Source organism: Elephas maximus, chromosome 2, assembly GCF_024166365.1.
Source record: "Elephas maximus indicus isolate mEleMax1 chromosome 2, mEleMax1 primary haplotype, whole genome shotgun sequence".
In the NCBI taxonomy this organism is placed as follows: domain Eukaryota; kingdom Metazoa; phylum Chordata; class Mammalia; order Proboscidea; family Elephantidae; genus Elephas; species Elephas maximus.
Genome location: NC_064820.1, coordinates 195,729,928 through 195,873,745, shown reverse-complemented (window position 1 = coordinate 195,873,745; position 143,818 = coordinate 195,729,928). Strand labels below are relative to the sequence as shown.

The following is a 143,818-nucleotide window of genomic DNA, read 5'->3' as shown; positions in this document are numbered from 1 at the left end:
CATATGCAGCCTCAGTGGCTACTTTTTTCTTTTGGTTGTTGTTATAAATGTACCTATCAGACAACTTTTGCCAGTTCAACTTTTTACAGGTGTACAACTTATTGACAGCAATTACAATAAGTGGCTGTATAACTCTACCCTTAGTCAATGCAATTTTCCTGCATTTTTATTTGCTAAATCTGGCAATTCTACTTGTGGGACAAGACATTGGCTTTATTCTGATATTCTCAACTGGAAATCATTGGAGGTTTTTTTTTTTTGGTAAAAATATTTATATGTCACAATGGCAAATGTTTTGTTTTATATACAATAAAACAAAACATTTGCCATTTTGATGTTTTTACATGTACAATTCAGTGACATTAATCATGTTCATCATGTTGTGCAACCATCACTACTATGCATTTCCAAAATTTTCTGTCACCATTAACAGAAGCTCAGTGCCCCCTAAGCAGTAACTCTCTCTTCCGCCTTTCCTCCAGACCCTGGTAACCACTAATAAACTTTGGTCTTTATGAATTTGCCTATCATAGATATTTCATATGAGTGGGATCACAGTATTTGTCCCCTTGTGACTGACTTATTTCACTGTTTTCAAGGTTTATTCATGTTGTAGCACGGATCAAGACTTCATTTCTCTTTGTAGCTAAAAAATATTCCATTGTTTGTATGTAGCACATTTTGTTTATCCATTCATCTTTTGATAGACATTTGGGTTGTCTCCACCTTTGCTTATTGTGAATAATGCTGCAGTGAACATTGGTGTACAAGTATCTGTTTATGTTCTTGCTTTCAATTTCAAGTGTTTAGGGTATTACCTAGGAGTGGAATTGCTGGGTGATATAGTAATGCTATGTTCAGTTTTCTGAGGAATTTCCAAATTGTTTTCCACAGCACCTGTGACATTTTACAAAGCCACCAGCAATGGAGGTTTTGAGCAGAGGAAGGACAGGATCTGATGACCTTTAAAGGGACTCTCTGGCTGATAAGTTATGAACAGAGTGTAGTAGGCAAGGGCAGCAGCTGGCTACCATTTGAAAGCTACTGCAGTAGTGGAGGTAAGAGACGGTAGTGAGGAAGGAAGTGCTGAGGAGGATTCTGGATGTATTTTGAAGATATAGCTGACATCATTTTCTAATGGTTTGGAAGTGGGTGTGAGAGAAAGAGAGGAGCCAAGGAGAACTCCAGGCTTTCGGCCTGAGCAACTGGAACACTGAGGAGATAGCACAGGAGTCTGTGTGTATGTGTGTGTGATTTTGGACATATTGTTAAGAAATGTGAATTAGGCCAGGAGGAGACATGGAGCAGCCAACTGAAGACATGGGCTGGAATTTAGGAAGAAGGCTAGAGTGGAATCTATTTGAAAGCCAGCAGCAGAGATGCATGTAAAGCCACAAACCTGGCCGAGAGCACCCAGCAGGTGTGTAGATGGAGTCACCATTCTGCTCCAAGCATCTGCAAAGGCCTGGTGTGCTCAGGATGCAGTGAGGCCTTCAGCGCTTACAGTGTGGCAAACCAAAGATCAAACCTTTTGTTGTTGAGTTGATTCTGACTCATGGTGACCCCATGTGTTACAGAGTAGAACTGCTCTGTAGAGCTTTCTTGGCTGTAATCTTTATGGAAGCAGATTGCCAGGCCTTTCTTCCACAGTACAACTGAATTGGTTCAAACCACCAACCTTTAAGTTAGTAGTCAAGCACAAACTGTTTGTGCCAGGTGAGGGCAAGGCAGTGTGGAAAATGAGATTGGCATGGCCTTGATGAGAGAGCCTGCATGGATTTGTGTCACCGGGAAGCCGTGGAGGATTTGAAGCAGGGGAGTGACAGATCTGTGTGTTGGAAGTTCCCTCTGGGGCAGGGTGAAGGAGGAGGGAGGGGCTGGGAGAGCTGTGAGGGACTGTAGCACAGGTAGGGAATGGGGACAGGGAGACAGAAGGGAGGGAGAGGGCCTGTGGGCACTCATGGGGCCAGCAGCAGGAAGGCAGTGGGGAAGAGTATCCAGAGCTTTTGGGTGCCTCTCACAGGCTGGGCTGCAGGGAGACGGGCCACTGTGTTTGTCTCAGAGGAACATAGAACTGCCCACTTCCCCCCCACCCCCAGCAACCCACAGCCACTGTGCTTGTTAGCAAGGAACACTCCTCAGAGGGAACATATGTGGTGTTATTTTTAGGTGATTAGCCGCACGTTCTGGAGCATTTGTTTGCCAGTCGTTGGTAAACAAAAGGCATTTGTCAAAATGAGATGTTCCAGCCTCATCTTCCCCTTGCAGGCCACTTGCCATGCTGTGAGTTCCTGTTGCATCAGCAGCGAGGCTAATTAGAGCCCTGGCTCCTGCATCATAATGGCTGCCTTTAGGAGCAGCGTCTGCAGCGTCTGCCTGCCAGGGGTGATACAAATGTGATCTCCTTGAAGAGCTCAGGAGTCACAGGTACATCTCACTGCTCCCATTTGGAGTTGGAGAAGCTGGGGCTCAGGGATGGGGGTGACTTGCTCAAGGCCCTACAGCTAGGAGGCTGAGGCCCTGGGATCCTCCATCTGAATCTCCCTGAGATGGGTCTGCAGGGTGCTCTGTTCTTGCCCAACACCTCCCCCACCAGTCTAATGAGTGCCAGGGAGGAACTCAGTAATGTCACCATTGGGCAGCTTAGGCAATGGGACTGTCATTCCTTATATTGAGCCCAAATGAGGCTGCTGTGGATTCCATCCAAAGCATCGGTTATGCTTCTTCTGTTCCAAGTCCTACACATGTTGACCTGTCGGGTCCCCAGAAATTGAGCACCATGCTATAGAGGAAGGAACATGGACTTTGGACCCAGACCGCAGCAAGGCTGAGGCTTGTTTCTGCCACTCATTTTGTCTCTGCCACTCTATCACTCAAGATCAGTGTATGAACCAGGGCAGGTCTCTGAGTGGAAGTGTGTATTGAGATCAATACCTTTGAGGGAAGGGGACAGAGGCAGGATTGGGCAAGGGGAGGAGCCAACCTATGACACAGTCTCAATGGAAGCCCCAAAGGCCCTGCAGGGATTTCTGAGGACGTGGGGAACCCTTCAGAGGGGGGAGAGGGGAGAGGACTGGGGCTTCCTGCAGTGTTGGATGTAGGGTGCCTTGGGAACAGAGTGTGAGGGGCTGACAACTGTCTGCTGGTGATAATAATTCCTTTACTCATGAAGGGTATCTGGGTGGCACATCACAGTCTCCACCAGAGCCCACCCCTTGTGCCATCTCACCAAACCACTGAATTCCTAACAAATTTAATGATGTAGTGGGCTCGTGGCTCTTTATAAGTTTTATCTCTCACCCCCTGGAGTACATGAGCCTCTCACCGAGGCCTCTGGAGTGCTAGGTACCCCTTGTTCATCTGCCTGATGAGCATGATATTGTCAATGTCATGGAGCAGTGTGATGTTCTGCAGAATGTCTGGATAGTCCAGATCTCTTTGGACTATTATGACAGATGGCAGGAGAGTTAACAGAGCCCTGGTCAAAAAGGTAAATGGATATTGTCATCTGTTCCATATAAATGTGTACTGTTTCTGATCCTTTTTCTTAATTGGGGTAGAAAAGAATGCATTCATCAAATAATGGCCTTATAACATGTACCTAAGTTCATATTAATCTGCTCTAACAACAGTAATACCACATCTGACAACAGAGCTGCTAGTGGGGCTGCTACTTGTTGAGCTTATAGTAGTCTACAGTCATTCTTTACAATCTTATGGGGGCCAAACTGGTGAATTAAATGGAGATACGATAGGAATTGCAGCTCTGCTGGCAGAGTGGTTGAGAGCTATGGCTGCTAACCAAACCCATTGCCATGGATTTCCAAGACTGAAAATCATTTCAGAATCAGACTGCCGCATCTCCCTCCCATAGAGCAAGTGGTAGGTTCGAACTGCCACAGAGAGCTTTAACCACTTCACCACCAGGGCTCCTTAATTCCTATCATAACCAAAATTCCTATGATAAACCAAACCCATTGCCAGTGAGTTGATTCCGACTCATAGTGACCCTATAGGACAGAGTAGAATTGCCCCCTAGAGTTTCCAAGGATGGGCTGGTGGATTCGAACTGGCAACCTTTTGGTTAGCAGCCTGAGCTCTTAACCACTATACCACCAGGGCTCCAGCCAAAATGTTGGCAGTTCAAATCCACCAGCTGCTCCTTAAAACTCTATGGGGCATTTCTACTCTGTCCTATAGGGCCACTATGAGTTGGAATTGACTCATTGGCAATGGGTTTGGTTTATGATAGGAATTAAGGAGCCATGGTGGTGGAGTGGTTAAAGTGCTCAGCTGCTAACCAAAAGGTCAGTGGTTCAAACCTACCAGCTGCTGTATGGGAGAAAGTCTGCTTCTGAAAAGATTTCATTCTTGGAAATCCTGTGGGGCAGTTCTACTTCGTCCCATAGGGTCACTCTGAGTTGGAATCAACTCGATGGCAACAGATTTGTTTTTTGTTTTTTTTTTTATAGGCATTACCATCTCTGCATCCTTCAGATCTGTGGAAATGGCACTATTCTTTGCCATCCTTCTAGAATGTAAAACTGTTTTTGATTTACTGTCTTAGCCAGAAGGGACAGTTTCAGAGACTTGGTCTTCCCCACTATGTTAGCTCTTACCTCACAGGATGAGGTGGTTGTGTGAATTACTGAGCATATTTTCTCCAGTTGTACATTTGGAGACCATTGGTGGGACCACTGACCCAGTGAACCCACTGTGAGCTAGGCCAGAACTATTTATCACTGGGCCCCCTTAACAGGGGCCATGATGGTGTTCTGAGTTCCAGATATTAATTTGAACTCCAGTTATGTATTTAAGAGTCTTATACATGATTGGATTTTTCCATGAATACGGGGGAAGGAAGGGAGGGGGAATCACTACTGTGTGTACTTGTCATAATATTGTAGGTCTTTCTTCCTGGACACTCGACCTCTTCTTCAACCAAAAGGTTCCAAGTCCAGAAACTGGCTCAGGTATGGAAACCAGGTAAGGGATTGCTACTTTTATTGGGGTGACTACTTTCAGCCTCTGATCATCCATCCTTAAATTTTTTTTGATTGTGCAGATTGAGTAGTTTCCTGGTTGGCTGCCCATCTTTTTTCATAACTTAATAACTTCCCTGGCTGCCCCTCCACCCTACCACTCATCACGGTTGCATCTTCGTATTATGGGTCAGAATTCCCTTGATGGCAATGGGTTTATTTTTTGTTTTTATCTTCTGGCCAGATTCTATTTTTTTAGAGCCCCATCATCCCCAGTGCTTGGAATGAGCCTAGTTCTGTAATGACATCTCCTGTCAGCAACAGCCTACAGAGAAGAGCCATCCCTAAGCTTCTAAGTGATGTTGAGACCCCCTCGTCAGTGCATTCTGGACAGTCTTGGTTAATGGTGTGTCCTCTGGGCCCTCCCATGCAATACTGTAGTCCTGTGATGGGTTTCGGTCTTACATAGTACCTGGAGCCTAACTATGGAAATGAGTCTAGGGTCGTTAGTGTTAAATTGCTGAATGATCTCTCACAGCTGGTGATGGAAACTGTGATGGCGAATAGAAAATGCTAATTGGCGACCTGCCTGAAGTGTGGCCCAGGGACAGTGCCCTACCTGCTCCCCTCTCCCCCCCAGTTAGGCCTCTGCATAGCAAATCTATTCTAGCACTCCCACTTCTCAGAGCCAATTAATCCCTTCTATCACCATCTGCCATGGCAGTTCTCACTTTGCGTGGTCCATCGCTTCTTTCATGTTCTAGGAGCCATTTCAGTAATGACGCTGCACCATCTTGTGGGGTACTTGCTAGTGCATTAAATCCTATATACTGGGAGAGTGTTCCCCAATTGATAAATACTCCATTATCCAACCTTATGTTCTGGCCCTCTTGATCAAACACCCTCAGAATCCAGTCCCATGTTCCTGCTAGTACATGTTAACTATGTCCTGCAGCTCCTTTGGGGTATAGCCCCTATCCTTCCTTATCAATTCCAACATTACCCCCAGCCAGTTTATGTTGTGACTTAACCCTACTTAAGGAGCCCTGGTGGTGCAGTGGTTAAAGCGCTTGGCTGCTAACCAAAAGGTCCGTGGTTCAAACCCACCAGCTGCTCCAAGGGAGGAAGATATGGAGGTCTGCATCTGTAAAGATTATGACCTTGGAAACCCTGTGGGGCAGTTCTGTTCTGTCCTATAGGGTCACTATGAGTCAAAATTGACTTGATGGCAACGGGTTTGGTTTTTGGTTTAACCCTACTTATTAGCCTAATGTCCAGGAAGAGAAATGGGGGCGGATCCTGAGGCAGAGTGGGATACACTATCTTACAGGGAAGAGGCCTCTACATAGTCTTCAAGCAAGGAGGGAGTACTAGTCCTCGGGAGGGAGGAGTGGGACATTTCTGCAGGCTCAGAGAGTTCAGGGGAATCTGGGCGTTCAATATCTGGGAAGGGGGCTTCAACGTAGAGATTCCCATTCCATGTGTCAGCGTTGCATTCTTTCCTCAACAGAGCCTTGACCTTGGCATAGCAAACCTGCCTTTGTTGGCAGTTTAACCTTCTTGGAGCCTGGACCTAGTTCTCAGCTTTCTCTGCACCTCCACTGCAGGAGATAAGAGTCTCTTTATGAGTCAACAGCAAGGCCCTCTGGCCTTCACATTTAGCTTTTAATAGCTGATTAATCATGCTCAGCTTTATGTTATCTTTTTTCCAGATCAACTGGGTTCAACAATAGCCACCTGATTCAATTGTCCTTATGGTTATTCTTTCTCCCATATTTATCAAATGCCTCATACATCATGCCAGTTAACAAATCCTTTTTTACTTGTCTACCATCCTAGCTCATCGCCCATGCCAGGGGCTATCTGTGATGGGGCCCTTGGTGCTGGGCAACAGGCCATCCAGTTCCAAACTCTCACCTCACTTATGGTACCAACTATAACAGTTTGGGTTTCTGGGAAGCAGACTCTGAGACATACTTCAACATGCAGGATATTTATTAGGAATTACTTTTAGGGTCAACACCTGCAAAAGGGAAGGGATGGAAGCAGGACTGTGCAGAGGGAGAAGTTAAGTTGCAATACACTGTCAATAGAAGTCTCAGCCAATCACATGGGGAGTTCTAAAGGTGGCATGCCCCTTTAGAGCTGTCCTGAGTTGAGACAAAAGGGACTGGTCTTTGTACCTCTGTGCTGACCCATCGTTGGATGTAGGGAGCCCAGGAATAGGGTGTGACCTTGGGTGAGGTGACTGTCTTCTGCTGAGGCAGTCCCTGAAGGTGCTGACAGCTGAGGGCTGTCTGATGGCACTTCCTACAGCTGGGGTAATAGGTCCTTTATTCCTGGGTGGCGTATCAGAGTATCCACCACGTATCTGTAAAATAAAAAACCCACTGCCTAGGGGTAATTAAAGCCCTCAGAAGGAGTCCTGATGGCACAGTGGTTAAGCGCTCAGCTGCTAACCATGAGATTGGCAGTTGGAACCCACTAGAAGCTCTGTGGGAGAAAGATGTGACAGTCTGTTTCTGTAAAGATTATAACCTTGGAAACCTTATCGGACAGTTCTACTGTCCTATAAGGTCACTTTAGGTCAGAATCGATTTGATGGCAGCAGGACATGTCCTTAGCTAGTACATGGCTGATGATAAAACCAAAATCAAGCCAGTTATCATTGAGTTGATTCCAACTCATGACAGCTCCATGTATGTCAGAGTAGAATAGTACTCCATAGGGTTTTCAAGGCTGTGATCTTTCAGAAGTAGATTGCCAGGCCTTTCCTATGAGGCACCTTTGCATGGATTTGAACTACCAAACTTTCAGTTAGTAGCTGAGTGCTTAATCATTTGCACCACCCAGGGACTACGGCTAATGATAAGGACTGTGTAGATGGTAGCTATTACATACTTTATAGGTGATTACTTGAGGACATTTAAAAATCACAAAAATTTAACTCAAAAATAACTTAATGAAAGCAACTGTTCACATAATTAGGAATCTAGCTTCAGGAATGGATAGACTCAAAGAATATCAACAGGATACGTCTCAGTCCCCCCTCCCCAGTCTCTCCATCTCTTAGTTCTGATTTCCTCTGGCTTCATTCTCAGGCAGAGTGTCCCATTGTGGGAGTAAAGATACCCCAACAGCTCCAGGCCCACATCTTGCCAGTTTAGTAATGTTGGCAGAAAGAGTGGGTCAAAAAACGGTGATTAACCATTCTAAATACCAGGGGCTGAATGCTCAGGGATTGCCCAGGCCTAGGTCATGTGCCAATCTCTAGAGCTGGGGGCGGGGGGGGGGAAGCAGGGAGGGAGGGAAAGGGAGTCAGCCCCTGTGGACCAGATATTGGGAAGAAGTTTCCCAAAGGAAAAGTGAGAGGCTGTGAACAAAGTAAGGGAGAATAGATGCTGATACAAAACCAAGCTCCACTTCCTCTCCTCCGTGAACGACCTCTTCCATTCCATCCCCAGAACGAAAGGGCATCGGATTAGTCTTGCCAAAGCGGGGCATGTGCTGGACTCAAGGGTGTGTCTCATGCCTACACGTGTCTCCATGGCCGCCTTGCCACATTCTGGGGTGTACTGGCTATAAATGGGTCCAGGATCAGTGGGGTTCAGTTTCTTTTTTGTCAGGGGGTGGGGGAAGAAATAGGATTCACACAGACTTATATGAAATTTTGTGTGGCCTTCAGTCTCAGTAGCCCATCGGCATCCTCATCTGAAGAGGGGACAGGATTTTTCCTGTGAGAATTGAGTGGGAAGATGTGTACAAAGTACCTGGCACAAAGCCTGGTGCACTGCACATTCCCAGTCTATTAGATACAAGAATAGTTTAAGTTACATTCCCCTGCAGGTGAGATGGGCCACTTGGGAGGTGGTGGTTGCCCTAGAAACATGAGTTTCTCTGCACAAAGGGTGAGGGACACTGTGAGGACTGGGTTTGCTTCTCTGACTTTCCCTGGAGCAGGCACACTTTGTGCTAAAACCCTTTTCCTCGTTTAACTAAAGCTGTTGTTCTCTTGAGGGGCTCCTCAGACAGAGGCACTGTCTTTTGACCCAAGCATTATGAAAACTCGGTTTCTGTAATGACTTCTTGGCAGTGGAACCCTTCGCTAAGTCAGCTGAGTCAGCTCTGGGGAGTGGATCCATGTCCCTGGCTTTGAGGCAGCATCCAGGTGGGTTGGAAGGCCACCTCTGACTCCAATTTGTCTCCAAATCATTCCCTCTGCCAGGTCTGCATCAGAAGTCCCCGGGTGGTACAAAAAGTTAACGTGCTTGCTGCTAACCGAAAGGTTAAAGGTTCAAGTCCACCAAGAGGTGCCTTGGAAGAAAGGCCTGGTGATCTACTTCTGAAAAGTCAGTCATTGAAAACCCTCTGGAGGACAGTTCTACTCTGACACACGTGGGGTCGCCATGAGTAGGAACTGACTCCACAGGAACTGGTGGTGGTGGATTATTTCATCAAACCCACTATGCCACCAACCGTAAGATGTGCCCCTGTTCTATGTGCCACTAAACAAAAGAGCTTACAAACTCTGGCCAATCCATGTAAAATGTACCCCAACTTTAGCGACATTAATATGTGCAACTATGTGCTTCTTAGTATTGATGAAATCCAATAATTACTAACATTTAAAAACGGGGCTGTTTTACATTAAACTCCAGTGTTCTGGTTTCTTTGAATCATGGCAAAATCTAGCTACATAGGGCCCCCATCTTTGCATGGCAACAATCAGCTGGAGGTGAACGTGGGTTCCCTCTTTTGTTATTTGTAAATGTTTATTTGTCGATTTTAAATAGATAACACACTCGTAGGGTTCAAAAATCAAACAATATAGAATGAGAAGTCAACTCCCACATCTGCTGTCATCCACTCTGATCGAAACTCCCCACCACAAATAAACCCTCTGATTCCTTTCTTGTGTCTCCTTCCAGCTTTTTTATTCAAGTGCAAACAAATATGAATAGGTATTCCTTCAACCATCTTTCATTTTTAATAGGTTCTGTCTTTGCTTTGATCCGTTAGTGATGTGTCTAACAGATGTTTCCAAATTTGAAGAGAGAAGCTGTCCCCTCAGGGGGTAGGGTTCTCTATTAACTGGACCTCCCAGCTTTCTCCCTTGCATTCCCAGTGGGTTCCTAGGGGCATTAGAGCTCAGCTTCCCTGGTATATCCTGATTGGCATGGCCCAGGGTGGGGAAGTATGATAAAGAGGAGGAGGTATGTGCGGGTTTCTCTTGGGGGTCAGCACACCAGTCTGGTGTAAATGATCTCAGGGGAGTGGACAGGGATGCAGAGATGAGCATGGTCCAGCCCCTACATCAAGCGAGTTCATAGTCTTATGGGAGAGAGAACAAAATGAAGCAAAATGGACAGTTATAAGACCAGAGTGGAGGGTATGATCTTGGGTAAGTTGAACTCTTTGAGTTTTTGATCTCATATTTAAAAAATAGGGATATTTTTGTCCCTACCTTTTAGGGTTTTTGTGCAGATTAAATGAAATAGCACAATGCATGGCATATAGAAATGCTCAATATGTATTATCTCTGTGGGGACACAGTGGAGAGAATAAGACTACTTGGAGTTGACACTGAGCTGGGTTTTGAAGGCTAAGTTTACAAGATAGAGAAGCGGGCAGACCTACCTCTGATATTAACCCCATTTCAATGAGGATGATACTGAATCTCAGAAACTGTGGCCAGCCCAAGGTCAAGGATGCAGGAATGCAGAGTCATGACCCACGCCCAGTTCTGTCTGACTCCAAGCCCATAGATTCTCATCTTAAAATGTGAGCACTACTGCTTCTAAGCCTTATTCATGTTGCAACTCAGCGTTTATCCTGAGTTGTCCTCTCAACAGGGGAGAAGACTCCTTGGTACTTAAGGGCTCAAACAGGTGTCTTTCACCATCGCCCAGCTCTGCTTTCTCCTGTGTGATCTTCCTTCCCAGGTGGGTTGTCCCCACAAGGTGGAAAGATGGCTGCTGGCAGCTCTAGGTCCTCATTCATTTGGCTCAGTCACTAAAGTCCTGGGTAGGGCATTTATTGGTCAGACCTGGGTCACATGACCACTCGATCTAATCACATGATCATTGCTGAGCCAATCACTGTGGCTAGGGGAATGATGTCCTCTCACTGGTCAGACCTGGGTCATGTGACCATCCCTGAACTAATAATTGTGGCTAGGGGAATGTGATCTTCTCATTGGTCAGTCCTGTGTCACACGGCCATCTCTGGAGCTAGGGTAGCTAGAACTCCTGCTGTGAGTGGACGGTGGGGTGGTCCCCCAAGGTAATATCAGGGTCCTGCTCCCAGAAGAAGGGGAGATGGTTGACTGGCAAACTCAGCAGGTATTCCTCACAAAACCCCAGAGGAACCCATTGCCTGGTCTGTGGAAGACTGAGACCTGTCAAATGGACTCTATGACCCTGGACTGAGGGAAGCACAGGGCAGTAAGGCTGGGGGTGGTCAGGAAAACCTTTAAAGAGGAGGTAGGAAAGGGCATTTCAGCAGAGGAAACAGCAGTGCAAGAGTGCGGTGGCCCCATAGCCCTCGAGAGTGGAAGGGCTGTGCAGCAAATGAACATGGGTGGTCATGATCAGCTCCTTGGTGGGTGGGGCAGCATTCCTACCTCCACCCCACCCCTCTGAAGGGGTCTGATAGTAATCTGGGATAAAGGAGGTGTGATGAAAGGATCCGAGCTTCCATACCTCATGGGCCAAAACCCGTGGACCCTGTGTTTGACGAGGCCTTCCAGGGATTGGTAGCCTAAGCAAAAAGAGGGAGAGGGTTTTATGAAAAGGGACAAAACCAGCCCTACGGGAAGCCAGAGAGGTGAGTTCAGTCCCCATGGCATTTACTGACCCTTTGTACAGTGAAACCTGTGTTTCCAGGGCAACCACCGCTTCCTGACTGGATCACCTCTCCTTGCCAAGGAAAGCAATTTGCAACATTCTGGCATGTCATTTATTACAAACATTCTGTGCACCAGGCACTGTGACAAGTGCTTTACATACATGATCTCCTCTCATCCTCCCTGCCTGAGGGGGTATCATTGTCTCTATTTTACAGATGAGGGAACCAAAGTGCCAGGAAGTTAGGAAACTTCTCCCAAGGTCACATGACTGGGAGGTTGTGAGGCCAAGATTCCCCTAAGTCCATTTCAATTCCAAGTCTTGATTCTTTCCATTTCTTCTGTGTACCTTAAAAACAAACCAATAAAAGCCTGTTACCATCAAGTCAATTCCAATTTATAGTGACCCTATAGGATAAAGTAGAACTGCCTCATAAGGTTTCTAAGGAGCAGTTGGTGGGTTCGAACTGCCCACCTTTTGGTTGGCAGCCAAGCTCTTAACCACTGCACCATCAGGACTCCTGGGGTCCCTTTAATACTGGGGGTCAGAGACCCAGTTGCAGCCAGATACACCACAGAAACGTGGTAGAAGGGCTGTCCTGCCCGCCTCTGGCAGCCCCCCACCTCCAGCAGCTACCCACAGATATCCTGAGGACACTCAAAAATCTGAGGCTCAGGCAGGGACTTCCCTACCTGGCCCCAGAGTCTCCTGCCCCAGACTGTCCCCTCATCTTGCATCCTCTCCCAGAGTCTGGTGCTCCCTTTCTGATCGAATTTGGGGGCGAGATGCAGGCACCTAGGCCTGATTGCTTTAGTGAGGAGGAAGGAGGTTGAGGAGAGGGACAGGAAGGGTGAGAGTAGGCAGGGAGGGGCAGGGCGCAGAGCTTGAGGCCCCAGCGGAGGCAGGAGGCAGGGTGGCATCTTCATTAGGCTGTCCTCAGGGGACTTGGCAGCCAGTTATTAAATGCACCCTAAGGATGGGAAGCTTGTTGGCCAGGTGAGGGAAGAAAACAACTGGTGGGAGTCATGGGGGCTGGGGTTGGCTTTGCCTGGACCAGGAAACCCCTTGATCTCACTCATGGGGGAGGGCTGAGATTGGGGACTATCACTGTGATGTGAACTAACCCATGGCAGCAGGGATGATGCCCTGGGCACCCTTGGATCCAGGCAGGGAGCTGGGTTAACCTCAGAGCTGGTGCTGAGGGCCCCTTCGTGGTACACCCCCACCATGGGGGCTTCTTGACTACCATGATGGCTGGGCTGGGGGTTGTGATATCTACTGGACCCTCACCATTGTTCTTTTCGTCACCAAGAATCCTGCCACTTCTATTTCTGGTCTTGGGCAACTTCCTGCTCAGAGCTGACATTGTAGACTGTACTGTGTTCCGTTTTCACCTGTAGAAAACAATCTGTTAAGTGGCCAAGTTCCCCAGGCCTCTGTCCTGGGCTCTCTTCTCTCCTCCCTCACCACCCACCCTTTGGGCCATCGGCTTGTATGGCCTTGAAGCTCATCAGTGATGACTGAAATCGCTACCTCCAGCTCACACTTCTGAGCAGTTGTCTCTCCATCCAGCTGCTTCCTGGATGGCTCCCTGGGGTGCTTCCGGGCACTACAGGCTCAACCTGTTCCCTCATGAATTTCTCATCTTTTCTTCATACCTGCTCCACCTCCATGGTGCCCCATCTCACAGAAGGCCCCACTGCCTGCCCACGAGCCCAAGCCAGAAAGCTGGAGCCATCCCCAACTCCACCCTTTCCCTGACTCACCATGAGAAGCCACCGTTCAGTCTGCTCTACCTCTTCATTAGTCCTTGCACATCCCTTCCACTCCCTTCCCCATTGCTGCTGCTTTTGTCCTTCTTTTCTTTCTTGGACCATTTCATAGTCTTCACATTGGTCTCTGAGCTGTTAATTGACCCTCCACACTTCCTGTCCATATTTCTCTCCTGCTTAAAATTCTCAGCATCACTGATGATGAAGGGTAAGGATACTCCTTATACTGGAATTCAAGGCCCCTCACGGTCCGGCCCCCATGCCAGCCTGCTCCTGCATCACCCTCCAGCCCTCTTCATGCTCCATGTTCCAGTTCCCACGATGCACCACACTTCTGCACACCTCTGAGCCTTTGCTCATGCTGTCCCCTCTGCCTGCATGCCTTTACTCTGCTTTTGCCTTTAAGTCTCAGCTAACTCAAGAGTAACCTCAGCTTTGTACTCCACTGGGACATGCTCCCTGAATGTCTTCCTCTCTACCCTGACACTGACTCCTTGTATCATCCTGCAGACTTCTGTGTCATGGCCCTTATTACACTATATCGGAGTTGACTACAGATCTGTCCCCTATGCCTAGATGACTGTGAGAGCCCTGAGGGCTGGGATTCGGTGTTTTGTTTATCTTTCTGTTCCTGGTACCCAACTCTGAGTGTGACATATAGTAGATGCTTAACCAGGGCTGCAGGAATCTGTGAAATGTTCACCAATCTCAGAAATGCCAATATCAGGATCTTTCGATGTGTGTATTAATTTTCAATGGCTACTGTAACAAATTATCACAAACTTAATGGCTTAACACAAATTTATTATCTTGCAGTTCTGGAGGTTAGAAGTCCAAAACAGGTCTCGGTGGACTAAAATTAATATGTGGGCAACACCGTGTTCCTTCTGGAGGTTCCATTTCCCTCCTTTTTCCAGTTTCTAGAAGCTGCCCACTTTCCTTGGCTTGTGGCTGCCTTCCTCCACCTTCAAAGTCAGCAACGTTAGGATGAGTCATTCTCACACTGTTCTCCCTCTGGTTCTTCCTCTTCCACTTTTAAGGACCCTGGTGATGGCATTGGGTTCACCCAGATAATCCACGATGTTGTTGTTGTTAGATGCCATGGAGTTAGTTCCAGCTCATAGCGACCCTGTGTGCCACAGAATGAACACTGCCCAGTCTTTCATCATCCTCACAATCGTTATGCTTGAGTCCATTGTTGTAGCCACTGTGTCAATCTGACCTGTTTGAGGGTCTTCCTCTTTTTCATTGACCCTCTACTTTACCAAGCATGTCCTTCTCCAGGGACTGGTCCCTCCTTATAACATGTCCAAAGTACATGAGATGAAGTCTTGCCATCCTCGCTTCTAAGGAGCATTCTGGCTGTACTTCTTCCAGAACAGATTTGTTCGTTCTTCTGGTGGTCCATGGTGTATTCAATATTCTTTGTCAACATCGTAATTGAAAGGCTTCAATTCTTTTTCAGTCTTCCTTATTCATTGTCTGGCTTTCCCATGTGTGTGAGGTGATTGAAAACATCATGGCTTGGGTTAGGTGCACCTTAGTCTTCAAAGTGACATCTTTGCTTTTTAACACTTTAAAGAGGTCTTTTGCAGCAGATTTGCCCAATGCAATGTGTTGTTTGATTTTTTTTTCTAATTTATTTTGTTGTTGTTGAGAATATATACAACAAAACATACACCAAGCTAACCATTTCTACATGTACAATTTAGTGACATTGATTACATTTCTTTGAGTTGTACAACCATTCTCACCCTCCTTTTCTGCGTTGCTCCTCCTCCACTAACATAAACTCACTGCCCCCTAAAGTTCCTATCTAATCTTTTGAGTTGCTGTTGTCAATTTGATCCCGTATAAATAGTTCTTAAAAGAGCATAATGCTCAAGGCAGACATTTTTTACTAGTTAAGAGAAACTATTGTTTGGTTTTAAGAAGACTTCAGGGGATATTTCTGGTTCGTTTGATTTCTTGACTGCTGCTCCCATGGGCATTGATTGTGGATCCAAGTAAAATGAAATCCTTGACAACATCATTATTGTCTCTGTTTTTCATGATGTTGCTTATTGGTCCGGTTGTGAGGGTTTTTGTTTTCTTTATGTTAAGATGTAACCCATACTGAAGGCTGTAGTCTTTGATCGTCATCAGTCAGTACGTACTTCAAGTCCTCTTCGCTTTCAGCAAGCCAGGTTGTGTCATCTTCATATCGCAGGTCTTATGAGTCTTCCACCAATCCTGATTCCTCATTCTTGTTCATATACTCCAGCTTCTAGGATTATTTGCTCAGCATACAGATTGAATAAGTATGGTGTCATGGACTGAATTGTGTCCTCCAGAAATATGTGTCAACTTGGTTAGGCCATGGTTCCCAGTATTGTGTGGTCATCCTCCATTTTGTGATTTTCCTATATGTTATAAACCATAATCTCTGCCTGTGGTTAAAAAGGATTAGAATGGGATGTAATACCCTTGCTGAGGTCACAACCCTGATCCAATGTAAAGGGAGTTTCCCGGAGATGTGGCTGGCACCACCTTTTATCTTACACGAGATAAAAGGAAAGGGAAGCATGCAGACAGTGGAAGACCTCATACCACCAAGAAAGCAGTGTGGTGATCAGAGCACGTCCTTTGGACCTGGGGTTCCTGTATGGAGAAGCTCCTAGTCCAGGGTAAAATTGATGGCAAGAACCTTCCTCCAGAGCCAACAGAGAAGGACTTCCCATGGAGATGATGCCCTGAATTTGAATTTCTAGCTACTAGAGTGCGAGAAAATAAATTTCTCTTTGTTAAAGCCATCCACTTGTGATATTCCTGTTATGGCAGCACTAGATAACTAAGACATATGGCGAAAGGATATAATCCTGATACACCTTTTCTGATTTTAAACCACTCGGTATCCTCTTGTTCTGTTCGAATGGCTGCCTCTTGGTCTATGTACAGGTTCCCCATGAGCACAATCAAGTGTTCTGGAATTCCTGTTCTTCTCAATGTTATCCATAATTTGTTATGATCCACACAGTTGAATTCCTTTGCATAGTCAATAAAACACGGAAAAACACCTTTCTGGTATTCTCTGCTTTCAGCCAGCATCCATCTGACATCAGCAGTGATATCCCTCGTTCCAAGGCCTCTTCTGAATCATGCTTGAATTTTGACACTTCCTTTCAATGTACTGCTGCAATTATTTCTGAATTATCTTCAGCAAAATTTTACTTGCATGTGGTATTAATGATATTGTTCAATAATTTCCACATTCTTATTATATATGTTGGATAACCTTTCTTTGGAATGGGCAAAAATATGGATCTCTTCCAGTGGATTGGCCAGGTAGCTGTCTTCCTAATTTCTTGACATAGATGACTGAGCGCTTCCAGTCTTGCATCTGTTTGTTGAAATATCTCAGTTGGTATTCTGTCAATTCCTGTAGCCATGCCTTCAGTGTAGCTTGGACTTTCTCCTTCAGTACCATGGGTTCTTGATCATATGCTACCTCCTGAAATGGCTGAATGCTGACCAGTTTTTTTGGGTACAGTGATTCTGTGTATTCCTTCTATCTGCTTTTGATGCTTCCTGCATCGTTCAGTATTTTGCCCATAGAATTCTTCAGTATTGCAACTCAAGGCTTGAATTTTTTCTTCAGTTCTTTCAGCTTGAGAAATGCATAGCGTGTTCTTTTCTTTTGGTTTTCTAACTCCAAGTCTTTGCACATTTCATTATAATACTTTACTTTGCCTTCTTGAGCTGCTCTTTGAAATCTTCTGTTCAGCTCTTTTAGATGATCATTTCTTCCGTTAACTTTAGCTACTCTATGTTCAAGAGCAAGTTTCAGAGTCTCTTCTGACATCCATTTTGGTCTTTTCTTTCCTGCCTTTTTAATGACCTTTTGCCTTCTTTTTATATGATGTCCTTGATGTCTTCCCACAACTCATCTTGTCTTTGGTCATTAGTGTGCATGTATCAAATCTATTCTTGAGATGGTCTCTAAAGTCAGATGGGATATACACAAGGTCGTATTTTGACTCTCATGGATTTGTTTTAATTTTCTTCAGCTTCAACTTGAACTTGCATATGAGCAATTGATGGCCTGTTCTGCAGTCAGCCCCTGGCTTTGCTCTGACAGATGATATTGAGCTTCTCCATCATCTCTTTCCACAGATGTAGTTGATTTAATTCCTGTATATTCCATCACACGAGGTCCACGTGTGTAGTCACTGTTTATGTTGTTGAAAAAAGGTACTTGTAATGAATAAGTCATTGGTCTTGTGAAATTCTATCATGCAATCTCTAGCATCGTTTTTATCACCAAAGCTGTGTTTTCCAACTATCTATCCTTCTTTCCTTCTTTGTGTCCAACTTTTGCATTCCAATCACCAGTAATTATCAATGCATCTTGATTGCATGTGTGATCAATTTCAGACTGCAGAAGTTGGTAAACATTTTCAACTTCTACATCTTTGGCATTAGTGGTTGGTGTGTAATCCTGGATAATAATCCTGGGTAGTCTCGCTTCTAACCTGCTGGCTCCCACTGCTCCCTTGTGTGCAATAATTTGCTAAAATGATTCATAGACCTCAGGAAGTAGCTATACTTATGATTATAGTTTTACTACAGTGAAAAGACACAAATGAAGAGATACGTAGGGCAAGATCTGAGAGGTTCCAACATGAAGATTCCGTGTTCCAAAAAGGGATGAACTAACCTCCCACGTATATCAATGTCTTTCACCAACCAGGAAGCCCATGGAAATTCAGTGTTCAGAGCTTTTATTGTCCTTATTTTAAGGACAGCTGCTTAACAATCTTAATTTCATCTGTGACCTTAATTCCCCCTTCCCTTATAGCCTAACATATTCACAGGTTCTAGGAATGGAGGTGTGGATATCTTTGAGGGGGCCTTATTCTGCCCACCATGATGTGGAAGAAGCTAAAGAGGCCAGTGCCATGTGGGGAGAGGGACCATGCTCTATAAACTCTAAGAGTGAGGGAGAGACTCAGGGCCAAAGAACAGCAAGATCAGAGAACACAATGATTAGATGCTTGTGAGAGAGTTCCTGTGCAAGCCATAAAGAGCTTCCCCATCTATGTTGGTCAGGCCTGCAAGTGCCAGAAACCCAGCCCACCCTGGCTTTAAGCACAAGGGGACTTTCCTGACTCATGTAACTAAAGAAGCCACAGGTAGGAATCCCTCCAAGTGTGGCTGGTTGAGGTTCAGATGATGTCCCCATAACTCCATTTCTTTCCATTTCTCAAATTTCTGTTCCATCTTGGGTGTGAATGTCATCCTCAGCCCACAGGAGACAGCAGCAACTCATGCCTCACACAGCCCAGGGGTAAGGGCAGCTGCTGAGTGGGTGTGGGGCACTCAGCAAGTCTCACTGCTCTGCCTTGCCTCGAGGGGGTTGTGAATCTTGCCCCCAACCAAGCCCAGGGCCAGAGCAATACTTTGTGCTGATTGGGTTGGATTTCACCCAAATCATGGGTAGAGAATAGGGGATTGATGGGTTCCCAGATGGGTGACTGGTGAATATAGCAAATCCCCACTTTTCACTTCTCTGCCAGGTCTGTTCTCACACCAGGTGCACATGTGGCACTTTTTCCTGTGACCCTAACCACCTGGAGCTAGGGCAGACCTCCCAAATTAAAGGGCACAGTCCTCCAGGCTGCCAAGTCTGCCCAAGACCTCAGATGCCAGCAACAAGCTTGGGAGTCACCACAACACTCTCACTTCTGATCTGTGGCTATAAATTTTCACTACCCGTTCTGGATGCCAGCCATAAGCTTGAGGGTTCTCAGCCTCCCTCACTTCTGACCTGCTGGCTCCCACTATTCTCTAGAGTTTGATAATTTCCTAGAATGGCTACTCACAGGCTTCAGGAAACAGCTATACTTATGATTATTGTTTTATTACAGCAAAAGGATACAAATGAAGTGACACGTAGGGCCAGGTCTGGGAGGGTTTCCAATGTAAAGCTTCCATGTCCAAAAAAGGGACAGGACGCATGACCCTCCCACATGTAACAATGTCTTTCACCAGTCAGGAAGCACATGGAAACTCAGTGTCCAGAGCTTTTATTGAAGATTTTTGCCATGTCATCATAAGGTGATCATTATGAGGTGTTATCAGGAGGTGGGTCTGTCCAGTCTGGCCAGCTCTCACCCAACAGTCATCTCACTGGCATAACCTGTTAGTTAGGTGTGGTATGGAGTCCTGATCAAAGACACTTAAACCATTAGGAACATTCCAAGGGAACTGAGGACAAAGATAAATTCTTTGGGTAAAGTTAATGTTTAAACCTCACAGTGGTGCCCCCTACTTTATTGTAGGGAGGCAGGACCGGGTGGTTGAAAGAGCCCTCAACTGAGAGGAGTCTTGGGTTTCAATTCTGGTTCTGCAGCTGACTTGTCGTGTGACAGTGAACAAGTTACTTCTTAGCTTCTCTGGGCCTCGCTGTAAAATGAGGAGGTGAGGTTGGATGCTCTCTAAGGGACCTCAGGCTTCAACATCCTTACCAAGTGGAGGCTTTTCCCATCTGTTTAGCCCATCTGTTTTCTTGTGCTTCTAGATACTAGTAGTAAAAATCCTTAGAAAACCCAGTGGGTTTCTGTAGGGAAGGTTGCGGAGAATAGAGTTAAGTCTAAGACCTGCAGAGAGCCTTAATTTTCTACATGAAATGCTGAGGGGAAAGAAGAGCCTTAGAAATCCCTGGGTTCATGGGAAAATTTGGGATCTGAGCCAATGGCCAGGTACTAGCAAGACTTCGGGCTGCATCTGGCATCCAGGATAAGGTTCGATCTGTGGTTGGTGTTGGGGCCTAATGTGTGGTCAGTGTTGGGGGTTATTGTATGACCAGAGGTGGGGTCACTAATGACTGAGAAGACACAGTCTGTGTCTTGTGCAGGGGTCAGAGGCTGGTCAGCAATAGATGGGGCAGATTCTATAATTGTTGTATGGGTGATCCAGGTGGTATACAAAAGGGACTTCAGCCACATGTGACTTCTAAAGCATTTATTGTCATCTAACATATTATATACACTCATATATACTTATATATGTATACATGAGTCAGAATCGACTCGACGGCAATGGGTTTTGTTTTGTTTTTTGGTTAACATATTATATATTTTACGTATTTGGTTTCTTGTTGGCTTTCTTTGAGTAGAATGTCAACTCCATGAAGGCAATGACTTTGTTCTCTGCGGCAGCTCTGGGTCCTAGCACATGTGTCTTAGGCTGGGTTCTCTAGGGAAGCAAAACCAGTGAAATATATATATATATATCTATATATATATATATCTCAAGGAAATGGCTCACACGGTTGTAGAGGCTGTCAAGTCCCAAGCCCTTGTGTTAGGCTTCAGGCTGGAGGCTTCTCCTGATTTCTTCTGACTCATAGCTGCAGGGGTTGACGAGCCCAAGATCAGCAGGTCAGATGGCAGGCTGCTGGTTCAAGGCTGTAAAAGCTGATGAATCCCAAGTTTGACAGGGAATATGGTAGGCCACTGGCTCAAGTTCCAGGAACCAGAGCCAGATGACGATGAGCCAGATGCAGGATCCAGAGTGAGCAAAAGTCAACAAGCTTTGCCAGAACATCCATACGTATATACATATATATTGGGTGCAGGCCACGCCCCTGAGGAAACTCCCTTTACAACTGATTGGCTGATCATATAGAATCACATCATCGAGGATGGCTACATCATTACATAATTGCTAAATTACATCATTACATAACTGCCAAACCACTGAGAAACACGGCCCAGCTAAGTTGACACACAACCTTAACCATCACAAAATGGTAAAAAAAAAAACAAAAAAAACCAGTCGCGGCTAAGTTGATTCTGACTCATGGTGACTCCACGTGTGTCAGAGCCCAACTATGCTCCTTGGGGTTTTTAATGGCTGAATTTTAGCAGTAGATTGCCAGGACTTTCTTTTGAGGTGCCTCTGGTTGAACTTGAACCTCCAGCATTTCAGTTAGCAGCTGAGTCATTAACTGTTTATACCACCCAGGCACATGATAGGTGCTCAAAAAAATAACTGTCAGGTGACTAAATGCATGATGCTGGGGTATTACATCTGGGTGTAGTGATGTCGTGTGTAACTTTGCTGCACCTTAGAACCATCCATAGAGTTTTAAAAATCCCAGTGCCAGTACCAATGGATCAGAACATACTGGGGTGGGATCCAGGCATCCATAGATTTTAAAGATCACCAGGTGATTCCAATGTGCTGCAAAGTTTGGGACCCACTGCCTTAGACCCCGTAAAGTGCAGGGGGGACATACGCCGACAGGCAGGGACTCACGCAGCATCTGCGCACGTGCAGGAGGAAGGCTTGGGTGGCGGCAAGTCTCGGGTTCCGGGTGGTAGGATGGAGACTTTTTGTCCTAGATCTCTATCACGTTCTCCGGACACCCGCCACGGAGGTGATTACTTTGCTATCACAAAATGGATTTTGGCTGCAAGTCAAGAAGAGCTCTCGCTTCCCAGCTAAACGATGGCAAATCAATTTGAGGTCTCTGCTGGAGCTGCTGATTAGGGCTGGCAGCCAGGGAGCCTCTGGCTGTCAGAGCCAAAAAAGGGCTAGGGAAGGCCTTTGGGATGACAAGCAAGCAAAGCAGGAACTGGAGGCCAGCTGGGGGTCCCAGAGCTCAGCCTTCTCCTGGAGTGCAGTAGTAGCCTAGGTGGGTTGCTGCCTAGGTTTGGGTGTGCAAACTCCGCGTATTTAGTGTAGTAATACTAATGGTAGGAGTCGTCACCTATTGAACACTTGGTATGTGCTGGGCATTTTAATACATTTGTTGCAATAACTGGGCAGTGTAGGTATTATTATCTCTTTTTACTGAGGCCCAGAGGGGTGAAATAATGTTCTCAAGTCCAAACAGCTTCAAAGTTCCAGAGCCAGATTTGGAACAAGTCTGCCTGGGAAAAATCCAGACCTTTCTTCAGGATGCTCTGCTGTGTGTTGGTTTGCATGTCCAAATTATGAGCTTCTGTGACCATGTCAGACTCAGGTCTGAAAGGCAGTGTCTAGGCCAGTGATTGGTCATGAAGAGGCCCCCTGGAGAGTATTTGCTGGAGGGAGAAAGGAATGAAAACATGTTTGCTGAATGCATGGATGAATGAAGGGGTGTTTGCTGAGTAGGGACTGAAGGAAGGGCTGTAGGTGAGCTGCGGTATGCATTGTATGGTAGATGGCCCCAGTGATCTTCCTTCCTGGTCTTCATGCCCTATGTAGTCTCCTCCCACACTGAATCAGCGCTGGTCTGTGTGGCCAACAGAAATGTGCGGAAGCTGGGGTGTGTGACTTCCTAAGCTAAGTCATAAAGGACATTGCATTTTCCATCTTACTGTGTTGGATCACTCACCCTGGAGGAAGCTAGCTGCCATAATGCAAGGCCACTCAAACAGTATTGAGAAGCGGTCTTCCTATAAAGGAACTGAAGCCTCCTGCCAACAGCCAGTACCAACTTGCCAGGAATGTGGCTGAGCCACCTTGGAGTTGAATCCTCCAGCCCCAGTCAAGCCTTCAGATGACTGCAGCCCAGAACTACCCAGTCAAGTCACCTCAGAATTCCTGACCCACGGAAGTTGTGAGAGGAAAAAAAGTTTATTGTTTTAAGCCACTCAATTTTGGGGTGATTTGTTATGCAATGACAGATAACTCATACATATTGCTAAGTCTCTTTTGAGCTGAAGATTTAGTGAGCTTCCTGGAGGAGATAATTACACCCTTCTGTACCCCTACTCACTTGTGGCTTTTGCCTCTCAGCTTGTCTTGCATTACGGAAGAAAGACGTGACACAGATTTGGTTTTAAGTCCAGTCTTCTCAATTCACTATTGGGATTTTTATTATAATTATATATTACAATTATTATTAATTCTTCTCCTTATCTTTTTTCATTTCTTCTTTGTCCTTCTTTCTTCTCTTCCTACCCTTATTTTTGTTCATCAGTTTTGTCATAGTAGTAGTAGCATTTAGTAGTAATGGCTGTCATTTTTAAAGTACCTACTCTATGCCAAGCATAAGGTTGCTATGAGTCAGAATTGTCTTGACAACAACTGTTTTTTCATTATTGTTTATTAATGTGTCAAGCACTGTGCTATGTTCTCTACTGACATTATTTTAACTAATTCCCTCAAAAATCCTGGTTGTCGATTCTGACTCATAGCAACCCTATAGGGCAGAGTAGAACTTCTCCACAGGGTTTCCGAGGCTGTAAATCTTTATGGAAGCAGACTGCCACATCTTTCTCCAGCAGAGTGGCTGGTGGTTTTGCATCGTTGACCTTTTCATTAGCAGCTGAATGCTTAACCACTGCACCACCAGAGTTTCTTGTGTGTATGTGGGGGAGGGGATAATTAGGCATTATTATACCCATTTTTTAAAATAGATAAGGAAACCAAAACAGAACAGTTGAGTCATCTGCCCAAGGCCAGAGAGACAGAATCAGGATTCAAAGCCAGGTTTGTCTGAGTCCGAAGTGCTCATTCCCATTCTGTCTCCTTATTGCTGAGCCTCAGCTTTCTCCTGCGTAAAATGGGGCCAATACTGACTTCATAGATTCCTGTCAGGATGAAAAGAGGTGCTACCTTTAAAGCAGCTAGCTCTTGGGTATGGCATACTGCTGTGCTTAGTAAGTAAGGGCTCCCGGACCCACTGTTTCTCTCCCCTTTCCACCCCATGTACCTTAACATGGGCTGTCTTGACCCCTGTATAGACAGGGTCATGCCAAGTGCCTCTCACAACGAGAGCAGCAGGGAGTTGATGTGGCCAAGAGCTGGAGACCGCAGGGCCTGCCCAGGATAGGGTGGGTGCCCTGGGTCTGGAGTCCCGAGGAGATGCTCCCACGACCTCTGGCCCTAGGCACTGAGCCCGTTCCATGTGCCAGCTCAGTGCTTGGAGAGGGAAGTGGCCTGCCTGAGTTCACACAGAGAGGAGGGCACAGCATCTGCATTCCTATGCAGGTCAGCGCCTGTGGAGAAGCTGGGTGTTTAGAGCCTTCTCCAGCCGGAGAGTCCCAGCTGAGAAAACATTGTCCTCAGGGGGTATCGAATCGTCTCTCAGATCAGGCAAGAAGCCCCAATTAATTACAAGTGCTAAGTGAGTGGCCTGGAAGCAGGGTGTTCGCAGTCAATTAAAGAGGTGCTGGAGGAGACTTCATTAACCTCCTGCCTCCTGGCAGCTTTGAGGTTAGGAGAAAGAAGGAACTTGTCCAGCTATAATGAACCTCCCGACACTGTGGGAGATCAAGCGGAGGAGAGGGCCCCACCAAAGATGTCGCAGAGGGATGGCTCTGTTGAGTTGGAGGATGGATTGAGCTTTAAATCCCCTTTCCACTCCAGGTTTCTTGATTTCCTGGGCCTTGCCCTCCGTTGTGAAGTAAATGGTCAAAATGGATCTCCATTTTGGGGCTGCGTGCAAAGTGTCGTTTGTGCTGCTCCTTGTGAGCCAACGTGGAGAGCAGCCTGCCCACTGGGCTCTTTCCTCAGGCACCTCAAACCCAGCAGCCTAAACCAAACTCATATCCTCAAACCAGTCTCCCACCAGACTTCCAGGTCTTGGAGAACGTACCACCCAAGATGGAGACAGAGGCATGTGTCCCTCCTCCATGCCCCCTACACCCAATCCTCAAGTCCTCCTTTACATCCCTTCACTCTCCTTACTTCTCTCTGCCCCTTTGCCACTGCCTGAGGTTAGGCCTCACCATCTCTGACCTTGACATCATACCAGCTGCTCCCTGGGTTCCCAGCTTCAAGTTTCTAACTCCCCAGAGCATCCTCCACACAGTCCTACCTGGCCTTCCTCAACAGGTACATCTGATTGTGTCATGCCCCTGCTCAGTGTCCTTCGATGGCTCCCCATTGCCTCTGGGTAGAGCCCAGGCTGCAGGCAGAACGCCTGGGGAGTCTGCACCCTTTTTAATGTCCCCAGCCTCTCAGCCTTTCACTGAGCCCTCAATAAGTACCTGCAGATGTCCCCTGCCTCCCCTTCTCACTCCCTCCAGATGGGGGATTTCTTTTCCCTCTTCTGGGTCTTTGCTCACGCTACCTCCTCTGCCTGGAATGCCCTCCTCCCCCACCAGATGGACTCCTCTATTTCCCTTAAGACACATCAGATGTCACCTCCTCCAGGGAGCCTTCCCTAAGCTCCCTGAGTTTACCCATATCACTGTACATGTTATGGTGGGCAGCCGGTCTGCTGGCCTGTCTCCTCCATTAGCAGGTAAATGCTGGGATGGAAGGGACTGAGTGATTTGTATTCTCGGTACTAAGCACAGAAGAGGCGCAATTTATTTACTTATTCAGCCTCTTAGGAGAAGACCTTCAGGACTAAAAGTGAGAGGATGCTGATATTTACTGATCGGCTACAGGGCACATTGGGAATAGGCTGATATTTGTGGATGCCGCTGAGTGGAAAGGAGAGCAGAGGAGAAGCATCTGAGTGTCTGGGTTGGGTTGATTACTGAGGAGGGACTTGGGTCTTGGGAGGACAGTGCCTGGGTGCTGGAAGGAGAACTGAAGTCCTCGTGTTCTGTCTCCAATCTCCGCCCTTGGAAAAGAATGACCTTAGATTTGCAGAATCCCTGGGAAGTCTGCCACTGGCCACTGGCCCAGCTCTGGGACCCTTCTCCCACCACCTGGGACCCTGTGGCTGAAGAGGTTTGGGGCTCTGGCTCCTCTGAGGCTCTGCTCAATCCCAGTTGCTATGTAGGGATGGGGGAGTTTTGCCTTTCAGCCTTTGTGGTGGGCAGGCTTTAAGATGATCCTGATGACCCGCCCCCCCCATCCCAGAATTCACACCTTTCTGTAATCCTCTTCCTGTAAGTGTGGGCAGGACCTGTGACTTCTTCTAACCAATAGAAGATGGCAAAGGTGATGTGATGTCACTTTCATGATTAGGCAACATAAGATTGTGGCTTCCATCTTGCTTTTTCCTTTATTGACTCTCTTTGTTGCCTTCTTGGCTTGCTCACTCTGAAGCCAGCTGGCATGTTGTGAGCTGCCCTTTGGAGAGGCCCATGTGGCAAGGAACTGAGGGCAGCCTCCAGTCAACAGCTAGCAAATAACTGAGGCTCTTAGTCCAACAGGAGCCGAATCTGGCCAACTACCACAGAGCTTGGAAGCAGATCTTCCTCAGTTGAGCCTTCAGATGAGACCCCAGTCCTGGCCTGAACCTTAATTGCAGCCTCGTGAGAGGCCCTGTAGCAGAGGACCCAGCAAAACCATGGGTGGGCTCCTGGCCCACAGAAACTATGAGATAATAAATGTGCATTATTTTAAGCAGCTAAGTTTGTGGCAATTTGTTATGTAGCAATAGATAACTGATTAGTCTCCTGCTGCATGCAAACTTCCTCTGATCAGAGAGTCCAGGGGCTCTGCTACTCACAGTGCCCAAGCCCAGGATCATAGGCAGATCTGGGAGAACAGGCACGAGGGGTGTCAGGGCATAGAAAAGGGAGAGATCAGATTCTGCACCCTTTGCCTGTTATCCAGTAAGTGCAGGGAGCTAAAGGGAAAATGACTGTAATCACCACATAGATGGGACAGAGATTGATTGCCTGGGCCCTGAGTCAGTACTGGGGTTCCTGAGCATCCACAGTGGACCTGGCGGTGGGCTGAGTTTCAGGGAGGCCACAGGGCACAGCCAGCCCTATCCTTACAGTTCCCAGGCTCAAGAGGGAGACAGGCAGTATGGCATAAATTACAATAGAATTTGCAAAGTGCCATCCACTGACTGCTCAGCACGCAGTGCTAACAGTGTGTGCGCAGGAGCCCATTTAGCCCTCCCGCATCTGCGGAGGTCAGAGCAATGATTATGATCCCATTCTGCTTGCTAGGGGAATGCTCCGAGGGGCTAAGTAGCTTGCTCAGGGTTACTCTGCTGGGCAGCAGAGCCTATCTGAGCACTCAGACATGGGCATCATGTATCAGGGTGGTTGTCTCAGAGGAGGTGACACTGGAGCTGGGTCTTGAGATGTTAGAGGTGTCAGAGTGCACCAGGGAGGGGAAGGGTACCGTGCATTCCAGGCAGAGGGGACTGAGTATGCAAACACGAATCAGCATGTTTGGGCAATGGGGGGGGGGCAGGGGGTGTTGCTTGGTGTGCTGGCAGCACAGAACTGGGTGAGGATCTGACCTAGCTAGCAGGTTGGGGTCATATCACGCAGGACTTTTCTGACCATTTTGACGTTATCCTATGGGAAGCCATTGAACAGTGTTGGGTGGGGGAGTGGCTTGGTTCTGTTTGCGTTTTAGATAAGTCTTCTGGGTGAGGGTAGGGGTGTTGGGGAGAGGATGGGGGAAGGGAAGACATAGAGGCTGGGAGACAGTGTGTGGGGTGCCCAGCCAAGCAAAAAGAAGGGGAGGAGAGAAGGGGAGGCCTAACTTAAGGCAAGGAAAGGCAATGGGGGAAGCGGGCTGGAGGAGGGTTCTGGCCTGGCCCTGACTCATCATCAGAGCCAGGGAAGTGTCTGGGTTCCTAGGCCCTGCACCAGCCTGGCCCAGAGTTGGTGCCCCACCAATGTCTGTGGAATGAACGCCTGACATACCTCTGCCCCCCATGTGACTCGGCCTTATCTCAGAGTGCCATACCCCAAGGAGCTGGGGTGGGTAGTCAGAGATGTGGTCTGGAGGGCAGGAGGATGGAGTACCCTGGACTCTGGCCTTGGTTGATCTCTGGGGTAGTTTCCACAGTGTTGGGGCCAGAAAAGAGGGTAAAACTGAAGATTTTCTGGGGCCTCTTGAGCTCTGTGTGCTGCCCCTCCCTTGGTGAGTGGGTGTCTCCCACCCCCACTGGTGAGTGGGTGCCTCCCATCTAGCTCTTGTTGTGTAGAAGGACAGAAGAGGACAGACAGACCGAAGAGCTGCTGTACAAGGTTTTTTCTTTGTCATGGTTGGTTTTGTACACCTGTACTTAGCATTTGCGTCATACAAAGGGGGGAGCAACAGCCATGGCTTTTGGTCAGGTTCAGGGGGGCATGAAGGGTGCCCCTCCCCTCCCCCCAGGCACTGACACATTTAAAGGAAGCAGAGCAACAAGTACACAGCAAATGTGGGGAAGGGAGTCCCCTGAGAGTAGGATGATCGTCCTCACAGCATCTCACTGGTACACCCACCAGGGCCAGCACGAGATTTCCCATTCTCTCCCCAGGGAAGAGGGTGGACTCTTCCCAAGTGGGGACATTCGGTGGGAAGCATGTCCTCAGGCCTGGGAAACGTTCCCTTCTCTGAGCTAGTGTGGTCCCCAGCCTCCCTGTGCAGCCAGGTCCTGTGGGATCCTAGAAAGATTGCCAGGTGGGCAACCCTGACAGGTGGGTGCCGGGACTCTTGGGGCTGGGAAGTCCAACCCACCCTACTCTAGCCACAAGCCTTGGGGGAAGCTGCTTTGTCCATCAGCTGCCCTGCCTGGGAGAGTCCTGGGTAGAAACACTTCTGTTCTCTGTCTCTCCATCTCTGTCACTTTCTCTGTCTCTCTCTCCCTTCACCTGACTCTCTCACACACACATCTGGAAGAGTGTCTCATTCCCTGCTTCCTTTGGAGGTGCACCCCAAACAGTTTTGCAGTTAAGGACACCTTCCAGGAGCTTCTGGACCTGGGGAGGAGGGACACCCACTCTTGGAAACCCTGGCCCATCGCCAGCACCCAGCACGGGCAGATCCAGAGGGATTTCTGCAGCTCTTTTCCTCCTTTCTGGGGGTGAGTTCTGAGACACACAGCATGGTGGGGTCTTCTTCCCCCCACCTCCACACCTGCACACTAAAGGAGGGGACACATTCCCTCCCTTGCAGCTCATTCTGTTTCCACCCACGTGCAAAGGATTGATCCTTCTATCCCCCTATCTGGGCCACAAGTCAGCTTCTCTCCACAGTCAGGCCTGTGTTCAGAATGACAGTCATCTTGTCTCCCCAGACTTGAGGGTCATCACCTAGCAGGGGTTGGAGCCAGGTATGCCCCAGCAGACACTCCCCTCTCAAGGAAGACCTCAAGGCCTGCTGCTCAGGAGCAGATGGTGGGTATCTGGAGGAGTCCGGGACGTGCTCCTAGACTAAGCCAGCCAGCCCGGAGGGCACAGGGCAGGGGGAGGGGGTTTGAGAAGCTCTGAGCCCACTCGGGGCTGGCGGGGCTGTAGAGACCACCAGGGATGCCCTCTGAGGGTCTGGGGTGCCTCGGGTCCACTTCAGATACCTTGCGTGGCTAGGCTTCTTGTGATGTGGAACTCCCAGGTCCTCCATCTTCACTGCCCATCTGCACTCTGTGCCCTGGAGTCACCTGAGAGGTGTGCAAGCCTCTCTGAACACTTGGGATCCTCTCCAGTTTTCAGGCAGGGCTCATGCACAGAGTGTGGGGAGGCCTGGGGCCTGCTGCACTGGCCCCTGCCTGTCTCTGCCCTGGGACCCCAGGGCTTTCAAGAATGACCATCCTGCCCAGGATAGCAGACACAAACAGACAAGCAAACAAGAGGGGTCGAGGTGGCTCCCCCATCACAGACACAGGCACAGACACAGGCCCCTTAGGGGGCCAGACACAGGGCACAAGGGGAGGGGGCAGAGGAGGCGGGCAAGTCCAGGGAGCCAGAGCCACCAAGGCCCTGCTCCCCAGAGAAGGGACGGACCAGGGGACTTTTCTGGTTCCCTAAACATATGGATTGTTTTGTCTCGTCTTTAAAGTATTGCAATCTAACTGATATGGCTTTAACTATTGGAAACGGACAGAGAAGACACACGTCTCTCTGAAATAAAAGCATAAATCCACTAAAATGGAAAACCTGCAGGATGCAAACTGGGGCCAATAGGGCAGGGGCTCAGGGGGCAGGCAAGTCACCCCCTCCCTGGCCCCTGCTATTGGAATAGGCCCTGTTGGGGCCCAGCATGGCTTCCTGGGGCACTGCCTGGGCCCGTCCCAGTGGACTTCTGAGGACCTCAGGCAGGAACCCCCAAGGGAGGGACAACTCTAGGCCAATGACAAAGTCTCCTCTTAGATATGGCCATCTGAGAGCGATGGTCTTGGGGCTGGGAGAGGGCTCTCATGTTCCTGCTCCCCAACACATGTCCCTGCACACAGCTGCCTTTTCAGACCCACACCCGTGCATGCAACAGCCTGAACACATCTGACAACTCCCTCCAACACACACACCCATTACTCCTGACACACACATATACAAGCTAACACAGGCAATCTCTGACACACATGAGATGGCTAATATACACAGAACACACTTTCAACTCATGTGCACACCACCTCCAAGCTGCACACACACACAATCTCCAACACACGGATATGATCACTGACACACACAACCTTAATACACACGCACTCTAACATACACACGTACACACGATCTTTGGCTACACATAATCGCTGATGCAGTCTCAGGCAAGTAAGGGCACACACTCTCCCGGCACGTTTGATCCATGCCCCCCAGTTCTCACACAACTGACTGAGCAGGAGCCTTGACAATTTTGGGGTGGGGGAATGTCAGCTAGATCCCAGACATCCCAGAGGAGAGTTTGTTCTTGGCAATGACATGGATGGACAGATGCCTTCTGCCAGTAGGAACTGGCTTCTCCCCAAGGGTTTGGGGCTTTGGCCGAGAAGGTCCTCCGGGGGCCCATAGGCCTGAAAGCACATGGATGGGACAGGGTGGGGGAGGGGGTGGATAGGAATGGGGGCAGCCTGGCCGCACCAATGGGGGGTCCCCATGGCATAGGCCATTGCTGCCCGATGGCTCCAAGTGTTTTCTGGGGGTCCTGGGCAGCCCCTTGGCTGGGCAAGCTGGGCCCAGACTGGCAGTGGGTCCCAGGACCTACGTGGGGTTGGAGGGAACAAGAGGATGCTCTAGTCTGGGGCCCCCTCCACAGATAAGCTAAAGTCCAAAGAGGATCCATTGGAGGGACTGGCTTGGCCAGGGCTATGGCTCTCTGGGAGAGCCTGGGAGGGTGCTCCTAGGCTGGGTGCCACCAGGGGGAGGGAAGGAGAGTCCCAGCCTCCTGCCCAGACCCCAGCCTGGTCGGAAGTCAGCGGGGCCTCCCAGGCTGTGCCCTTATGGAGCAGGCTTACCCCAACTCCCTTCTTCAGGGCCAGGCCACTCAGCACCCCTGCCCTGACCTCGAGGCCCCCTGGGGGTCAGAGGCCAAAGGTCAGCATGCTGGGCAGGGCTGGAATGTGTCATTACTTTGGCTGGCTGGGGACAATGGTCCTCCTGGCAGTGGGGAGCATGAAGGAATTTATGGGGAGGGGTTACCACACCAGGATAGACCCTGGGCCTCCTGAAGGGGCCTCCAGTGTCTTCAGGCCTGGGTTCAGTACCCCTTGCTGGGGAAAAAGCTGTCTTCCCTTTCTCAAGCTACTTGGGAGTTGGATGAGGCCGGATATACTAGGATGAAGAGAGTTGGAGGAAGTGCTGAGGGGGAGGAGCCCCTGGCCAGGGAAGGGGGGCAGAGGCCAACTGAGGTTTTCCCCTTCAGAACTGAGACTGAACTGAATAAAAAAGAAAAGAAAGAACAACAAAAAAAGGAACAAGTGGGGTGGGGATGGGACAGGAGGCCGGTTACTTCTTGAACATGTCCTGCAGTGGTCCGGGCAGGTATTTGAGCACCGTGTCCAGGATGCTCTCCTCCTCCTCCTCCTCTTCGTCTCCACAGCCCGCTGGGATGGCTTTCTTGGGCCGGGTCAGGCTCCCCTCGCATGGCTGCTCCAGGGCCGCCTTCTCCTCAGCCTCTTTCTCCTCCTTTTTCTTCAGCCCATACTGGGGAGGGAGAGGGGAGAGGCCCAGTATGAACAGGGCCATGCAAACTCATTGAAAAAAAAAAACCTGAGCCTCAGTTTCCTCATCTATAAAATGGGGACAAGGATGCCTTCCTTTTGGAATTGTGCCTCATCTTCCGTTCCTGCTCAGTAAGTGAAACACTGTGCCCATGACAACTTATCTGCTATTTTAAAATCCCCAAAGATCTGAACACTGAAAGTTTTCTCACATGTTTGGAGGCAAATTGTAGTGGGGAAACCTGCCCTGAACTGGTGGGAGATCATGTTACTGCTGCGATGTGACCAGACACACATGGAACTGTTTGGCCATAGCGTGCAGCCCTACTGGGAGTGATATATAACAGTAACAGGTGTTCAGAGCACTCTGGTATTTGCCTGAAATTCCTATATTCTGAATTCCAAACCTACTGGGCCCCAAGGGTTTCGGGTAGGAGCCTGTGGACCCATGGCAGCAAACATTATCGGGCATTTACTAGTGTTTTCTCTTGGTTTAATCTCTATAATGATCCTTTGGTTTGTGCTTGACTGCTAACCTAAAGGCTGGTGGTTCGAACTCGGCCAGTGGTACCGCAAAAGAAAAGGCCTGTGATCAGTTTCCATTAAGATTACAGCCAAGAAAACCCTATGGTGCCCTTCTACTCTGTAACACATGTGGTCGCCATGAGTCCGAAATGACTGGACGGCAACTAACAACAGCAACAATCCTCTGAGGGAGGTGTTCTGTCATACCCACTTTTCTGATGGGAAGAGTGAGCCTCAGAGGGAGCTAGATTTCAGGTGAGAGCTGGGATTCAGAGGAGCCTGGGCTGGGGTTTTGGGACCGTATGCATTTGACCCCTCACACCGACGCTCTGGCCTTGCTGACCTTGTCTCGGATCTGCTGCCGGACCTTCTCACGCTCTGCCTCCATGCGCGCATGCTTGGCCTTACGCTCCTCCTCCTGCTGTCGAAGTGCCTCCTGCCGTTCCTCTTCTTTCTTCTGCGCATCCGGGTCCTTCTCCTCCTCACCTCCCAGCATTTTCCCCATGTCTTTGGTGGCCCCTACAGAGGTGAGGTAGAAGCGGAGAGGGCAGGGTCAGCCCGGTAGCAGGGGCCTGGGAAGGGGTAGAGGGCCCCGGAGCCCTGAGATCCCCTCCCTCTTGAGTGGGGACCACCCTCTGGTGCGGGCTTCACCTCCGAGGGCCTGTTTCATGACGAAGTCCATGCTGTTGGTTCCACTTAGTGTGCGCTAGCCCACGGTTGAATTCGCATGCAGCACTTTCGGCAGGCCTGGCTCTGGGAGATATGCCAACCTGCAAAAGAGGAGTTGGGGGTCAGATGGCATAGGCCTCTGGGCAGGCAGGGCTGTGGAATTAGGCAGACAATGACCTAACCCTGGTTCAGAACGAGGAGACCATCAGTCTGAGGCTCCCTGGTACCCAGGTGAAAGGAAAAGGGCTATTTTCTGAGCAGTTGTTATGTGCCATGGGTCCCTGGGTGGTGCAAAGGGTTTGTGCTCAACTACTAACTGAAAGATTGGCAGTTGGAACTCACAGCGGCACCACAGAAGAAAGGCCTGGCAATTTGCTTCCATAAAGATTACAACCAAGAAAACCTGATGGAGCAGCTCTGTTCTCACACATGGGGCCACCATGAGTCAGAATCAACTCAACTGGTGATGAGTTTGTTTTGCTTTATTTTTTGTTGTGCCACACACCTATGTGTTGCCAAAAGAGCTCCTAATACCTAGTTTACAATCTTCATCTTAACCATATTGTTCTAATTTGAAGCCAGGAATATTGGAAAGAGCCTGGAATCTGGAACCAGACAGAGCTGGGTTCTAATACCACCCTCGGTCCTTATTTGCAATGTGACCTTCAGCAAGTTCCTTCACTTCCCTGAGCCCCAGTTTCTTCCTCTATAAAACAGAAATAGCAGTGTCTCTATTCCCAGGGCTACTGCAAAGATGGGAGAGAATTCCAGCTTGGGCCTGTGATGGCCGCTGGATCCATCCAAAGACCATGTGCTTAGGGCCCCAGCAAGTCAGAGGCAGGTGAAAAAAATAACAATTCAGTTTCAGTGAACATATCCAGACTTTTGAAATTAGACCAATGGAGACATAAGTTACTTTTATTGCAGCATACATGAAAGTTCTGTGTTTTATGTCTTAATATTGATTTTTATTTTGAATTACACATGGCGGGGGTGTTAGAGGCATTCAAATCTTTTGGAGGCTTAGGGCTTTGAAAGTACCTAGCACAGGGCCTTAGAGATGCTCAGCTAATGTTAGTCCTCCTTTCCCTCTCCTTAAATCACCGACTTTTTATTATAGTTTTTATTGTTATTTTCTTGCCTTAGAAGAATTTCTCCAAATAAAATCTTAACAGGAAATTAATATGCAAAAGGGGAACTATTGCAGTGGTTACAGTAGCGGGGAGGGGTGGAGAGTCTGGAACCTCTATCCTTGGCCTTCTTCCCATGTTCCCCTCACACCCCAGAGAATTTGAACCCTGGTGCTCTAACTCCTATAGGCCTTTATATTTTAACCATACGGTTTCAGTATTTCTTTAACGGGCAACCAAAAAACCAAACTAAACCCACTTCCCTGGAGTCAACTCTGACTCATAGTGACCCTACAGGACAGAACAGAATTGCCCTATAGGGTTTCCAAGACTGTAAATCTTTAGGGAAGCAGACTGCCACATTTTTTCCCCCCGAGAAGGAGCTGGTGGGTTTGAACTTCTGACCTTTAGGTTAGCAGCTGAGTGCTTTAACCACTGTGCCACCAAACCTGTTGCTTTTGAGTGGATTCCAACTCATGGCAACCCTATAGGACAGAGTAGAACTGTCCCATAGGGTTTCCAAGAAGCAGCTGGTGGATTTGAACAGCTGACCTTTTGGTTAGCAGCCAAGCTGTTAACTGCTGCACCACCAGGGCTCCGTTAATGGGCAGAGCCACCACAGATACCTTTTTGGGTGTGAATAGGAACATCCATGAGCTATCCAAAGAGTGCCATAAGTTGATGGTCAGCTGAGGCCAGGCATACTCCCCAAGGCCTTGCATCCTAGAGAGCCTTGAGGTCTTTATGACTTGCTAGGAAGAACAAAAAATCCATGGGTGTATGCTTGGCTACTACCCTAAAAGTTGGTGATTCAAACTCACCCAGCAGTGCCATGGAAGAAAGGCCTGGCAACATGCTTCTGTAAAGATTACAGCCAAGAAGACCTTACAGAGCAGTTCTAGTCTGTAACACATGGAATCGTTATGAGCCAGAATCAACTTGATGGTTTTTGGTTTTAGGAAAAACAAGGGATCTTGGGAAATGGCAGAGAAGCCAGGCCGGATACTACAACCAGGTTGAGTTCAAGGTTGCTGGCTGTTCATTGATGATTAATTTTCTTCATTTCTTTCAAAATGAGAAAACATATCGGCAGACTGAGATTTTTCTTTAATATGGTGCCCAAGAGCTTGTTTGAGGACTTCTTTATGATCAGACCACCTGATAGCTTGTGGGAAGAAAAAAAAATCCTTGAAGACTTTGGCATCAGACACACGTGGTTTGAAACCCTGGTGTCAGTGCTTACTGGCTGTGCGTACCTGTGTGTTCCTTGCAAAATGGAGGAGTGTTAAGGCTACCCGTGTGTCCTCGTGAAGAAGAGAAGATATTGATCAAATGCCTGGTGTGTAGGAGGCACTCATAAAATATTAGCCATCGCTCAATACATATTTATGGGGACAGACCAAAAAGGAACAAGGCTTTCCAGGAAATGTAAGAGAACCCAATATGACCCAGAATTCCGAGCTTGAAGGTTGCTCAGCTCCACCAATCAGGTGTTTTCATTTGATTGAAGATATTGTGAAAAGACGGCATTTTTAAGAACAGGAAAGGAACAATTTAGTAATCAAATGATTTCAGGAGCCCACTGGATTCCTACTCTGTTTACATGGAGCTCAAGGAATTCCAGGTGGTGGTGGAGGACGTAGGACTCTAATTTGAGATGCTTCAAATTGGTTGAAAGAACACCTGGGCTTTCATTCCAGTCCTACCCTTAACCTCCTAAGTGACTCTGGCAGGTCTCTTGCCTGGGTGGCATGATCTTTTAGACCCTTTCCAGTGCTTCTGCTTGAGGAGTCCTGCAGCAGTGGAACTGCTGACCGCCCCCCCTCCACTCTGTCCTGAAGTCCCCCTCCTCCCTGGGTTCTGTGACTCAGTTCTTTCCTCTCCCCCCATCGTCAGCTGCTGTCTTTTCTCTTTCTCTCTGTTTCCTTTACTGGCTCCTCTTTTCTTCCTCTTTCTTAAATAGGCTTGTTCCCCAAGGCCTCTGACCTCAGCCCCTGCCCCAGCCCTTTTTCCTCTCCAACTGTTTCCTGGGGAAGCTCATCCATCCTGAGGGCTTTACTAACCACATTCACAGATGACACCCAGACCTCTCTTCTGGGCTCCAGAGCCCTATATTCATTCACCAGGTAGTAGCTGAGCACCCACTACATGGCCAGACAATGTGTTAGGCACTTGGGATATAACAGTGAACAATACAAAATCTTGCCTTCATGCAGATTACATTCTGGTGTGTGTGTGTGTGTGTGTGTGTGTGTAGGGAAATAGGCAATAAATAAGTTAATAAATACATTATAGGAGCCCTGGTGGTGCAGTGGTTAAAGCAATCGACTGCTAACCAAAAGGTCGGTGGTTTGAAACCAGCAGTGGCTCCATGGGAGAAAGATGTGGCAGTCTGCTTCTGTAGAGATTACAGCTTTGGAGACCCTATGGCGTTGCTGTCAGTTGGAATCTACTTGACAGCAGTGGGTAGTAAATGCAGTCACCTTCCTCCAGGACACCTGCCCCTGCATATCCCACGGGTGCCTCTCAAACTCAACGTGCCATCTATCACCAAACCATCTCCTTCTCCAGACTCCTCTGCTTTCATGCATTCATTCAGCAGGTTCTCACTTCACCCTCCTCCCCCCTAGTATCCAAGGGCTGAGTCTTCTTCATGCTCAAATTCTTCTCATTCTAGGTGGCTTATACTCTTAACCTGCTGGGATTTTTTAGCTCAGCTTCTTGGGTCCACCCTAAAGTCCTGCTGTGCAATTGCCCTCTCAGCTGCTAAGCAATCTCCCATCTGCCTGTCCAGACTCTCCGTCTCCAAACCAATCGCCGGTTTCTCAAGGCCCAACCTCCTCCAACCTATCACTCTCAGCAGGTGACTTCCCTCCCAGTCCAGGTGGTGCAGTGGAAGGGGTATGGGGCCAGGGGTCAGGCACACCTGACTTGGGTCCCAAATCTGCCACTTTTTTTGTTGTGTGATAGTAAGTAATTGACTTAACCTTTCTGGATCTCCAGTTACTTTATAAAGTGAGGATTATAACACTATTTTGAAAGATTAGAAATAATCTATGGAATATGTTGGGTACATGATGGGCTCAGTAAAGGGTGGCTGTTATCATTATCAAAATGATGAATGCAAGCTAATGTGAGTTCTTGCTACCAGCTCTCCTCCTAGTTCCCAAGGAAGAGGGTTCCCTTTTTCCAGCCAGAGCCAGTCTATCTGCCATCTCTCCTTAGACCTCCTTCTTGATCCATTCATCACTCCATCTTCCACACATCTTCAGTCTCTTCTCCACAGGTCCATTTTAGCCTCCCCCTTCTCCACATCCTCCCCTGGGCCCTGCCTTTCTCTTAATCTCTGCCCTCTAAGGTCGTGATGGAGGAGTCTCCACTTCTCCACTCTCAGCCAAGCCCTACCACTCTGGAATCTGCCCGCTGCCCCTGCCTGGCCACTGAGACTGCCCTAGCAGAACCGCCGGAGGTCACCTAACGCCAGAGCCTGCGGTGTGCACAGCCTTCCTCCTCCTCCATCTCTTGGCAACATTAGATGCTGCCGATGACACCTCCACTTTTTTTCCTGCACCTCCTCTTGAATTCCACGACACAGCACTCTTATGGTCTTCATTCTGCTTCTCAGACAGGTTTACTCTATCCCCATTTGCTGACTCCATTCCTTCCCCTTGAAATGTACGTGTTCCCCAACCAGTCTCTCCCCTGCTCCCCCTCCCACTCCTCTCCCTCCTCCCCCTCCCACTCCTCTCCCTCCTCCGCTGCCTTCCTTGGGAATCTCATCTACCCCTATTGGTCTGGTGCCCTGCTTTAGCCACAGATCTCTCTCTCTCCCCAAACCTGCACATTAAAAAATTTTTCATTAGTTTTATTTTGATCTTTTTCTAATCTTCCCCATCATATTTGACACGTTTCATTCCTTATTCATTTTTTCAATAACATGTATCTCTTTATCAATTTTACCTACTCGTATTATACATCTGGCAATTCTAATATCTGGAATTCCAGGGGAGGTGATCTAAATCTGCAAGACCACAATTCAAACTCGCTGCTGGGTGTTGTCACACGGATCTTCTCAAATCCAGTCTGTCCAAAGAGCAGTCTCATCCTTGCCTCCCACACAAGCATCTTTTCCTCCGTCCTGCCTCGAAGGCCAATTGTCTCAAGTCAGAACTCCAGAGCCAGTGAATTCTTCATTCATTCATTCACTCACTCTGCAAATACATTCTGAACACCTACTCTGTGCCAGGGTGCTGGGTCTGTGACTAGGAACAAGGGAGTTCCAGCCCTTGTTCTCACAACATTCAGTCCACTGGGGAGCCAGACACTGGACACAAGGGATTGGTGAGTTACAACTGAGGGGGCTTAGTGGGGGAGAAGCCTGGAGATGGTAGCTTAACAATACTTCCTGCATCCACACCTTCCTCTCCCATTGCTGCTAATGCCTTGGTCAGGGCCTCAAGGCTCTGGATTTGTGTATAACCTCTGTGTCCCTTCCCCAGCTCTCATCCATCCTCTACATGGCCGTCCGATTAATCTTCGTAAAGGGCAGATCTGCTCATGCAAACACACCCTGCATGGCTCCCCATGGCCTTATTAAACGACCAGAGTCCTTGCCCTGACCTTCAGTCCTGCACAGTCTAGCACTCACCTGCCTTGCCACTCGTCCCTCAGCCCTTACATGTGGCTCTGCTTCAGCTAAACACCACCACACATTCTTGCCAAACACCCCTAGGCATCTGTTCATGCTATTCTCACAGCCTTAGAACCCTTTAACCCCAACTCTAAGTTCAAATCCTGGCTCTACCACTTACTAAGTGATCTTGAGAAAGTGACTTTAATCTTTTCTCCTCTGTAAAATGGAAACAATAACACCTATGTCCAAGGCTTTTTGTGAGAACTGAATAAGGTAATGCAAATAAAGTGCTCAGCCTAGCATTTGGCACATAGTAGGTACTTAATGTTGTTGTTTGCCATTGAGTGGATTCCGACTCATAGCAACCCCATGTGACAGAGTAGAACCACCTCATAGGGTTTTCTAAGCTGTTATTTTTATGGGAGCAGATAGACAGGTCTTTGTCCCAGAAAGCAGTTGGGTGGATTTAAACAGCCAGCCCTTTGGTTAGCAGTCGAGTACTTAACTGTTGTGCCACCAGGGCTCCTTAGGTGCTTGACACACGTTACCTATCATCATCATCATCATCAGTGGCAGCATTAATTTTCTAAGATCCCTCTTAAACATCACTCCTTCTCTGAAATTTTCACCATCTCCTTGCTAGGTGTGATGATGTCTTCCTCCTCTGAGACCCCCGGGGCACTTTCTATGGCAGCCTTGCCTGCCTCCAGCTTGTACACTATCGGTGGAGCTAAGTGCTTTCTCTTCCACCTCTGAGCTCCTCTGAGGGCAGGGCCTGTGTCTTGCTCATTTCTCCTGTCCCCAAGTCCACTACCTCTCCCGGTACATGGTAGATTCTCAGACCATATTTGCCAGATTAAATTTAAGTGTTGTGCACCAGTGAGTATGTGAGAGTGTGCATGTTCAAAATACTATGCAGCACGTCTAACTCTGAACTCCGACATCGTGTGAGTCTGTGTGAGCTGTGTGCAGGCTAGGCTGTGTGTAGGTATTTTGCCATATGCCTGTAGGAGTGCTGAGGTCCCTCAGGTTGTGTGCGGTTGAGGATTTTGGCCAGGCCGCCAGGAGGAGCTCCTCAGCAGTTCTGCAGGAAGCCTTGGTCCATCCCTGCGCGGGCAGGGTGGTGATGGTGGGGGGCGGGGGGAGGTATGCTGGACTGGGGGAGGGGAGACACGAGTTGGGGGGGGGGCGATAGTGCTGCAGCACCGGGTTTCCGCGCCACCGGCACGCCCGGGATTCAGGGCGCATCTTCAGCTTCTCCTCCCCGACTCCCTCCCAGGCCGTCCCATTAAGAAGGCAGCGGAGACACCTGCACCGGCTTGGCAGCCTGAGCCCCAGGCGGCCTTGGGGACTGGGCCCCGCCATCTGACCAGCAGACTCAGGCACCTGCAGTGTTTGCCCTTGTGGTTGTTTTTCTGTTTTTGTGGCTCAAGTTCGGGCTCTATTCACCGCAATTCAATTACACACAGATTTGCTTTTTGCAGGGAACCCCACCCGGATAGCGGCGGCGGAGGCAGGACATGTTCCTCTACCCCCTTCCAACAGCCCCCTACCCCCACCCCAGGAAGGGCGAAACACTGGGGGAGGGGAAGGGGTTAGGAGTGGGTGAGTGGGAGGACGTGGGGAACGGGCTTCGGCTGTAAAAGCGGAAGTGGGGGGGCTTCTCGTGCCACAGTCAGAAGAGTGGACAGGGAACCGGCGCCCCTCTCCCAGTCCCCCGCGGAGTCCGATACACCCAGCAGCTCTGCCCTGCAGCTCCCGACTAGCCACTGAGAGCTCCCCTTGCCCCGACACACACAGTTCCAATCCCAAGAACCGACCTGGTCTAAAACTTTACTGGGGAAGTGGGCAGAGAGCGGCTGGTGGCGGGGAACAGTGTGGAGACTTGGACGTTCTTTCTGACCCCAGGCAGCGAACTTGTGTTGCCAAACCTTGGGTTCTCCGGGAAGGAGGACAAATAGTCTCCTTGGCCCCCACCCCAGCGACGCTAAGGTTTAGGTTCTCCTCCCCTCCACCTTCGGTCTGTCCGCCTTCCTGCCACCGCCCTCTGACTCACTCCCAGAGCCCGAACTGCACCTCTCGCGGGCGGCTCCCTGCTCTGGGTGAAGAGGTCCCTTGCGGGTTCTGGGCTAGCAATGGCCCGAAGTAAATCGACGTTCCCCCACCCAGACCCGCGAGCTGGAAGTTGTTCTCTAGGTTCATACTTGAGACTCCCGCCGCTGCTCCGGGCTTCTGCCCCAGGCTCTTTGGCTCCGGGGCCCTCGCCTCCTTCCCAGTTTCCCTTTTTTCACTCCCTTCCCTCCGCTTGCTCGGTTCCCCCTCGTGGGAGCTGTCCTTTCAGCACCACGAAAGAGCGTCCGGGAGGCCCCCCGCCGCTACCGCGCAGCCCCTCTTTCGCGCGCCCGAGCAGTCCCGGGAAGCAGTCCCCAAGAAAGCCGGACACCCCAGCTCCCGGGCTGCCCTGCGGCCTCGAGGCGAGAGCCGGGACCCTGTTGCCCACAGCCCGGCTCCGCCCTCCCGGCCCTCGGCCAGCACCGACCTGGCGGTCCCCGCAACCGTCTGGTCTGAGCTACTGCAGGACTCCGGCCCGACCCAGCGAGGCCGTTCCTTCTGCTATTCCAGCTCCTGCCGCCGCCTCGTGTAACTCCGCCAGGCGAGCTGGGGCCCCGGCTACTGCCGCGGGCGGCTGCTGAAGGCGCCCTCCAATCACGCCCCTCAGCCGGGCCCTGACGTGCTACTGCTCCCCTTCCAGAAGGGAAATTCAAATCTCTCTCTCTCTCTGTTTCCCTCCCTCCCCCTCCCTCTCCGTTTCCCCCTCTCCCTTTCCTACCCTCCCTCCCTCCCTCCCTTTTCTCTTTCCACTCCCTTCCTCCTCCTTTGCTATAGCCCTCCCCATCCCCCTCTCAGATATGGCCTCGTAATTCCCCTGCAGCCACGTCTTCCTGGCCGCAATTCCCAGGGCCAGAAGCTTGTTACTTCAAATTGCTAAGGGGTAGTGGGGAGCAGGGGATGGAAGAAAGGTTCTTTAAAGCAGTACTCAAAGGTCGCCTCCTCAGAAAAGCCCATCTTGATTACTCCAGGCAGAGTTGGTCACACACTCTGTGGGGGTCCCACCTCCCCTAAACACACTCCTGTTCCATCTGTTTGCTTGTCTCTTGCCAGTGAGTCCCTCCAGGATGGGACCGTAGGCAGATCGTCTTTGCATCCCCTCAGCGTGGTGCCTGGTCATATGGGCACTCAGGAAGCTTTGATGATCACTGCAGATACAGCCCCCATAAGGGGTCAGGCACCCCACCCCCCCCCCCCCCCAGGGAGAAATCTGCTGCCAATTGCAGTGGAAAGAGAGGCGAGTCGCTCACCAGTCCCTCTAGATTTGATGTCCTATGAAGAATAAAGAATCCCTTTGGCGAAGTTTATTCTAAAAGGTCATTTCTTTTCCTCCTATGTCCAGAGAATAAAAGGGACTTCCAAGAGGTAGGGCAACACCTTCCTCCAACCCCGGTTTTTCCTCATACTCCTCGTTTTTTTTTTTTTTTTTGCTCCCTCTTAATGAGCCTCTCCATCCTGCCGGCCATCTTTTGGCTTTAAAATGCTTCCTTTAATCCAGCCTGATGTGTAGGAAAATGGCTTCAGAGGGGAGGGGCCTTGCACCAGGTCTTTGAAAGATTTGCAGGAGTTTATGCATCAATCAAGGTTATGTCAGAGTGGAGATGACTTCTGCTTTGTAAGGGGATGGCTTCCTTCCAAGGAAGGAACAGCAAGAGCTGCAGGAGGGCAGGACCTGGGAGAGGAAGGGGGTGGTTTTTCTTCTAATAAAGGGGACTGTTCCTTTACACATAGTCACAGCAGAGAGTCTCAAAGTGGGGGCCTCCCAAAAGTCAGAGGCCACTGGGGGTCTTCCCCTTCTCACCTGGTGAACACACCTTCGTTATCTTCTGAAGTTTGTCTCTCTTCTCTCTGTACAGGCTATGGGGCTATATACAGGGAAGACCCCTCTTTTATGACTGGGGTCTTTGTTTAGTACTGTGTTGGACCATCAACAGGCTTATTTTTTATTTTTCTACCCTTTCCTTAGGCAGACACTACAGGGAGGGGGTAAGGGGAGGTTGTTTGAGTCTAGTGACTTAGACTTGTCACTAATGCCTGAGGGTAGCTCTGGGCAGGGAGATCTGACATTTTGTCATTTCAAGAACCACAGTCCTCCTCTCTCCCTCCTCTCTCCTTGTTCTCTGAGAACAGAGGCTCAGTGAACGGGACCTGGCTGGCAGCACTCTAGTTATGATTGGGGTTTTTCCACAACTGGCATTGTTTTGGACGTGCATGTTGATCAAGCTGGGCTAAAATTCCAACTTTGCCTTGAGGAAAATACTGGGCTCAGTTCTGCGCACCAGACTTTAAGATTGTCTTTGACATGCACCCGTATGTTTAGAAGAGAGAAGAGTGGTTTGGTGGGTGGGGGTGGGGGACATATGGAAATCAGGTCAAATGAGGGAAGGTCGAAGGATTTGGGGAATGTTAACCTGAAGGAGAGGACAGGAGGAGACATTAGCCCTTGAAGGGCTGGTAAATCTTGCTTGATTTGTAATTCCAGCACTTAGCATGGCGCCTGGCAAAGTAAGTGCCGAGGGAGTGCTTGTTGAATGAATATGATCATCTCACGGAAAGAGGAGTACAGTTCTTTTTACCATTGCTGGAAGCAGTTAGGGCAATGAGGGAAAAGTAAAGGGAGGCAGACATAAGCTCTATGAAGAAAGAACCTTCTATTAATTGGAGCTGTCCAGCCATACCATGAACTGCTTCACTTGAGGCTGTGAGTTTTCCTCCTGGAAGGTTGGCTAGGAGAATGACCAGGTGACACCTAAAACCCCTTTTGAACCTGTGCTTCTATGAGACTATAAAAAATTGTGTGGGCTGACATGAATCATGTCTAGCTACAGAAAATCTTATTGGTGAGTAGAAGGAGGACAGACAGCTCAGATCAAATTTTGGTGACTTTGTCCTATTGGACGATGAAGGGTAAATCATGAGACTTTACCCATTGATTCCCCCTATAGAAGAAAGTTAGTGGAGAGATGAGTATTTGCTCCCTCTTCAGTATTACTAGCCTAGACATTGCTCCCAAATACTCCATTATTACTTAGTACTGCAGAAAAGTTGTTAAATACTCTAAGTATTTCCTAATGAACAGAATACTACAAATCCTAGCAAACAGCCAAGCTTCTATTATGTCTAGTATGCTAATGTGGATGATTTATAGAAAACACATTTTCTCACTTAGTTCACATGAGGCCCTATTTCAAAGATGGGCAAGCTGAGGACCAGAAAAAGAAAGCAAGCCTTAGGCAGGACCCAGGACCCAGCTCAGGACTACCCAACACTGTGCTCCGTGGTCCTTCCACCACACTGGGCAGCTTCTCTTCTGACACATCCTACAGCCTATGGAAATGTGACTTTTGCTCTGCAGATATTTTTTTACATTGACATTTATAGTCTTCCCTGTTCTCTAGTTTGTCACTAAAAAGGAAAAAAAAAAAAACCCTGCCATGAATTCACACCCAGATCGGGGTCCTCATGTCATGTAGGCTGTCAGCATTTTCTTCATCTTCTGCATTCTTAGTCAAGCCCACTGCAAGTGAGCGTGAGCGAGTGTGAGCGCAGACAGGCCCAGCCTCAGGTCCTCGCTGAGCCTGCTCTGTAGACAGCTTCTAAGAGTCATCTGGTAAAATCTGGATGTGGTTCTGCTTAAAGGGTCTTCCCGGCTGCTGCCAAGTCTCCACTTTTATTTATGAGCCCTGTGGGCTGGGGGAGGGGGCTGGATTTGAACAGGTTTTTAAAATGATACATGCCGTGAATGTTCACTGGGAAGCCAATCAACAGAGCTAATGACAGTCCTTTGTGTGAGGCTCAAGGAACAATGTGTGAGGAATGACAACTGTCACAGACCATAAATGCAGTGATCAGTGGGAATGGCTCACATAGGGTGCTTGTCCAAGGACCAGCCTGTTTCTTCCCTGCAATGGCCTTATTCCAAAGGGCACTCTGGGTGCCAGGTGGGAGAGGAGGGAGGCATCTAGCAGGGGCCAGGCACCACCCCTGATTTTGGGCATGCTGGCTGGGCCTCACCTCAGCTAGGTGTTAGGCTGGTGGGCACAGGGAGACAGCTGGTTCCACATCCTGCCATTCTAGCTTGAGCCTGCAGGGGCAGAGTTGGTCTTGGTTTAAGCTGGTGGCCAAGTGCCAGAGGCAGAAACAGAACTGTGGGGGTGGTGCTTGGGGAAGGGCTCTGGGCCACCTTGCTCATCTGATGAGTGCCTTCACCCTTGTCACGGACAATGGCCAGGGTGTCCACATCTGTGCATCACTGTCAGGGTGTGATGTGGGGGGTCTCAGTGTGTCACCTTCAACATGGAATAATATGGTGGGAAGGCAAACCCATCAGTGTGCAGTGGTGCACTTGTGTGCGTGTCCACCAGTGTGTGACAGCATTTGTGTGGAGGACACCCCTGCTTATGTGTCATTGTCCCTGTGCAGTAGGACAGGTGTGGAGCTGTCACCATGTGACTGCCTGTGTGTAGTGGCATAGCACTCCCCATGTGAACTGGTTCTGGTGTGAGTTTATCATGAGTGTGTAATGGTGTGGAGCTAGGTAAGAGTGGACTATGTCAACGGCATTGTGTGATGGTTTGGGTATAAGGCAAGGGCACCACATATACAGCTGTGCAGGCTGTACATTGTACAGCCCCTGCCCCCCCCCCACCAAAAATCTGTTGCCATCGAGTTGATTCTAACTCATGGTGACTCTATGTGTTATAGAATAGAACTGCTTCATAGGGTTTTCTGTAATCTTCATGGAAGCAGATTGCCAGGCCTTTCTTCCACTGTGTTGCTGGGTGGGCTTGAACCTTTAGGTTAGTAGTAGAGTGCAAACCATTCATGCCACCCAGGGACATTTTTGCAGCCCCAGAGGATGCCATTTACATAGGCCACGCCAGACTCAAAGGCTCTGGGGACATGTCACCATGTGTATGTCATGGTGTCTGTCTAAGTGTTGCTGTCAATGAGGGGTGACACAGGGGTAGGGGGTTACCTTCAGTATGAAATGGTGCAGCAATGTGTTTCCATCAGTGGTGAGGGTGCAAAAGTAAGCGTGTCACAATGGACTGGCACACATGTCACGGTCATTGTGTGGTGAGCAGCCAGGAGTGTGTCAGCAGGCATACAGACATATTGTGTCACTGACAGTGACTGACTGCACCTTTTCCATTCTTTCTCCACCAGCAAGGCCCTTAGCAACTCAATCTCTGGCCCTTACCCCAACTGGGAAGCTGCAGAAACTCCAGGGCCCTTCACTCTCCACTTTCGTTTCTCAGAAGGTGGGTCACAGGTTCAGTATCTGAACCCTGACTCATTAGAGGTGCATAGATCTGTGTGGAAATTCCCAGAGAGCCTCCCTCTCCTCCAAAGCCCTGATTCCGATCCCCTCCCCAGCCCAGCATTCACCCACCAGCTTTTTCAGAAGTCCTCTGCCGCCCTTCATCCCATTCCTACCCTCCCAGATCCAGGCATTCATTAGCACGTCAAAGCAGTCCTCTTGCAGCCCACAGTTTGTACCCTGGGATATCCCCACACAGTCAGCACCCTTTCATCTAGAGCTTTCCTGAAACCTCACATTTTCATGTCTGCCACACCAGTCTGCAGTCCCCCACCATCCGTCGCAGGCTTTGTGGTGATACAGCTTGCCTCTCTTGCCTATGGTTCTTTTTTAAGTTCTCCCCCATGACTGCTACCTCCCCTCCTCCAACCTCAGTCCTTCCAACTCTTGGGGATATATCCACCAGGAAATCTTTGCTGGTCAACCCAGATGGGCATGTCACCCTAGATCCAGCCAATACACCCAGCCCAGCCCCCTCATTTCTGAGTCCTAGCTCTGGACTTGCTCAGGCTCAATTGGTGCAGATCAAAGTTTGTTTTTTGTGCCCTTAAGAGGCTCCCCTTCCTTGGCACCCCTCTACCCTGTGACACTTGGTCCCTTTTCTCCTCCCCCTACCTGTGAAACCCATGCTCAGTAAGATAGTCTTTGCATTTCAGAATCCTCTCCTATGCACATTGAAACAGAATAATAGAGTTTCAGAATCCTAGAATCATAAGCAAAAGGCCATTTTAGAACCACAGAATCTAGAATTACAGGCTATCTACGACACTATGTGGTCCACTCCTACTCAGAACCACTGGGCTGGGGGACTTGTTAAAATGCAGATTTTAGGGCCTCATCCCACATGAATGGAATCAATTTGTCTGAGATTGGAGCCCAGGAATCTGTGTCTTTCACCAAGCTCCCCAGATGATTCAGACATACCCACTAGTTGGAAAACTCTTGCCTTGGGTCAATAAAATCTGAGAATCATGTAATTCTAGGCCCTAGGCTTATAGAAGGTGTCCCTGGACGGTGCATATGGCTACCACACTCAGCTGCTAACCTAAAGGTTGGAGCTTCAAGTCCACCTAGAGATACCTCAGAAGAAAGGCCTGGTGATCTACTTCCGGGAAATCAGCCATTGAAAACCCGATGGAGCACAGCTTTACTCTGACACACAGGAGGCCACTACGAGTCAGAACTGACTCCACGGCGACTGGTTTGGTTTTGTTTTTGAGTCTTGCAGAAAAACTGAACCACAGAATCATGGAATATTTTAGTGTCAATAGAAGCTTAGAATCCATTAGTTACACACATTTGCTCACAATGTCAGAATCTTAAATTCTCTGACTCTTAATGTCTAGAACTGTGGAGTTGGGGGTGACCCTGGAGTATGACTTTTTGTTTCTCAGCCTTGCTGCTGAGAATGTGGAATGGTGGGCTTTTCCTCCCTGTCCCTGGAAGGGCTGCCTCCCCGGTGTCACCTACATTCTCGGAGATGGATGCCTTTCCATATTGGTGAGAAGGCAGCCGGCAGAACCCGGAGCTTATATGAGTTTTATGTGAGTGAGCTGGAAATGACTTCTCTTTTCCATATGAGATCAGCACACTCTGGCCCACGAAGCAGATCTTGCTCTTTGATAAAATGAATGCGAGGGGACGTTATTGCTGCTTTAGTAAAGCAGGGATATCTGAGGAACATGGACAACAGAGGTTAATAAGCACATAGGGCCTCTGGTCAAGGAAATGAAAGAGAGAGAGCAGCTGGGGGCAGTGAATGCTATTTTGGAGATGGGAGATTCATGGTGTGTGTGTGTGTGTGTGTGTGTGTGTGTGTGTTTGGCGGAGGGGTGGAGTGAAGGGAGGAGATGCCACATGCATTAAAAAGTCAGCAATGGAAAGATACCTTTCTGGCTATCTAACCCAGTGGCCTCAATTTACAGATGGGGAAACAGAGCTCAGAAAGGGAAAGGGACTTTCTCAAGGTCACACAGCAAGTTAATGAATCTCCTTACTCCTGAGTAAGCATCCTTTCCCAGTTATAGCTCAGCATACAGCTGTACATTTTTAAATATCTCCATCATGCCAAACATTGTTCCAGGGATGCTACAGATGTCAGCCCCTCTGGTTGCACAGCAACCCTACGTGGTAGATGTTTTTCATTTATTTATTCATTTGTCACACACGTATCGGGAGCCTACGACCTACCAGATACTCTCCTAGGCAGACAAAGGTGTCTAAGAAGTTTCTGAGTTTCTCTTCCCCCTCTTATTCCACAACCAGAGATGCAAATACTCCACTGGGAGAAAGAACACATGGGCCGATTCACACTCTCAAGATCCTTTCCTCTCTGAGACTCTGTGACTGGAAGCATTCAGATGCAAGTGAGCGGGGGAGAGATGCCTGCAAACAGCCGATGATAATACAACACGCTAAGTCCTGTCTTAGTGAAGAGGGAGCTCTGAGGAGGAGGAACACATACACACAGCTTGCCAGCCAGATGGGATTAGAAGCCCAAGGCAGGGATGGGGCAGGGGTGGCCACATGAGGGTTCTGGGGCCTCCTGAATCATCTCAGAGGTGCCATGGAGGAGAAGAGAGCTTGGGCTGTATCGGCCATGTAGGCTAGTTGGTCACAGAGTCGACCCCCAACTCATGATGCTCCCATGTGTGTCAGAATAAAGTCCTGACATAAGGTTCTCAATGGCTGATTTGTCAGAAGTAGGCTGCTGGGACTTTCTTTGGAGGTGCCTCTGGGTGGATTAGAACCTTCAACCTTTTGGTTAGCAGCCAAGCACTTTAACTGTTTGCACAACCCAGGGACTCTGTCCATGTAGATACATGGGTTTAAGTCTCAGCTATCTGCCCCTTCCTGACTATGTGACCTGGGTGAGTAACTTTTCTCTGAGACTCAGTTTTCTCCTCAGTGAAATGGGGGCATGATTCCTACCTCCTGGGGTGGTTGTGAGGCTCAGATAAAACCATGCTTAGGAAACGGGGGCCCAGCCTCAGCAAGCATTAATTCCTGCTCTCTCTCTAACATCTGAGCAAGGCAGGCTATTCTCTTCTGGAGTTTGGGGGAGTGTTAACATCAGACCAAGCCTCCTTTTACAACTTTCTTGGTCAAAGAGTTCTGCCTTATGATTTCCCTGAGCTTGTTTAAGTTGGAATGAGAGCGAAAAGAACATAAGCTTAGAGGAAAATGCGGGAGATATTTCTTTTACTTCTTCACCTTTTTCCGCTTCCTCTCTTCCTCCCCAGCACACAAAGGGCTGGAATGTCATGTCCTCAAGTGGGAACCACCTGAGGGGTGTCCAGAGGGGGCTTAGATTCCAGGCCCAAGAACAGGAGGAATTTTCCACCCACAAATCTAAAAAGGACTGCTCTGTGCTACTCAACCTCCAGTTGTTTCTCTCAGGCAAAAAAAAACTCCCTTTTTATTTGGCAAACAAACAAGGGGTTGAAGAGGTCTTGGGAAGATGAAGTCAGGGAAAAGCTAAAAGGGCTAAAGAGGAAGGAGTTTTCATTTACTGAACCTCTCACTGCCGTAAGTGATTCATAATCTTTATCTGATTCCGTTCCCACAGCAGCGCCTCCATGACCTTACATGTCATTACCTCTACCTTCTAGACAGGGATATTCAGACTCAGAGAGGTGAAGAGCCTTGCTCAGGGTAACACAGCCGAGAAGCAGTGGGATCAGCATTTGAACCCAGCTTGGTGTCTCTGAAGGTGGCTAAATCCCCAGAGGGGCATTGGGTGGACTTCTAGAAGCTGCTCCTGAATCTGCAGCTTCAAGGTAACTGGCCCAGAGTTTGAGTGACCTTTCTAGGGCACTGCTGTGTACTGAATTGTGTCCCTCAAAATATATGTTAGAATCCTAACCCCTATACCTATGGAAATAACATTTTCTTTGTTATGTTAATGAGGCCATGTCAGTGTAGGGTGCATCCTAAACCTAAACACTTTTGAGTTATAAAGAGTGGCTTAGACACAGAGGCACGCAGATATAGGGACACTATCTGACCATGATGGAGGCAGATGAATCTACAAGCCCAGGAATGCCAAGGATTGCTGGCTACTAGAAGCTGAAATGGAGCCCTGGTGGTGCAGTGGTTATAAGCTTGGCTGCTAACCAGAAGGTTGGCAGTTTGAATCCATCAGGTGCTCCTTGGAAACTCTATGGGGCAGTTGTACTCAGTCCTATAGGGTCGCTATGAGTCGGAATCAACTTGATGACGACAGGTTTGTTTTTGGGGTTATAGGGTCATTATGAGTCGGAGCTGGCTCAACGGCAACGGGTTTTCTTTCCTTTTTTGGGGCGGGGTAGAAGCTGAAATAGACAAAGAAGGACCTCCCTCTGGATCCACACACTGAATTTGGACTTTAATCTGAACCATGAGAAAATACATTTGTGTTCTTGAAAGCAGCGCTAGGAAACTAAAACAGACACCCTGTGAGGGAACTTTGTCACAGGCAGGACTGGGTGTTCCAGGCCTGAAGGTGATCAGCAGTGAAAGGGGCTGTAGGTCAGGGCCGGGAGGCTATGTCCTAAGAACTTCAACAAGAAATTCCCCTCTGGGGTGGTCCTTTGTCATTTTGTTGTTTGGCTCAGCCTGGTTAGCTAGTCTCCATTCTTACCTTCTAATTTACTTACTAAAACACAGGTCTGATTGCATCATGCATTTATTTTGCCACCTAGCTCCTCTCCTCCCTCGGGCAGCAGCAGCTTTGGGCGAGCCAACCTGAGTGTTTCACCTGGACCTGTGGGTGTATCATGTGATCTGCCAGCACAGTCCACATCCTTGGCCCCAGCGATTGGTTTAGAGATAGGCACATGACCAAAATCAGATCAGTCAGGAGCAGAGAGACTGTTCTGGGACTTCTGCTTGAGCTAAGGAAAAGGGACTCTCACTTTGGCTCCACTGTGATGTGAGTTAGGGTTCCCAGTAGCCACCACTGGAAGAATGGGGACCAGCTTAGAGGAAGCAGAGCCTAGAAAAGGGAGATATAACCCCTAACCTGGTGGTGTTGTTTAAGTCCTGGATCTAGCTGTGCCTGAAGCTTTCCCAGGACTTGTCATTTTTATGATCTAATAACTCCCCATCCCCTTTTTGTTCTTGTTAAAGTCACTTAAAGTTTTTTCTTTTACTTGCAACCAAAAGAATTCCAATGGACACAAAGTCCTTTAATGCCTTCCCATTGCCTTCAGAATAAAGTTCAAACCCTATAAATGACCTTCAAGGTCCTTCATGATCAGATCCTGATCCGTCTCTCCAGTCTCACCTATAGCCACCTGTGCTCCATCAACACCAAATGACCTGTAGTTACTGGACACGCCATGACCTCTCATTTCTGAGCTTTTGCCCCTTTTGTTTGCTCCCAGTGGCATTCCTTCTCTGCTCTGTTCACTTGGCAAACTTTTACTTTGGCCACCATGGCTCAGTGAAAGCATAAAAAAATCTCTTCTGGGAAACAAGGCTGAATCAGGGGTCTCCTCTACGCTCCCACTGCCTCCTGTGTGGACCTTTTCATCACAGCAGCAGCTCAGCTTTATACTTGATGTAGGTTGTCTTCTCTGACTTTCCCCCTAGATCATGAGCTGTTTGAGGATGAGGGACCTTCATTCATTCACTCAACAAATATGTACTGAACATCTAGTACATGCCAGGGACTCATCTGGGTGCTAGGAATACAATGGTGAAAAAGATACCCAAGTTCCCGTCTTGTCTAGTAGGGGAAGCAGACCCTGCCTGAGTAAACCCTCACCGGGGCAGGGACAATTCAGCAGGTGTCAGGGCTATGACATTATAAGACAAGGGAATGCCTGCTCGTGGCTCTGGGCTCAGAGCCTACTGTAGCACCAGGCCCAAAGCAGGCCCTCAGGAAGTGAATGACTAAGGGACACCCCAGACACTGTGGTGCCCCTCAGCCTTCTGGTATGACAGTCACTCAGGCCTCTACCAGAGCCTCTTTGATAGTGATCTACTCCCCATTTCCAGCCTCTGGGTGGTCAGAAGTAATATAAATGAGTTTATTTGTGTGTGTGTGCCCACGCGGAACACTCACTCACCTTTCCTGATGGGCACTGAACAAAGAAACACCCTCTTTGATTTGACGGACCAGCCCTGTCCCTGGCCCCCTCAAACCAGTGGCAGAAAGTGGTGAATAGTCCGCATGCCCCTCCCAGGCTTTGATCATCTCCCCAGGCCGAAGAGTCCCCACTCTCCCCTCTCCCTCCACAGGCCCTTTGATCTTCTCTGTGACTCTCCACTGGGCCAGAGCTAGCTCCGTTAAGGCAAGATACTTTGTCCTGCTGATGTCACTCCCATGCTCAAAAGCCTGATGACTCACATTGCCTACAGCACCAGTCCAAACTGACCAGGGCCTCCTGTGAGCTGCCATCTGCCTCCTTTGCCAGCAGAGTGTTTGCCATGACTCTGCTCCTACGTTGCACCCCCTGCTGCAGAACATCCACACCACTACTATTCCTTTGCTCCTTTATTAATTCACACTTCATGGCTTGTCTCCTCCCTGTGGATTGCAGCTGCTTGAAGCCAAGGGCCATGTCTTGTTCATCACCAAATCTTCAACATCAAACCCAACGACTTCCCCATTGAGAGTTCTCAACAAATACCTCCAGAGGTGAGATACGTGCATGGCATTGTCCCATCTACTTGGGGTTGCAATTGCTTGTCCTGGCCCATGGGCCTTGAAGTCCCCACGGTGGGGGGGGACTTGCAGACCTAGGTTCCTTGTTGGCCACAAAACACAGCAATTGCTGTGGCATCCCTGTTTAAATCTTGCACTTTCCCCTTCAGAAGCTGTTTTGCATTTCTTGGCCCACACACATAACTCCATAGTTTGGCTCCATCACTGTGGCATTTTGTCACCTGGACCTTTTTGGTGTAATTTGCTGTGGTGATATACATTTTTTGCCTGCCCAGTATCTCTTTGGAATTTCTCTCTTCCCCCACTCTCAGTCCCTGTGGTCTGGGCAGGGCTGATTCCACACCCCACTTCCATGGGTGGGCTTTATATCTACAGCCAGCTAATCAGAACACCTGGCATCTGCCTGGCCACAGAGATTGGCTCAGGGATGGCAAGTGACACAAGCTAAGACAAGGAGAGTCAGCCCTGGGATTTTATCTGGAACCAATGGGAAAGCAGTGATGTCTTTCCATGGGATCTGCAGAATGTGGGTCTGAGTAGCTGGAAACATTTTGCCAACGTCTGGGGAGAGCCTGCCCAAAGGTGATGCCAACACAGAAGATCAGAGCCAGGGGAAGGGTGGGAGACCAATTCCTGATGATGGTGTTTGAGCGCCCAGATCCTGATAGGTTTTGAGCCTCATCTGCTCATGTCCTTTTCAGTCATGTGAGCCAGTAAATGCCAACTTTCCATGTAAGTTGGTTTGAATTAGGTTTCTGTCTCTGCCACCTGGGTGAGACCTGCTGGAATCTGTAAACTTCAGAAAACTAGTAATACAGCAGGCCCTGATTCTGAAGTTTTGGTGGTAGCTGCTGTTGAGTTGGCCTCCAACTCACCTCAACCCCACGCACAACGGACCAAAACGCTGCCCTGTCCTGCACCATCCGCGTGATTGGTGTGGATTGGACTGTTGTGATCATAGGGTTTTCACTGGCTGATTAAAAAAATTTTTTTTCATAGATTTTTTTTTTTTTTAATTATAAAAATCAAATAACATAGAATGGCATAAAATTGAAGATAAAAGTCTCCAAGCTCCACTTTGGTGGAGTTAGCACTGTTAAGAACTTGTGCAGATATAAGTATGTTGCCTATAGTTACAAACACACACAAGTGGGATCGTACTTCAGCCTGTTCGAACCTTTCCTTTTTTTCAATTAATATATCTCATTCTTTTTGATAGCTGCATCATAATTTATTTAATAATTTCCCTAATAATGGATATTTATATTGGTTTCAGGTTTTTTTTTTTTTGCTATTATAAATAACATTGCATTGAAAATTGTTTTTAAAGAGATAAAAATAATCTACAACCCCTTCATTTTTACATTTTATATTATTTCAAATGTGTTTATGTTAGTCATAAACATGATTTAGATAAAATTTTAAAGACATGTTTAACTTTTTTTAGATAAAATTTATATATCATAAAATTCACCATCTTAATCCTTTTAAAGTGTAAATTCAGTGATTACTAAAGTACCCACAGTAGTGTGCAGCTATCACCACTATCTAATTCCAGAACATTTCTACCATCTCAAAAACAAAACAAAACATACTTGTCAGTAGTTAGTCCCGGTTTTCCCCTACCTCTATCCCTGGCAACCATAGAGCAGTACTTCATTCCATTACAATATACTGAAATTCATTTAACCATTCATCAGCTGATGGGTATTTGTGTTGTTTTCTACATTTTGGCTATGATGAATAATGCTGCTATGAGTATTCATATACCAGTTTTTATGTGGACGTACGTTTTTATTTCTGTTGAGTACACACGTAGAGGTAGAATTGCTGAGTCCTATAAACCAGTTGCCGTAGACTCGATTCTGACTCATGGTGATACCATGTGTGAATCCCTGGGTGGTAGAAATGGTTAATGTACTTGGTTGCTAACCAAAAGGTTGGAGGTTTGAGTCCACTCAAGGAACTCAGAAAAAAGGCCTGGTGATCTACTTTTGAAAAATCAACCACTGAAAACCCTATGTAGCACAGTTCTCTGCTCTGACGTATTGACTTGAAGGCAACTGGTTTTTATGGTAATTGTATGTTTAACTTTTTTCTTTTAATTGTATTGTGGTTTGGTTGAAAGCTTACAGCTCAAGTTAGTTTCTCATTCAAAAATTCATACGCATTGTTTTGTGACAGTGGTTGAAATCTCTACAAGTGACAACACTCTCCCCCTTTCTACCCCTGGTTCCCTGTGTCCATTCGTCCAGGCTTCCTGTCCTTTCCTGCCTTCTCATCTTGCTTTTGGGCAGGAGTTACCCATTTGGTCTTGGGTATTTGATTGAACTAAGAAGCACGTTCCTCACGTGTATTATTGTTTGTTTCATAAAAAGAAAAGAAAAGAAAAAAAAAACCAAACCTGTTGCTGTCGAGTCTAATCTCTGTCTGAAAAATGGGTTTTGGGGTTGGCTTCAGCTTTGAGTTAGAAGAGTGTCTGGGGCCATAGTCTCAGGGGTTCCTCCAGCCTCTGTCAGACCAGTAGGTCTGGTCTTTTTTGTGTGAGTTTAAATTTTGTTCCACATTTTTCTCTCACTCTGTCTGGGACTCTCTGGCGTGATCCCTGTCAGAGTGGCTGGTGGTGGTAGCCACAGGCACCATTTAGTTCTTCTGGACTTAGGCTGGTGGACGCTGTGGTTCATGTGGTTCTTTAGTCTTTTGGGCTAACGTTTTCTTTGTGTCTTTGGTTTTCTTTGTTCTTGTTTGCTCTGGACAGGATGGGACCAATAGATGTATCTTAGATGGCCACTTGCAAGCTTTTAAGACCTCAGGTGCTACTTACCAAAGTAGGATGTAGAATATTTTCTTTACAGTGAAACATGGGTTTGTTTCAAAGATGTGGGGAGAAACAGGTGATGTTGTGAACTACAGATTAGTAAGTAAGCACAAGTAAGCCTGTGCATACTTTAATTAATATAAGCCAGTGCATACCTTGCTTACTGGTTAGTCTGCTCCTGCCACTGACAGGTGGGTGGTGGCTGCACATGAGGTGTATTGGCTGGTCTCCTGCATGGGAGGTGAGAATTCTACCACTGAACCACCATTGCCCCCATTTGACCCTGGAAGGACCTACCATTTAGTAGTTTCACATTCCAAGAAGGAGCTATTTATCCTTGTCCTTGTTCCTGTCTCTAAGCAGCCTCCTCGTCTACCACCGTGTGGCCCCCATGGCATATTAACTTAGAGGAGGAGCCCACAACGTGGGTCCTTGCTCGAAGTTCTGCCAAAGCCCAAACTTCACACCCAGAGGCCCCAGTTTCATATCCAAATCCCCTCAAAAATGCAGATATTTTTGGCCAAGAGCTCCGCAATTTTGCCTTTGAGTGACATCCATGTTCTTGGGTGGGAGCCATCCGTTTTTGGCCATTTGTCTGTATTTTGTTTGTCAATAGCAGTTGGAACATGTGCCCAGCAGAGCAGTGCCTTTGGGACCCTGACTTCCAGAAGAGAAGTTGGGAGCAGGAATTCCCCTGAGGTCTTCCTCCATCCAGGCTGAGCTAAGAGTCCATCAGATCTCCCTGAGTTCTCATTCATCTCTGTGTTCTCTCCCCTAAGCTGTCATCATCAACCATCTCCCCATTCTTTATCTTATCTGACCTTTTTCCTTTTGATGGGTTTGGAAGACCTCTTAATCTTGGCTGTATGGTCCTTCAAAAAGGTGACTTTCCTAGAGTCTTTGTACTGCATAATTCCAAGGCCTCACTGCCCTGGGTGGGCCTCCGGATTTCCAGTCATCAGTTTTAAAAAATGTTCTAAAAGATGTGTTTTTTTTTCCTTGCCATCGCTTCTCAGACTTCTCTCTTTAGCTTACGGCTGTTTTTGTTTTATTTTGGCTTGTTTCTCACTATAACACTCAGACCATGCTGTGGCATGGTTGGAAGAGGAAGACTCCATGTGAGGTTGGTGGGGAAGGGACTCATGGGCACTCCGCCATCTTCTGATGCCACCACCTTAGCATGTGACTTCCAGGGTCACTGGGGTAGGAAGAGAGAGTTGGAGTGTCACTGAGGCTCCCATTGGGAAGTCAGCTGGAAAGTGATCTTGTGGCTGCTTTTCTTTGCTCCTCTGGCTCGCTCTCCCTGCTCCCCCTGCCCTGTACCCAGGAGGCTGACCCTTGGGGGCCATTCAGCAGGCTTTCCTTGTCCTTTGGCTTTGGGCTGGGGCTTATCCGAGGGAGGTCCTGGCAGGAACTAGAGGCTGGGAGGAGCACAGAGTCCCCCGGAGTGTCCTTCAGATGAAGGCCACAGCTCCTGTCATGGGGTTCTTTCCCTCCAGGCCTGGCAACCTCTCCTTGCCATTGTCCTTCGGGCCTAGAGGTGGTGTATTAGATTGCTAGGGCTGTCATAACAAAATGCCACAAACTGGGGTGGTTTATCAAAACAGAAATTTATTGTCTCACAGTTCTGGAGGCCAGGAGTCCCAGTTCAGGGAATCGGCAGGGCCACAATCTGTCTAAGCCTCTAGGGAAGATCCTTCCTTGTCTCACCCAGTTTCTGGGATCCCCAGGCATTCCTTGGCTTGTAGCTGCAGCGTAGCTCTGTGTCTGGCTTCATCTTCACGTTTTCCCTCTGGTCTCTCTTCTTTTACAAGGGTACCACTCAGATGGGATTAGGACCTGTCCTACTCTGGATGATCTCATGTTAACTGATAACATCTTCAAAGACCCTATTTCCTAACAAGGTCACGTTCCCCGGTACAGGGGGCTAGGATATTTTTAGGGGGACACCATTTAATCCATAATGGGGTGGGGGAGGTAACGGTTTCCACTGATACTGGCCATGGGGAGCAGCATGGTCCTTTGTGGGATCTGCCCACACCCTAGTTAAGCTCTCCTCCAATAGCCCAGATGGGGTGTTCTGTATTTCCTGCCAGGGTCGGCTAAACCACTGATATCATCACTTCTGCTCACTGTTCATTGGTCAGACCTTATGCCTTGAGTTGGCTGACTTCTGGGGGCTGGGAAGTATGGCATTCCTTATGTTCAAAAGCAGAGGAAGCCGGATGTGGGTGCCCTCTGGTCATCTCCACCACAGGAACACACCTTGGAGCCCCCAGCCTCAGCAGTGAGCACAGGGTTCTGTAAGGTCTTCCCAGATGACTACTCACCCTCCCATGGCGGACTGTTCTTCCCAGCTCTCCTCCACTGGGCATGGCGGAGTGGGAGGAGCGTTGGGCTCCTGGCCTGACTTTTCTAGGCGGTCACTGCATTACTTTGGGAAAGTCAGCTTCCTTTTCCGAGCCTAAGTTTCTCTATTTGCAAAGTGGGGTTATGGACACTTTCCTTGCAGGCACCTTGCCGAGCTAGGTGGCGTGTGGTAAAGGGCGCTGTTATTAACCACCACATCCCTGCCCTGGGAGAGTCAGCGTCTCTGCACTCATCCCACAGTGTCCCTGAGCACCCACTCTGTGCCCCCTGTGCCTGGCACATCTCAGTGCAGGAACACAGGGCGAATGCGACAGATGAGGTCCCTGCCTCATGGAGTGTTTCCGGAGGGGTGGACGGGATGCTGAGACAGAAACTTGGGCAATGTGAGAAAAACAGTTCCGGGGTGGTGCAAATGGCTAATGCGCTCGGCTGCTAACCAATAGTTTGGGTTGAAGTCCACCCAGAGGCGCTCAGAGAAAGGCCTGATGATCTGCTTCTGAAAAATCAGCTGCTGAAAACTCTTTGGAGCATAGTTCTACTCTGACATATGTGGGGTCGCCATGACTAGTATCGACTCTACGGCAACAGGTTTTTCTGGATGTGAGAAAGGAAGATTGGGCAGATGTGGTGTGGGAAGGCCGCCTGGAGGTGACATCTGTGCTTGACTGAATGACTGGAAGGACTTGAAGCTCTGAGGGACACGGTCCTGAGATGGGAGTGACTGTGGCCTGTTCCAGGGACAGAATGGAGCCATGTGGGAGGCAGTGTGGGGAGCCAGGGGAGCATAGGAGATCAAAAAGGCAGCAGGGCAGGGCCATGTGGACCTTGTCAGCCAAAGGGAGAGGCCTGGATATCATCCAACTGCTGCGTGGGGCCACTGGGAGGTCGAACCCACATTGAGTCCCTGGTTGAATTCTCCTGTCCCCAATTCCAAGTTCTCTGACCTCACTTGCCTGGTCAATTTTTTCAGCCAATTATTATTTTTGGAGAACTGAGGGCCTCTGTTTAGTATCCATGCAGGTTCCTCCCTCATTTCTGGGGAAACTGAGGCCCATAGTCCTCAGAGTTGGGCCCCCACAGCCTGACAAAGACCCCAACCACCCAACTCCCACCCTAAAACCTGCTGTGCCCTGGCGTGGAGCAGGCCCTGCAGACTTGCCGTTCCATTCCAGCTCAGTCTCCCTGTGAGGCTGGCGCCATTGTCTCCAGTTTATAAACGAGGAAACTGAGGACCAGTATCTCCCACTCTCTCCTCACCTCAGCACTCACTCCTCTCCTGCACCAACGCACACAGCACACGCATCCTGCAAATAACTGCGTGTTCCCAACACCTCTCCTCCTCCTCCTTGGAAACCCGCTCTCTCCCTGGGCTCGGGCTGCCGTGCTGTTAGATTCCCCAGCTTGGCTCACTGTGGGGCGTGGTGAGAGCTGGGCATTGAAGCTGAAGCTCTGGGGCTGGGCACCAGCCCCGCCATTCACTGCCTGGGCGGCCTTAGGCAAGTCCCTCCACCTCTTGAGCCTCGGTTCCCTCATCCAAAGAACAGGGATATCATCACAAATGTCCATTTGAAGATTAAGTGAGGGCTGTGTGTAAATGCTCAGCTGAGTGTGAGGCACACACTACCAGTACCAGTTGTTGTTGAGCTGACCCAACTCATAGCGACGCCAGGTGTGTCAGAATAGAGCTGAGCTGCATAGAGTTTTCAACAGCTGATTTTTCAGAAGTAGAGTGCCAAGCTTTTCTTCCGAAGTGCCTCTGGGTCGAATCTACAACCTTTTGGTTAGCAGCCAAGTGCATTAACCATTTGCACACCCAGGGACTCCCACCCAGGGAGGCACACAGGAGGGGGTTAGTGAATGAGTTTCCTCTTCTTCCTTCCCTCATTCTCAGTCCCCTCTTTTCCTTTTATCGGTTCTGCCTCCCAGTTATTCGGAGGGGAGGGGACAGAGTCCATACACTTAGATGCCCTCAGGGCCAGGCAGGTGACAGACGGGGAGGCTGCTGGGCTGGAGGCCCATCCACAGGGCCAGGTTCTCCTCTGCTCCTTCCAGGTTCACCTGTGGGAACTGGGTTCAGTGTGGCCAGAGCTTCTCATTTTTAAAGGCAGACCAGAAATCAAGATCTTGTGAAACCTGTTAGTTTAAAAGTAAAAATTAGAAACAAGTAAGCACTGCCTGGAGCAAAGAAAATACAGTGAGGCCAGATCTAGACACTACATGCCCAGAGCAGGGCCATGAGGGTTTGACCTTGAAGTAGGGCACATCCAAGACATTTGTCTCCCCTGTTTGAGGAAGGTCCTTGACATTGTTGCGGTTGTTAGTTGCCATCCAGTTGGCTCAAACTCATAGCAACCTTATGTACAACAGAACAAAATGTTGCCTGGTCCTGCGCCATCTTCACGATGTATGTTTGAGTCCATCGTTGTGGCTGTCGTGTCAATCCACTTCATTGAGGGTTTCCCTAGTTTTTGTCGACCCTCCACTTTACCAAACATGATGTCCTTTTCTAATGATCAGTCTTTCCTGATGACGCATCCAAAATAAGCAAGCTGAAGTCTTGCCATCCTTACTTCCAAGGAGCATTCTGGTTGTATTTCTTCTCAGACTGATTTGTTCGTTCTTCTGGCAGTCCACAGTATCATCAGAATTCTTCGCCAGCACCACAATTCAGATGTATCAATTCTCCTTCTGTCTTCCTTTTTCATTGTCCAGCTTTCCCATGCTTATGAAGCAATCGAAAAGGCCATGGTATATAGGAGGTACTTAGCACTGTTGCCTCTTAAGGATTCCAAGTGTCCCCTGGAACTTCTGGCTTGTGGGTGGCATGGGAAGAAGCAGGTCCACATACAGCATGGGAATCTGGGAGGCCAGTTAAGGCCTGGGTTGTCCAGGAGTCTCTGGTACCCCCTTCTCAAGGGATCTCTTCAACCTGGGGCTGATCGCAGGTCCCCCGCAAGTTGCAGGGTCCACTTCATTATTTCCCCTGCCCCCAAAGTTTCATATCTGCATTTTATTTCATCAAGTGGAAGGGAGATGTCAAATGTGTCCTTTAACTTGCTATTGGAGGATGTCGTGGAAGAAGTGGGAAGGGGCTTTACCTCTGGTAGGGGTGATCAACATGACACCTAGGTTCAGAGCCTGGTGGGATGATAATAATAACAGTAGCTAACCCTGGTGGCATAGGGGTTAAGTGCTAACCAAAAGGTCGGCAGTTCGAATCCACCAGGCGCTCCTTGGAAACTCTATGGGGCAGTTCTACTCTGTCCTGTAGGGTCGCTATGAGTTGGAAGTGACTTGATGGCAGTGGGTTGGGTGGGTTAACTTGACTTAGCAATTTTCTACCTAGTTTACAATTATATCTTATTTAAGCTGCACAGCAACCGTGTGAGGTGAGTACTGTGAGTAGTGCTACAGATTATCTACCACTTGTCTGTCAGTTTGTCATACTGTGGTGGCTTGCATGTGGCTGTGATGCTGGAAGGTATGTCACCAATATTACAAACACCAGCAGAATCACCCATGGTAGGCAGGTTTCAGTGGAGCTTCCAGACTAAAACAGACTAGGAAGAAAGGCCTGGCTACCTATTTCTGAAAATTAACCAATGAAAACCCTATGGATTACAACAGAACATTGCCTGATATAGTGCTGGATGAAGGCACTCAAAATACACAGAGGCTGCTGCAAAAATGGGCTCAAGCATACTAGATTAGGTTCTGCTTCCTGGTAGACATTTTTATAGTATAATGTATTTTTTCTTCTGAGCTTGATTGAACATCAATAATTATTTTTTCTACGTTTATCCCCTCTGCTGGGTGGAAGTCCCACGGGGGCAGAGATAACATCTGCCTGGCCATCACTGAAGCCCTGATGCCTGGCCCATGGAGCGCGCTCAGAAAATGTTTGCTGAATAAATGACTCCTGTGATGTTTTCACTCCCACTGTGGCACTGGATCATCGCACGCCTGTTTGACTGAAGTGTTGTATCGTTCTGACACTGCAGACTCGATTGTGCACTGCTGGGCTGTAGGGTGGTCGCAACCTTGGATGCTTACTTTTGATACATATAACTGAGCCTCAGGGAGATTTATCATTTGACTAAGGTGTCATAGCCAGTATGTGGTAGGGCTGGTATTAGATCCCAAGCTTTTTGGCTCCACACTGCACTTTGACCACTCTGCCTTATTTCATATCCTACATACCTCTTGTAATGTCTCCCTCCCCATCGGTGGCGAAAATGGTTAAGTGCTGGATTACTAACTGAAAGACTGGTGGTTCAGACTCACCCAGAGGAGCCTTGGAAGAAAGGTCTGATGATTGGCTTTTGAAAGACCATAGCCTTGCAAACTCTATGGAGTGCAGTTCTACTCTGCACATGTGGGGTCGCCATGAGTCATTCTTGACTCGAAGGCAACTAACAACAATGATTTCCCTGGAGTCTCTGACTGGCACAAATGGTTAATAAGCTCAGCTGCTAACTGAAGGGTTGGAGGTTCCAGTCTACCCAGGGGTGTCTCAGAAGAAAGATCTGGTTATCTATTTCTGAAAAATGAGTCACTGAAAACCCTACGGAGCACAGTTCTACTGTGACACACATGGTATTGCCATGAGTAGGAATAAACTCGATAGTGTCTTGTTTACGGTCTTCCTGCTACGCAGTGAGTGCTTTGAAGACAGAGGCAGTGTCTCTGACCGTCATCCCTTAAGTAGTAGTAAGAACAATAACCAAACCAAAAAAAAAAAAACAAAACCCATTGCTGTGAGTTGATTCCGACTCACAGCAACCCTATAGGACAGAGTAGAACTGCCCCATAGAGTTTCCAAGGGGCGGCTAGTGGATTCAAAAGGACAGCTGACCTTTTGATTAGCACCCAAACTCTTAACCACCGTGCCACCAGGGCTCCATAATAACAACAATACAACTAATAATACTAATAATAAGCACTTGTCATCCGCAAAGCACGGTTGTAAGGCTTTATATATATTGCTTCATTTCGATCTCACATCAACTGTATTTGTATGCTGATTATGGGCTCAGACATACCAATGATCATGAAGATGGTGCAGGGTGGGCAACATTTTGCTCTGTTATACCTAAGGTCGCCATGAGTTAGAGTCGACTTGATGGCAACTAACAACATTATGACCCCATTATACTTAAAGGAAAACTGAGACTCAGAGAAGTTATGCAAGCTCTTTTGCCTAGCCAGTTGGAGCTGGTGTTCTGTCTCATGCAGTCAAGAGGATCCTAAGTTTCCTAGTGACTTTTATGGGGGATGCCAGGCTGGGTTGGAAGGCAGCAAGGACAGCAGAAAGGCTAAGGGGGAGCCCTAGGGCTGACCCAGTGGATGAAGGCTTGGCAGTCCCCTACCGAAAGGAAATGAGTTCTCATTGTGCAATGAAGAGAGGGACGAGCTGTGAGGAGGAGAGAGCGGGAGCCTTGGGCACTAGGGAAGAGGGCAGAGGAGCTGGGGCAAGGGCACCAGGCATGCATCTTGAGAGGCTGGGCTCTTGCCCTGGCCCTGGCACTTTACCTGTGTGACCTCAACCAGGCAATGCACCTCTCTGAGCCCATTTCCCAGGGCTAATGGCAGCCTTGAGAAACACCTGGAAATTGCCCAGCCAGTGTTGACGTGGAGTAACAGGTACCATGGAGTGTGAGCTCTTCCCCTGAGTGAATTCACGTGTCCCTCTCTACCACTTGACAAAGTGGGCACTGTTATGATCCCACCTGCAGTGGGGACACTGGGCAGTGCACTGTAGCCACCTGGTCAAGATCACTCCACATGAAAAAGGCAGCTGGGATCTGAGCTCTGGCTCTCTGGTTCCAGAACCTTCCTTTTACCATCAAATCCCAAGAAGGGTTTGAAGCTGGATATCAGTGAGAGAAGGGCCAGGTGTGGACAATGGCTCCCACTGTGCTGTCGCTTCTTCGGGAGTCTAAGTTTCCCCTTTTATGACTGTACCCTCAAGGACCCTTCCCCTTCTCCCCAGCATGTCTCAGTGGGCAGTAGACACATTTGTCAGCAAGCCTGTGGTGACCTACACTGGAGCTGGGGCCCAGAGACAGACAGAACCCCGTGCCCAGAACATTCCGCAGGCGAGGAGAGGTAGGGCCGAGGGCTGGAGCTCCAGATCAAACCACGTTGACCCCAACTCATGGTGACCCCATCCGTGTGTCAGAGTAGAACTGTGCTCCAGAGGGTTTTCAGTGGCTGATCTTTCCAAAGCAGATCGCCAGGCCTTTCTTCTGAGGCACTTCTGAGTGTACTCGAACCTCCAACCTTTTGGTTAGCAGTGAGTGTGTTAATGTTTGTGCCACTTGGGGAATCCAGAGCTCCAGACAGCACCTGTAAAAATGTGAAAGATGAGGGGGGTCAGGGCTGGCTCCCAGGAAGGAGCCAGGTTTCTTGGGGTCGCGACAGCTCCATGTAGTGGCACTGTGCGAGGGGTGCCAGTGCCCGGGCCCAGAGGTGAGCCTCCTGCGTTTCCCCAGTTTCCCTCACTGGAGTAGCACCTCCACTGTTTTTGCCACATCTGTTGCCACACCTATGCCATTTACTTAACATTCCCCCCGAATTTCACTCACTTGCAAAAATAAAACCCTTCCTCGCACTTCTTTAAAAGAGGAACTCCATTTTGCTAATTTAAATGGGAAAACCAGTATAACTTGCTTCAAACAGAAAGTAAGAACGCACATAAACACCATGCAAAGGAAATGTGTGTTAAAGTCTAGCTCCGTGAAGTTGAGGCCTGCTCCAGGCCCCGTGTCTGAGTCCTCTGGCCACTGAAAGGCACATAGAATAATATTAGAGAGGTGTTAGGGAAATGCAGGCACCAGCCTGAGATTCTTTTGTGGGCACAACCGAAAGCATTGAAAGAACACTGAGAAGAGGGAATACATTGCTCGCTATGCTCAATATCATTATAGCCAGTTGCTGAGGAGTGAGTGGCCCCATGTGTATCAGATTAGAAATATGCTCCATACGGGTTTTCAGTGGCTGGTTTTTTGGAAGTATATCACCAAGTCTTTCTTCCAAAGCACCCCTGGGTGGATTGAAACCTCCAGCCTTTCGATTTGCAGCCAAGTGTGTTAACCATTTGCACCACCCAGGGACTCCTGGCACACAGTAGGTGCTCAAAAATGTCTGTTGAAAGTGTGACTAGATGGGCTGAAACTGCATCAGGAAAATCACTTAGCTTTCTTGAGCCTCAGTTTCCTCATGCATTTCATCAAAAACAAGACAAAACCAGTTGCCCTTGAGTCGATTCCACTCATGGCGACCCTATCTATGTGTGTCAGTAGAGCTGTGCTCCCCAGGGTTTTCAATGGCTGATTTTTCAGAAGTAGATCACCAGGCCCTTCTTCCAAGGTGCCTGTGGGTAGACTCGAACCTCCAACCTTTTGGTTAGCGGCCGAGTGCTTAACCATTTGCACTACCAAGGGACTCCCAATATAAGTATACACCTTGATATTTAGAGTGGTATCTGCCAAGCCACCTGTAGTCACTGAGGCACCCGGAGGGGCCTTCATCCCACACTTTGGAAGACACTACTGGTAAACGCCTTAACCTGTCCACCCTTCTTTCTTTGGGGTCAAGTCTTACTTCGCCTCCTACCTTTGCTGTTTCTTGACCTCGGCCCTTTAGCACCAAGGAAGCAAAAACCTTTTTAGCTTTGTTCCCAGGTGCAAGATCCCAGGTTGATGCTGCTTTACTTGTGGCCAGATGAGCAAGTCACTTTTTCTCTGTCATCCTCAGTTTTTCCATCTAGAAAATGGGGATAACAACCCCTCTTTCCAAGGCTGTTTGGAAAATTAACACGAGATGCCATGAGTCAAACTGACTTTGTGTGGTGCATGGCAAGAAGGCAGGAACTCAGGCAATATGCGTTCTTGTCCTTTGATGCTGATCAGATCAAAGTTTAAAAACTGTTTGCAGATAACTTTGCCTCGATTCCACACTCTCTCTTTCAGTTTCTTTCTTTCTGCCTAGAGAGTCCGACAGCCTTGGGCTCAGATCTTCCCTCTTCTATCACTTCCAGGGTCAGGTTACTTTTCTGAGCCTCAGTTTGCTCATCTGAAAAAGGGAATAATAAACAGCTGTCTCACTGAGTGAAATGAGTTTATGGGCAAGAAGGAGCCCTCGTGGCACAGTGGGTAAGAGCTTGGCTGCTAATTAAAAAGGTCTGTGGTTCGAATCTACCAGCTGCTCCTAGAAAAACCTATGGGGCAGTTCTACTCTGTCCTGTAGTGTTGCTATGAGTCGGAATCGGCTTGATGGCAACGGGTTTGGCTTTTTGGTTTATGGGCAAGAAAAACCGGTTGCTGTTGAGTCAGTCCTGGTTCATGGTGACCCCATGTGTGTCAGAGTTGAACTGTGCTCCATAGGGTTTTCAATGGCAATGGCTAATTTTTTGAAAATAGATTGCCAGGTCTTTCTTCTGAGGTGCCTCTGGGTGGACTTGAACCTCCAACTTTCGGTTAGCAGTCAAGTGTGTTAAATGTTTGCACCACCCAGGGACTCTGTTTCCGTAACGGTTGACATACTAGGCTGCTAATTGAAAGGTTAAGGTTTGAGTCGACTCAGAGGCAAGAAAAGCCTCGAACACTTGCAAGGGCTTAGTTTTATTATTTGTGACCCTCAGTGGCTGAGGCTATCAGTGTGTCCTTGTGTCAAACTGCCTACCCTCAGGGGAAATTCTCTGAGTTTGAACTCACACAGAAGACTTCCGGAGTTCATGACAGGCTGAGCGCTGATGTCTCTTTCTTTGAGGGGGATATCGTGGGCTCCAGCTGAGGCAGTTTCTGTTTTTAGCTGGGATTCTTGCCGCTCATCCCCACGTGCGGAAAAAAAGAGCGTGGTGCAGAAATAGCCCATCCCAGGGGCTGCCCGAGAGAAGGGCTTATTTTGACTCCGGATGCTGCAGAAGCTGTGGCAGCCTTGTCAAAATACATCTGCCTCTTCTTGGGAAGCCCACGGATCCCCAGGCTCGCTCCAGGACTGGAGTGGGGCTGCCAGACGTGCACATCTGGAACCCAGCCCTGGTAGCTGAGGACAGTCCAGCCCAACCATAACCGCTGCCCAGACTCCGGAGGGCAGGAAACCGATGTTCTGGGCTGGAGGCATGAAGAACCCACCTTGGTGTCTAGACTTATTCTTCTGTGTCCCCGTGGCTGGCACAGTGGCTGGCGGGCCCAGTAATGCATCAATGAGAGAGTGACCATAAGCATTCCCCAGCAGAGGAGGCTGGAGTATGGGTTATTATACCAGTTATGGGTTGAATTGAGTTCTCCAAAAAGAAATGTTCAAGTTGTAATCCCTGTACTTGTGAACGTGACCTTGTTTGGAGATAGGGTCTTTGAAGATGGTTATCAGTTAACACGATGTCATACTGGAATAGACTGGGTCTTAGTCCTATAAGGCTGGTGACCTTATAAAAGAGAAGATGGAGATAATGGCCATCGACAGTGAAGATGTATCTACAAGCCAAGGGATGCCAAGGATCGCTGGGAGCCACCAGAAGCTGGGAGACAGGCATGGAACAGACTATCCCTCTGAGCCCTCAGAAGGAATCAACACAGTTGACACCCTTATCTCAGACCCCCATTCTCCAGAACTGTGAGGCAATACATTTTTGTTCTTAGAAGCTACCCACTTTGTGGTATTTTGTTATGGCAGTGCTAGGAGACTAATCACAACCATTTCACAGGTGGGAAAGCTGAGGCCCAGGCCGTGAGGTGAAGCAGATGGCCTTCCTGATTTCTCGTGATGAGATCTCACTCCAGGCATGTGTGGCTGCTTCCTCGTCTCTAAGCCCTTTGCACCTTAGCCAGGTGCAGCCTTTGCAGCTGCCGTAGACTCTGCCAAGGGCACTCTTTCTCCTCTTGTGAATGTTCCAGACCAGCACATATGCCACCTCTCCTGGGAAGAGTCAGTCCCTGCCCCATCAGGACTCTGTGCAGGCTTCGCGGTCGCCCTTGCCTTGCTACGCAGTGACTTGGCACACTTGCTTGCCTCCTGGAGGGTGGAGTTACCTCTGAGGAGCCAAGGCTGAGCTAGCCCAAGGTGGACCTGACAAATATTCACTAAAGGAATGAGTGGTATGGTGTGTGTCACTGAAGGCCTCCCCAGCTTAAGCCAAAGGGCATGTACTCGGCGCTCAGTGAGGGAAGAGAGGAGGCAGGAACGTTTCACTCACCCCAACCTGAGGGCATCTCACAGCCTCCAGAGTGGTACAGCTGTCTGCCTACTGGGCCCTTCCATGTAAGACGCCCCAGACTGGACTCCTCCATCTCCTACCAGAAGAGTTACAGGTGGCTGCACCACTGTCTCCCCAACCCCTCAAGGGTAAAACCCTGGCCAACTTGGATGCCAAGTCCAGGCCACTCAGCCTGTGCCATCTCCTTCCCCTCCCCTCCGTCCAGCTGCCTCTTCCTGCTGCAGGCCTATGAGCGCCTCCCTGGCCCAGGGCACAGCTATTAACGCCTCTCTCTGCTTCCACCCACACCCTTAGCCCCGACTTCATTCAGCTCCCTCACTTGGGGCTGATCATAAACCCCCTGTGAGTTCAGCTCTGACCACACAGCTCTGACCAACTCAAAACACGCAGCCGCTCACCCCTTTCCATGATGGCATTTTCCAAAGTGGATTCTGCAGCTCTTACTAGGGGTTCTGTGAGTAACGGGGCATTGGTCAGATGTGTGCGATTGGTGGGCTAAATGAAGTCAAACTGACTTGTTTTCCTGCAGGACTTCTCAGGGCCTTTAACATACTTTTGTGATTCCCAGAGAGAAGACCCAGCCTATGATGTTTCTGAAACTTACTTGATCATGGAAACTTTTCCTTGTGGGCTGTCAAGGGAAGGAACGTTTGGAAAGCCCAGTTTGGGAAATGCTGGTCTACCGACCAGAGCCTAAGTCATTTAACTCAGCAGTCAAGGCTCTTCACCGTGCGGCCCCAGCCCACCTTTCCAACTGCTGCCCTGGCTAGTCCTCTAAAATATGAAATGTTTCAGCGAAAAAGGATCTCTGGGTGTTCTCTGTGTTGCTGCGGCTGTCCTGCCTCCATCTGCCACCCATTCAACCTCCAGCCAGACTTGCTCCTTTCATATGTCCAAACGCTCCCATTCTTCACAGCCCAGCCCAAATGTCACCCCCACTGAAGGATGGCAGCTTGGGAGACCTCTTGCCCTCCTCTACCCCAGATCCCCAAATCTGGCTGATGCTGGATCATTCTAAGTGCAAGTGAGCATGACATCACCATAGGGAAATCTCTGGATCCACTCTAATTTACTAAAAAAAAATCATTTGCAAACACGGGTGTTTTAATCAGTACCCACGGCAAGGCTGTCACTCATGATGCTGCATCTCCGCGTGATGGTTGTGACCTGCTGCAGCAACCACACCTGACAGTTCCATTAATGTTCAGTGAGGGGCTGACGGTTAGTGAGAACCCATTTGGTGCAGGGCCACGTGTTAGGTTCTTTTCCCATGTCACTTCACCCGAGGGCTGGAGCCATCCCAGAAGGGAGCACTGAGCAAGAAGTGGAGCCGGGGAGGGGTTGGGGGACCTGCCCAAGCTTACACAGCTGGAAGGTGACAATGCTACCATGTCAACTCAGGTGGGTCCATCCCCAAAGCCAGGCTTTTCCTATCACACTCCATTCAGGACTCAGGCCAGAAGGCTTGTCCTCCAGGAGCCACCCTCCTCTCTCCGACAAGGCTTCTGTCCAGCGCGCATCCCTGTGTCTTCTCAGGGTCTCTGCTTCTGGGCTTATCTCCCCCACCAGGCCAGGAGCCCCTCATGGTCATATCTGACTTGTCTTTGCCCCTCCCACCTCCACCATGGGGTTCAGCTGAGTGCGTAAGGTCATAAACACGAGGCAGGGATGAACGTTTCCCAGCCTGAGTAAGACCTGGGGCCTTTGTGGGATCAGGTCTACTAAGATGTGGACTGAGCCAAAAGCCCTCAAACCTACCCCTCATGCATTCATATGGAACCGGGATGTTCAGCCCTTGCCACAGGTGGCTGGCCTGTTAACTGACTGAGGACATCACTTCAAGCTGCAAACATCCAACAGGAGACGGTCAGTGACAATGGACAGGTCAGCACTTCCCAACAAGTGATCTAACTAACTGTTATTCTCTGTTTACACCTGCTGAAATGTGGATATCATTACATCATGTACAGCAATACCGGTGGCATTAAACGCACACCAACACATCCTGCCAACAGCAGGCAGAGGATTCCTGAAAAAAACAGAAATTAGATCATGGTACGCCTCTGCTGAGAACCCTCCATTAGCTTAGAAGACAATTACCATGCCTCCAGTGAAATCCAGAGTCATCTCTGGTGTCTCCAAGGCCCCACTGAGCTGAATCTTCTCTCAGCTCATCTCCTGCCGCTCACCCTTTGCTTGCTCTATTGCAGCCCCACTGGCATCCTTAGTTCCTTGAGCTTGCCAAGCTGAGGAAAGCAGCTCTACCCAGCTCCCTCTACCTAGGACCATCCTAACCCATAGCCCCCGGGAATAGGAACTTATTTGGAAAAAGGTCAAACGTGCCTCACGTTTTTACTTGGCTGGCTTCTTGGAAACCCTGATGGCATAGTGGTTAAGAGTTCAGCTGCTACAACTGGACTAAACCAAAAGCAAAGAAGTTTCCTGAATAAACTGAATGCTTAGAAGGCCAGTGTAGCAGGGGCAGGGGTTTGGGGACCATGATTTCAGGGGACATCTAAGTCAATTGGCATAATAAAATCTATTAAGAAAACATTCTGCACATCCCACTTTGAAGAGTGGCGTCTGGGGTCTTAAACGCCAGAAAGCGGCCATCTAAGATGCATCAATTGGTCTCAACCCACCTGGACCAAAGGAGAATGAAGAACACCAAGGACACAAGGTGAATACGAGCCCAAGAGACAGAAAGGGCCACATGAACCAGAGACTACATCATCCTGAGACCAGAAGAACTAGATAGTGCCCGGCTACAACCAATGACTGCCCTGACAGGGAACACAACAGAGAACCCCTGAGGGAGCAGGAGAGCAGTGGGATGCAGACCCCAAATTCTCATAAAAAGACCAGACTTAATGGTCTGACTGAGACTGGAAGGACCCCAGTGGTCACGGCCCCCAGGCCTTCTGTTGGCCCAGGACAGGAACCATTCCCGAAGCCAACTCTTCAGACATTGATTGGAATGGACAATGGGTTGGAGAGGGATGCTGGTGAGGAGTGAGCTTCTTGAATCAGGTGGAAACGAGACTATGTTGGCATCCCCACCCTGGAGGGGAGATGAGAGGGTGGAGGGGGTTAGAAGCTGGCGAAATGGACACAAAAAGAGAGAGTGGAGGGAGAAAGCGGGCTGTCTCATTAGAGGGAGAGTAATTGGGAGTATGTAGCAAGGTGTATATAAGTTTTTATGTGAGAGGCTGACTTGATTCGTAAACTTTCACTTAAAGCACAATAAAAACTATATAAAAAAAAAGAGTTCAGCTGCTAAACAAAAGGTCAGCAGTTTGAATACACCAGGCGCTCCTTGGAAACCCTATGGGGCAGTTCTACTCTATCCTACTGGGCTGCTATGAGTCAGAATTGACTTGATGGCAGTGGGTTTATTTTTTATTTTTTTGGCTGCTTCTTGGTATTCATATTCCGCCTTAAATGTCACCCCCTCAAAGAGGCCTTCTCTGCTCACTGTATTTTAACCAGGATGTCACTCCCTAACACGTTTCCCTGCTTAATGGTCTTCTTATTACTTGCCATTGTCTTAAATTATTTTATCTCTTTGTTTACGTGTTTCTTGCCTGTCTCCCCACCTAGAATAAAATCTCCATGAGGGGAGGAATGGCATCTGCCTTGTTCACTGTTGCATCCCACCCACTACCTGTGACAGTGCCATGCAAAGAGGGCAGTCCAGAGAGAGTCCACAGATTTGTTGCCTGAGTAGAAAGGAGCAGTGAGGTGGTTCAGAGTGCAGACTCAGCAGCCAGATGGCCCAGGTTCAAATCCCAGCTCTGCCACCTACTGGCCAATGACCTTGGTAAGGTCCTGAATCTCATATCCCACAGGCTCCCCATTTGTAAAATGGGGAGGATGATAATAGGGTCTGCTGTAGCTGTTTGTTGTTGTTGAGTTGGCTTCAATTCCTGGAGACCCCAAGTATAATAGAACAAAACATTGCCTGGTCCCACACCTCCTTCATGATCATTGGAATGCTGGAGCCCATTGTTGCGGCTACTGTGTATTTTGAGTGCCTTCCAACCTTTTTTTTTTTTTTTTTCCAACCTAGGGGGCTCATCTTCTAGCATTGTATCAAGCCATACTCTGTTGAGATCCATAGGGTTTTCATTGGCTGATTTTAGAAGTAGATCACCAGGCCTTTCTTTCTAGTCTGTCTTAGTCTGAAAGCCTCTCTGAAACCTGTCCACCATGGGGGACCCTGATGGTATTTGAAATACCAGTGACATAGCTTCTAGCATCATAACAACACGCCAGCTGCCACAGTATGACAAACTGACAGATGAGTGGTGGCAAAAGAGCCTACTACTAGTCTTATTAACATCAGCACTTTACAGGTGAGGAAACTGAGGCACTAGGTGACACAGCTGAAATCCAGCTTGTACAAAGGGCTCCTGCTTGGGCCTCACCGTGGCCCTGGGGGAGGATGGGAGTCATCAGTCCTGTTAGCTGATGACAGAGGCTAACAGTAGACAGAGGCACTGGCCTGTTTGAGGAGTCTGAAGCCTGTGTCCTTACCTGACCCCACGTGGCCCCCTTCAGAGTCACCCTGCCTTCACCCATCTTCTAACTTGTCAGGGCCTTGTGAAGCATTCTTGCCTTCTGGCCACCCCCTCTGTGCCCCAGTGGGACTCCCTGCTTCACTCTGGCCCCGCCTCTGCATTCCCCCCATCCAACCAGGGTCACCCCTTCTCAATACCACCTTCTTCCTTTGCCTTCCTGCCTCCTCTGCACAGCAGATGCCGGTCTCTGTGGTCTGGCCCCTGCAGCCCTCTGGGGTCTCACTTCCCCCAAGCCTTCCTCTTGCCTCTTCTTTAGTCACACTGAACTACTTGCTACTTTCAGTCTACAGAAAACACCTCGTTCTTCCCGGTCTCTGTGTCTTGGCACCTCCTTCTCCCTTTGCCTGGAACTTCTTCCCTCCTCTGGCCACCTGGCTAACTTTTGCATCTTTGGAAGGCTCCACTTGGTCTTACTTCCTCCAGTGTTATGGACTGAAGTGTGTCCCCCCAAAATGTGTGCAGGACTCCTAATCCCTATGCCTGTGGATGTGATCTTGGTTGGGAACAGAATGTTTGTTATGCTAATGAGGCCACACCCACTTGAGTATGTCCTAAACCTGATCACTTCCTAGTTATAGAAAGAGCAGATTAGACACAGGAGTGGCACACCGGGCGGGGGTAGGGGGTGGGGGGAGGGGAGCGGAGAGACACCACATGAAGACTGCCAAGGAACCAAGGAATGCTGGGGCTACAGAACGTGAAAGAGAGCCTTCCCCTAGAGCCGAGACCCTGAATTTGGACTTCCAGCCTCTTGAACTCTGAGGTGATAAAGCCTTTCAAGCCACCCACTTGTGGTATTTCTGTCGCAGCAGCACTAAGAAGCTAAGGCAAGGAAACCCTGACCCTGTTGGGTGCGTCTGCCCCTCTGCAGCAATCTTTCCATCCCGCTCTCAGGCCCCTCATCACACCCAGCCTTTGTGGTTGCTGCTTTTTTAATCTGAAACCCTCCTCCCACCTCCCTGCTGACCCTGTACCTGGCTGCCCTGCCCTCTCGGCAGGTTTTCTGCATGGGTGGCAGGCTCTGGGAGGCCTTCCCTGGCTCCTGGCTGCCTGAGGCCCCTCCCATCCCCTGTTTGCCTCCATTAGGCAGCGATGGTCTTCCCCCTAAGCCTGTGGGCTGCTCAAAGGCAGGGCCATGTTTGAGTGTTTCTTTAGCCCCAGGACCATGCACGGCGCCTGGCACAAAGCTAGCTCCACGCAGTTTGTTGAAAGAACGAACAGTGACAGCTGTCAGGGGCAGCTGTTAGGTATTGTTGTTAGCTGCTGTCGAGTGGGTCCCCTGACTCATGGTGACCCAGGCACAACAGAATTAAAAACGCTGCCTGGTCCTTCAGCACCCCCATGGTTGGTTGTGGATCAGACTGTTGTGATCCACAGGGTTTTCACTGACTGATTTTCTGAAGTAGATGGCCAAGCCTTTCTTCCTAGTCTGTCTTTATCTGGAGGCTCCACTGAAACCTGGCCAGCATCACAGCAACATGCAAGCCTCCACTGACAGATGGGTGGTGAGTGCGCATGAGATGCTGTGGCTGGGAATCAAACCAGGGTCTCTTGCTTGGAAAACAACTCATCTACCACGGAGCTGCCAGCTGGAGAGCTGGAAACAGCACTGTCAGCATCCTTGGCCACAAAGCTTTGACTTCTCAGACAGCCAAGAAGGCTTGTGCCTTCCAAGCCACTGTCAAGAGTAGGGATGGAAAGAGAAGGGTTGGGGCCCCTGGCAATGCCCAGCAAAGGCTTTGCATGCCTAGGGTGCTGGCTGCCCTTGGCCTTCCCCCTGCTAACTGGGGGAAACCAGGGTTAAACTCGGTCGTGGCTGGTACAGTAACAGGCCTGTCTGTGATCAGGGCCAAGCTCTTTGGTCACCTGTTCATGCCCTCCAACCCTTGGGGTAGTGATGGGCAACACTTGTCTGAGATTTGGGCTGAGCAGCCTGCCCATTCTTGTGGCCCCTCAGGGTGCTCTGCCAGCATGAGGAGCACCGGGCCTGGTGTCACGCAGACCTGGGTTCAAACCCCAGCCCCTCTGCTCTAGCAGCCACTCTGAGCGGGACCAGCGTGGTGAGAGGTGACATATGGGAAAGTGCTTTATAAGTGAAAGGGGCTGACACAGCCTTAGTCTGAGTTTCCCGGAGGGTGCTGCTGGCCCTGGTGGTGAGCGAAATCCGGGTGGGGAAGAGGAGCCCTGGAGCCAGCCTGCTCCCAGGGTCGTCTCAGAAACATGGGCCGGGAGAGGGGCCTTGTTTGCCAGCATTTTCCAGGCACCGTTGTGCTCACACTCCTCCACACAGCTTCTCCAGCCCAACCTGTACTTGGTTGCCAGAAAAATCTTCCTAAAATACTCCTCACATCAGATCACTCGCCTGCTCAGAAGCTTCCTGCCGCGGCCTCACATCACCTGGGAGGAGCTGGCTCCTCTCCTCGGCATCCAAACCCTCTATGGCCCTGGCCTCTAGGTTCATGCACTTAGGATCCCACCTGGTGTCCTCCTTCTGTCTCCTCGGTGCTGCCACTTCATCGATTCATCTCAATCAATACCCGCAAAAGTTAGAACTAGTTTCCCTATTTTATATACCAGGAGGAGGCTCAGAGAAGGGGACTGACATGCTCATGGTCTCCCAGGTGGTCCTTGGAAGCTCCCTGAGCTCAGCAGGGTGAAGGCAGGGTTCTCTCTCCAGCAATTGTCCTGCTCTGAGGGCTTCTGGAAACCCTGGTGGCACAGTTGTTAAGTGCTATGGCTTGTAACCAAGAAGTCGGCAGCTCAAATCCACCAGGTGCTCGTTCGAAACTCTATGGGGCCGTTCTACTCTGTCCTATAGAGTCGCTATGAGTGGGAATCCACTCGATGGCAATGGGTTTGGTTATTTTGTAAGGGCTTCTGGCTTTAGGCAGTGAGTCCCCCCAGCAGAACTGGAGGGATCCAGTGCAAATGTGAACGCACTAGGTGGAGAGGACAGATGGCCCAGCTGACAGGCATGGGTAGTGGGCATGAGGAGCAGGGGCCTGAGGAAGCAGAGTTGCTTAGAGGGCAGGCTGTGGAGCCAGGCAGACCTGGTGCGAGTCCCCTCTCCCTGAGTGGCACAAATGGTTAAGCACTCAACTACTAACCTAAAGCTTGGCAGTTCGAACCCACCCAGTGGTGCTGCAGAAGAAAGGCCTGGTGATCTGCTTTCCATAAAGATTCGAAGCCAAAAGAACACCAAACCAGTTGTCTTCAAGTTGATTCTGACTCATAGCAGTCCTATAGGACAAAGAAGAGCTGCCCCAATAGGGTTTCCAAGGCTGTAAAATTTACGGAAGCAGACTGCTACATCTTTCTACTGTGGAACGGCTGGTGGGTTCGAACCACCAACCTTTTGGTTAGCAGCTGGGCACTTAACCACTGTACCACTGGGGCTCCTTCCTTAAAGATTACAGCCATTGAAAACCGTATGGAACACAGTTCTACTCGGACACACATGGGGTCGGAGTAAGTCAGAATTGACTTGATGACAACAGGTTTGGTTTGGTTTTCTGCTACTTACGAGCTGGGCAGCCTTGGGCGAGTCTCTCCCTTCCTCTGAGCCTCAGTGCCTCATCTACATAAAGGAGTTCAGTCAGGGGCTTGCTGTGAGAATAAAGGAGGAGGGTATAGAGTAGATGTTTGATAAGTGCCCAGCGTATACAACCTCTTTGTCTTTTGAGCTGGAAGTTTTCTCAGAGATCCCCAAATCCACCCTGTTTCCATTTTGTAGATGAGAAGACTGAGCCCCAGAAGAGGAAAGTGACTTACTCAAGGTCTCGCAGCTTGAGGGAGGTGGAAAGGGGCTGGGGCCTGGGTCCCCCGGCTCCTTACCTGGCCCTCTTGCCCCTTCACTCCCCTGTAGGGCTGGCCTCATGTGCCCTTGAGCCAGAGGGTATGGTGATTGGTATGGGGTCATAGACAGGGATTCTAGTGCTGAGTCCTACCCTGACCAGGTGTGGGGTGAGTGAGGTGTGTGTGTGTGTGGTCAGAAGTGGCTAGCTTCAAGCCAAACCTCAAAACGAAGAAGGAAAAAGCCAGGGAGCCATGTGGGTGGCAGGACTGATCTTCCTGAAATAAGCTCTGGCCCTGATTCCTGGCTGGGGAGAGGGGGAGGCGAAGGGACAGGCCATTGGATCCCTCACATTGTTGAGATGAACTTATCGGACTGGAGGAAGGAACACAAGGGACCATCCTGAGCGTCCCTCAAAGCCCTGAAGATCTGGGAAAAACTCTGCCCTTAGAAGGTCCAAGGCCTGGGTGCAAGTCTCACTTCTGTTATCTAACAGCTGTGTGACCCATCATCCATCCTTCAAATATCCCCCAGGCTTCTACTCTGCCAGGCAGTTGGCCAGGGACCAGTTCCAACAAGATCCCTGCCTGTATTAGGCTCACAGGCTCATGTGGGCAATAGGTAAAACCTAAGCTAACAAAAACCAAGCTCATTTCAGATGAGGATCAATGCCCTGAAGAAAACAATGTAGGGTGAAGTGATTAGGGAGGGAGACCTCTAGGGGGAGCACTTCTCACAAGGAGATGGCATTTGAGTGTTGGGAGAATATGTCAAGGAGAGGAAAAGGCAGGTGCAATGGCCCCGTTATAGGAATGAGCCTGGTGCTTCGGAGCAATAGACAGAAGGCCAGCGAGGTTGGAGCTTGGTGAGCTGGGGAAGAGCTTGGGAATGGAAGTTGAAACGGCCAGGTGGGGCCTTGAGGGTCCCGGGGAGGAGTGTGGATTTTGGTCTGAGAATAGAAGATCCTTGTACAGTTGTACAAGTCCCTGGGTGACGCAAACAGTTAACTCATTCAACTGCTAAACAAAAGGTTGGAGGTTCGAGTCCACCCAGAGGCCCCTCAGAAGACAGGACTGGTGATCTGCTTCTGAAAAATCAACCAGTTGAGAAACCTATGGAGCACAGTTCTACTCTGACGCTCATGAGGTTGTCATGAGTTGGAATCGACCCCAAGACAATTGGCTTTTTAACTGGTAGAGATGTAAACAGGGAAAGGATTATGATTTGATTTCCTTTGTAAGTGACCCCTCTGGCTGGGTGGGGAGGGGGCTGAAGGCAGGAAGATGGGCTAGAAGGCTGGTGCTGCTGTCTCTGAGATGACGGTGGGGCTGAAGGCAGGAAGATGGGCTAGAAGGCTGATCATGCTGTCTGTAAGATGACGGTGGGGTGGACTCGACAGCAGTGACATCAAGAAGTGTTTGGCCTCTTAACAGCTGGGAGCTTAAACTTCCTGGTCTGGAAAAGGGGTCTGTTGCCAGCTACCACATGGATTGTTGTGAAGATAAACTGAAAGATTATTGGTGAGAGACATTGTTAGCTCTAAAACCTGTAGACATTTGTGTCTTCATGGGCCCTGGGGACATGTCCTGGAGTTGCCATCCAGGCTTGCCTGGAGTTTCCCTTCCTAGAAATTAATCCTTGTTGGGGAGGTTCTGGGCAGAGGGGCAGCTGGAAGCCCACCAAGTCTGGCCATACAGTTATTCTGGTCTCTTCATCCCTCTAGAAGCTCCTGAATTGGAACATGTTTTCCTGAAGTACAATTCAGGCCCTAAACAGAGACTCGCCCCTCTGACCCCTGGTTCACAAACGGGCCATTGGTAACGTCTTCACAGAAGTCCTACCTGATCTAGTCCCTTCCTCCCTCTGCAGATGTACTTTTGTACTGTCCCCCTTTTTGTTTCACTCACTTATTTCAGCCTCTCACAGTTTCTTTCTGCTTCTTGAGTTATGAGAAGCTCATCCTAGCCTCGGGCCTTTGTGCTTCCTTTTGACTAAGCTATTCTTCTCCCCTTCTTTACCCAGATCACTGGAAAAGTGCAGCCGCCCCCTCAGAGAGGCCTGCTCTGACCTCTCCTCTCCAACAAGCCACCTTCCTAATCATGGTCATCATTTCTCGGTTTTATTTTTTCCATAGCATACGGTCTTTGAGATCATCTCTTGGTCTCCTTGTTGATAGTCCATCATTCCCCATCAATCCCAATGGATTGCATTGTGTCCTCTGCCTCTGCCCCTCCCCCACCCATATGTGTTGAATTCCTGGCCTTTGTAACTGTGGATATGACCCTGTTTGGAAATAGGGGTTTTCATTTGCTATGTTAATGAGGCAATACCAGAGTATGGTGGGTCCTAAACCAAATCACTTCTGAGCTATAAAAGTACCACAATAGACACACACACAGGGAGATGACAGACACCATGTGAGGACAAGCAAAGGAACGCCAAGGATTGCCCGCAGACGCCAGAAACAAGGAGAGAAGATCACGGAAGGAATTAACAGGGCTGAGACCCTGATTTGAACTTTTAGCCTCCAGAACTGAAACAATGAATTTCTGCTCTTAAAAGCCACCAGCTTGTGGTATTTCTGTTATTGCAGCACTAGGAAACTAAAATGGCTCCTTAGATGGAAGCTGCGCGAGAATAGGCCCTTGTCTGTCCATGTTGATCTCTGTAACCCCGGTGCCTAGTAGATAGTAGCAGCTCAGTAATGGTTTGTTGAGCAAATGAATGACATTATCTGTGAGGTAGACACTCATTTTTCCTGAGGAAGAAACACGCTTCTTGCCTCCTTGAGCGCCCCCATTTCAGTTAGCAAGGTCCCTCCCACAGCTCATCTCTATGATTCAAAACTGTAACAAATCTTTGGCTGAAACTCCTTGCCTCGTCCCTGATTTCTGGCTGGCTGTTGATAACTCACATTTGGGCAGGATTTTCAGTTTGCAAAACTCACCCTGGCCTGTATTGTATACAAACCCCACACCTTCTATGAGGATCATTGGCCTTTTCCTAACCAGTCGCCATCCTGGCTCCTGGTGACCTCATGTGTGTCAGAGTAGACCTGTCTCCACAGGGCTTTCAATGGCTAATATTTCAGAAGTAGATTACCAGGCCTTTCTTCCGAGGCACTTCTGAGTGGGCTTGAACCTCCAACTTTTGGTTAACAGCCAAGCACATTAGCCATTTGCACCAATCAGGGACTCCGACCTTGACCTACAGATGATGAAACCGATGTTGGGGTGTGCCCCAGGTCTGAGGGTGGTGAGGGCCATTACTAGGTGGGCACACAGTCCTTCAAATCCTCTCCGACACACACAGCAGGCAAGGTCCCAGAGAAGGAAGTAGGAAACCAGAGTGTTCCGAGCAGGGAGAGGTGAAGAGAGGTGTCTGGAGTGGAGGACAGGGCGGGCTCCCACAGCTTCATGCTCCACGACAAACCGTCCTTATCACAGGCTCTGAGTGCTGTTTCCCCAGCCTCTTGGCACCACAACTCAGAGCACACAGTGGCCTTCCTTCCCCACAACTTTCTCATCAGTGAGAGGCGCCTGGGGGAGAGGAGACACCTGCATCATTCTGAAGGAACCCTGAGCCCACAGAGCCATCTGCTCCCTTGTCAGCCCCCTCCTGATGAGGAGGGACCATCTCCTCCCTGAAGGCTCCTTCAGTCCTTGGTGGGGTGACCACAGGGACTGGAATTCCCTAGCTCAGGAGCCCCTGCAGCAGGGGAAACGAGTGCCTTTGTTCCAAAAGAGATGTGTGGTGAGGTGTGCATGCGTGCATGTGTGTGCATGAGTGTGTGGGTGTGTATCTATGTGTGTGTGTCTGCATGTGTGTATGCATGGATGTGCATGACTCTGTGAGTATGTGCATAAGTGTGTGTGAGTGTGCAGTGCGCGAACACAATATGCTCTCCTGGGGGCCATTGTTTACAGCTTGGGGCTTCCTGGCTATTGTTTTGAGGCACTATCAGGCCTTGAGGCACCACCTGGTTGTCATAGTGATGCATCTGAGGTTGTGGTTCCCCTAAAGCTCTCGGAGAAGGTGGAGTTAAAGAGAAAGGCTTGCAGAAGGGTCTGAGCCCAGGGCTAGCTTGTTGTCTGACCATCTGACCCGTCCGGCTGACTCAGAGCCTGGCCATTGGACACTGGGTGGCTGGTACTGTCTGCTGAGCCAGCTGATCCTCTCCTTGGCTGGCGCCTGCCCTGCTAGGTGGGTGATTCATCTTACTCGCTGCCCATGCTCCGGAAATCCTGCTTTAATCCTAGCTCAGCTCATGGGTTCCCAGTGGCTTAGAGCTGTGACTCCTGATTCCTGTGGGTGAGGCTGAGAGAAGGGTCTAGACTTCACTGCTTTCCCAGGGCCTTCAGGGGAATCTTAGTGTGATCCATTCTTGGGAACGTGGGCTCTGGCCCTCACTTCTGGGGCCTCTGACCTTAGCTTCCCTCAGTTTCCTCTTCCGAAGAATGGTTGTCATGACTCTGTTACGGAGTGTGAGAGTCTAAGAAGGACGGACCTTGCAGAAAGCCCCCTCAACAGCCAGGGGTGCAGGCCATGGGGCCACAGCTGAGCCAAAGGGCAAGCAGGGCCACTGAAGCAGAGGGCCAGACCTGGGCTAGAGGAGGAGGGCCAGAGAGCACCACCCCGTGGCCATTCTTCCACAGGGTGCTGGGTGCCTGAAGAGTCGTCAGGTCAGAGGACACAGCCTGGCCTCCCATTGAGCCTTGGGGGAGGCACAGTCAGGAAGCAGGGTTGCTTGTTACAGCAGCTGAGTGAGGGAATGCAGGGGAAGAATATGGAGCTTGGAGCTGGGCTTGGCCCCCATCTTTGCAACATGGGCACTCTCTTGGTTTCCTGTTCTGTAGGATGAAGTGATAACAGCTCCTTTGCAGTATTGCTGGGAGCACTGATTCATTAAATAGGACCATGTATGTAAAGTGTCTAGCACATTCGAGGTGCTCAGTAAATACCAACATTGGGAGTGGTTGAGGAATTATTACAAGGGACACTAGCAGACCTCTGGTTTTGATTGAAATGTGGCCGCCAGGCCCCATCCTGCAAGGCCAGCCGCAGCACCCACTTCCCTCCCAGCAGCCTCCTCTTGGGCTCCCACAGTGCCCCTGCCCCCTCCTTTACAGCACTTCACACTGGACAGTCATTATCTGTTTACATCTGTCTTTGCCATAATTCTCTGAGCTGCTGGAGGCAGGGGGACTATGGTAGGAATTATGGTGGCTGGTTGAATGGTATCCTTCTGTTTGTCTGCTGCCTTGAGCAGCATGCAGTACTAGAAATGTAAGTTCCCGTACTCAAGGATGACAAAAAAAAAAAAAGATGGCAAGAACATTTATTCAGTTCTTGCTAGATGTTCTACAGGCCTCATCTCATTTCTCACTAAAACACTGCAAGGTAGGTATCGTTCCTCCCATTTTGCTGATGACAAAATTGAGGCTCAGAAAGGAATGACTTTCCAAGATCACTCACAGCTAGGCAGGAGGGGAGCTGGGATTCCCATTTGATCTGTGGTTGTAGTCACTGTGCCATTCTGGTCTGGGGGGAGAAGGGAGACCCTACCCTGGCCCCCATACCCAGGGTATCTGAGAGCTACCTCCGAGGACAACTCTGCAGCAGAGGTGCCTGTGTCCCTGCTGGGCTGGGACCTCGGTCCCCTAGAGCCTTCATGAGCCCCTGGCGTCTAGGGATCAGAAACAGGGTTCTCACTAGTATCGGGAGACTGGCACAGTGTGGGCTTGTGGCAGGAGCGCCCATTCTTGGTGCTGGGTGTCATGTTCCTGGTAGTGTGTCTCCTTGTGTGTGCGTGTGCCATCTCCACACATGTGACTGCTTCCTGAGTGGGCTTCTGCGCTGCCCTGTGTGTGCCCACGTAAATATGTGTGTCAGCCTCTGCAAGCCCCACTGGGGGCCTGCACAAAGCATAGCACTGGGTGTGTGCGGCCGTGAGTTTTGCCCATGCTTGCACATATTGTGCCAGTGTGCAAGTTTGTCGGTTCGGTGGAATGTGTGTGGTAGTCTAGGAGGCTGGAATGGAGGATGGGAAACTGCCACTCCCCCTATGGAAGCGGGGCCTTCAGCAGCCACTGTCTCAGACTCCCCTCACCCTTGGGATCTCTGCTTCTTGAATCATTCATATATAAATCATACATGAAATGAAATTCAATGCTTTCCTTGTCTCCACCTTGAATTACTTCTATAGTTGGAGAGTGCTCAGTTCAAATCCCAGCTCCACCTTCTGCCATTTCTGAGGCTGATATGTTACCTACTTTGCTGGGCTCTGTTTTCCTCTGTGAAGTGAAGATAATTGGACTGTTGTGAGGACTGGAGGGGTCACCTGCGAGCCTGACACAGGGGAGGTTCTTGGGTCTGAACATGCTAGAGAAAGAAGTCTTGTCAAACTGTGTGCCCTCTTTTTTGCTTCTTTCTGCTTCCCCACCATGTGTGGAAGCAGGAGATGTTTCCTTGTGAGGTTCTTGCTAGATACTCTACATATTCCACCGCGTTTACCACTAAAACACTGCAACATAGGTGTCGTTACACCCATTTTGCTGATGAGAAAATTGAGGCTCAGAGGCAGGACAACTTCCCTGCTTCCTGGCCATGCTCATCCTTTTCCCTGGCTGATCCAAAAGAGGGGAGATCCTCTCAGACTTGCTGTGACTCAGAATAATGACACGCCTCTGCATTGGGAAAATGTTGCTTGTCAAGACTGTTTCAACTTTGCTTGTGATGAATTGTGCTGATTTTTCATTCTCCATGGAAAAATAGACATTAAGTTCTTAAACTAAAGAGAAAGGCACCTCCTATTTAAAAATAGTGGGATATAAAGAATTTTTGAAGCTATTAGTGTGAGTTTGTTTTGTTGATCTTAAGACCTTCTAAGGGAGCCCTGGTGGTGCAGTGGTTAAGAGCTACCACTGCTAACCAAAAGGTTGGCAGCTCGAATACGCCAGCCACTCCTTGGAAACTGTATGGGACAGTTCTACTCTGTCCTATAGGGTCACTATGAGTCAGAACTGACTCCATGGCAATAGGTTTTGTTTTGGTTTTTTGGTATGGCCTTCTAGGGCAAGGTTCCCTAGTGGTGAAGCTGAATATTGCAACCCAGCTCTACTCTAACTTGTTAAATACTCAGGGAAAAAGATTCAGATTAAAAAATGCTTATGGAATTATTTAATGAGAAAATAATTTACTCTGTAAACTTTCACCTAAAGCACACACATGCACGCACACAAATGCTTATTGAGTGGGTGCCCCCACTGAGTCTAGCACTGGAATTGGCACCTGTATGATCGCATTTACTCTGGTGAGATGGTAACAAACATTTAATAGGTGAGGTGCCCAGTCTGCTTGGAGCCACTCGCTACTAAGTGATAGAGCCAAGATTCAAACCTGGTCTTCTAATTCCAAGTCATCTCCACCAAGGCAGTAATTTTCCAAGCTCTTTTTTTAAAAAAAATGGAATCATATTTTCAGGTGAAGTTGACATGGAAGCCAAATATGTAAAGCAGGTTAGACCGAAGCCACACTGGCTGAGGTGGTGGTGGTAGTAGGCCTGGAGAACCTTGTGTGGGTCCCCTCTCATCCCCCAAGGTAGCCCATGATGCCTGGCATGGAATCTCAGGGCCTCACAGAACACAGCTGGAAAACCAAGTGGCCATAGCCTCCAACTCCATGAGGAAGGCCTCTAGGGCCTGGGCAGGTGGTCAGCCCAGGAAGCCCTAGGGAAGTATAAGGATGACTGACAAGAGAGGGAAGATGTGAAAAATTCTAGAAACACTCAATTCCTGCCTGGAATATAAGTATGGGGAGCTGCTTGGTGTGCAGTATTTCCCAGGATGTGTTAGGGACCCCCTCCACAAAATGCCTGAGTCTGTGATTCTGTCTGCCGTGGCCATTCCTTCACTTTGGGAACACACTTCTGTCTTCCAAATGTGCAAGAAAAGTAGGAGTCAGCTTCCCAGCCCTTAGCCTTTGTGAGGTGTATTGTGGTTTTTAAAAATACATTTGGAAAATTCCTTCCCAACAGCCTCACTATCACGGGCTATAATTATCTTGCTTATTTATTCATTTTCTTACTATTGTCTGTCTCCCCAACTAGACTTGAGCCACATGGGAACTGGGGCATGGTCTGTGTTTTCAGCGTGGGTTCCCCAGTGGCCAGCACATGCTGGGTACTCAATAAATTTTTGTGAATGGCCCACCAATCCAACAGGCAGTGTTATTCCCTTTTCACAGACGAGGAAACCAAGGCTCAGAGAGGGTAAGGGGCTGGCCCTGACCAAGCAGCTGGTAGACGGCCAAATCACAATTTGATCCAGCTTCCGGCTTTATTGTTAGCTGTAGAGCAGGAATGAGTTTGATGAATGTATTCACCCCCACCCCCTCCTGAGGAGTAGAGACAGGGATAACCAGGCTCTGGCAGTATCCTTGCCCAGTAAGCTCTGAATCCACGCTTCAGCCTCGGGGTCTGGCTCCTGTCAGTCTGAAAGCCACCAGCCTGTCTGCAGAATGGGGACACAAAGACAGGGAGTTCTCTGGGGCCTGGGGAGGATTAATCAGCAATTAGTGTGCAAAACACTTTCCAGACAAATGTTAAGTATTATTAGTATTTAAATTTAGTTGTATCTTTCCCTGCATCCCGGCAAAAGGGAACAGATGGCCCTGGCTCCAGGTGGCGAGGGGGAGGGCAGCCCCGCTCAGTGCCAAGCGGGGAGTTTTCATGGCTCTGGTTCCCAATTAGCCTCTGCCTGACACTGGAGCCTGGGGTTGTGCTGCGGGGTTGTGATGTGGGGTTGAGGGGAGGCCTTTCTTATAAAAGCTGTATGAAGGTCACGGGCAAGCACTTGGCTGGGGGTCTGGATTCCCCTTCCTAGCTGTGTGACCTTGGCCAAGCTCAGCTCCTCTCAAAGCCTCCAGTCAGTAATATCGCAGAGTTGGAGTGGGAGAGTGAATGAGACCAGACCATGATAGGAACACAATGAATCATGGTTCCTTCTCCCTGACTGCTTTAGGACCCCCAAGTTTGAGGCTGGGCGGTGCAATCAGTTAACAAGGTTAATGAGGTTGGCTGCTAACTGGGGGGTTGGAGGTTCGAGTCCACTCAGAGGTGCCTGAGAAGAAAGGCCTGGTGGTCTATCTCTGAAAAATCTACCGTTGAAAACCCTCTGGAGCGTGGTTCTACTTTGACACACACGGAGCTGTCATGAGTCGAAGTTGACTCAATGGCCACTGGTGGTTCCCGTAGAAAGATTTTCTGAGAATTGAAAACGCTCCCAGACAGGGAAACTTGCAGATCTGAACACAAGCAATGGCTCCACCCCATGTGTGACCTTCTCCCCTCTGGACCTCACCTCCCTTTTGTCTGCAAAATGGGTGTGACAATGGCACTTGCTCCGTCTGCCTGGCGGGTGGATGCTGAGGCCCAGGGAGGCATAAGGACTTGCCTAGCTACAGAAGTGGCGGAGCTGGCTTTCAAACACAGGTCCTCCTGCTTCAAATCCAGTGATTCCCTTGCATCTCAGTTCCATGCCAGGATGCAGTTGGTTTGGGAACAGGTTTAGGATTTACCCCTAAGCAAAACTGTGCTAAAACAGCAGTCAGAAAGAACGTTGCAGAGGAGTGCTGGGCTGTACTAGGGGCTGGAGCCAAGTGCCCTGCAAAAGGGCAGGGAAACTGGAGCAGGCAGCCGAACCTGGGCAGTGGCCCATCCCAGTGTCTGAGCTGCGTTTCCAAAGAAGGGGCCTGGCCATGGCCAGAGGAGGTGGACAGGGTCCCCTCCGGTTTGGGGACCAACTGACTTAGGGTATAGGATCAGCTATCACTCCACAGCCTTCCACCCCAACCCCAGATCCTCATTCCCAGAACGTCCCAGAGCATATCTTCCTAGTGGATTGCATCAAACCAGGGCTTCTCGAATCCACTAGATGGAATTGGGCTTTGGGCTTGAATCTTTGCTCTACTGTTGACCATTTCATCCCATTTCCATTTGTCTGACTAACTTCAACTCAGCCTCAGGTCTCAGTATGAATGTCCCCTCCTCCAGGAAGCCTTCCCTAACTCTCCATGCAAGGAGAGGCATCCCCCATGTTCCCCGATCACCCCATGGTTCTCATCATTACAGCCCTGATCACCCTGAAGTCTCACTGAAGGCTCACGCTTCTTGATCACAGGTTCTTTTAGGGCTGGGACTGTGTTTTATTCGTCTCCACGTCCCCAGCAGCCAGAACTCTTCATCGGCAAACGGGGATAGCAATGTTTAATCACAGGGTGGATTGTGAAGACTCAGTAGTGGAAGAAATTTCAAAAAACTCCACAACTTGTAGTTCGCATGCAATATAGATAAGCCATTTTTTTTTTTCTTATCTAATGTTAAGGACCACCACCCATCTGTCAGTTTGTTATACTGTGGTGGCTTGCATGTTGCTGCAATGCTGGAAGCTATGCCACTGTATTGTGAATACAGGCAGGGTCACCCATAGTGGACAACTTTCAGTGGAGCTTCCAGACTAAGACAGGCAAGGAGGAAAGGTCTGACAATCTTCTTCTTAAAATTAGCCCTTGTGTATCACAACAGAACATTGCCTGATATAATGCTGGAAGATGAGCCCATTAGATTAGAAGGCACTCAAAATACACAGTGGCCACAACAATGGATTTGAGCATACCAGTGATCACGAAGAAGATGCAGGACTGGGCATAAGGTCACCATGAATCAGAGCCAACTCAAGGGCAACAACAACATTGGTTGAGTCATTCCAACTCACAGCAATCTTATAGGACAGAGTAGAACTGCCCCATAGGTTTTCTAAGGAACAGCTGGTGGATTCGAACTGCTGACATGGTTAGCAGCAGAGCTTTTAACTACTGCACCACCAGGGTTCCCCAACAATGTTAAGAAGAACTTAATTTGAGGCAAGCAGTGTGCTCAGGGCTTTCCCTGTGTGGCCTCACTGGCTCCTCTCAGTGCACACCTCCCTTCTTTTGGTCTGAGAAGCCAAGAGTTCTGGGCTGATATACTTCCCTGGAAGGCATGGAAGACTAGGGGTCCATTCATGTTCCTCGGCTCCTTCTCCCCACTCTGCCCTTAAACTGCCAGGCCCACTTTGGTTACTTGGAGGAAGAAGGTTTGATCTTCCTGTTATGGACTGAATTGTTCCCCCAAACCGCCCCCCCCCAAAAAATAACATTGAAGTCCTAAGCCCTGATACCTGTGAATATGACCTTGTTTGAATATAGGGTCTTCGAAGATGTTATCAGTTAACATGAGGTCATATTAGAGAAGGGGGGGGTCCTAATCCAATATGAGTGATATACTTACAAAAGAGAAGAGACACAGAGATAGGGAGACACAGAGGAAAGACAGTTATGTGAGGAAGCATCAACATGCCAAGGATCCCCTGGAGCCACAAGAAGCTAAAAGCGAGGCATGGAAACATTCTCATTCAAAATTCCACAAGGAATCAATACAGCTGACGCCTTGATCTAGAACTCCAGCCTCCAGAACTATGAGACAATCAATTTCTTTTCTTATAAGCCACCCAGTTAGTGTACTTTGTTACAACATCCCTAGGGAACTAAGACACCCCCTTTCTTTGAGCTCAAGTGCAGACAGCCTCCCAATGCCTGGGGTCCCCCAGCTTAGTTGGCATTTCCAAAAGGACTTAACTGAAAGCATAGGGGGCCCAGTAAGGACACAGCTACAGGCAAAAGAACAATGGAAACAATAGTTTCCGAAGCCCATGTTTCTGGTCTTGTAGACAATCAACTCAGACTGGCAGGAAAATTCCAGTCTTCAGAGCTACACAGACCTGGTTTGACTCTTAGTCCTGTGTTGTAAAACCTCAGGTAGACCAGTTCATCCCTGTGAGCCTCAAGTTCCTTTTCTGGAAATAGGGCCATCAAGACCTAACTTTCTCTGTTGTGAGGAATCGTGCCAGTCATAGCAAAGTGCTCAGTGAGTAGATGCTTTCTTTCTCTTCCCCAAAGTCTTTTCCATGCCTCACTGTACTCAGCACAGGGCCAGACTCATAGAAAATGGAACATAGAGCTACAATTGTTTGACTATTATCTGCTCCCCTCACCTCCCTCAGGACCTGAGATCATGCTCGATTCACATCTGCATCTCCTATATCACTTTCAGGGCCAGGTGCCTTTTAAGTGCCCAGGATACATTTGCTGAAGGAAAGAATATATTCCAGAGGGTGGGAATAGTAGGGGCACAGACATGAGACATGTAGGGCAAGCCAAGCAGAGCCTGATCATGGTCCAGGGAGGCGCTGAATCTCTCTAGAACAAAGTATCAGGAAGAGGATAAGATGCCTTTGCACAAAGCTGAGATCCTAGCTGGCGATGCCCTTTCTCTTTCCAAGTGTGACATGTTATTTTTGTTGTCAGGTGCCTTCGAGCCAGTTCTGACTCATAGCAACCCTATGTATAACCGAATGAAACACTGTCCGGTCCTGTGCCATGTCCACAATCGTTGTTCTGCTTGAGCCCATTGTTGCTGCCACTGTGTCAATCCTTCTCATTGAGGGGTTTCCTCTTTTTCACGTGCATATGATGCAATTGAAAATTCCATGGCCTGAGTCAGGCATACCTTAGTCTTCAAGGTGACTTTTTTGCTTTTCAACACTTTAAAAAGGTCTTTTGTAACAGATTTACCCAATGCAATGCGTCTTTTGATTTCTTGCCTGCTGCTTCTATGGGTGTTGATTGTGGATCCAAGTGTGACATACTGTCTCAAAACCCAACTCAATAGTCACCTCCTTACTAGTTTGTTTGACCCTCTGAGTGGAACCACTTGGCCTGACCTCTGTGCCTCTTCAGGGTTTTGTTCATGCCTCCAATAAGCACTGTTGACACCATGCTGTAGTTTTTGGTTTACCTGCCTGACCTGCTGCCAGACTGAAGGAGCTGGTCAAGAGCAAGGGCCACATCTGGTCTCTATTGGGATCTCTGTGTGTCTAGGGCTGGGCACACAGTAGGCTCAGCTCATGCTCTTCGCCCATAGCAGAGGTTGTCAAATTAGTGAATGTTTGACTCAGAGTTCATAGCAAATAAACTTGTGCTGGACAGCTTGTCTCTCCCAGGAGCCAATCCGAAGCTTGGTGGGGTGCTGGGCCCAGTTGGCCCTCACTTGCATGGAGGCAGGGAGGGAGCAGCCACTGACCTTGGAAATGGAGGTCTATGGAGAGACTGAGAACATATGCTCTGGGAGCCAAGAAACAAACCTGGTTCCAGTGCTCTGGGCTGCTGACTTGCTGAGTGACCTTGGGCAAGGCCTTTCCCATCTCTGAGTTTTTGTGTCCCCTTCTGGGACTTGAAGGGTGAGGAGAGAAGGGGTCAAGCTCCAGAGATACCTAAGGCTCCTCTTACTTCAAAAGTTCTATACATTTATTTCTTTGGCTTCTTGGAGACTGACAGACACACATATACGCTTGCATGTATGCACATCTACATACGTGCACACAGGAACAAACAGACACATATGTACACAGACATGTAGACACACACTCTAAGCACAGAGTAGATTCACATCAAGATACTGACTGTCAGAGACATGGATACACATACATGCCTCAATGCCATATTTGCACAGGATAGGGAGACACTCAGCTAGGCAGCCATGAGCACGTATTCAGCCAGATATACAAGACCGGGCTCTACATATACACACAGATACACAGCCTCATTTGCACCCACGAGCCTGTGAGCGCAAGCACACATGCCTTCCCTTTGTGGCATCTGCAGCTCACTCCAGCTGGTAGAGTCGGGGACCATTAGAGGCAGACGCACATCTCCTCCTGTGGCAGGTGACACGCCCCCCTCCTTCTGTCCCAGACCTGGGCCAGGCCAGAGGAGCTTCTTTGTGAACACTGCCCTCAGGCCCAGTAGTGAGGACTGAGACGGGGCCTTATCTCCCAGGTTACTGCTTGTGGATGCTGTTTTAAAAACAGCTTCCTACAGTTTCCAGGAAAGCTCTGGGGATGAGGACTCCAGAGACTGGATTTTGCTTGTTCCTCACCTGCCTGCAGAGTGATAAGCAAAAGTCTCCCCCATGAGACCTCTAGCGTGTTGTCCAGAGTCCCCACTAGTGCCCTGTGGCCTGAAGGTGGTCAGCTAGCTGTGGGCAGGTGCATCTCCCAGCTCTCCTGGGGGTCTCGAACCTCTGGGGAAGCAGGACAGAGTGACTCATACCTGGGCTCTGTCATGCCCTTGCTTTGGGACTTTGGGCAAATTGCTTAATGTCTCAGAACCTCAGTCTTTCCAGCTGAAAAATGGGACTAACCATCTCTCCCTCTCTCATGAGCTGTTGTGAAAATTAATCACATAAAGTAGGTAGGGCCATCTGACTCCTGTTTGGTGGGCCCTCCCTCGGGGGTGGACAGTAGGCTCACTTGGGCGCCTCGGCCGGCTCCGCACCTGCAGCTTCTTCTCTTTTTGCCCCTCTTCCCCAGCTGCCTCTGCCTACTTTGCCCCCATTTGCCCTTTCTGCTCACTGTCTCTTCTGGATTACCAGGTACCACATATTTCTGTTTGCAGAGCCCCAGAGAGTGCAGGAACAAAATAGCTTCGGTCAGAGAGGCCACCGTGCATTGACCTGGGGCTGGCTCCATCAGAGCATAAGGCTCATCAGCTTTGATGGTGCAGAAATCAAGCTCCAGAAAGCCCTGGAAGTGGAGCTGCAGCTGGTGGCGCCCGGGCTGATCAGTGTGTCACTGGCTGACCCTCGCATCCCTGGGAAGCCTGTGGCTGGCTGCAGGGACCTGAGCTGAGTTTCTTTGAGAGTTCTGGACAAGCACTGTCAGAGAGGGCAGGGTCTGAGCTCCCTCCTGGATTGGCTCCATGTCCTCCCAGCTGTGTGACCGTGGGCTCGAAATGTGACCTGTTTCCTCCTCTGTGCAGTGGGACCTCCGTCGTCCGTGTCCCAGGGTTGCATCAGGGCAGAAGGCAGTGTGAGAGGTTTGGTAGGGTCGGAGGTTATATACCCGCCCAGATGGAGACATGGAGGTGAGAAGCCTTTTGAATGATGGAATTCTAGAACGTTTGTGCAGGGAAGACCTAGTCTTCCATTTTACAAATGGGGAAATGGAGGTCTAGAGAGGGCACGTGGCCTCTCCAAAAGACCCATGAGAATTCAAAGGGGAGAGGAAGCTCCAGGCCCACCTAATCCTCTCCTGCCTTGGCAAATGCTGGCGGAGGGACCCAGAGATTAGCTCTGGCTCTGGCTGACCATCCTGACCAAGGGGTGCCTTCCTAGGAGGGTCAGTGCCTCCTTCAGGAGGAGGAGCTTCTGAGCATTTCCAGGGAGGAGAGTGGTTTGGGCAGGTGGGCCTGGTCCAAGCTTACTAGCTGTCTGGCTCTGGCAGGTCACTCCCCTCTCTGAGCCTCAGGTCCTCCTTCTTTCCCCTCACCCCCCAACACACACGTTAAGGTGGTAAGGCCTCCCTTGCAGGGCTGTTGTAAAGAATCAATGGAGAGAAGATTTAGGTTGCTCATGAAGAGAACTGTGGGGAAATGCGCTTTCTAGCTCCAAGGTGTTCTCTGCATCCGCCTCTGTAGCTGCCCTTGGGGTCCTGAATTTTTGCTGGGCAAGTGGACTGGGTGGGTGAGAAGCCATTTCACAGAAGCTCCAAGTGTGGGGAGAGGGAGATGGTGAGGTAGGAGGGCCTGGTCAGGTGTGTGTGTGTGTGTGTGTGTGTGTGTGTACATCCTGCCACAGTGGCTGCCTTCCTCCCCCGGACCTCACTCTCCCCACCTGTCAGATGGGGGACACGTCCCTGTGGCTATGAATCACCATGCATCTATGCACAGAAGGTGCAGACAGAAGCTGCCTCATACCTGCCGGCTGGATGGGTGGCTTCGTTCAAGCACTGGGAGCCTTGGAACACATAAGGGACAGAAACTGCCTGAGTGTGCAGAGGCAGATGTGACAGCTGGAGGTAAGGGGGCATTTAGAAGACAAAGAGGCTCCAGGGGTTATGTAGGTCACTGAGGCTCAGAGAGCAGCAGAACTTCACCTAAGGTCACACAGCAAAACAGAGACCGAGGCAGAATTGGAACCCACAGTTCAGAAATGTCCTCGTTGGAAGAGGCTGAGGTTATCTGTTCCAACTTCCTGCCCAAAAGCCCCTGCTTACACACCTCCAGGGGCAAGGGGATCACTGCCTTCCATGGCAGCCTATTCACTTGTAACAGCTCTGGTCTTTAGATATTTCATTTTCACACTGAGCTAACTGTCTGTTCCCAATCATTGGACTTCTCCCTCAGGATCAACAAGCATCGCTTTCACGTGTAGATATTTGACAATAAAGATTTTATGCCCCTGAGTCTTCTGTTGTTCAGACTATAATTTCCAGAGCTGTTTCCCATTCTATTAGGACAGTTGTGACCCTCACCCTCTGAGCCCACACTTTCTCAGGACTCAAATCCAGATTTCTACAGAGTAAATCCTGAGAACCCCAAAGGCCGCCTCAACGAGGATGTTCAATAAATGCAATAACAATTAGGTATTTTTATTAACAAAGAAAAAATTGACTCAGAAGTGAAAGGGGAATTTTAAAGGCCTTTTCAATTCATGATTTTCATGTGAGGCAGTTAATCTAAAAGCAAATAAAAGCATTCAAGTGCCAGAAAAAAAATATGCAGTGAAACGTATTTTTTGAGGGGTAAAGTCTGACTCTACTAAATTATCAGCAAATCATACCTAAAATAGACTCTGCTGCCTGTGGACTCCTTGGGGGCAGAGTCTGGGTCTCTCTGTCACCCACAGCAGCCAGAGCTGGCCAGCACGCACAGGAGGCAAATAAGTACACGAATGAATCGTTCCAGCTGGTTGTCATTTTGAATGTGCAAAAGGTCGAGTACATCTCCTTGCTCGTTTATCTCCAGGACCTTGCAGGCAGCCTGGGTATAGGACTATCATATGGACGTCAAATGCTGGAAGGTACGATGGCCATTCTGGAAGCCCAGGCTGTTATGAAAAGGAGCTGAGGGTATAGCTGATGGTTTTGTATTCCAAGCACTTCTCTTTTACTAATAGCACTCCCATTTCCTTTGGGGGATCTGCTCCTCCCCCAGTCTCCTTCCATGTGATTTTAGGTGGAGCTGAGCCCCCAGCTTGGTGCTCCAGTAGAGGGCACATGACCAGGGTTTGGCCAATCAGTATATTCCATTCCCTTGGCTACAGTGATTGGTTCAAGGGTGGGCATATGATTCAAGTCAGGCCAATGAGATTCAGTTCTGGAACTTTTGCTGCTGCTGTTGGGAAGGAGAAGCCTTCCTTCTGTGGGAGGTTGCTAAGCTAGTAGGATGTAAGTCTGGAACTGCAGGGAAAGGCCACCATGTGGAAAAAGACATCCTAGTCAGAATTGACTCAATGGCAACGGGTTTGGTTTTTTTGAACATGAAACTCACAGAAAGGAAAGCAGAGCTAAGACGTGGAGAGAAATGGAGACCTGATTTCATCACTCTGTCATGGGAACCACTCATCCCTTGAACTTCTCATTATATAACCCAATAAATCCTCCCTTTTGCTAAAGTCACTTTGAGTTGGGTTTTTTTCACCTGCAACTGCAAGTGTGTTGACCAGTATAAGAAATGAACTTCCTCTTCAATTTTGAGGTAAATAGCTGACAGGAAGCCTCCTCCAATCTTCCTCAGCACCTGGGTTGGAGTGGGCATTGGTGGATTCTCTCTCCCTGTCCTGAGCAAGGTAGGAGGGCCAGCTGGGGTCAAAAAACAGTGTATCACCCTGGGAGACTCTTCTCTGTCAGCTCACCCCCACATCCAGTCAGCCACCATATCTAATCCATTCGCCTTCCATAAAATCCCTCCAGCCTAATTCAGGCCCATCCAATCATGCATGGGCTATTGCTCTGGAGCAGCTGCTTCCAGCTATGCCCTTGTGAACCCTTTTTTCTACAAACAGAGAGCTTGTTCTTAAACATCAGCCTGACCACCAGACACTCTCCATGCCATGGCTCCCTGTGGCCAAAGCCTGGAGTTTACTCCCCTTGGCCAAGGCATTCAAGCCTCTTGACCATCAGGCCCAACCTAGTGCTCCTGCCTTCTTTTTCCAAGTCCCCTTGCATTCAGTCAAACTAGAACCCTCCCTTAAACGCTTTCACAGTCTCGCCCTTCCATCTGTCCCCACCACCTTTAATTGCCTTTTTCACCAGGCTCGGTTCAAAGTTTCATCCTCTGTGAAACCTCTCCCTGCTTCCCTCCCCAGGCGGTCAGTCCTGCCCTCCCCTGTGCCCCCGCAGCACCCCGCATATCCACCATCACGGATCTCAAACTTCCAGGTGGTCCACTGTACCCATCTCTCCCCCCAGGGGGAAGGTCCTTGAGGGCAGGGCCAGCCCCATTCTTCACTGAGCCCTCAGCGCTCAGTCCACTTCTACTACAGGGAGGTGCCTCATGAGCCTCTGATACATTGAGTTCAAGCTCAAGGAATTGCCCAGTTACCAAGTTGTTTGCATTTATTCACTGAAAACCACTTCTGGGGAAAAATCAGAGCGTCAGTTACCTAATCTCTACCTGGTGGGGGTGGGGGGACGACAACTGTGGCAAGTCTGAGACCCCAGCCTCTGGGCACCATTACCAACCCTTAACTTATCAGTAGAGTAGCATGAGCCACCTCCCCTTCTAACTCGTTTCTCCAGATGATTTTTAGACAATTGGCCAACTTCCTGCCCAAGATAAGAAAAACAAGAGGCTGGTGTCTGCAGACCACAGAACCAGTTAAGACCAATTCTGGCCCACCTGACATGAACACAACCATCAACCCCGTCCTCTGGGTGACCCTGGAACTTTTCTCCCCCTGGATGGAACCAAACTTTAGAGGCCTAAGATTGGGGGAAGACTTTCATAAGTGAGAGGTCTGAGCCTAAGATGCTGTTTGAGAAACAAACCCCCCCTTTTGGACTGAGCAAGCACAGATGTCAGAACCGCCCTGGGAGTGTCTTTTTTTGGGCCAGACCAATCAACAACCTTGCTCCTTTCGCCAGGACCCTTTCCCTAATAAATACTGTTTCAGCCACTGTTCAGGGAGCCGTCTTGGCAACACAAGTCCCAGTGTGCTGCTTTGCTTGGCCTACCAAATAAAGCTTCTTTCACTTTTACCCATTTTGTGTCTCTACGGCTGCACTGAGCAGACCTGGAACAGTCCAGTTACAAGTCCAGCAGGGGTACCCTCTTCAGCTGCTGCGAGATAAGACTTCCATGCTACCCTCATTAGGCCACCTTTAGGAGACAACTGGGGTTCCCAGGAGTCTGATGGAAATTTTCAAGCCAGCCCTGACTCGATGTCAACAAAACCAGATGAGGAAGCAGATGGAGGTGACTGAGGGAGTGTTTACGCCAGAGGGAGAGGTCCTCATCCCAGCCCCTACTCTCGTCTTAGAATTATTGGACCAGAGGAAAACAGCCCGCTTAATTGATAACAGAAGGAGAGCAGAGCAACGTTTTCCCGATCCACATCCCAGGAGATCCCCAAAGACACATGCAATCAGATCTTATACTCTGGCTTCTGCCAGCTTGAAGGGTTTTTCACAAGGAGAGAGGAGAATGGAGGGTGAGCATGCCATCTCCAAGCTCTGGGCTGAGGGCTTTAACCCCATTTTCTCTTTTTCCCCTCTACAATTACTCAAGGGGCACAATGCTATCCCAGTGAAGCAGCTGAGGGAGTGGAGATTCAGAGAGGTGTGAGATCATTAGTCAAATACACACAGCTGGTAAATGGTAGAGAGGAACCTCACCTCCATCCCAGCCAGGCCAGTGAGCTGGAAGAGTCTGAGTTTCACAGTCAGTGGGCAGAACCTGCTGGAATCCTGATTTCACTTCCCAGCTGTGGGTCCTCTGTAAACCAGGGAGCCTCTTTGATATTCAGTTTCCTCACCTGTACAGTGGGAATGGTCATCCCACCTCTCAGGGTTGTTGTATGAGAAGAAAGTGGCATGACATAACTAGTGGGTCTGGCACATAGTAGGGACACAGTGATGGTGCTGGGTACAACTCTTGTTTCCTGCCCTGCTGCCTTTGGATTCATTGGATGACCTATTTCATTGCCAAGTTCTATGTGTTCAAAATGGACAGGCCAGACCTCAGCTTTCATGTCTCATAGACCCTGGAACCTCAGGCAAGGCCATTCATTTTTTGGGGTCTCAGGTTCCTCCTCTATGAAATGGAAGGGCTAGACAAGATTCCTCTTCCTGTGTCTCTGGGGTTCTTCCGAAGACAGTAATAGGTAGGGGATAAGGAAAGCCAGTTGCCGTAGAGTTGCTTCTGACTCATGCTACCTCATGTGTGTCAGAGTAGAAATGTGCTCAACAGCGTTCTAAATGGCTGATTTTTTGGAAATAGATACTAAGCCTTTCTTCTAGTGCACTTTTGGATGGACTCAAACCTCTCATCTCTTCAGCAGCTGAGCACATTAACTGTTTGCACCACCCAAGGGGATAGGGAAGGAGGGAATTTTCCAGTAGCCAGGTGGCCTGCCTAACAAAAATTTTATATTTTTTAGCTTTGGGTTGAAGTGACATCAACTTGTGGCTTACCTCTAGCTGATCAAAGCTCTGACTGGCAGTTAAGTGTCTTTGATTAATAAAAAATGGGGGCAATGAATTAATCATGATTTAAATGCAGCATGTTTGGGAAACAGAATCTTTAAAAACTCAAATCCACTGGGACCAGAAGCAAAAAAAAAGTGTTCTTGGTGGTGAAAATCTGGAACCCCCTAGAGTGAATGTTCGTTGAGTCTTCCAGTGTGGACAGAGGACCTGTGTGGGCCAAGGGGCCTGTGGGTGCTGTGCTAGGAAGAGAGGCTCGGTCCCTTTAAGGCTCCTCTCCCCGCCACCAAGCCCCAGGCCTCTGCGGAGGAGGACATGCATTATTGAAAGCGCATTTCAATACCTATTCACTCTCCTCCTCCTCCTGTGGGTGGCAATCACAGTTTACATAATCTGTCTCTCTGTCCTCCCAGGCAGCTGCTCCCTTCTGGCTGAGTGGTTTGAGGAGGGAGAGGGAGGGGAGAAGAGAGAGTCCTTAACTCTGTGCTGCCACCCCAAGTAGTGGCCAGACTGCATTGGGATGAAAGCAGGTTTTGACATCACGAAGCCCTAGGTTCAAGTGTCACTTTCGTGCTGTGTGGCCTCGGGTGTACCACTTGGCCTCCTCCCTGGTGCTCTCGAGGCACTCCCATGGACTCCATTACAGTATCCGAGCTCCCAAACCTCTGTTTCCAGTCCAGACCTCTCTCCTAGACTGCAGACCTATTTATCTATGACTTGATGGACAGTTCCCTTTTTGTGTTCAGAGATACCCTAAGCTTAGGGTCATTGTGTGAGAACAAACATCCCAAGCTAATCTCCTCAGTTCTCCCAAGCCATCCATTCATTTATTCATCCAATATCCATCTGGTTATCCAACCATTCATCCATCATCCATTCACTCAACCATTCATTCATTCATCTATCCATCATCCATCCAACTATCCATTCATCCAACCATCTACCCATCATCCATCCACCATATGTTCATTCAGCCACTCATTCATTCATTCATCTATCCATCATTCCTCCACCCAACTATCCATTCATCATCCATTCATTCAACCACTCATTCTTTCATCCATCTACCCATTATCCATCCGACCATCTATCCATCATCCGTACAACCATCCCGTCTATCATCCATTCATTCAAACACTCATTAATTCTTTCATCTTTCCATCATCAATCCAACTATCCATCCAACCATCCCATCCATAATTCATTCACTCAACCACTCATTCATTCATCTATCCATGATCCATCCAGCTATCCACTCATTCAACCACTCCATCCTTATTCATCCATCATCCATCTATCCATTTAGAAACTATTAACTAAGTGTCTAGCATTTGTCAGCATTGAGGTATAGCAGTACACAAGACACACACTGAGCTTGCCCTCGCAATACTTAGATTCCTGTGAGGGAGACAGACAAGTCAATAAAAATTGCAATAAATGTAATAAGTATGGTGGCAAGAGAAGTGCAAGGTATCACAGGAGCACAGAGTGTGGTACCCAACACAGTCTTGGAGGATCGTAGAAGGCTCTCTTGGAGGACATGACATGTAGGCTGATACTTGAGAGATAAGAAGGGGTGAACCTGTTCCTTTCCCTGTGTTCCTTGTCTCCATTACTAAAGGGGATTGACACCTAGCACTCATTCCTCCTTGTTCTTGTAACTGTATCTCTTTAGGAAGAGCTACTACTTCCTCGCTCATGGTCCTGTGGATTGGGTGGGAAGATCACCTCATCACCAGCTCCAGGAGTAAGCACATGACCAGGCCTGGCTACAAGGATTGGTTAGGGATTAGTCCACTGAGATTCAACCCCAGGACTTTGCTGAGACATTGGGAAGGAGGTATTCTCATTACATTTGAATTGTTCAGCTCGTTGCCACTCCAAGAGGGAAGAGCCTGTCTGAGAGTGATGTCAGCATAGAGGGGAGCAGAATTGAGAGATGTAGAAAGACAGAGTCCCAAGGTCATCATCTGAACCTTTGGATCCAGCTGTACCTGAAATCTCATACTTTTTTTCTTACTTTAAGCCATTTTGAGCTGGGTTCCTGTCACTTGCAGTCAAAAGAGCCCTAACTAATATAGCTATTCTCATTAACAGTAAGAAGGCATTTTCACATCCTTTGTCTTATTTGATTTTCACAACAACCCCAGCAGGCTGTTTACAGATGAAGAAAGGAAGGCTCACAGAGCCGAGCCAGTGGAATTCAGATTCAGGCCTGCCAGACACCAAAGTCCATGCTTTATTCAGGATATCTTGGAGATTAAGTAGGAAGGATGCTGGAGTACAGTATTTAGGTTCCAGAGGAAAGGGTGGTAGGAAAAGGGATTTGAAGGCAAAGCTCAAAAGTGCTATCTTCTGGTCTGTCTGAGGGGGTGGGGAGGAAATGAATATGGTTGAAAGGTAAGAGAAGAACAGAGAGAAAGCGGTGAGACCTGTGAAGGACTGAATTAGAATCAGAGAACTATAGAAGCCAAAGAAAGATAATACTTGAACCCCCTATATTCTAGCCACATGAGTCAGCACCTGAGGAGAGGAGTCTGTACCTGGAGCTTTCTCACCCCAGGTATGCTCTGCCTATGGTGTGGCCTCCACTCCAGAGGACCTGCCTCCTCAGTCAGCCCAGGTTTCATTGCACGACGTGTTTTAAGGTCTGACTAAAAACGACACCGCCTCCAGGAAGCCACCAGCAACCCCCTACTTGGTGTTCCTCAGCCTCCATCAGTATTTCCTTTATAGCACAGGTCACTGTCAGCTGCCCCATTTCACTTATTTCAGTGCATGACTCATCTCCCTTCCGGGAAGTCCATTCTTTGCTCATCTTTGATTAGATTCAAGCTCCTCTCCCCATGCCTGGCACCCCATGCCTGGCTCATGCATTTAAACAAAAAATAAATAAATATTTGAAGTAAATTAATGTCCAGATCAGAAGTAAGTTTAGGATGTGAATTAGAGTGGCAGGGAGATAGAGGGGGAAGAGTGGGGTACACAGAAACAGAGAGATGCACACAGAGAAGGAGAGGGGGTGACAGAGGGAGGGGGAGGCCCAGGAAGAGAGGCCGAGAGAGAGCCCTGGGCGTGGAGATCTCGAAGGCTCTGCAGGACTGGTCTGGGGTTCAGGTGACCATACCCCAGTGGAAATGGCCCAGTTTCCTCAGAATCCAGAAGAGTCAAATCAAGACCTGCTGTGGAGTGGGTGGGGAGGAGCTGGAGAACCAAGGAGGAGTTCCTGTGACTCTTCCTCCTGCCACTGGGGCAAGAGACACAGGACAACTGTGAGGAGCTGGGGATCCGAGGGCTTCCTAGGTGATGCAAATGCTAAAGTACTTGATGACTAACTGAGAGAAGGGTTGGTGGTTCAAACCCACCCAGAGATGCCTCAGAAGAAAAGCCTGGTGATCTGCCTCTGAAAAATCACAGCCATGAAAACCCTATGGAGCATGCACAGAGCTGCCATGACTCAGAATCGACACACCAGCAACTGGTTAACTGGTTAGAGGGACCTGAGTAGCCCTTGGATGGTGCAAATGTTTAACCCACTTGGCTGCTAGCCAAAAGGTTGGTGGTTTGAGTCCACCCAGAGGTATCTTAGAAGAAAGGCCTGGTGATCTATCTCTGAAAAATCAGCCATTGAAAACTCTAGGGAGCACAGTCTCTGACACACATGAGGCCACCATGAGCGGGAGCTGACTTGATAGCAGTGAGTAGGTGGACCTAAAGGAGCTGCTACTGCTCCACGTTGAGGGAAGGGACGGGGACAAAATAGGGGGTGGCAGCAGCCAGGATCTTCCAGTGCCACATCCTGGTACCTCCTCCTAGTGGGGGATGCAGTATGATCCTTCCCTCCAGGAGCTGACTTTGGAGCCTGAACCAGAGAAGGACAGACCCTTGCAGGTGGCAAGCCTGCAAGTTCCTCCACTCTGCTCTGGGATGGAGTGGCCAGTGGACTGTCCCTCTCCTGTGCAGTGTTCTCCTTCACCTTCTCTATGGCCTTGAGCACCACCCAAAGCAAATTCTGTTTATTTTTCCCTCTGCTTGTTTGTTATCTGCCTCTACTCCACAGGGACACTCCACAGGGACAGGGACTTTGTTGGTCCCCTGGTGCCTAGAACTGTGCTTGGCCAATGCTTACAGAATGCTGAGTGGATTAATGAATGGAATGTCAAGTGAGACAGTAACTGGAGTTGTGTGTATGTGGCGGGGGTGGGGGCGGGAAGTTGCTTGGAGGTGACAGTTGACAAAGCACTTACCAAGCAGGGCTCCCAAAATAAAGGCGTCTGGGCTCTGAGATGAGAGCCCTTGAGAAGAGAAAGGCCCTTCTGGGGCTAATTGTGTGGCTGTCAGCCTGAGGCAGACAGCTGAGGGCAGACTGCAGTTGTGGAGGGAGGGACACTTCTCTATCCCGATACACCTGCTCTTGGCAGTGGGGAAACCGTGAGGGGCATGCTGTAGCCACATGAGACAAAAGAATGCTGACCCTGCCACTCAGGGAGGAGGCTGCTAAAGATCTGGGCCGTAGGCAAGACAGGGAGCCCCACCTAGGCTACCGTGAGCATGTGCCAAGGCAGCAGTGTGGTCTTACTGACCCCTCTCTACAAGGCTCTGAGCAAGGGGTTAGGGAAACAGACTACACATCTAAGGCTCAGGGAGATGAAGTGGTTGTTGCGGGGCCACAAAGTGAGGGGTGGAGAGCCAGGGTCTGACCCAGGTTGGTCCGACTCCTCCTTTTCACATCACTGGGCATCTAACACTATATTGGGGTTGTTGTTAGCTGCTGTCGAGATGACCCCTGGCTCATGGTGACCCCATGCACAATGAAATGAAACACTACCCAGTCCTGTGCCATCTCCATGATAGGTTGTGGATTGGGCTGTTGTGATCCTGGGGTTTTCATTTGCTGATTTTTGGAATGAGATCACCAGGTCTTTCTTGCTAGTCTGTCTTAGTCTGGAAGCTCTGCTGAAGCCTGTTCAGCATAATAGCAACATGTGAGGCAGGTGTGTGAGGTGCATTGGCTGGGAATAGAACCATAATGGGGCTGGGGGCACTAACCCTCCAATGGCTGTTCTCCTCTGCTAGGACATTTGGCATAACTGTGGGAAGAGAGGAGGGGAGAGGAAGGAGAAGAGGAGCGGGAGGGAGAATTTCCTCTTCTGTAAAATAAGGAATGAGATAGATGCCCTTTCAGCTGTTGCTGTACTTGTCTTTCTGTCTGATTTCTTCCCAGGGCTGTATGCTCCCATCTGAGGCTGGTGATGAGATGGACCCACGGCCTGAGGCCCCCACTCTCGGGCGCCACTCCCAGGTCCAACTTGGAGACAATGGGGGAGTCAGCCCCCTCTCTAAGCCTGTTACCTCTTCTGTGAGGTGTTGATGACAATTTTGTGCTCTCGAGGTGGCTGTGAGGATTTAAAGAGGCAAAGGAAAAGCCCAGCACACAGGCAAGCGGTGGTCTGTATTAGCCAGTCCCCAGAGCACCTCCACAGTCCCACTCGCTTCTCCTTGGCTGCCTGACAATCTTTCTAAAATGAAATATAGGACTTGCCCCTCCCCTTCTAGGGACTTCGACAGGTGCTTTACAAAAGAGGACGCCCAAATGGCCAATAAGCAGATGGAAAGGTGTCCAACCTCACCAGTCATCAGGGAAATGTAAATTACAACTATCACCACTACACACTTACCAGAATGGCTAAAATGGAGAAAACAGAAAATGCCAAGTGTTGGAGAGGATATGGTGCAACCGGAAATTTCATAGAGTATGGCTGAAAGTGCAAACTGCTGCAATCAGTTTGTAAAAGCCTTTTGACAGTATCTGCTAAAGCTGGGCTTGTATCCCCTATAACCCAGTGATTCTACTCCTTGGTATAAACCCAACAGAAATGTCTATATATGTTCATCAAAAGACACATACAAGAATCATCATAGCCACACTTTTCATACTGGCCCCAAACTGAAAACAACTCAGGTGTCCATCAACACTTGCTGTTGTCAGCTGCTGTGGAGTTGGCCCCTGACTCATGGGCAACTCCAAGCACATGAAACAAAATGCTGCCCAGCTCTGCACCATTGCCATGATCTGTTGTGGATGAGACAGTTGTGAACCATAGCATTTTCACTGGCTGATTTTTGGAAGAAGATCACCAGGCCTTTCTTCCTAGTCCATCTTAGTCTGGACGCTCCGCAGAAACCTGCTCAGCATCACGGCGACACACGAGCCTCCAATGACCAACAAGTGGTGGCTGTGCATGAGGTGCATCAGCCTGGAATTGAACCCAGACCTCCCACATGGAAGATGAGCGTTCTACCACTGAACAGCCAACGTCCCCCTCCATCAATACCAGAGCACTAGACCACATTTTGATACATAACATAGCAATGAAAAGGAACAAATTACAACCAAATGTAACAGCATCAAAGAATCTCAAACATAACGTTGAGTGAAAGGAGCCAGACACTGAAGACTAAATACTGTGCATGACTTCATTTACAGGAAGTTCAAAAACAAGCCAGCTGATCTAAGGGGTCAGAAGTCAGGCTCCTGGCTCCTTTTGGGGAGACAGTGACTGGGAAGGAGAGCAAATACTGAACCTTTCTGTGATGGTGTTTCTCGGTCTGAGGCTGGTTGCAGGGATATATTCACTTTGTGAAAACTCACTGAGCTGTAAATTTATCATATGAGAGCACTTTTATGAACATAGGTGGTATTTCTTTTTCTATTGTATTCATGGTGAAGACAGACAGAGGAACACATACACCAATTCAACAATTCCGATATTCAGTGACATTGGTTACGTTCTTCAGGTCAGGCTACCTTTCTCCATATCCCTTTCTGAATTGTTTCACCATCATCAACACCACCTTCCTGCATCCTAAGCTTCTCCTCTAACAGATATTTCAATAAAAAGTTTCTGAAAAACTAGCCCCACCTTTCTATGGTTCCCACCTGGCCTGGGACTCTGTGGCTGCCATTCGAGGCCCCTGCAGCCCTCTGGGGCCCACCCATCATGACTCCCTGCCTTGAGCCTCAGGCACCAGCAACAGGAGACAGTAGTCGGTCTCCCCACACACCAGGTTGTTTCTCACCTCTGTGCCTTTGCCCATGTTAACCCTTCTGCCTGGCAGGCCCTCTTTCCCCATTTGTGTCTGCCTCTTTTTGCGTGTGTTTCTTAAACGTCCCACTCCAGGTGGGCCAGGTACCCTCCTCTGAGCTCCCACAGTTCCCCATCCCACGCTTCCCTTTATCTCAGCAATACCCATATGATTTAAAAATGATCATCTACAGACCTGCCCCACTCCCCCCAGGCTGAGGTCCCTGTGGTCAGGGCCTGTAACTAATTCATCTGTCAGTCCCCAGTGCTTGGCATGGGGCCTGGCACCAAGGATAAGCAGTGAAAGTTTGCAGAATGATGGAAAGAAAGCGCCTTCTTTATCATCCCCCATTTAACCCCAGGTTGGACTTCCATTGTGGTCTTGTGATAGCCTTCCAGAGATTTCTCTTCTCTGGGATAAATGCCCCCACTCCTCATACTGGCACTTACAGATGGGCTTCTCTGTCTCCTCTCTGCAAGTCTGGAATGGAGACACATTCCCTCTACCTGGATCCCCCTCACTTCCTTTCTTCATTCTCACTACACTGGGACAGCTCCTGGGGGCCAGCTAGAGGGGGAGGAAGGGCCAGGTTCTTTCCCTCAAATCCTAGTCTCTAAGGACATTTAATGTGGGTCAGATCCTGTCATCACAAACACCAGGAAAACAAAACTATCACAAGGCTTAACTTTTTAACATTGGAGTGGTTCAAAAATACAGCAAGATGCTTTAGAATGCGGGCTTGTGAGCTTCTTGTCACCAAAGTTATGCAAATGAGAATTGACTGACTATAGTCAGGGATGCTGTTGAGGGGGGGATTAGACTCAGTTCCTCCAACCCCAAGGGGAAGAAAGAAGAAAGGTGACATTAGTGGAGGTTCTACTGTGCAGGAGACCCTTTAAAGATGTCATCTCATAGACTTCGAACAACTGCTCTGGGAGGAAGGTGTTGCCATTATCCCATTTTAGAGACTATGAAACTGAGGCTCAGAGAAGGGAAGAATTTTGCTAGAATTTGACTTCCTGCGAAAGAGTCCAAATTTGAACTCAGGTCTTTCTGGCTCCTGAGGTTGTGCTCTTTCTAGAGTAAGTCTGTTATTGGTAGTGGTGCCGTCGAGTCAATTCCAACTCACAGTGACTCTGCATGACAGAGGAGAGGGGCCCCATAGGGCTTCTGAGGCTGTGATCTTATGGGACCAGATTGCCAGGTCTTTTCTCCTGTGGAGCTGCTGGTGGGTTTGACATGCCAACCTTTTTGGTTAGCAGCCAAGTGCTTAACTATTACACCACCAGGACTCCTTAGAATCTGTCTGAGATCCTATAATTTCACTCCAAGGCAAGGTCTTCTGTCAGGTGAAACCCAACCTGACAAAGGTATGGTGAATGCCTCTGAGTCCTCTGGGTTGGGCCCATTGACTCACCATTGGCTATAGTTCTGGCCAAGGCTGACAGAGCAGCCAGGGTCAGGGCCCCTTGTGTGCACTGGCATTTGATCATGGAAGAGAATCCCTCTGAACAGTCAAAATCACTCACTGTGGACTTCAAAAGAGATGCCAAGGGGGCCAGGTGGTGATTTCTCTCTAAACTGTTTCTCATTGGCTTTTGACTTCTATTTTCCATCAACTTGATTTTCATTTCCTGGTTTTTACTGATTGGGGAAAATAAGGCGAAGTGGAAAGCTCAAGCTAATGAAATTCCCTTCCCATTCCTTTCCCACTTTTTAGAATGTCCTGAGCTAAGTGTACAACTTGAGAGGTGCTTCCATCCACTAGCCATTAAGAGTCCCCTTGCCCCTTTAAAACAGCATGCTGAGTGAAATAAATCAGTTACAAAAGGACACACATTATGTGGTTCCATTTATATGAAACATCCAGAACAGGTGAATGTGTACAGCCCTAAGGCTATTAGTGGTTACCAGGGGTGGGCAGGAGGGAGGGGGAAAAGGGGCTCACTGTTTAGGAGACACCGAGCACCTGTTAAGGGTGATAGAAAAAGTTGGAAACAGATAATGGTGACGGTTGCACAACATGATGAATACAATTAACGTCACTAAGTTGTATATGGGAAAATGTTGACATGGTAAATGTTTTGTTACACACGCATTTACCACAATTATAAAAAAAAAAAAGAGTCTCGTTGTCACCTGCGAAAGATGGGCTCAGGCTGCGCCTGTCCCCGCTGGCAACCTGAGTCGAGCTCTTAGACCCCAGGGCTCCCAGGACTGCCAGCTGCAGCCCAAAGTTGCCGTGGTAGAAACACAGACACTGGGATACCCATATGCTCCACCCATATTTCCAGCCCCTTGTAGTAAGATCAAGGAGTCCCTGGATGGTGCACATAGTTAAGTGCTCAACTATTAACTGAAAGGCTGATGGTTTGAACCCACCCAGAGACACCTTGGAAGAAAGGCCTGGAGATTTACTTCTGAAAGGTCACAGCCTTGTAAACTCTATGAAGCAGTTCTACTCTGCACACATGGGGTCCTTATGAGTTGGAATGCATTCGATGGCAACTGGTTTGGTTTGTTAGGTAGGCCTTGTGACTAGCTCTGGCCAATCAGTTGTGGAAAGATAGGGCTGAGGTATTTAAGAGTGGGTGTGAGTTCTGCACTCACTTTCTACCCCTGCTGCAGTAATGGTAGAGACTAACCTGGATCCCCAAATCACTGCTAGCAAGTGAGCTGCCCTGGACAGTTACTGGCCCCACAGCCGACTTCTTCTGAGTGAGAAATCTTTGTTGTACTAAGCCATGAATTGGTTTGGTCCCACAGCATAACCTAGCCTATCTTGACAAATGCAGTCCCTCCAGTACCTACTGTGTGCCAGCACTGTGCTGGGCTAGACAAAGAGGCGCAGTGCATGTCCTTAAGGAGGTTAAAGTCCAGGAACAGTGGAGAAAAACTGATGAACATCTCCACTACAGAGTGTCAGTGCTAGGGTGGGGTGGGGGAAACCTAGGGTCTGTGGGAGTCCAGAGACCGGGTTGCAAGGCAGAGGGAAAGTCCAGGCACAGAATACTTTCTGGAGGAAGTGACTTCTCAGCTGAGCTGTAGCAGATGAACAGAAGCTAGCCCAGTGGTCACAAACTGGTGGCGTATATTGCTTGGTAAGCACAAAGCTTAAAATTTTTTTTTTCCTGTTAGTTGACAATATTTAAAAACAAAGAGTTTCACATAAAAATATAGATTTGGGGCTTCACTTAATAAAAATCAGGGTCTCTATCAGCACTGGGGCCATGTGTCTGAATGGCAACAATTGGCTGGAGCTGGTAGACATGCATATTCCACATTGCTATAGTCCCCTTCAGGCATTTGTTCCTTGTTAGCCCTGCAGGTGGCTGGGTTTGCAAGCCCTGAGCAAGCTGATTCTGTGATCTTTCAGGACAGGCCCCAGCAGTCCTTTCAGCCATGGGGCCAAGGGCCAGGCTCGTCTATCTCCCCTCCTCTCCCCACGGCTTCCAGTCCAGCAGAGAAGCCAGGGACCCCTCACTAGAAGCCTGAGGGAGCCCCAGCCCCAAGTGTAGCTGACTGCTGGCCCCAGATCGAGATGGACCTTGGGTCCAGCCAAGGTTGGAGAAAGAAGACCCCAGGGACTATCCCATTGAGTCAGGCCTGGGGAACCACGTTGCCTATTACTTTCTCAGTTCCTCATAATATCCCTTTGCTGATTTTGGCTGCCCAACACCCATCTCTCCTTTTGGCAATAGCCCCTTGATTTTCTCATTGGGAACCACCCCTTCCTTGGTGTTGTGTCTTGGAGGAGGTGTATTCCAGCCTCCCTGCTCTCTGCTGGCCAAAGGGAGTGTATGGGACCCAACCCAGTCCAGCTGGTCTCCGTCCTAGGACTGTGGGTCATGAGCAGAGTGATGCAAGGAGGAAAAAAAACAATCATGGTAATGTGTCCCACAAAGGCCACTCCCCCCCCCCAAAAAAAAAAACTGGCCTCAGTCCCTGCTCCTAGACCCCTGGTGCTGCTGTGGTTCCTGCCCTTTCCTCAGCTGGATCTCCAGCCTTCCCTTTGATTCTGGATGCTGTCTGATAGCCTTCCAATAAACCCCTTTTTGGTTTCAGTGAGGCAGAGTTGGTTTCTGTTGCTTGCTACCAATGGACCCTCACTTATACATACCCCTTCTCGGAGGGCATGTGAATTCTTTGAGTTCACACATGATTTCCCAGCAAGCCAGGCTAGTTCCTAACCCTCAGTTCTTCCTTCCCCCTCTCCTGTAGCCACTTGATCATCTTCTGCAGCCCACGCGTGTTTCAGACCCACCCAGACCATAGTCACTGCCAGCTGGGCTACTGTCCTGACTCTGGACTCTCAGCTCAGTCAGGAGGCTCTGGGTCACCTGCCCAGCAGTCTTGTTCCTCCTTAGGATGGGGCCTTCTTTGCCCTCAGCAGGACAGGGTGCGGCCCCTAAACCTTGAATCTGAGCCTGGAGATGACCCTGCTTCTGGGCTCAGCATGGGCTCTGAGCCATGGAGCTCCTTGCAGTGCTTGGCCAGTGGAGAATTTTTCTCCCTCCAGAACCACCTTTATCTTTTTTCAGGTGTACATTCTGTTTGTACTATTATTCACTTTATACTTTAAAAAAGTAACATACTCTTTAACTTTTAATACATATATTTGAAAGGGAAACATGAGATCATGTTCATAAACGGGAAACCATTATCATGTTCTGTAAATGGAAGGTAATAGTAAAAATAAATATGCTGAAAATCCACCACCGTGACCTCCAGTTGCCATGAAGTTGAGTCAATTCCTACTCACGATAACCCCATGTGTGTCAAGGTAGAACTGTGCTCCATTGGGTTTTCAGTGGCTGATTTTTCAGAAGTAGGTCACCAGGCCTTTCTTTGAGGTGCCCCTGGGCGGACTTGCACCTCCAACCTTTCAGTTAGCAGCGGAGCAAGTTAACTGTTTGCACCACTCAGTGATGCCTCACTGAAAATAAAAGCCTTCTAGGACACCCCTTTGGCCTCACCCCTTCCAGAGCAAGGGAGAATGAAGAAAACCAAAGATGCAAGGGAAAGACTAGTTCAAAGGACTAATGGACCGCAACTACCACAGCCTCCACCAGATTGAGTCCAGCACAGCTAGATGGTGCCCGGCTACCACCACCAACTGCTCTGATAGGGATCACAATTGAGGGTCCCGGACAGAGATGGAGAAAAACGTAGAATACAACTCTAACTCACACACACACACACACACACACACACACACAACCAGACTTAGTGGTCTGACAGAAATTGGAGAAACCCTGAGAGTATGGCTCCCAGGCACCCTTTTAGCTCAGTAATGAAGTCACTCCTGAGGTTCACTCTTCAGCCAAAAATTAGACAAGGCTATAAGACAAAATAAGACTAAGTGGGTACACAAGGCAAGGGGCAAGGACAAGAAGGTAGGAGGGGACAGGAAAGCTGGTAATGGGGAATCCAGGATCGAGAAGGGAGAGTGTTGGTGTGTCGTGGGGTTGGCAACCAATGTCACAGAACAATATGAGCATTCATTGTTTAATGAGAAGCTAGTTTGTTCTGTAAAATTTCATATAAAGTACCAAAAAAAAAAAAACCAGACTTACTGGTCAGGAAAAAAAAAAAAAGCACTTACACTCAGTCCCAGCTAGGTATCGTTACCAGTCGCGGGCTGAGCCTCATTATTGAAAAGGAAGGTCAGCAACAAGGGTTAGAGAGATCTTAAGGAGTAAAAAAAAACATTGCTGTCAAGTCAATTCTGACTCATGGTGACCCTACATTCTCCTTGATGGATCAATGGAAAAGGAAGGACCTCTCTCTCAGTGGTATTTAATTTGTGTCTGAATACCTCTTACAATGGTCTGGGACCACTTCAGTGTGTGCGTCCACTCTGTGGAAAACAGCCTCTGTATGCTTGTAGGGCCTGTGGCCAGGTGCCTTATGGTCTTGCCCCCTGTCGTCTGCCCTGTGCACACCACACACTGTGCCCAGACCCACCAGGCCATGGCACCTTCTTGCCCAAGTGGGTGAGCTTGGCTTTCGGTTCCGTCATCTTAGGGAGCTACAATAGGGAGAGGGGTACAAGAACCAGCTTTGGTGAGCCCTTCCTATGTAACAGATGCTGTGGTAGGTGCTCTGTACAGATTATCTCAATCTTTTCTAAATTCCAGTCTTTCATCTACCACCTTCATGATTTCTGCCGTATCAGTACTGTTTATGTACTTAATGCTTTTCTTCAAATTGATTTTCCCTTAAAAACATGCACAACTTTATTTGAAAAGGAAATGTTATATTATTTCCATATATCAGAGCTTGAGGTGCTGGTTATGTTTTTCCTAACATGCGTCAATTGTGAACTACTAAATAATAAATACTTATCCATGTGCCACCCCAAATCATCTTACAGACTACCAATTGTGCCGCCCTTTGGGAAATCCTGTAGCATCTTAGTTAATGCTCACACATTCCTGTATGAAAGGTATTATTAGCTTTACTTTTCAGGTAAGAAGGTGGAGGCTCAGAGTAACCATGCTCGTAGTGCTACAGGTGGAAAGGGTTGGGGCCGAGATCCGAACCCAGGTAGCCTATCTTCAAATACCTAATCAGTTGCCATCAGGTCAATTCTGACTCATGGTGACCCCATGCATGTCAGGGTAGAACTGTGCTCCACTGGGTTTTGGATGGCTGATTTTTCAGAAATAAATCACCAGGCCTTTCTTCTGAGTCATCTCTGGGTAGATTTGAACTTCTAGCCTTTCAGTTAGCGGCCAAGCATATTAACCATTTATACTACCCAGGGATGCCTCAAATGCCTAGTGTCTTTCAAACACACGAGTGCTTTTCAAATGCATTTCTTAAATCCAAAGAATCTTTTAAAAATTAAGACTTATGTGTAAATTCAATATATAAAACAGATAAAAGCGGAAGTTTTTTTATTGAAATGGAGGTGGCAACTCCAGAATTCATTCTTTTGGGTTTTCTTTCCTTCCCAAACCCATCCTATAATGGCCTTTCAGAACCTTTCTTAGAAGCCCAGGACTCTGAGGAACATTATTTAAAAACCACTCAGCACCACCCTGCCCCTTGACTCTATTTAATCCAGTTTTCCCTGTGAGCCAAACTCCTGAAGGGCGACTTTTGGGTCTATGTTACCGTTTCTTGGTGGGCATCACCATCTTGGACCATTCCCATCTTGAAATCTTCACCAGTCTTCTAAGCCTTACTCTGATCTCATCATTCCTTCAGCGAACATTGCTGTCTAACCGGTACCCAGTATTTTAGAGGACATAAGGGACTGAGATGGATAAAATGTAGTTCTTGCCTTTGATGGATTCCCATGCCAATGTGGGAGACAGAGACAGACACAGCCAAGTACAATAAGACTCTGAGCAGCCCCTGCTCACCTGAATATCACTTCTTTCTTCAGTTCCTGCTCTACCTTCGGTGCTTAGGCAATACCCTGAGATGGACCAGCCAAGAGGCCTGTGTGGTGCTGGCTGCCCTCTGCATTGTGATGCTGGAAGTCTTGTCTCTTTACTCCCCACTGTGGTTCCTTGACTACTGTTCCCTTAAGCAACTATTGCCTGATCTAATTTGGGTTAGAATCATGCCTCATTCAGGTCCCCCAAATCTCATCCTGGCCGAAAGACCAACTTATGACTGTCAGCATCTGCAATATGACACTCTGACTGCCTCCTGGCCTTCGTCTGCCTCCTTCCCTCATTGCTGAGTCTATTAAAGCTAGAGACTGCCCTCTCACTGAAATGGGTATCCCCAAAGGGCTCCTCTCTGCCAAGAAGAGAGGAATCTGCTGCCCTAAATGTATGGAAAGATCCTGGCTGAGTTTCAACAAGTTTTAAAGAATCCTAAGGGACACCCAGCCTTGTGGTGTTCCCTAATCCAGCCCTTTTCCGTCAGTCCTGCCTATGGCCTTGGTCCTCTCTGAGATTCCACCATCTTTTGAAGGCCCTGAAATGCCCCCAGAATATCACCCTCAGGGTTTCCTCCATGGCGTGAGGCCAGGTCTTAGTTAATACCAAGTTCCAGGAAGCTTCTCCCTTGCTGTGCCCTATGGCTGGACCCATTAGTAAATTCAAAACAACCCAAGTCAATTCAAGCCAAGTCAACTCAGGTCAACTCTACTCAGGTCGAGTCAAGTCAGTCAACTCAATTCAGCTCAACACATACTATGGACCTCTCTGCCTATTTCATACTATCCTGACCCAGGCTCTAATTGGGAGAAAGCTTGAATCCAACAACTAAGAGGAATTTTCTTGTTTGAACCATGATTCCAGACAAAAAAATTTCCTTTGAGCTGAGGGAAACCCTTGCACAAAGGGCTCTAGAAAGAGCCTCCTTTTCTGGCCTGAAGATAGCTCAAATAGCCGCCTAATCCTGGGCTTGCTCCCCAAGACTTCTCAAGCCACCCTCACCCTTCAGGTACAACTTCAAGACCTCGGATTGCAGAGTGAGTTGGTCCCTCACCCTTTAGAATCTGGTTCATATGGGTCCTGAGCCATTCATTCACTCATTCATTCACAAATCTGAATTCAGCACTTGCTGTGTATAAGGCCAGGCACCTTAGAGACATTGTCTCATTTAATTGTTGCAGTAATCAGTATGGATGCAGAACCAGTAAGTGGCCAGCAAGAAGTTTAGCCCAGCCCTGATTTTACAGCCTGTTCTCTTTCCATCATATTCCATTGTCTCTTTTAACAATTGAGTAGAATCTGTAATAAAAGGTAGAGATAACTGAATGCTTAAACAAACACATTCTATATGAAGGGAAAGAGTGGATTAATGAATATTTTATGTAAGGCAAAGTCCCACCTGACCAGTTTATTAGAATTCTTTGAGAAGTGAACTATATAGGGAGATAAAGGGTGACTTTCACAAAAAGCCTTTGTTGAGTTTCTATCCCAAAGCCTATTAATAAAATTGATTCATTATAGAATTGGGCAGAGGTGGGTGATGAGTGGGAGGGAGTCTATTTTTACATGGATAGAGAACTGGCTTAGAGACAAGAAAGAGAGAAAGGAGACAAATGGGTACTTTTCCAAATGGAGGACTGGGGTTACCCAGGAGTTGATGCTGAGTTTGGTCTTATATAACAACACTCACTACACATGCATTGAGCACCTAGTGTGTGCAAGTCCTGTGACCAACACTGGGGATACAAAAAACTGGGGGACCCAGCCCCTGTCCTGGAGAAGCCCAGGAAGAAAATGTGCAATGGTGTCTCCAAGGTTTTAGAAGACAGGAGGTTCCTCAGGGGGCTGAAACACCAAGATATTGGAAATAAAATTGAGGAAGGTGGCTGGGGGAGTGGCCACAGTTGAGACAGCAACCAGGAGATTTGAGCTCCTCCACTGACTTGCTCTGTGATGCTGGGGAAGCCCCTTGCCAGCTCTGGTTCTCCATTTTCTCTCCCATACAATGAAGTAATTCGACTAGATGATCTGAAAGGGGGTGATGCTCTTGGTGGAGGACAATGACTTGAAATAGGACTTCTCCATTTCCTGTGGCCAGAGTGTCCTCTTTTGTCCCTATGCTGTGATGGTGTGGCTGCTCTCTCTCTTTCATTTGTGAACAATGGAGATGAGGCAAAGAGCCATGAGGGCTGTGATGCTGGGGCTCAGAGCCCAGCCTGGAATCCCTTAGCGGCATTTGCTTCAAGTGACTCAGCATCATAAATAGCTCCCATCTGGATGAGCAATGATATCTATAGCGATCGAGCAAGCTCTATATCCATACACACTCTCTCTGTGCAAATATGTGGCTCACTGCATGCTAAATACGAGGTGACCTGGAGACGTTCCTTCTCTTAAACAACTATTTGGTATGAAACTCAAGGCTGTTTATTTAAAGAAACAAGTTTACAACTCTGCACGTTGGATTACTGGCAGTGGGTGGTGGGGAAGAGGCGATATGGCTGAAGGGATGCTGGGTGTGATCTGAGCTTGGCTGGCCACCTGGAAAGGGAGCCGAGGCTGACTGCCCAGCACATCATCCTTCTGTCTGAAACAGCAGAGGGTAACGGACACCACACACAAGATGCTTCAGATACCAGAGCGAGGGGCGGGAGGGGGTTGAACTCTAGCACAGAAAGCTGCAGTTCAGCAGAAAGAGCAAGGTCTCGGCAGTGTCGACAGACAGCCAGGTTGCAGCCCTGCCCAGCCACTGATCATGGGCAGCTCATTCAACCATTCATCAAACACATACCAAGCACCCACGTTGTGCAAGGGACATTCAGGCATGCAGACAAGAAAAAATAGAATGGAATCCAGACTTAGCCATCTACCAGCCATGTGTCTCAGGGCAAGTCCTTTCTCTCGCTGAACTTCAGTTTACTCCTTTGTAAAGTGGGGATAATAATACCCACCTAAGGCTTTTTTTTTTGCGGGGAGGGGGGGAGCATTGAATAAGAAAACTCTGTTGTAAATGGCTCTGAAGATGCAAGACAATACTATTCCACCAAATGACCTACTGAACCATGTCATTGCAACATAGGAGATCCCAGAGGGGAAATGTCATCATGATGGCCTTGACCAGGGTGCCAGAGGTGTGGGGGTACACCCAAACACTGCCCATTGGTGTGATGATGGGTAGAAGTCCTACCTTTGCTTCCTGGCCTGGCTGGGATGCAGATGCCTTCAGTCAGTGAGCAGAGCAGAGGGCATGTCAGAGATGGCACAGCTTCCTGAAGGAGGAAAAAGGACATGGAGGAGTGTGGAGGGTGTTTGGGGCAATTGGCTTCCTGAATGGGCCCAAGCCCCAGGCCTCAGTGAGGCACGACTTGTCCTGATGCCCTGGCCTTTCCTGAGGGCACCACTGCTTTTCTTGGTTCCAGCAATGGGCTGGGCTGGATGGGGCCCTGGCTCAGCATCAGACCCAACTGATGGCCTCTGTCTTACCCAGTCTTCTTGGACAGCAGTTGTCCATCTGGTTCACTGGTTCAGGCAACAAGTGTGTCATAAAACTGACACACTGTTTTTGGCTTGTTTCTGGCTTTAAATGTGACTTCTGATGGGTATGGATGGACGGGATTTGCTGTCAATCTCATCTGGATTTAAAAACTCTGGCTTTGGGGAAATCCATCGTATCTCTCTAAGCCTCAGTTTTCTCATGTGTAAAATGGGGTTTCTAATAGTATAAGCTTCATACACTAAGTGCTGCACGAGTGCTTGTTATTATTATGATCACCAATGTTGTTGTTGCTGAATGAGATCATGTCTGTGAAGATATCTGTTACAGTAAACCTGTAAGAACCAGAGCTCAAAGGGACTGCTTATTTTTCTGGGCCTTCCAAGTTTTCCACCTTTGGCAGAGTGCAGTCTTACCACTTTTCTATTGGTCATTTTAGGAAAAAATATTTGAGTTTTCCTTCTTTGACAGGTTTCCGCCTTACACCAGTTCTGGCTTTCACAGATTTTACTGTCTATTGTAGCTCCTTAAATTTTAGTTACCTTCCTCTGTTTTCTCTTAGGAGACACTAAGTGTCCCTCATAAGGTAGAGGCTGGGTCTTACATGACTTTGTCTTCAGAGCCTTGCACAGGTGTGATATAAAGTAGGTTCCCAGTAGGTATTTGTTGGCTGAAGCAATGCTCTGCAAATTTACTAGCTGTGCCCCTCCCCCCATCCCACACAGGATGAGTAAGAGGAGGCTTCATGCCTATTTTATTGATGAGAACACTGGTACAGAGGTGGGGACACAACTCACCCAAGACCACACAAGGTGAGCGTGGAGCTGGGATTGGAGCCATAGACCCTGCTTTTTCCACCCCAGCCCTCTCTTCACTGTAGCCCAGAGCCTCTCTTAGTGTTTGCTGGGCCCAGGTCTAACCCACCACCTCCTCCCCTGCTGCCTTCACATCCTACTCCTCCAATGACCACCATCCTGCTCACGGTGGCTCCAGGAAGCAGAGCTGATTGGCCCACTTGCAGAGTGGGCTGAGGTTCAGAGGAGTGAGAAGCTTGCCTCAGGTCACAAGGGGCATAGCAGGGATTCTGACAGAGACCAGCTGGACTCCAAGCCCCCTCTGTTACCTGGTAGCCTTCTGGGCCACCCTGGATAACACAGCAACCTGTCCCCCTCGGTCTCAATAACACAACGATGCTTAATTTCCTTTATGGCACGCTTTCCCCAGGAGCTCCAGGAGGTGGAGGGTGGGCCCTGCTGTGTCCTGAGCCTGGCCCTTAACAGGACTTGGAAATATCTGTTGAATGAATGAGTGAATGAGTTGGGTGAATGGCTGTGCCAGGCCATGTTCTAACTGGTGATCCAGCCAAAGGCAGGCACAATCTCTGCTCTCAGGGGGGATATTTAAATTTAAAACTAGCAACTGGATTGGAAACAGGACAAACATGGGGGTGGGGAGGAAGGGAAATGGGGAGGGAGTATATGTGGGTTGGAACCTGCTGACTGCCCAGGAAATGGGCATCTCAGAGCAAATGGCCTTCCTGTCATCAGGCAAGGCCACCGTGCTGGGTTGGGGAGGCTGGCCTTTAAAAAGGCAACGAAAGAAAGCTGGCCTGTGCCATTTTGTTTAACGTCTACCTACTGCTGAGCCCCAAACAGCTAACCCATCCCGCCACATTTGCTGCTGCTGTTAGTTACTGTTGAGTTGGCTGCGACTCATGGCAACCTTACGCACAACAGAATAAAATGTTACCCAGCCCTGCGCCATCTTCACGATTGGCACATTTGAGTCCATTGCTATGGCTTTTGTGTCAATCCATCTCATGGAGGGCTTCCCTCAATTTCACTGACTCTACTTACCAAACATGTTGTCCTTTTCTAGCGATTTGTCTTTCCTGATCAAAAGTGTCTTTCCTATACAAATAAGTGAGTCAAAGTCTCACCATTCTCACTTCTAAGGAGCATTAGATGCTTAACTCCCACTAGTTGTGTGAGTTCAAGGGTGGGCAGAGGGCATGTCAGGGTGACTTAGGAATGGGGGCTTGTGGGAGTAACAATCAGAATTACTCTGACTTAAACCTGAGTGGGCCTTCCTGTTGCTCTTCTCACTGTGCAGGTGCGTGGTCCACTCAGCACATATCATTACTGAGCACTCTGGCTGGGAGCTGGTGGTGGAGACGGAACCAGTAGAGCATGACTGCCATTTTCAGTTTACCTCCTGTGTGCCATGCCCTTCACACCTGCAATCTCTAATGCTCAAATTAACCTGGCCAGGCCAACGTTGGAATCCCTATCATACTGATGACGGCACTGAGGCTCTTTCATTGGCTGAACCCTGACCCACCCTGTGGAATTGGAGGCCTTCCCTCAGCCCCCCACCAAATCCCTGTGGCCAGTCCTGGTCCTTGTCCTAGCCACAGCCCAGCAAAGGCCTCTTCTGTCATCCAACTTCTCCCAATATCACAGAGGAATATTGGAGCCACAGTCAGAACCCAGGTCTCTCATCCTACTCTACAAGTGAGATGTACAAAGCTCACAGCCTGATGGGGACACAAATGGGCAAGGTATAATTAAAATACAATGTGACACCTGCTCTGCCAGCTGAGGCTCAGAGGAGGCCAAGTGGATGGTAGAACAGGAAGGGCTTTCCAGACAGACACAACAGCATCTACAAAGGCATGGAGGTGAGAGGCATCGCCTGCTCAGGGGTCTCTGAGGAGTTTGGCTTTGCTGGAGCTTTGGGGTGAAAGATGAGGCTGGGGGGTTGTCAGTTGGTTTAGGAAGACCTTGGAAGAGATTGGTCTTCACCCCAAGGTGATGAAGGGACACCATGGGCATCCAATTTGTGTTCTAGAGAGATACTTCAGAGGTGAGGATGGGAAAGTGAAAGTGGGGAGCCAGGAATCCTCTTCCCAGGTGGTAGACAGAGGAGTAAAGGCAGTGCTCAGGGGTAGAAAGGGTGGGAGGGGTAGGTAGCAGGACTTGGTGCTTGATGAGGTGTGGGATTGAGGGAGGATCAGACTCTCAGACTCCTGGCTTGGGTGGCACGTGGGAAGGTGACATGGAGCCAATTCTTTTTTTGGCTGAATCCTGACCCACCCTGTGGAACTGGAGACCCTCCCTCAGCTCCCTCCACGCCCAATCCCTGTGGCCAGTCCTTGCCCTTGTCACAGCCACAGCTCCAGCAAAGGCCACCTCCATCACCCAACTGCTCCCAAACTGTGTCCTAGCAACCTCGCAGCCCTCACCTTGGCAGTCCTAGCTTCTGCACTCTCCCACTCTGAGTGACAGGTGGAGAAACTGAGGCTCAAGAGTCAATGTAACTTACTTGGGTCACACAGACCTGCCCAGGGAACTGCACCTCAGCCCGTTCTCCTTGGTCCTTAGACAAGGGTGGTGCCTAGGACAATGGGAAGGACTTTGGACTGGGAGCCTCGAGGGCTGGGCTCTGACCTCAGTGCTGGCCTTCTGCCTGAGGGACCCTGGACATCTCTTCCCCTCCATGAGCCTCAGTTTTCCCTTCTGTACAATGAGTTTGGACAACGCCATCTCCAAAGTCTAAAATTGACTTATTCCATCTTTGCTCTTTGCCATGATAATTGGTTGGATGCTTTGTTGATGACATGGATTTTGGTTTCAGACTCCAGAGAGTTCAGTCCTGGTTAACTTGGACCAGTTCTTTTACCTCTCTGAGCCTAGATTTTTCACCTGTAAAATGGATATATCCCATGCTACTTAACCCAAAGGGATGCTATGAGAGTCCGCTGAAATGGCATAAATTAAAGGGCTTTATAAATGCCAAAAACCAAAAAAAAACCAAACCTGTTGCTGTCGAGCTGATGCCAACTCATAGTGACCCTATAAGACAGAGTAAAACTGTCCCATAGGGATAAATGGCAAAGAGCTACACAAATGCTGCCTATTTCATTTTTTTATCACATGGGCTATGCTCAGCAACAATTCATTGGACCAACAGTAACAATAAAACAACAAGAAGCACGTATTAAACACTTACTATAAGCATTTTGCTGAGTTGTTTTCCTCCTATTATCTCATTTTATTTTCATAACAACCATCTCAGGTACTTGCTATCATTTAAAATTGTTCCCATTTTGCAGGTGAAAAATAAAGGCCTTATATGGTTTAAGCATAGGAAGAAGTTGGCAAGGCTCCCTGGCTTTAAAGCTCGAGCTTTTAAATCTGAATGAGGTGGTCACCTCAGGATCTCTTCTCTCCATCCTGGGATTTTCCTCATGCCAGAACCCAGGGTCTAACTGAGAGTTTGGAATGCAGGTGGTGGCACTAACATTTATTGAGCATCTTCTATGTGCCATATGTATGTACCAGGAGCTCTGGTAGCACAGTGGTTAAGAGCTTGGCTACTAACAAAAAAGGTCAGCAGTTTGAATACACCAGCTGCTCCTTGGAAGCTCTATGAGGCAGTTCTACTCTGTCCTATGGGGTCGCTATTAGTTGGAATTGGCTCGATGGCAACAGGTTTTAATAAGACAATGTTTGTTTCTATGTGCCAAGAATTGACCAGCTTCCCAGACTTTAACATGCATGCAGCCACCTGCTGGGGTGGAGGGATGTTATTAGAATGCAGATTTTGGCTCTGTAGGTCTGGGGGGGTAGCCTGAGACCCTCTAGTTTCTAATAAGGTCCCAGGTGATTCTGATGCTGCTGGTCTGTCAACCACAAGCTGTGAGTGGCAAGGTGCTGCTGTTGTTGTTGTTTGCCATCGAGTTGATTCCAACTCACAGTGATCCTAGAGGACAGAGTAGAACTGCTTCACAGGGTTTCCTAGGCTGTAATCTCTACAGGAGCAGATCATCAGGTCTTTTCTTCTGTGGAGTAGCTGGTGAGTTCGAACCACCAACCTTTAGTTAATTGCCGAGTGCTTAACCACTGTACCACCAGGTCTCCTTAGCTTAGTGCTAGGGGACTTCAAACATTATCTTATTAAATCCTGTGGACTACATTTTACAAGGTCTGGGTTCACAGGTGGGGAAATTGAGGCTCGAGAGTCAATGTAACTTACTCAGGGTCACACAGCACACAAGGGTGGCCCCTGCTCTGGGTTCTGTGTCTACAGCAGAGACAGGCAGTGGTCTCAGAGGCCCCTGCTAGGAACTGTTTCTTACTTTCAGCTTACAAATGAGCAGACCGGCTCCCAGGGAGCCGGCTCCCAGAGGGAACAGGGCCCTGGCTGGGGGTGTCTCTGCACTGGAGTGACAGTCTCAGGGCCAGGACTGGATGCTTTACTTTCAGGTCTCACCCCACGTACCTCACCCTAATCCTGGCTCTGTTGGATCCTGTCTTCATTTAAAAATTTGGTGCATTTTTTTTTTTTTTTTGCATTGATTTTGTTTTATAAAAAACATTGCATAAAATATTATTTCTCTTGAATACCAGGGCTTTTAAAAAGCACCTTATTAAAATTTGCACTTGAGGGGAGTGCCTCCTTATGTGTCTCACCCCAGCCCTATCTTCCCATCCCCCACCAGCCTCGGGGCATTAGGATGCTGCCCAAAAGGCACCACAGGGTCCGCTGTAGCCAGCCGGCCATGGATTTACTTCCTGCGGAGGCATCCTTTCCCTGCCCTTTGGCTGACCTGTGCTCAAGATGGCAGCAGAACCCAGGGCCTGTGGGAGGGTCCAGCCATCACTCTGGTGTGGGCTTCACCTCCTCTAGTCCCTAACTGGCTGGGTGAAGCGGGAAATGACTTAACCACAATATAGATTACATCACCCCTCTGCTTCATAAACGGAGCAATGGTGGCTCAGTGGTAAAATTCTCACCCTCCATGCAGGAGACACGGGTTTGATTCCTGGCCAATGCGCCTCATGTGCAGCCACCGCCTCTCTGTGAAGGCTTGTGTGTTTCTACGATGCCGAACAAGTTTCAGTGGAGTTGCCGTGAGTCACGGGTCATCTTGACAGCAGCTAACAACAACAACTGCTTCACAAACCTCCCTCACACGGCCTTCCAAGCCCTGCCCAATTTGGCCCATGTTAACCTCCCTGTCCTCATTTTCTACAGCTGCTCCTCCCTTCCATCACTTGGCTCTAGTCATGCAGACCTTCTTTCTGTCCTACGACCCTATCTGGCTTTTTCTACCCCAGGACCTCTGCATTATCTGTTCCTTCTGTCTGAACGCCTGTCCTAGGGCCGACTTCTTCTCATCATTCAGAACTCAGCTTAAATGCCTCCTTCTTGAAGTCTTACCTGATCAATCACCTTATATAAATGGCCCCCATCCTCCTCTAGCACGCACACAAAAAAAAAAAACCCATTGCCGTCAAGTCAATTCCGACTCATGGTGGCCCTATAGAATAGAGTAGAACTGCCCCATAGGGTTTCCAGGGAGAGGTTGGTGGATTCGAACTGCCCGCCTTTTGGTTAGAAGCCTGAGGTCTTAACCATTGCACCACACATCCTTTTCTGTCTTTCCTAGCACTTATATGAGGCAGTGGTCGTTCAGTGGTAGAATTCTCACCTTCCATGCAGGAGGCTGGGGTTTGATTCCCACCCAACGCACCTCATGTGCAGCCTCCACCCGTCTGTCAGTGGAGTCTTGTGTGTTGCTGAGAGGCTGAACAGGTTTCAGCAGAGCTTCCAGACTAAGAGGGATTAGGAAGAAAGGCCTGGCAATCTACTTTAGAAAAGCAGCCAGTGAAAATGCTATGGCTCACAGCAGTCTGATCCACAACCAATCATGGGAATGGCACAGGACCAGGCAGCACTTCGTTCTGTTTTGCATTGGGTTGCCAGGAGCTGGCAGCCGAGTGGATAGCAGCTAACAACAATAGCACTTACATGGCTTGGCAAAATGATTTTCTTTGTTTATTGGCTTGTTTTCTGTCTCCCCCACTAGAACATGAGCTCTGTAATGGCACAGATCTTGTCTGTCTTATCCTTCATTGTCTCACCAGCTCCTCACACAGTTCCTGGCCCATAACAGGCACTCAATGAGCGCTGATGAATCAATTAAACATTTCCCTGGACTTCAATTCCTCTTTTGTGAAACGGAATGATGAGCCTAACTCTACAGGGTTATCATCAGACTTGAATGCATGTTTGTTGGGTACCTGCTAAATTTTTTTTTTTTTTTTTGCTATGTGTCTGTCAGGCCTCAAAATGACCCATGGGGTCAGCAATATTGTCCCCATTTCACAGATGATGAAATCGAAGCTCAGAGAATGAATGAGACTGGCCAAGATTGCCCAGCCAGGAGTGCCAGGGCTGGGATTCTCTCTGTTTGGAGCAGCGCCTGGCCTCTTGCCCTGCCCCGAGGAGGCGCTGAGCAACATGAGAGCTGATCTGAGCTCCTGCAAGTCTCTTGCCATCTGCTGCTTGAACTGTAAGACCCTACTAGCCTGTCTGGCTGCCGCAGCTTCCTGATGAGCCAGAGACAGGAATTCTAATGGCTGGGTGTTGTGAAGCACAAAGGCCTGCCTCTTGCAAACGTAGAGATACATTTTCTCCTTGTTGGCAATTACCATGCTGAATGCCTGGGGAATGGTTTTCATCTTCCAGGCACTTTACCAAGATTAACTTCTGAACCCTAGGCAGCAACGCTCGCTGCAGCTCTGGTTGGTGGTTGGGGCGGGGGGGTGGGGGTGGGTAGGAATCTGGGGAGTGTGAGCGGTGATGTCGTCTGTCACAGAGGAAGCTGGGGTTCAGAAGGACTTGATGCCCCCAAGCCAACTCTTCTAGAAGTTTGGGCTTTTTTCCTGACGGTGTTTCTCCACTGTTCAAAATGCAGTCTAACTGACCTTCTCAAGGATTCAAGGTTTCTAATCCTTCCTGTACCATTTCACTCATCAGTGCTTTCCACCGAGGTTTACTGAGATCTCCTAGGCCGCCTTCGAGACCCCGGGGATGCAATGGGAGTTATGCTGTTAGCTACTGTAGACTCATGGTGACCCCATGCACAACAGAAGGACAAGTTTCCCAGTGCTGCACCACCCCATGATTGGTTGTGGGTTTTCAGTGGCTGGTTTTCAGAAGATTGCCAGGGCTATCTTCCTAGACTGTCTTAGTCTGGAAGCTCCACTGAGACCTGTTCAGCATCATAGCAACACACAAGCCTCCGCTGACAGACAGGCGGAGGCTGTTCATGAGGTGCTGGGAATCAAACATGAGTCTCCTCTACGGAAGGTGAGAATTCTACCACTGAACCACCAAAGCCTTATGGTAGCATGCAATGGGGGAACAAAATATACAGTGCCCCTGCCCTCACACAGATACTGAATCACTAAGGGAGATAGGTGGCAGAGTCCTGTCAGTAATGGGCCGTGTGGTTTTGTGTTAGTCCCTTCCCCTCTCTGGGCTTTGAGGTTGAGTCTTATTCTCCACCCCTAACGCCCCTGCTTAAATACCTTTGGTGGCCCCTCCTTGCTTACAGAGCAAGGTGAGAGTCTTTGGTCCGGTATCCAAGGTCCCTCAGAGTTGGGCTCTGGCCGATGTCTATCAGTATGCCCTGTCTACTTTCCTACCCTCCTGCCCCATTTTAATTTAACCAACACTCATATGACCCTTTCTAAGTGCCAGCCAGGGTCTAAACACTTCTCAAATTTGAACTTGTTTAATCCTCACAGGAACCCCCTGAAATAAGTATTGTTATTCTCATCATCTCTGTGGTAAAGATGAGGCACATACCGTCTAAGCCCACCCAGCTACTTAAAGCCATGGCTGAGATTTGAATACAGGCAGTCTGGCTCTTGATCCAGGCACTTCATGACTACATGAGACCACCTCTCTGCACACCCTGGTACTGGCCCCAGTGCCCTAAGCTTCCAGGTGCAACTCAGCAGCCATTGTCCACCTCCAGGAAGTCTTCCCTCACGCGTCCTAGGTTGAATTAATTCTTTGTGCCTCTGTGTTCCCACAATGCCTTGCACATTCCTTTCCCATTGCAGCCTTTATCACAGGGTGCCATTATGCTTGCTTGGGCATTGTGTCTTCTGCTAGATGCTGAGCACCTCAAAGGGGGAGGCTGTGCCTTTCTGCCTCCTATGTACTCAGCTCGGCATCTCCATACCATGCAATCAGAGACATTAAAAAAAAAAAAACAAGACCAGCTTTTATCATTCCTTTGCTTAAAGGCACCCAGTGACCATTGTATCCTTTCATTGTATTTAGAATAAAAATCTCTACTGACCATGGCCTAGAGGCCCTGCACGACTTCGTTCCTGCCCCCTCCCTGCCCTCATTTGTTATCAGTCTCCCCTTGCTCACTCTGCTCAAGCCACACTAGCCTCTTGGCTGTCCCCAAACAGTCCATGCACACATTAGGGCCTCTGCCTGAGCTACTTTCTCTGCCTGGAATGTTCTACCCTACAACCGCAATGACTTCTTGTTACTCAGGCCTCCATTCCATGTCACCATCGCAGACAGACCCTCCCTGTCCTATTAGTATACTTAACCTTTTCATATTTACTTTGCAATTGTTATTAATTACTGTGTTGACTGCGAGTCTGTAAGCCCCATAAGAACAAGGACCTGGGGTGTCTTGTTCTGCTCTATCACCAGCACCTGGAACAGCGCCTGGCACAGAGAAGCCACTCCGTGAATAAATGTTGAAGGAAGAGTAGATCCTCACCAAGGTCCCTTTGAAATCCTACACGTTACAGCTCAACTAGGTCCAGACACCACCACCCATTTGTCACTTTGTTTTGGTCACTTGTGTGTTGCTGTGATGATGGAAGCTATGACACTCATATTTCCAATACCAGCAGAGTCACCTACAGTAGACAGATTTCAGTGAAGCTTTCAGACTAAGAAAGACCAGGAATAAAGTTCTGGGAATTTACTTCCAAAAATTAGCTAAATGAAAACTTTATAAATCATAACAGTATATTGTCTGATATAGTGTTGGAAGATTAGCCCCCTAATTTTGAAGATGTTGTGGACCAGGCATTGTTTTGTTCTGTACGCCATGAGTCAAAGTTGACCTAAGAGCAGGTATCAACAACAGGTCCAGATAGGACAACCCTTGCTACACTGTGCCCTTCTCCCTCCAGCCTTTTTGACACGAGGAAGGAAATGGCATCCTAAGTTTATGGTCTGAGAAACTCTAAAGCTCAATCTTCCAGGCAAAATGGTGAACTGAAAAGAACTCTAGATTATGAGCTCAAAGACCTTGGCTCTGATCTCAGTACTGTGGAACTTTGGGCAAATTCCTTTCCCCCTCTGATCCTTGTCTTCCTCATCTGTAAAATGGGACTTTGGGGCTTGATGATTTCCAAGTCCATTATTTGCATAACTTCAAGCCTTCTGTATTTATGAGCTCATGATTCAGACTTCTTTGAAAGGGAAGCTCTCATGTTTTCTTTACAGAGCTCAATTTGTCTTTTGGTCAGCCTTGCAAATAGCCGATGTCCCATGGCACAGTGTAGATAATGGAGATAAACCATTTTGGCTTGGCAAACATGTTGAAGGTGGATGCACCCCTCATTTTTTTTCTGAAACAGTTTCTTCTCATGCATGTGGCTCATCACGATAGTGTGATCCATCTTTCAAAACTTTCTGCTAAGGACAGGAATGCTCAGAACAAATCTTGGAGTGAAGGTCATGGTTTGAGTTAGTAACTTCCAAAGTGATTCAGTATCTGAAAGGCACAAGTTGTTATTGATGTTTAAATCCTCCGGCATGAAATGATATGATGTGTTGGATTTGCTCCAAAATAATTCGTGGTGTGTGTGTGTGTGTGTGTGTGTGTGTGTGTGATAAGAGTGGAGTGGGTATAGATGAAAATAAACTGGCCAGCTGTTGACGCTGAATGATGGGTATGTGTGGGCTTATTATACTATTCTTTCTATTTTTTCAATATGTTTGTAATATTTCATAACAAAAGGCCCTTTGGAGACTGGCTCCAGCCTTTCTCTCCACTCTCATTTCACAGTCCCCATCCTGAGGACCCTCCAGAATGGTGACATCACACTGGTGGCTATGATTTTCACACCTCTAGGCTTTTACACTCAACATTTATATATAGTTCCATCTGTCTGAGGTCCTTCTCATCGTTCCTTGTAATTAATCACTCCTGCCTCTAAGATCCCACAGCCTGTTATGTTGTTGTTGTGTACTGTCAAGTGAATTCCAACTCACAGAGATCCTGTATGACAGAGTAGAACTGCCCCATAGGTTTTCTAGGCTGCAATCTTTAGTGGAATAAATTGCCAGGTTTTGCCCCATGGTGTGGCTGTTGGGTTCAAATGCTGACCTTTCGGTAAGTGGCCGAGCGCTTAACCATTGTACCACCAGGGCTCCTTACAATCTGTTACACACACCTCTCTCATAGCACTTATCACACCATACTGCTTTTGCTTTCTTTCTCTGCTTGCTTTGCTGGTCTGAGACCTCCTCAGGACACTTCTCTGCACCCCCAGTGCACAGCCAGGGCCTGGCACATGGCAGGTCCTCAACACATGCATCCAGAAGGAATAATAGCAACAGCAGTAGTTACCATTTTTTAAGCACTTTCTCTGTGTCAGGTTGTGCCTGATGCTCGTTACATAGCTTTCTCATTAAATCCTCACCACACGTGGGTATTATTAACAGCACCATTCTCCTTCTGTAGCTGAAGAAACAGTCTCAGAAGGTCATTGCCCAAGGTCACATGTTAGCAAGTAACAGGGTGGAAATTTGGACTCAGAAGGGAAACCACTGTGCCCTTCTCCCTCCCACAGAGGGAGCTTTGCCTTCTTCTTATCACTGTATCGGGGATTTCGAGGCTTCTCTATGAATAAAAAAAAAAAACAGGCCCAGCAGTTTGGGAGCCTGGATGTTAGGCCTAAGTCTGCTCTAAATTGCTGGGTGACCTTGGACAAATCACCTCTGCCCCTAGGCCCTGACTCCTTTTGAGACGCTCTTTGAGCCAGAGGATCACGTGATCCGAGGGCCCTCCCAGCTTCTGCTCCAGAGAAAACCTTCCTGTTTCACATTTTGTTTCCCGCCGCCGTATTGGCTTCCCTGCTTCTCATCCAGCTTCAACCTCTTTTCTTGCTAACTGCAACCTCCCAGAGCCAAGCCGCGTTCACAACCTGCTGCCCTGGTCGCCCTCTTCCCTCTTCGGTCCTGGCGGCTGGGGTTTCTCCGGAGGTGGGGGCGGAACCCTGGGCCAGAGGGAGGGGAAGCCTGTAGCTGCCCAGCGAGTGCGGCTTCCCCGCGGTTTCTCGGCCCCCTCCCCCCACGGAAACTCAGCCTCGCACTTTCTAGGGATGTTCCAGGGACAGCCAGAGTCAGGTTTGCAGCTGCCTGCCGCCGCGACCTGTGCTAGCTCTCCGAGGTCCGTGGACCGGAAGTCGGGTGGGGGTGGGGTGGGGGTCTGGAGAGAAGAGAGGGCGGCGCACTCCTTCCTCTTAGCCGGGTAGCTCAGCCTAGGCTCAGCCTCTCCAGCTGGAACCGGGACCCTTCTGTACCTGTCTTCCCTTCCACCCTCCTTCTGACTTCCAGCTGGGACCCGCCATTGCACGGCCAGGCCTTGGAGATCTGCAGACCCAAGCCAGAGACGCGCGGTTCTCACTACGCGCCCCCTTCCCAAGTCCGCCCCTGACACTGCTCTGGGGGAAGCCGAAATCCCCTAATCGAAACAACCACCCACCCCCAAGAAGCGCGGGAGGCCCCAGCCCCTCGGCTTTGTTCCGTGTTCGCCGGCAGGCTGGCTGCCGGAGCTGTCCGCCGCCGCGGTGCTGACGCGGGGAACGGAGCCCGGGGGGCTACGAGCTTTCCTTGGCGGCCGAGGTACTGAACCGGCACCGAACCAGGAGAGGAGCCCGCCGGGCGCGGCTGTCCGCTTCTGCGGTGCTGCTCGGGGAGAGGAGCCTGCCCGGCGCGGGAGCTGTCCCAGATGTGGTGCTGAAGCGAGAAGGCGCACCTAGCGCCCTCCGCCTCGCCCGGGAAGAACCGCCGGCGGCTGAGGGCTGCCGGTAGAGCGATGGAGGACCAGAGGAAGCCGCCTTGAGGGAGCTCCGCAGCGCGGGGCCTATGGCTAGGGTTTCTCTGGCGAACCGACTCCAGCGGAGGAGGTGGCGGCCCAGCAACAGAAAGAGAGCGCGCGTTCTACGAACCTGTTGGAGGCTGCAGCTCCTTCGCGGCGGAACAGGGCGCCCGGGACCGAGATTCTGGCGCGTCTTCTCCTCTCCACTCTTCCTTGACTCCTCCGCCAAGGCGCTCCCTCCTGCCTGGGCTAGCACATGTGCACTCAGGGGGCGCCGAGCCCCTTTTTGGTCCGCCCCGAATGTCAGCCGAGCCGCAGGGCACGGAGCCGAGAGGCCTCCCCCAAGGGCAGACCCGCTCCCAGGGAGACCCAAGCTTCCTGAGAAAGGAGGCGGGGGCTGGTGGCTGGGACCAGAGAGGGCGCCAGCAGAGGTGGCTGTGAAACCAAGAGGGAGTCATGGGGGAGTTCCCTGTACAGACAATTCTGCCCTGAAGTTTGGGGATCTAAGGGTCTGTCACTAGGGGGTCCTGCCTTAGAAAAATCTCTGCCTCCCTCTCCATTTGCAGATCTCATACCTGCTCTGTTGCAAACACCACTCACTGGTCTAATGGCCTCTAGTATCTCATTCCAGCCCCTCGTCTACCATGCCCCAGGAGTGAGTTTTCTGATAAAATGCAAACTCTTTGGTGTGGCACTTAAAGTCCTTCACCAACATGACTGAGGCCCGCTCTCCATTTGCACTCCCACAGTGACAGGGGACCACTGGGGCTCACCCCAGTGCCTTAGTACCTGATGTTCCCTTTGGCTGGAATATTTTCCCCTTTATGACTTATGCTCTATCTACAAGTTAAAGTGTCCTCATTCTCAGTAAAAATTTCCCTGACCCCTAAGTCAAAGTTATTCGCTTCCTCTTCTGGACTCCCACAGTCCTTTACATCCCTCTACTAGACTTCTTACCACATTGTATTATAGTTACTTATGCATCTATATCTTCAGTTAGCAGGCTCATAAAAACCAGGCCTATATTTTATTTTTCTGTGTATCTCCATCTCCCTACTGGCGACTGACACACAATAGGTGTTGAATTATGTTCGTGAATGAATGGGCATGTAAGAAGAGGCCAGACTAACTTCCTTTACTTCATGCTACTGCCCGTTTGATTTCTATATTTGTATCACAACCTGCGAGGCTCTACCTGGTGACATCCCTGACTAACCCTCCTGTCTTGTTGCCACCTACTCTCCCCTAACTCTATCTTGATTTTGTACTAAGCTACTTCCCCCCCCCCCCCCCGTTTATTGATTCTTCCACTGGAAACCACCATCCCCTTGATCTTCACATGGCTGAGTTGTTCTAGTCATTTGGATCTCAGCCTCAAATATCACCTTCTCAAAGGGGCCTTCTCTGGTCATGCTATCTAGTGTTTGCTTCCCCAATTACTCTAAACAATGTCTGTTTCACTTTTTCTTCATACGTATTTCTCTCTAAAATTATTTTATTTATGCCTTTACTTGCTTATTGTTGGCTTCTTCTTCCTAAAGGAAACTCTACTAGGGTAAGGAACATGTCAGCCTCGTTCACCGTAGTTTCTCAGTGGTCAGCATTCTGAGAGGAACTGACCTTACACCAATGCATCCCTAGTTCTTTTCTCCCTGGAAAGACTTAATTCTGGAATCTTCTATTAGGTATAAATCAACTAAGAATGTTTAAAGAAAGAGGATCACACTGACATTCCACAGGAGAGTGAAGGAGAGGAAGGGGAGAGCCACAGATAAGTGGCTGTGAAGTTAAAGGCCTGAATCACAGCCCTTTTTTGACCCTGGATGACAAAACCACAGAGTCCACTCACTTGTCCACATCATACAAAGCACTTTCACATCCACGATCTCATTTGATGTTCACAACACCCCTATTTGGTAGACATTATTCTCCCCATTTTACAGCTAGAACAACTGAGACCTAAACAGGCAGGCTGACTTGACCAAGATCACACAGCTTGTAAATGGCAACACTATTTCTGGCACTGTGCTACATACTGGGGATCTAGAACAAAGGCATGACTTCTACTCTCCAGGATTTAGCATTAGTAGGAAGCATAGGCACATAAACAGTATAATTTGATACATGCTCAGCAGTGATTCTCAACCAGGAAAGGGGCAGGGAGGGGAACAAATGGGTAGGCTGTCAGAGTCAGAATAACCTGAAAGTCTTTTCAGTAACAATTACAATTTGTTGAGTACTTGCTAGGTGTCAGGCACTGTGCTAAGTGTTTTATATATTTTGTCTCAACATACCATTCCTGCTTACTTCTATCCCCATTTTACAGATAGAAAACTGAGCCTTAGAGAGGTTAAGTAATTTGGCCAAGGTTATGAAGCTGGTAAACTGCTGAGGTGGGACTTAACCTGGGTTTGCTTGACTCAGCCTGAGCTTTTAACCACTGTGTATCTCGAACTTACAGAATCAGGGTTTCTGGTGAGCAGTGATATGCCTGGGATTTGAACATGATTTTTAGGTTGTTCTGATATGTCTTCACCCCTGTTGAGAAACACTTATTACAGAGTGCTGTGAGAACAGGGGAGGTAAGAATGAACAGTATTTGTGGGGAGAAACGACAGGAGGTTGAAATCAGATACTGAAGGGTTAAGTGAGCTTTTCCAGGTAGGTGCGTGTCCTGAATTGAATTATGTCTCCCCAAAAATGTGTGTACCAACTTGGTTAGGCCATGATTCCCAGTGTAGTGAGGTTGTTCTCCATTTGTGATTGTAATTTTATGTTGGGAGGATTACAGTGGGATTGTAACACCTTTACCCAGGTCGCATCCCTGATCCAAGGTAAAGTGAGTTTCCCTGGGGTGTGGCCTGCACTACCTTTGACATATCAAGAGATGAAAGGGAAGCAAGCAGAGAGTGGGGGACCTCATACCACCAAGAAAGCAGCTCCAGGAGCAGAGTGTGTCCTTTGGACCCGAGGTCCCTGTGCCCGAGAAGCTCTTCCAGAGCCGATAGGGAGAGAAAGCCTTCCCCTGGAGCCAACGCCCTGAATTTGGACTTGTAACCTACTAGACTGTGAGACTAGAAATTTCTCTTTGTTAAAGCCACCCATTTGTGGTATTTCTGTTACAGCAGCACTAGATAACTAAGACATTCGGAATGGGGAGCATTCCAGACAGAGAAAACAGAATACTCAAAGGCCTTGAAGTGTGAAAATGAGGGCACTATTAGTGGTTTGGTGTCCCTGGCTGGTACAAAGGAGGTTCAAGCTAACCCAGAGGTGCCTGGGAAGAAAGGCCTAGCAATCTACTTCCAAAAAATCAGGCACTGAAACACCTATGGAGCATAGTTCTACTCTGACACATGAGTTGAAGTTGGCTTGACAGCAACTGCGTTTTTACTGGCTGGTGGTTCGGTGTGCATAAAGTGTAAGATTGATGTAGGCAGCAGGAGGTGGGAACTCAGGCTGGAATTTGGTTGGATTTGACCCCTATGGGCATTGTTACAATTCTGCTTTAACAACTGCCTTTACCACCTTGATCATCCCTAGAGTAACAATATTGGATAAATCCCTTAGAATTTGCAAAGCACTTTCCACTAACCTTGGAAAAACCACTCTGGAGTGATGTGGACCTGAAGCTCCATGCTAGCACCTAGCAAAGAACCTGGACCAATGTAGGTGCTTAGTAAGTATTTGTTGAAGAGGAAGACACTGGATGCAGGGGGTCCAGTTTATAGATTTTTGCCATAATTTATGTGACAGAGAAGTGATGAGAAGCATCGCTTGATTCAAGATTGCAGAACTCTTTGGACTACTCACTTCAGAAAGTCAAATTCTACTCCTCTCTCCCCAAGAGCACCATGGGGAGGCTGAAGTTTAGCTCTCCAAAATGGTTGCTGAATAATAGTGACAATTTTCCTCTGCAACATACAGGAAATCCTGTTGGCACCCAGGCAAGCAACACATGGCCAAGCTAGGATTTCCTCTGTTGTATGAACTTTATGTCTTTTGGCTCCTGGATTTGGGTCCTGATGGTCTCTATTATGTGGCAATAAACATTATATGCCATCATTTGTTTCAGTGTTTTAAAGGGAAATCACCATGCTAATGAAACTCCAGCCTTGGCTCAAGAACTAAACTCAACCTTCTGTCTCTCCACCCCTTTGGGAAGTCCACATGGACCCAGATAGTGGCTAATTTAAAGAGGGAGGACTGACTTATATTTGGTCCCTTTAAAGTCCTTGACATACGTTAATCCTATGAGGTAGGGATGACTCTTATCCCCACTTTACAGATGGGAAAATTGAGGAAAAGGAGGTCAAAAGACTTGCCCAAGGTCACACCCTGTCAGAGGCAGGCTTCAAACTCAGGCTGTTTGATCCTTAGGTCTGTATGCTCCAATCATTACATCAGACTGTCTCCCAGATTAAATATTTTCATTGTGTTTCTTTCCAGATCTGTGTGATCCTGGACAAATCATTTCATCTCTGTAAGCCTCAGTTTCCTCTTCTGGGAAATAGGGATAAAAATAGTTACCAAGGAAATTTGTTGGGGGAAAAATAAATGAAGCAATGTATGGAACAACTAAATGGTGCTGTCCATGTAGTACTGGTTCCTTTCCTGGCCTTCCTCATCTTGACCAGTGACTCCACCATCTGCCCAGATGCTTGGGCCACAAACTCAGGGGCCACTGTTGAATTTTCACTCAGTATCAATTCATCAGCATGTCATTTAAGCTCTTCCACCAAAATGTATTCTAAACCCATCTTCTTCTCTCTCTCTCAACCACAAGTTATCATAATCTCCTTCCTGGACTGTTACTATGTAGCTTCTTTACTGGTTTCTGATTCTACTATTACTTTCCCCAATTATTTCTAAAATATGTATGCTCACACAGAAAAGGACACAAATCATGTGAACAACATGGTGAATTATCCCAAAGTGAGCACAACTGTGTAACCAGCACCCAGGTAATTAAACAGAACATTACCAGCCCTCCTCGTGTCACCCCAATTATTATTCCCTTACTCCTACTCATAGGTAACCCACAAATCTGACTTCTGGCATTATAGATTAATTTTTTCTGATTTTTGGACTTTATAAAATGGAGCCATACAGTATGTAATCTTTTGCGTTTGGATTTTTTTTCTCAACATTATGTTTGTGAGATTCATCCAATGTTGTTGCCTATGTCAGCAATACGTTTTTTTCCCTTGCTATTTTTTTATATAGTATCTCACTGTATGAATATGCCTCAATTTATGTATTTATTCTGTGTTGATGGCTATATGGGGTATTTCCAATTTTTCTATAAATCTTTTGATACATATATGTAAGCATTTTTGTAAGATATTGTCATGGATTGAATTGTGTCCCCCCAAAATATCTGTCAACTTGGCTAGGTCATTATTTCCATTATTGTATAATTGTCTACCATTTTGTCACTGATGTGATATCCCTATGTGTTGTAAATCCTATCACTATGATGTCAATGAGGTAGATTAGTGGCATTTATATTGATGAGATCTACAAGATTAGATAGTGTCTTAAGCCAAACTCTTTTGAGATTATAAAAGAGAGAAGAGAGCAGAGAAACACAGGGACCTCATACTTCCAAGAAAGAACAGGAGTGCACGTGCTTTGGACCCATGGTCCCTGCACTGAGAAGCTCCTAGTCCAGGGAAAGATTGATGACAAGGACCTTCCTCCAGAGCCGACAGAGAAAGGCTTCCCCTGGAGCTGATGCCCTGAATTTGGACTTCTAGCCTCCTGGACTGCGAGAGAATAAACTTCTGTTTGTTGAAGCCATTCACTTGTGGTGTTTCTGTTACAGCAGCACTAGATAACTAAGCCAGATATATTCCTAGAAGTGGAATTGCTGAGTAAAGAGTACATATATTCAGCTTTAATATATACTCCCAATAGTTCCCCAACTTGAGAAAACAATTTACACTCTCATAAGCCATGTTCGAATGTTCCAGCTGCCCCATATTCTCATCAACACTTGGTATTGTCAGTCTATTTTTAATTTTATATTTATGCACTTTTTGTACGAGTATATAGTGATATATCATTGTAGTTTTAATTTGAATTAACTTGAATTTACCTAATGAGTAATGACGCTGAGTATTCTTCCACATGTTTAATAGCTATTTAGAAAATTTCTTTTGTCAAGTGCCTGTTTATGCATTTTGCCAATTACTCTATTGTGGCATCCATCTCTTTCTTATTAATTTGTAGGAATTCTTTATATATGATGCATATGAGTCCTGTAAGGTTATATATATTGTAAATATCCCCTCCCATCCTGTAGCCTCCCTTTTTTTTCTATTAATGGTATCTTTTGATGAACAGAAGTTATTAATTTTATTTTAGTCCAATTAATCAATATTTTCCTTTATAGCTAGTGAGTTTTGTATTGTGTTTAGGGGATGTTACCTATCCAAGGTGTTATGGATGAATTTTATCCCCCGAAAATGTGCATCAACTTGGCTAGGCCATGATTCTCAGTATTTTGTGGTTGTCCTCCATTTTGTGATCTGATGTGATTACCCTATGTGTTGTAAATCCTAACCTCTGTGATGTTAATAAGGCAGAATCAGAAGCGGTTATGCTAATGAGCTACGACTCAATCTACAGGAATAGGTTGCATCTTAAGTCAATTTCTGTTACAACATAAAAGAGGAAATCAAGAAGAGAGGGAAGGAATCTCATACCACCAAGAAAGAAGAGCCAGGCGCAGAGTGCATCCTCTGGACCCAGGGTCCCTGTGCTGACAAACTCCTAGATTAGGGGAAGACTGATGACAAGGACCTTTCCCCAGAACTGTCAGAGAGAGAAAGCCTTCCCCTGGAGCTGCTGCCCTGAATTTGTACTTCTAGCCTTCTAGACTATTTGTTAAAGCCATCTGCTTGAGTTATTTCTGTTATAACAACACTAGATAACTAAGACACAAGATCAGGAGACTATTCACTTTATTATCTTTTAGAATCTTTATCATTTTACCTTTCATATTTAGATTTATAATCCACATAGACTTGATTATAGTGTATAGTAAGAAGCAGGGTTAAGATGAATTTTTTAAAACCCTATGGCTATGATGTTGTGTCTGTAGGGCAGCCATAACCACTGGTTTAGTGATTATGGCTACCCCACAGACACAACATTATTTACTGAAAGAAAGACAATTTCTAATTTCTTCCACTGCCTGAAAGCTATCTTTGTCATAAATCAAATGTCCTTTTTTTTTTTTTCGTCCAAGGTGGTTTTTCAAAGAATTAAACAGATAAAGTTACCAGCCTCCTGCTAGAAAAAACAAAAAAAACAAAAAAACCTCCTCATGGTATCTTTCCTGTTGAACTGAGAATAAAATACAAACCTCAAGGGTTTACATAATCTTTCAAGGTTTTACAAGATCCGGCCTCACTTATTTCTCTGATTCCATTATCCTACAATTTACCATCCTGTTCATATCACACCAACAACAGAGTTTCTTTTTATTCCTTGAATTCCTCTCATTCCTGCCTCAGGGCATCAGCTCTTTCTGTGGCTGGGTCTTCCTCAATATCCAGGCCTTTGTATAAATGTCTTCCTTCCGGGGTAGGCTCACCTACCCACATCCTCTGCAAAAATCCCTCACTTCAAGTTACATTCCAGATGATTGCCTTATTTTTATAAAACTTGCTGCTCTTTGAAATAGCTTATTTATTTGTTGATTATTTTCTGGATCTCCCACTAGAATGTAATCCCCATGAGAGCCAGTGCCATGTCTGTTGTGTTTACCTCTGAACCCACAGTGCTGGGAAAAGTGGCTCAGTAAATGTTGGCTGAGTCAGTGAGGAGGGTGCCTTCTCCACTTCCCATGTTTCCTAGTCCCGGTGTCAGTGCAATGCACAGCGTCTCAAAATTTGTAGCACGGTATGTGACACCCCAGGTAGGTAGGTAGGTAGGTTATTCCCAACATCGTCAATTTCATACATGACTTGTTTTCCTAGTTTTATTGATGTTCTGGAATTCCTCTTGTCATTATTTCAGCAAATCGATTTATATTCATTTTTCAGGGGGGAAAGAAGGAAAATAGATACTTTTTGAACATTTATTATATTGTGTTCAATCCTCAAAACAGCCATTTGAAGAGGATTAATATCAGCTGATATAAATACAGATGAAGAAATGGACTCAGGGAGAGAAGTACTGTTGTTGTTGTTGTTGCTGTCCAGTTGATTCTGACTTTTGGAGATGTCATGCGTGCAGAGAAGAACTGTGCTCCTCAGGGTTTTCAAGGCTGTGGCTTTTTGGAAGTAGATTGCCAGGCCTCTCTTCTGAGACACTTCTGGGTGGGTTCAAACCACCAACTTTTCAGCTAGTAATTGAGTGCTTAACCATTTTTGTCACCTAAGGACTGTTAGAGAAGTATAACCCATTGCTATCAAGTCGATTCCAACCCATAGTGACCCTATGGGACAGAGTAGAACTGCTCCATTGGGTTTCTAAGATTGTAATCTTTCTGGAATCAGACTGCCACATCTTCCTCCCATGGAGCAGCTAGTGGGTTCAAATGGCCGACCTTTCAGTTAGTAGCTGAGTGCTTTAACCACGTGATACCAAGGCTCCTTAGAGAAATATAGTAAGCACTTAAAAAATCAGTTTAATTGGATTGCATAAAGATTACTCTAATGGAGCTAAAAATTATGGCACAGGCAATTGAGGCATTTAGCAGAGTTTAAATACTGGCTTTGGAGAACCTAGAGCCTGGTTCTAGGCCTGGTTTTACTCCTTGCCAACTTTGTGACATTGAGCAAGCCACAGGAAACTAAGTTTCTTTATACATAAAATGGAAATAAAATAGAACCTATTCCTTAGGAATATTGAGAGGATTGAATACCATACCTATAAGGTGCTTTTATATAAGAAGAGCTCAGTAAATGTTAGCTGCTATTATTATTGACGCTGCTATTGTTATTATTGACCAAACATGCAATCCAGATGCACTGATAATTACTGATGATTGGAATGCAAAAGTTGGAAACAAAGAAGAATCAAAAAAGAAGAATCAGTAGTTGGAAAATATGGCCTTGGTCATAGAAAACATGCCAGAGATTGCATGATAGAATTTTGAGAAAAACCAATGACCTATCAATTGGAAATACCTTTTTTTCATCAATATAAACAGAAACTGTACATTTGGACCTCACAAGATGGAATACAAAGGAATCAAATTGACTACATCTGTGGAAAGAGACAATGGAGAAGCTCAGTATCATCAGTCAGAGCAAGGCCAGAAGCTGACTGAAGAACAGGCCATCAATTGCTCATATGCAAGTTCAAGCTGAAGCTGAAGAAAATGAAAACAAGTTCACAAGAGCCAAAGTACAACCTTGAGTATATCCCACTTGAATTTCGAAGTCATCTCAAGAATAGATTTGACTCACTGAACACTAGTGACCCGAGACCAGATGAGTTGTGAAATGACACAAAGGACAACTTATATGAAGAAAGAAAAAAGTCATTAAAAAGATGAGAAAGAAAGGAAAGACCAAAATGGATGTCAGAAGAGACTCTGAAACGTGCTCTTGAATGTAGAGTGGCAAATGGAAAAAATGATGAAGTAAAAGAGCCGAACAGGGGTATAAAAGGGCAGCTTGAGAAGACAAAGTAAAGTATTATAATGAAATGTGCAAACCCCTGGAATTAGAAAACCAAAACGGAAGTGCATTTGGCATTTCTCAAGCTGAAAGAACTGAAGAAAAAATTCAAGCCTCAAGTTGCAGTATTAAAGGATACTATGGGCAAAATATTGAACGACACAGGAAGCATCAAAAGCAAATGGAAGGAATACACAGAGTAGCTGTACCAAAAAGAATTGGTCAATAGTCAACCACTTCAGGGAGTAGCATATGATCAAGAACTGACAGTGCTGAAAGAAGAAGTCCAAGCTGCACTGAAGGCATTGGTAAAAAACAAGGCTCCAAGAAGTGATGGAATACCAATAGGGATGTTTCAACAAATGGATGCAATGCTGGAAGTGCTCAGTCATCTATGCCAAGAAAATTTGAAGACAGCTACCTGGGCAACTGACTAGAAAAGATCCACATTTGTGCCCATTCCAAAGAAAGGTGATGCAATAGAATGCAGAAATTATCAAACAATATCATTAGCATCATGCATAAGTAAAATTTTGCTGAAGATAATTAAAAAACCGTTGCAGCAGTACCTCAACAGAACTGCCAGAAATTCAAGCCACATTCAGAAGAGGATATGGAATGAGGGTTATCATTGCTGATGTCAGACGAATCTTGGCTGAAAGTAGAGAATACCAGAAGGATGTTTACCTATGTTTTATTGACTATGCAAGGCCTTTGGACTGTGTGAATCTTAACAAATCATCAATAACATTGCTAAGAATAGGAATTCCAGAACACTTGATTGTGCTCATGGGGAACCTGTACATAGGCTAAGAGGCAGTTGTTCAAACAGAACAGGGGGATACTGCATGATTGCTGAGCAAATTATCCAAGAATTAGACTATATGATTGGAGGAAGACTCATTAACAACCTGTGATATGCAGATGACACAACCTGCTTGCTGAAAGTAAGGAAGACTTGAAGCACTTGCTGATGAAGATCAAAGTATGGATTACACCTCAACATAAAGAAAACAGAGATCTTAACAACTGGACCAATAAGCAGCATCATGATAAATGGAGAAAATATTGAAGTTGTCAATGATTTCTTTTTACTTGGATCCACGGTCAATGCCCATGGAAGCATTGGGAGCAGAGTGAATTCTTTGGACTCGGGGTCCCTGTGCTGAGAAGCTCCTAGACCAGGGGAAAATTGATGACAAGGGCCTTCCCCCAGAGCCAAAAGTGAGAGAAAACCTCCCCCTGGAACTGGCACCCTGAATTTGTACTTCTAGTCTCCTAAACTGTGAGACAGTAAATTTTTGTTTGTTAAAGCCATCCACATGTGGTATTTCTGTTATAGCAGCACTAGATATCTAAGGCAGCAACTGATCATGCGGATGGTGCAGGAGCCAGCAGCATTTCATTCCTTGTGCATAGAGTCACCACGAGTCCGGGTCTGACTCTAAGGCAGATAACAATCAAATGACATATTGCATTGGGCAAATCTGCTGCAAAAGACCTCTTTCAAGTGTTAAAAAGCAAAGATATCTCTTTGAGGACTAAGAGGCCCCTGACCCAGGCCATGGTATTTTCAGTTGCCTCACATGAATATGAAAGCTGGACAATGAATAAGGAAGACTGAAGAAGAGTTGATGCCTTTGAATTATGGTGTTCGCGTAGAATACTGAATATGCCATGGACTTCCATCAGAATGAGCAAACCTGTCTTGGAAGAAGTACAGCCAGAATGATCCTTAGAAGTGAGGATGGCGAGACTTCATCTCAAGTACTTTGGACATGTTATCAGGAGGGATCAGTTCTTGGAGAAAGACATCATGCTTGGTAAGGTAGAGGATCAGTGAAAAAGAGGAACACCCTCAATGAGATGGATTGACACAGTGGCTGCAACAATGAGTTCAAGCATAGCAATGATTGTGAGGATGGTGCATGACTGGGTAGTATTTCGTTCTGTTGCACATCGGGTTGCTATGAGTCAGAGCTGACTCGACGGCCCCTAACAATACAACATTGTTATTATTATATAGCAATTCATTTTCTCTTTCAAGATGTTGCTGAGGAGTTGCAATAGGAGATATGATGTTTAGATCTTTATGATTCTATGTCAAATCCTTCAAACAAGAACTTTGGAGAGTGATCCTCTTCTGATGGGGGAAGAACAGTCCTTAGCATGACTCCACATGATTGTGCAGAAGAAGTAAACAGGCTCAGAGTAGTGAAGTCACTTGTCTGGGGTCACAGAGCTTGGATCCACACCTGAGTCCACCTTACTCTCAAGCTTTGGTAAATTCAAGTCACAAAGGTACCTGGTCCCCCTCCCCTGGATTCTGAAATCATAGCTCCTCCCTTCTCCATTGTGTCTGCCACAGGGATAGAGAATATCTGCAGATAATCCCTAAACCTCATTTGAGTCTAATAATTACATCCATTTATCTTTCCACCAAGCTGCTTATCACAGCAGTGGACAAGAGGCTGATCAGGGTCATCGGCTTCTCATGTCTTTGTCTGGTTGGTTACAGATGATGTTCTAATGACTGGGTGGGGACAGGGCCCTACAGAGCAGACAACCAGACCCTGATTCATGGTCTAGGGGTGGCATCCAGGGTCCATGGACAGCAATACCCATAGCTCTCTGGGGTCAACCTAGAGACAAGTAGTTTTTGAGCATTTTATCCAGCCTCAGTCCTTGCCAGAAGAGAAGAACTCTCTGAGCCTGTTTTTCTATCTGAAAAATGGAGATAAGAATATCTACCCTACAGAGTCTTTGTGAATTCAATAATATTTAATGATATGATGTATGAATAACAGGATATTAAAATGGACTGTTTCTCAGTGTGAACTGAGGCCACAGAAGCCAGAATTAAAATATAGGTGCCAAAAATTCCCAGGCAAAACGAGGTGCCAATCCACCCATTAAGGATATACTAATTGATTGTGAAACTAGTTTGACCAGTCTTGAGGGCATAAAAGGTTGAAGTTAAAAGAGAGAAGTAGAGAAAATTTCTTTGGAGTTAGTAGAATGCTGGGTATCGCCCCACCCTGCCACTTGCCACTGTCATGGGCTGGGAAAAAGAGGTGCTTCCTCCCCATCTCAAGCTGAGTGAGAGAGGCTTTAAGGTGGCCCCCTGCAGAGTCTCATCTGGGTCTCCTAACACTGATGAGCATGTAAAATGGTTTCGATCATGTCTGGAAGACCCTAAAGGCAAGACGGTATAGCTCTCTGGTTGTGTTGATGGCATTCATTCTTTCAACAAATGTTTGTTCAGAACCTACTATGTACCAAGCACAGTTCTAGGTACTTGAGGTTCATCAACAAACAAAAGACAAAGATCCTTGCCTTTGAGGTGTTCACCATCTCGTGGGGCAGGGAGTCATGCAATAAGCACATAAAAGTGTAGGACTTTAGTGTGTAAGAGTTATGAAGAAAATTAAAGCAGATGGGGCTGGGGATCGATGGAGGACATTGATATTTTTTCTGGGGTTTATGAGTGGTCTCTCTCATAAGGTGATTTTCAAGCAGAAATCTGCTGCATGTAAGGGGGCAAGCCATGTGGATAGCGAGCAGGGACTGCAAAGACCTAGAGGTTGGAGTGTGCCTGGTGTATTTGAGGAACTGTGAGGGCTAGTTGGCTGGTATGGGGTGCGAGAGCAGAGAGTGGTTGGAGGGGAAGTCACAGAAATAGAGGTGGGGGAGGGGAGGCAGGGTGGGGAGGGGTTTGAACACCATGGTAATGACTTTGGGGCTTACTTGGTATTCAATAAACATTTGATGAAGAATGGCAAAGATGGGGCGAGGAGGTGGGAGAGGAAGACAGGAAGTGGGAAGATGTTTTCCAAGGGTCTCTGGAACAAATTGGAGAGAAATTACAAAGTACTTGGAGTCTAATGGTGCTGGGTTGGATGAAACCAGGGAATCTCCCAGTGGGAAACAATAGTGCTCCTGGGGCCTGAGGGTGGCCATGGCATCACCCAGACTCACAGATGGTGGAATTCAGGGTGTCTAGAACCATGGGGAACAAAAGACAGGTTGTCGTGGGGGGCATATTTGTGTACTGAGTAGGGGATCAAGAAACTTGGGCTTGGTTCATATATTGCCATTTGGGGGTACCTTTGAGTTTGGCTTTCTAGAAACTCATCTTCTAGGAAGTCAGTGACAGTGTCATGAAAAAAAAAAGAGCTTAGTAATTCAAGTCCTATCTCAGCTACTGCCAGCTGCGTGGCCTTGGACTTCAGATTGCTTATCTGGACATCTTTCAGAGAAAATGTGAGGCTCCAGAAAGGTAATTGATGGAAAGAAGTTTGGTAAACTGTAAAAAGGTGTGCAGACACACATTATTATTACCATCTTGAGGATAATTAATACCTTAGTATGCCCTACCTCTGGGAAGCATGTGGGACTTGTGGTCTGGAGTCAATTTCTAGCCTTCCAACAGCCATTTGCCCCTTTCTAGGAGTACCTTGCATTTCTCATCCATGAAGCTTGGTTAGAGTTGATTTCACCCCCAGAGGGTGGGTCCAATTAGCTTGAACCAATTATTGTCACTTATCTCCCTGGCCATAGAAATTACATGAAGACCAATCAGTGACATATAATCCAAGTCAGCCAACCACGGTCAATGAGATTCAATTCTGAGACTTATATTGAATGGTCAGTGAGTGGACTTTTGTAATCCCTAGAGTTACTGGTGGCCATTTTGTGTCTAAGAGGGGAGCCAGCTTCAGAATGGGGCATTTAGGATGAGGGCACTGTTGTACAATGCAGAGAGCAGGGATGGTATGAAACTAGCTACTTGGTGGCATCATTTTAATATCTGGACCAAGCCATGCTTGAAGGTAGCACTACCTCTTCTCTTTTCAATTATATGAGGCAATAAGTTCCTTTTACTGTTTAAACCTGATTGAATAGGATTTTCTGGTACTTTCAACATACAGAGTTCTAACTGCTCCATAGTGTGTTCATAGGGCCCCACTCAAAATTATTCATGAAAAAGATGGGTTTGGAATTTCCCTAATGCAAAAGTTCGGCCATAAGCTCCCTTCCCTAACACTCATCCCAAAGGCAGTGTGTAGTTTGCCAATCTAAGGTTTTCTTGAGTATGGTCTGGTTAATTGCTGCTTGGCTCTCTTGATAACATTTTTGGGCCAGTCTGCCAGAAATATTAGCATTATGGGCTAGCACTGGGGACTGGATGAAATTGGTCTGGGTTATGTACTGAAAGAGGTTGATGCCATCCATGTACATATCTAGAATGAAGTGGAGAGTCAAGGACACTGTAAGGAAAGAAAATGAAAGCAGATAATGAACCAAAACAATGGAGACAAATGGAAAAGGAGCATAGGAAGCTGGATAAGGTAGTTAGTACAGGGCACAAGGTGGGCTTTGAATGAGGCAGGTGTCCTTGATGCTCTTTCCCAGTGGATGCAGGTAGGGCTTGGCATTTACTGAAGGATGTGCAGGCTGGGGGTGAAGGGAGGCCCTGGGAAAATGGAGATTCTA

General features: G+C 48.2%; 1 protein-coding gene across 2 annotated transcripts; it reads right to left on the bottom strand.

Annotated features, from left to right (window-relative positions):
• Positions 1-28,470: 28,470 nt before the first annotated feature.
• CPLX2 (complexin 2) lies at positions 28,471-128,895 on the bottom strand. 2 transcript variants are annotated; one of them, XM_049874361.1, is made up of 5 exons: positions 128,815-128,895; positions 115,436-115,517; positions 33,539-33,657; positions 33,231-33,406; positions 28,471-32,345 (listed from the first exon to the last, which is right to left on the bottom strand). In XM_049874361.1, the coding sequence occupies exons 3-5, from the start codon at positions 33,567-33,569 to the stop codon at positions 32,148-32,150; spliced, it is 405 nt and encodes a 134-aa protein (XP_049730318.1). In that variant the 5' UTR covers positions 33,570-33,657; positions 115,436-115,517; positions 128,815-128,895; the 3' UTR covers positions 28,471-32,147. The 2 variants fall into 2 exon arrangements, with proteins under 2 accessions (XP_049730318.1, XP_049730317.1); XM_049874360.1 differs by lacking the exons at positions 115,436-115,517; positions 128,815-128,895 and adding an exon at positions 41,859-42,037.
• Between the last annotated feature and the right edge of the window lie 14,923 nt (positions 128,896-143,818).

Coding starts and splice junctions, on each gene's coding strand:
- CPLX2 (XM_049874361.1), bottom strand. CDS start 33,569: ATGGACTTCGTCATGAAACAGGCCCTCGGAG. Junction 33,407..33,538: donor CATGAAACAGGCCCTCGGAG/GTGAAGCCCGCA, acceptor TCACCTCTGTAG/GGGCCACCAAAGACATGGGG. Junction 32,346..33,230: donor GGCAGCAGATCCGAGACAAG/GTCAGCAAGGCC, acceptor CTCCCTCCCCAG/TATGGGCTGAAGAAAAAGGA.